The sequence below is a fragment of the Dipteris shenzhenensis genome, chromosome 6, assembly GCF_047967505.1.
Source record: "Dipteris shenzhenensis isolate YYH24624 ecotype China chromosome 6, Dip_SZ_1.0, whole genome shotgun sequence".
NCBI lineage: Eukaryota > Viridiplantae > Streptophyta > Polypodiopsida > Gleicheniales > Dipteridaceae > Dipteris > Dipteris shenzhenensis.
In genome coordinates, this window is record NC_141601.1 from 10,478,473 (window position 1) to 10,600,368 (window position 121,896).

The 121,896-nt window shown below is 42.8% G+C and overlaps 3 protein-coding genes across 5 annotated transcripts; 1 reads left to right on the forward strand and 2 right to left on the reverse strand.

The window, feature by feature from the left end:
• Positions 1 to 224: 224 nt before the first annotated feature.
• Positions 225 to 17,353, reverse strand: LOC147900766 (pentatricopeptide repeat-containing protein At4g39530-like). The gene is made up of 10 exons (XM_087375738.1): positions 17,153 to 17,353; positions 4,245 to 4,343; positions 4,094 to 4,146; positions 3,452 to 3,777; positions 2,400 to 3,319; positions 1,880 to 2,318; positions 1,581 to 1,768; positions 1,043 to 1,439; positions 703 to 934; positions 225 to 312 (listed from the first exon to the last, which is right to left on the reverse strand). Exons 1-10 carry the CDS (start codon positions 17,351 to 17,353, stop codon positions 225 to 227), a joined length of 2,943 nt encoding a protein of 980 aa, XP_087231864.1.
• Positions 17,354 to 35,553: 18,200 nt separating this feature from the next.
• LOC147900767 (ATP citrate lyase (ACL) family protein) lies at positions 35,554 to 85,693 on the reverse strand. Of its 2 annotated transcripts, none has more exons than XM_087375619.1 (13): positions 85,548 to 85,693; positions 85,299 to 85,424; positions 84,727 to 84,837; positions 75,285 to 75,396; positions 66,820 to 66,884; positions 50,556 to 50,633; positions 49,800 to 49,874; positions 49,489 to 49,641; positions 49,245 to 49,379; positions 36,829 to 36,993; positions 36,529 to 36,651; positions 35,934 to 36,005; positions 35,554 to 35,743 (listed from the first exon to the last, which is right to left on the reverse strand). In XM_087375619.1, the coding sequence occupies exons 2-13, from the start codon at positions 85,416 to 85,418 to the stop codon at positions 35,669 to 35,671; spliced, it is 1,284 nt and encodes a 427-aa protein (XP_087231745.1). In that variant the 5' UTR covers positions 85,419 to 85,424; positions 85,548 to 85,693; the 3' UTR covers positions 35,554 to 35,668. The 2 variants fall into 2 exon arrangements, with proteins under 2 accessions (XP_087231745.1, XP_087231746.1); XM_087375620.1 differs by having other exon boundaries at positions 85,517 to 85,668.
• An 18,599-nt stretch (positions 85,694 to 104,292) lies between these two features.
• On the forward strand, positions 104,293 to 121,513 carry LOC147900768 (LRR receptor-like serine/threonine-protein kinase FEI 2). 2 transcript variants are annotated; one of them, XM_087375479.1, is made up of 14 exons: positions 104,293 to 105,249; positions 105,387 to 105,524; positions 105,647 to 105,779; positions 105,865 to 105,936; positions 106,047 to 106,118; positions 106,224 to 106,295; positions 108,282 to 108,353; positions 109,007 to 109,078; positions 115,711 to 115,829; positions 116,156 to 116,317; positions 116,451 to 116,789; positions 119,891 to 120,145; positions 120,294 to 120,427; positions 120,570 to 121,513. In XM_087375479.1, exons 2-14 carry the CDS (start codon positions 105,401 to 105,403, stop codon positions 120,786 to 120,788), a joined length of 1,845 nt encoding a protein of 614 aa, XP_087231605.1. In that variant the 5' UTR covers positions 104,293 to 105,249; positions 105,387 to 105,400; the 3' UTR covers positions 120,789 to 121,513. The 2 variants fall into 2 exon arrangements, with proteins under 2 accessions (XP_087231605.1, XP_087231606.1); XM_087375480.1 differs by lacking the exon at positions 120,570 to 121,513 and having other exon boundaries at positions 120,305 to 120,400.
• Positions 121,514 to 121,896: the final 383 nt, after the last annotated feature.

The following is a 121,896-nucleotide window of genomic DNA, read 5'->3' on the forward strand; positions in this document are numbered from 1 at the left end:
GCCTAGGGAAAGGAGGATTATCCATTGACATGCCTGTGTCACTTGGCTGTAGAACCACTGCCCCGCCCCTGCCCCGCCCCCCCCCCTGCGCCTCCCCATCCACCCGCTCAGTTGGATGGCCTGCTAGGCCATCCATGTCTAGAGGATCCACAAAAATTAAATCATGTCTGTATCACTTGGCTGTAGAAGACTAAGCAACATGGATATAACACCTACTAATGCCATTACACGAGGCCTCCACGCAGAAGCACCTGATGAACATGGACAAGTCCTACAACAGCATTGTATCCCAATGGATTGTTCACATCTACCCTGGAAAAACCAGAAGCTTCAGGTTGATGATCCCAATCCCAAATTGAAGGGAAGGTTTAACAGCAAAAAGGAGTAGAACATGAGCAAGAATGCCACATACATTATGCGTAATTCACATCCAAAGCCAGCCAGAATGGTGGCTACTGTAGATGGACTAGCATCACGTAGCACAAGTGCCCTTTGCTAGTTTGGTGCACTATTGTTCATGCGATTGGCCACATGACAGTCATAAAAAAGGCATACCCTTCCCCCATTTTGAAGAAATATCTTCTAGATTCATATCCTTGCTTTGTGAATGTCGTGTATCCCCCCACCACAACTGTATGCACAATTCCACCAACCTTGGCCCGTGTCTCTCCTGTCATTTTCCATTCTTGTTCTTTCACTCACATTGCCTCGACCTCAATCTCACCCTCCTGCAGATAAGCATTGGCATAGATGTTAGACATCAATACAAAAGATGCGGTATCATTCTCATCCAATCGCACTGCTTGTTCAAAGGCCCATCTTCCAAGATTCACATGACCCCACTTCCGACAAGCAGCCAACAAAGTAAGCCACACCACAAGATTAGGTTGGAAAGGCATCTCCTCCACCATCGCTACTGCATCAGCTAATCGGCCTGCACGGCCAAGAAGATCTATCATGCAAGTATTGTGCTCAATAGTTGGAGTGATGGAGTAGGCTTTGACCATGGCCTCAAAGTACTTCTGGCCCTTATCCACTAGACCTGCATGACTGCATACAGTAAGAACGCTGAGCAATGTGACCCCATTTGGCTTTATGCTTTCTCCTCTCATTCTTTCAAGCATATGAAAAACTTTTTGACTCTCTCCAAGCTGGGCATATCCTGTAATTAATGTATTCCACAAGACTACATCTCGAACTGGAAACTTCTCAAACACTTCCCGCGCTTTTGCAAGCCAGCCATATTTAGCATACATGCCAATCAAGGTGCTTCCAACAAAAGGATCAGTTTCAAATTCCTGTCTGGCAATCTCAGCATGGATCTCTCGGGCCATGTCTATGATGCCTATGCTGGCACAAGCTTTCAAGCCGCAAACAAATGTAACAGCATCTGCAGAGACACCCTCCATTTGCATCTGCTCAAAGGTGTTCAGTGCTTCCTCACCAAGCCCATGTTCAGCATAACCTGAAATTAGTGCAGTCCATGAGACCGCATCTCGAACTAGCAGCTTGTCAAATGCTTCCCGTGCTTTTACAAGAGAACCACATTTGGCATACATATCAACCAAGGTGCTGCCAACAAAAGGATCCATTTCCAATTTCCGTCTGGCAATCTCAGCATGTATTTCTCGGCCCTTGTATATGGATCCTATGTTGCCACAAGCTTTCAAGTTACATACAAACGTAAAATCATTCGGAAAGATTCCCTCAAGTTGCATCTGTTCAAGACAATTGAGTGCTTCCTCTGCAAGACCATATTCAGCATATCCTGCAATCAATGTGTTCCACAATACTATATCTCGAAATGGCAGCTTGTCAAACACTTCCCTTGCTTTTGCAAGCAAGCCACATCTAGCATACATGTCGACCAAAGCATTGCCAACGGTAGGGTCTCTTTCCCATTCCTGTCTAGCAATCTCGGTGTGTAATTCTTGGCCCCCATCTATGGCTCCTGTGAGGCCACAAGATTTCAAGATGCAAACAAAAATGGCAGCATTTGGAGAGACATTCTCCAATTGCATGAGTTCAAAACAGTTCAGTGCTTCCTGACCAAGGCCGTGTTCAGCATATCCTGCCATTAGTGCAGACCATGTGATCACATCTCGAACAGGCAGCTTGTTAAACACTTCCCATGCTTTTGCAAAAGCGCCACATTTTGCGTACATACCCACCAATGTATTGCAAACACAAGGATCTCCTTCCAATTCCTGTTTGGCAATCTTGGCGTGTATTTCACAGCCCTTTACTAAGGCTCTTATGCTTCCACAAGCTTTCAAGCCGCTGACAAACGTGACAGCATCCGGAGATACACTCTCCAACTGCATGTCTTCGAAACAACTTAGCGCTTCCTCACCAAGCCCGTGTTCAGCATATCCTGCAATTAGTATGTTCCAAGACACTAGACCTCGAATTGGTAGCTTGTCAAACACTTCCCGTGCTTTTACAAGAGAACCACACTTGGCATACATGTCCACCAATGTGCTGCCAATAAAAGGATCTGTTTCCAATTCTTGTCTGGCAATCTCAGCATGTATTTCTTGGCCCTTGTCTGCAACTGCTAAACTGCCACAAGCTTTCAAGCTGCAAACAAACGAGACAGCATCGGTTGATACACCCTCCAGTTGCATCTGTTTGAGACAGTTCAGTGCTCCCTCACCAAGCCCGCTTTCAGTATATCCTGTAATTAGAGCAGTCCATGAAATTACATCTTGAACTGGCAGTTTGTCAAACACCTCCTGTGCTTTTTCATGTGAGCCACATTTGGCATACATGTCAACCAAGGTGCTAGCAACAAATGGATCTCTTTCCAATTCCTGTCTGGCAATCTCAGCGTGTAGGTCTTGGCTCTTGTCTATGGCTCTGATACTGCCACAAGCCTTCAAGCTGCAAACAAAGGTTACTGCATTCGGAGGGACGCCCTGCAATTGCATCTGTTCAAAACAGTTCAGTGCTTCCTCACAAAGCCCATTTTCAACATATCCTCCAATTAGTGCAGTCCATGAGACTACATCGTGAGCACCCATCTTGTCAAATACATCCCTTGCTTTTGTGAGAAATCCCAATTTGGCATACATACCAACCAAGGTGCTACCAACAAAAGGATCTCTTTCCAATTTCTGTCTGGCAATCTCAAGGTGTATTTCTTGGCCTTTTTCTATGGATTGGATGCTACCACAAGCTTTCAAGGTGCAAACGTATGTGACAGCAGTCGGAGATATGCCCTCTACTTGCATCCGTTTGAAACAGTTCAGTGCTTCCTTGCCAAGACCATGAGCAGCATACCCTCCGACTAGTATGTTCCAGGAGACTACATCTCGAACTGGAAGCTTGTCAAACACTTCCCGTGCTTTTCCAAGCAAGCCACATTTGGCATACATGTCAACCAAGGTGCTGCCCACAAAAGTATCTTTTTCAGATTTCTGTCTGGCAATTTCAGTGTGTATTTTGTGACCTCTTTCTGCATCTTTCACCCTAGCACAAGCCTTCAGAAGGGCCACAAATGTGTAGTTGTCAGGATGTACAGAATCCTCTTGCATTTTTTCATATAGGTTGAAGGCGTGGTGCAAATCCGCTCGTTCAATATAGCCCAGGATGAGAGAAGTCCAAGAATACACATTCTGTTCAACCAACTTGTTAAAAACCTGCTGAGCACCACACATACTTCCACATTCCACCAGCATTGGGACAAGGTAATTCCCAAAAGATCCATGAGCTTCCAGCCCACTTTTACAAATGTAGGCATGCAAGCGCCTGGCATAAGCTAGGTTTTTGTTCTTTCTGCACTTAGAAAAGATGCATATAAAGTTCTCAACCGGAGGCAGATGGAGAATCTGTTCCAAAGAAGTGAGGGCCTCTCTAAGCTCAGCATCTCCACAAACAGTCTTCCTGCATGACTTGTGCTTTAGATGCATTTATTGTACACTCTACTAGCTTCCTCCACTAAATCAAAGTTTGACTTGGCCCTACAGATTCCCTTGTTTTCAGAGTCCTTTCTGTAGATATCTCTAACCCAGCTGTACCAACTGACTATCCAGAGAAACTCCTTGGCAATTTTATTCTTGTTATCTGGAGAACTTGGGTTTCCCTGTTAAACCTTAAACAGACTTGCCGATTGAGTGCTTCTTCCTTCGCACTTTTGATTGTCCCCTAAATGGAAGCCACAGAAATGTAGGTAGTTTGAGACTAAAATTTTGTTGTGACTAGAATTTTGTATTTGGTAGAGAAAGAGACAAATTTTATCAGACCTGTCGTGCACTACCTAAGAGTGAATGTGTATAGCCAGCTGAAGAATCCTTCATCACCGCTGCCCATAATTTTGCCAAGGTTCTCTTAATCTGTAATTGCTGCACATGCAGAGTTTCCCATCTTTTGCAAGTAATAGCAACAAAAGAATGTGAACGCCCGTGAAAGCTGCCCCATGTTTTTGTTTCCTTGTAACCATTAAGTGCATGGATGTTGTGATTGGGTATAGACAGGTTTTGTAGTAAAAGATTTTATACAGGCAGCCTAGAGTCAAGCCAGCACTCTGAGCTCACATGGACCCACGTGTTACAATTGAGATCGGTGGATACGTACATCTAAGGAAAAAGCTGAAAATCAAGGAAAGTTGGAACGGCAAACCACAATTGCCTGTGCTAAGGTGAAGTTTCCACCCATAAAGAAGGATCGACAGGAATAGAACAATTATAAATGAGCCCCAAAAAGGTGGCACATGTGGACCATTAAGGAAAAATAAACTAATATGGACATATCTAACCATTTAACTGAACACATATTAGAGTACGAATCACCTATTACAAGAGTTAAGCCCTTGACCGAGCTGAATCCATTAAAAAAAGAATATAGAAGTTATCGATCCTTCCTTGGTACAGGTAACTCTCTCTTGTCAAGATCCCGTTTCTGTACTAAGAGTTGGTAACAGTCATTTCTTTAGAATTCCAGAGTTTCGTATTGCAAGTCAAAGTATCAAGGCTGCATCCTTTCTCCATCCTTGGGCAAAACAGAGGGAGCTTTGTCTTGCCGTCCACTCTATATTCCAACACCATGCAAGCAGGGGGAAAAGAATCTTTGAGCTGTGGATACAGGATTCCGAGGCATGTTTGAGGAAAGCAGAGGATTGTGCTGTTGAAAAAGCGGAAAACTGTGCACAGCCAAGATCCAACAAGAGAGACATAATGAGGAGGAATGCCAGCATGATCCCGAGGAGGATGGGGATGCGCAAGCATTGGCCTGCATCAGAAGTTACATCTTAGCCCTACAATTCGGGCTAGCTGGTGGGCATTCTACAGTTTGCATCCCCACCAAGTCTTGAAAACACAGGAAGTAGCAGTAGCTCATTGGGCGATCGTAGTTGTGTGACATATACCAATCCAAGCTCAGAGTAGGACGTGCTATTCTTCTGAACCCTGTGTGGTTTCCCTCTTTAGCAGCCTGAGAAAGTTTTCTGTACAGTCTATGTGCTCTCATCCTTCTCAAACTTCATTCTGGCGACCTGCTGGTAGACCGCATGCCAAAATCCGACTGCTGGTCGGCACTTGGCCATTCTCGGCCGTCGCCGCGCACCACCACGTGGATTTTGTGCGGGGGAGGCCGATCTTCTGGGTTTTAGGAGGACGGGATCAGAAATTTGATCCTTATTCTTTTTGTCTTTCTTGATGAGCAAGCATCCACCGAAGGGCCTTTCCATACAGACCAACTACTCTTTTAAGTCCACTTTTGGTGGGCTTTCCCCAAGGTGGCACTGAAGGGTAGAGATCTAATCTCCACTAACTCGCGACCTTGATAGATTTGCTAGAGGAATGGAGGAGCAGGTAGAGGCCTTCCTTGAAAGTGGCGAGCGGCCAAGCTGCAAGTCACTTTTACAGGAGGTAAAGGCCGACTCATGGCCATGCGGTCCGTCAAAGTTGATGGGACGAGGACATGTCTCCATTTAAGATAGTGATCTGATGGGCCATTTTGAAAGTTTTCAACACGTCAGTGCTTAGGAGAGTGTTTTAGTATGATGTCATGAGCAATTGGCACTGTTTGTGACACATCCGCATTGTTCAATCGTCTTGGATGCTTGATCAAATAGTACAGATCGAACAGGCGAGAGTCCCAGCGAATTTGGCAAAGCCATTCAACCATGATAGAGAGCTGACTCCTAAGTGTGGTAGTGCACGATCTGTGACATAGTATGAGTTTGATCTCTATCCCATTCCAATGGGATAATTGAAGCAAGCACCACGTCGCTAACAATATTCTTAGTTAAAGTGACACTTACATGAACCTATATACTTTGGAAGTCTACTTTTGACTGGGATTTCCATGTAAGAAAACCTCAGCCACCTTAGATCAATGGGCCAAATGATGAAGAGTAAGAGGTTGCCCCCATACCCCCCTACACCAGCTTTCAACATGGGGGTGGCATTGAATGGGGCCCTCCTCATAGCCGTCTTCATAAGGATGGTCTGGGGACCCCCAGACCTCCATCAAGGTAGAAGAGGGTGATATGTCAGTCACTAGATAGGCACTAGATAGGCACTTGGCAATACTGCCGCCATCACAGCCCGTCACCTCCACCACAGAAATGCCCATCACCATGACTACTATTGTTATTCTAGGTCTAGTTTTTTTGCATGGACTCGGCATTTGTGAACTGCAATGAAGGGCAACGCCTGGAGCACCCTAGACTAGCTCATTGTCTTTTTCCCCTTGTCTGCTCTTTCGTCCGGTCTTTGGCTCATTGCTGTTGCTCTCCCTCATTTTGGGTGTCTTTTCCTTAGTTCTTGGTGTTGTGCTTTCAGAAATGAACAAGGAGTAACAAGGGTCGACTTTGATGGGACAACTCGTCCTCTCCAACTCGCCCTCCCAGATCTTATGCATGTGAATCCTGCATATGATGTGACTACCACTCCTCAGACTGATGGCTTTTGTCTTCCCTACATCCCTTCCAGTTGTGAACGAGCAAATATCGACTTTTTTAACTTCTCTGAATTTTCACCTCTTGACCAATGCTCTAGGCTGCAATAGCCTTTGTCTCCCCTCCCAGAAGAAAGTGACACTCATGGAGCCCCCCTCCCTTGATACCTTGTTGGTTCCCAAGATAAAAGTGAAAGAGGAACCAGTGGACGTGGCAACACAAGCCTTGGTAGGCCCCTCGTCATGGGTAGAGGCTGAAGCACTACAAGTAGAAGTACAATGAGAGGCGGTCGTCATAGTGAACTCACTAGAACACTTCTAGAAAGCCAGAGAAGCCAAGGCGTTCAACCTCGTGCCTATTACATGGGGGCACTACAACAGACAAAGAGGATTTTTTTTGCATTCCTTGAAGGCGCTCTCTTTTGGCAACTGTCGGACAGGAGAAGATATCGGAAGAGAGATCCGAGTTCTAGCGCGAGGATACACATGCTGGCCCTGAAGAGTAAAAAAAAAAGGATGACGCGCTGAATGGCATGACCGACGACCAACCAACAAGCTCCCACGACTCCAACAAAGGACAGAATGCACCTGAGAATGCACAAGAGACTCATGCACCGAGCAACACAACTTCAGGAGCGGAGAAAATTAATCAAATAGGTAAGACTATTTTAGCAGTCATTGACGAAGAAGATCTTGAGGATGCTATGGATTTCCTGTTCAATCATGGTCTTGTTGGGTTCCTGCATGGCCCATGCCCACTAGTATCATACTTAGAGAGATGGTTTCGTAGTAGTTGGGTGAAGAAGGGGATTGGTATTATCAACATTCCTGCGTAGAGGGTACTTCATCTTTCTCTTTGATACCCACCTCCAAGGTCCTCCAACATGGTCTTTGGACCATGATAAACCAACCTCTCTATTTAGAGAGGTGGTCTCCCTTTTTTAACCTCGACATGCCTCGTCCCACCAAAAGCTCTAAGTGTTGAAAGAGAGCTGTTTATTAACCTGAGGGGTAACCCTCAGGTCTGTGTGCAACTTGACCTTGTTGACCCGACGTCATTACTTCTCAATAGGAGAGGGGATGTTGTAAGGGAGAAACCCCTTATCTACAAGAATCTTCGGAATTCATGCTTTCTGAGTGGCTTGTTGAGCCATATAGTCAAAAGATGCACCCTCAAGAAATCCAAGCCTAAAACCTCTGCCAACCTACCAGTGTCTACTACCAGAGAGAAGTGGGTACCAAAGAGCACCACCCTCCCCCTGCCTGCTCAAGATCCATCTGGTTCTTCTTAGAACAATTTATCTGGAGAGGACACCAAAGTTGAAGCTCCTGCTAGTAAGAGCATCCTTATTGACAAGAATGTTCCTACTGTTCCTGTTAACAACCCTCTTAAAGCTCTAGAAGTCTCTCCATTAGAGGATATGGTTATTGAAAAACCCAAGGGCACAATGGATGAGGGCTGGTCCAAGGACTTCAAGGATGAGATCCTAAAAAGTGACAATATGTTGTCTAAGGAGGCAGACTCAGAAGAGGAGCTTCTGAGCTCTCCCCACCCTAGTGCCCAGAAAGATATTGTGGTTAAAGGAAAGGAGTGGCTCAGCTCCACTCTAAAAGAAGACTATCACATGATAAGGACCCTACTATATTGCCCAAGAGCCCCAACCCCAGGACTAAGAAGCGGCAAAAGAAACACGGTAAGTAAACCCATGTCTTTCCTCACACTAAATGTGTGTGGATTAACAGACCCCACTAGAGGGGGTGTTATCTCTAGGTGGTTGAAAGAACAATTCCTTTCTCCCACCTTTTTGGCACTACAAGAAGTTAAATGTACCAATAGTGACCTTGTGTTTAGGTTAAAGTCTATAGACAAGAGAAGAAAATGGTTTTTTACTGAGCATGAGACTGGGAAGGGAGGTACAACCATTGGTATTCTATCACACTCTGAACAAATTATCAAGAATGTTGTTGCTTATCTATGCCACAGATGATTTTGGAATGGTTTGCTGTTCTAGGTGATCTCAATTTATGCTTCCACTAGCTCTCAGGATCGTGTAATCACTTGGCAGTCAATGGAGGGACTAGCTGGAAATGCCTTTTTGATGGGGGGACTTCAATATGGTTTATTTAGAAGAGATAGATGGAGGGACAAGGGCACTTTGCTAGAGTATTACCAAAAAGCAAGCAACAAAAAGCGAGCGAGCCTAATCTATGCATGTTATGTGACTATTTTAACTCCTTGAATGGATTAGTCTAGATTACATGCATATGGAAATGCGTAGCATTTTTAACCCTGTTCACTCTTAAAACAAAACCCATGTTTCGTTGCTACTGCAAAAACATCCCTCCCCAATGACTCTTACATCCCACTAATCCAACTAATGCAACAAATTGACCACAAATTCAAATGGCATAATGTTACATATCAAATCAAATAACAAGGCATGATTTAGATGAATATCATGCCTTTTTGGACCATCTAAAAAAATTGTGTGCATTAGAATATGAAAATTTGGCCAATTTGTTGCACCAAATTTAAAGCAAGGTCTCCCATGATAGAGAGCAAGAAGACACTTTCTTTTTTAGCAACTGTGTTACATGTTTATGAGTGATGACCCAGGTTAATTTGCTAAACCCAAATGGAGTCAAGTTAAAATAGTCCTTAACTTTGGACTACTCAATTTCAAAAAATTTGACACATAACCCCCCTTTTGAAGACTTTCTTCTTCAAGAAATTATTTCTTCGATTCTTTCTTTTCTTGCTTGATTTTCCTATCGCTTCAACAAATTGTCGCTCGCTTTTTTAGGCTTGCTCGCTTGTTCTTGTTTGCTCTATCAACTGCCTCCCTTTGCCAAGGGGCATTGAATGCAAGGACCTTCAGGATGCCTTTCAATCCTGACTCTGTAGTTGAGTTCACTTGGACTAACAGACACATTGGAGAGTATAGACGAGAAGCTCGCCTTGACAGATTCTACATTTCCCATTGTTTATTGCGTAACAACTCCAAAGTTGGTGTCCAAAACTTTTCTACCTAAGAACTACTCACTTCCTTATTTGATGGGAACTTACAAAGCCCATAAAAATTCATTCCATTCAATTACTAATGCCCATGCTTATATATTTTCCAAAGTTAGTAGCTCTACTAACCATAGCATTGACAACTTGTGTAGCACCTACTTTAGGACAAGCTTATAAAAAATGTGGGAAAATCATTAATTCTATTTTTGAAGCTAAATTTAAACTTCTTAGAAAAGTCCATAATGTTTTTACTATAAACATTGGAAAATTCTATGAGAATATCCTTGTTCAAGGAAAATGGGGATTAATTAAAGTCTTAGAAGAAGTATGGTCTCTAGCCTTTAAAACTAAGAAAAAGAGTTCATGACTGACTAAGGCTTGGAGGGAGAGCAAGGTTGGTAGATTAATAGAGTAGTATACTCAACTTTTTATTAAAATAGGAGTTAATGTGCTTTAACAATTGGCTACTAACAAGTTGAGAAGACACATAGTTAAACAAATCTCTAGTATGCCTATAGGATTTGCTTGCGCACCCTTTTGGTATACTTTATATCTTTTTTTGTTCCATTATGAGGCTTTGGGACCTTGAAATAATGGACTTGATTGGCTAGCTTTAAACACGTATTCAAATACATGGATATAAATGTAATTTTTACAAGGAAATTCCTATGATCTTTGGTTGAATACAATGAGATTGACCCCTTTTGGATTGACACCTTCTAATTTTTAAAAATTAAATATACCACTATTTGACTTTGAGTAATAGGAACAGGGAGATGTTTGGGACAAAATTAAACTTTCTTAAATATGACTATCACTATGACCCAGGGAGAGAATGGCATGACGGACACAATAAGTTTGACAAGTGAGAGCATTTGAACTACAAGGTTTGCCAATATATTAGGGTCAATAATCATAGACCTAGATCCTTTATGGAGAAGGTTATAATATCCTAGATTATGCCTATTTTATAGACAGACAAAGACAATTTCAATGCTTTTCTATAGTTTAAAAAGCTCTTTAAAACTTTGAGAGCAATGGCTTCAACTAGAAAAAGTGTAAAAAAATCATCACAACATTCCAGAACGAGGATCTTCCAAGCACCAACATAAAACTCAAGATGATCCAATGCTAGCTAGTAAATGATTAACCTCTACTAGTCTATTCTATAAAAATACACTTGAATTTTTTACTAAAAATAGGGCAATGGTCCGACCCAATCCAAAGTGATGGGCGTATTGTTGCTCTCACTTGGATCATGGTTGGTATCTATGGGTTGTGATTGCATGAAGTAGGCTGAGTTGCCTACTTCCTTAAAACGCCTCTCCCAACCATAGAGTTTTGACATTGTTTCTTGGATTCTACATGCCAAGTTGCCTTGCTATAGCAAGCTTTCCTAATCATATAAGCATGCATATGCCCTCTCATCCTCTATTAATTGGTTCTCTAATATGCAATTTGCAATGGCAATATTTCAATCTAATTAGGTAGGGATTGCCTCATGTGCCATAGACTAGTTTGAATGGAGAGTGCCTTATGGTATGTGAGGCTGTATCACAAGATTGCTTTGGGTCCTAGTCACTTTGATGTTTTATAATATGATTCTCTATGGACTTGAAAAAGATCCCATTTCTCTCTCAATGCACTCTTTTGTAGTTTGGTAACATGTAATGCTTAATCCACATGCACTCATCAACAAGTCATGAACATTATTAATTAGTAATGTGAACCATAGCCAAAGATTACTTCCATTGGAACACCAACCATGTAAAAATCCTATCAAAGATAAAATCACCTACTACCTCTCCATATTGTCCCTTAGCACTTTAATATGCTTAATATATTATTTATTATAGATCACATGTTTCTAACTTTTATAAGAAGTTGCATGCACCATTTTATCTAATGATGATGATGTATTGCCAATCCATCATTGTCATTAACTTTGGTGACCTTCATTTGGTAAGAATAAGTTACTTGACTTTTTGAATTCCTTTTTTTTTTTTTTTTTTGCTTCAAGTTCACTACAACATGAAAGAATCTCAAATATGTCTCCAACTATGAAATATTATTCTCAAATCATTGAAATATCAAAGACTTTATATGCTGTTGTGTAAAAGTGAGGGATCAAGGAGGATCGAAACACCATGAGAGAGACATAAGGTAGGAAAAACTCAATCTATTGCAATGTGTATATGAACAATACAAAGATAGGTTTCTAATACAGAGAGAGCCTTTAGAATAGTCAAACCATGTGGGATCCTTTGGTAGTCCTTGCTCGACATCTTCAAATCATGTAGTCCATATCCTTGGGTGGCTACTTTAATTCTTTCTACACCTTACCTTAGCCTATAATTTATGTGTTCATGACACCATATCTCAACACCTCCCCTTGGTGCCATGATCCATTGGCTACTGCAAGGTGGTTAGATGCAAGTTACAAATCCATCACCTCCCCTTAGTGCATACCTTGCTACTTAAGTGGTCAAGTGTGGTTTTTACATGTCAATACCTCCCCTAAGTGTTTGTATGGCTACTTGCAAATGGTCAGGTTTGATTACAAGAATATAGGCTAAAGGTGGCAAGGTTTGCATTTTAGTTCATTTTGTTATTGTCGCCATTTTGCTCATTGCTTGATGACGACTCCATGTAGTTGACCTGCTAGTTCTTCAATCTACAATATTCTTCTTTGTGTCCCAGCTTCTTGCAATGGTGACACTTTGGTTTTATTCTTCAATCTACAATCACTTTTATAGTGACCCATCCTTCCGCAATGGTAACACTTTTTTCTTCAATCTACAATCACTTTGATAGTGACCCATCCTTCCTCAATGGTAACACTTTGATAGTGACCCATCCTTCCGCAATGGTAACACTTTTTTCTTCAATCTGCAATCACTTTGATAGTGATCCATCCTTCCGCAATGGTAACACTTTGTTGATGCCTTGCTGAACAATGCTTGTTCTTCATGATTGCTGCTGTGTGTAGATGTAGATGTTGATGTGGATGCCTTTACCTGTCTTTCATTCTCAAGAAGAGATGATACACATTCCTCAAACTTTGGATCTGGAAGATTCTTCAAGGTGGTTGTCAATGCGTTGTACTCTTCAGGCATGCTTTTAAGAAGGATTGCAAGTGCATCCCATTCTCCTATGTTTGCATGTATGCCTTCTCATTGGGTCACAATGCTTTTGATCTTGTTGACAAATTGTGCCATAGATTTATGGAAGCTGTGCAAACCATAGAATTTAATCTTAAGATGAATTTCTTGGTTCTTTGCTTTTGCACCAAACACTGTGTTCAACTCATCACATGCATCTTTGGCATGCTCCTTAGAGTCTATATGATGAATTATGTTTGGACCCAAGTGCAATCCAATGAGTGATAGTACTGCTTCATGTTTTTATTTCCATGCTTCATTTTGTGCAGTGGGTATGTCTTCTTTTACACTATTCCAAAGCTTGTGGTGCATCAATAAATACTTCATTTGTGTTGACCAGGTGTGGAACCCTTCTCCAGTGAGTTTTTCAACGGTTGGGGTGCGCAACGCCATTGCAAAAGTTCTTACCAATTGAAAAGACTTTCAAATCTAGTAGTGTCTAACCACATACAACAACTTGACTTGACAACCATGTAGAGTTCAAAAAACTGGTTATTTTTCCTTTTTGAAGCGTATACGAATTCCTTCTAAGTTGCAAGTTATGGCTTGTCAAAGTTTTTATGAAGAGAGAGTGGGCATGATGATGTGGTAGAGGGCATTCATGTGCAGCATTCAAAACAATGCTTAGCAAGGGTGCTGAGATGTCACTATGTGACATATGTCATGATAGGCATGTGTACCATGTGGCAATTTACTAACCACCGATAAGATGGAAGCTAACCACAGTTTAAGTTCTTACCAATTGAAAAGACTTTCAAATCTAGGAGTGTCTATCTACATACAATAAAACTGACTTGACAGGCACATAGAGTTCAAAAAACGGGTTATTTTTCCTTTTTGAAGCATATGTGAATTCCTTCTAAGTTGCAAGTTATGGCTTGTCGAGGTTTTTATGAAGAGAGAGTGGGCATGATGATGTGGTAGAGAGCATTCATGTGCACCATTCAAAACAGTGCTTAGCAAGGGTGCTGAGATGTCACTATGTGACATGTGTCATGATAGGCATGCTGCCATGTGGCACTTTACTGACCACTGATAAGGTAGAAGCTAACCACAGTTCAAATGACCATCCCTATCTACCATGTGGCATTTCCACGTGGCCTAAGGTTAGGAAACCTTGGGCTTCTGGAGGTTTGTGATGGCAGGGCGACAACATCATATTGTCTATTGTTGCAACTCTTTTGTGGCTCTTCTCCTACATCTCGGGCTACGTCCAATTGATGTTGCTATTAATGTAGCTGCTCATGGGCTATTTGTCCATGGAGGTGCTAGAACAATGGGTACGAGTCTCTTGGAGATACGTGTGTTGAAGATTTGGTCTAAAGAGCAAAGTTCTAACATAGTCCATGTATTAAAGACATGAAAACATTTTTTTAACGTCAACATAGAGCACACCAGTCACTCACTCGGCTACTTATCACCCAATGGCTAGAATAACAGATGTGCTAGAACCAGTCATTCTAGTAATATGGCAACATTATTGAGTACATTTGAAGTAAGAACAATGTTGTGATCAATGCATGACTTAGTCCAAAAGAGTTGGTCACAACAATTTCCATTGTGTACGACCACTTTCTTTGACATGAGGAACGAATAGCATAACTCCAAGAGTTTGGGAAATTTTGGGATGCATCCTCCAGTAAAACAAAAAACAAAAAATAGCCCCTGAGAGGCCCTAGGTGCCAGACGGGGTCCCCGTCTGGCCCAAAGTTGCGCCTGCGCACACCTGGGCCTCTGAGGGGCTATTTTTTGTTCTTTTTTTACTGGCGGATGCATCCCCCATCACTTACACACACACACACAAGAAATACAGTAGGGGGAATTAGATAATAACGGATGTTAGCACCCTCCCCTAGGTGTTGACTTCATTTGTTAAGGATGATAATTAAGACGCCATTTTCATCCTTGGGGTCATTTTACCACAAGGTCCACTAAAGGGACTATGGTAAGATAATTATTACTTCGAAATTAATACATTTCATGCTTACAAGGACCCTATGTTGAACAAAGGACCTCACATTTCTTTTGGATCACTCACTCAATTATACCCTTAAGAGTACATATCCTAGTTGTGGCACTCATGAGGAAATCAGATGTAAAAGTGAAGCCTGGATTCCATTACCTATCGCGCAAGGACACCGGCCACCTTACATCTCTCACAAGCATGTAATGCCTATACCTCCTTGTCATGTGAGCTCAGATCTCTGGGGCTTCTCTCTATCTTCTCCTCCCCCATGTTTTTCCACTTTCCTCCACCTAGATCCTGTATTCTTTCCTTTCCTCTCCCCATTGATGCTAACCTAGCTTGCATTAGCATTCACGCAGCTTGTATGGTAGCCTTTTCTTTTTCGGACAATTGGGCGACGCCACTCATCAAGTTAACTCTTATGGCTTGCAAAATCCCTCCATCGCTTTGTGCCATCGATGGTCCTAACATGTAAAAACAAAAAGAAAGTGCCTATGTCATGGCCACCTTCCATCAAAGATGCAAAATTTTTGCCCAAATCAATTTGCTTCTTCATGCTTGAAATGTGTCCCAATTTATAAACCCATATCTTGATCATTAGCATTCAAAGTTGGGACCCACTCTGAATAATGGTTTCATATGTCATGTTATTCACATCATTTTAATTCATTGCAACCATTTTAATCCATTGTTGCTCATAGCTAAGAATATCAAGGCACACTTCTAAAGCGATTTTGGCCATTCCTAGCATACTTTACACCATAACGGCCTACATCATAATGGCCTACATCTTCAATTGTATGTAGCACCATAACGGCCTACATCTTCAATTGTATGTAGCACCCCTTAGCCACAATTTCCATAAAAGTCAAAACCCAATCTCCTATGCTAGGATTGAGTCAATCATATGCTTGTTCTCTATCCAAATTTGATAATACACAAACACCAACCAAGTATACATGTGGATTATTGCCATCTCCATGTGGAACCATTGGCATAAATGAGCTTGCCATCTCAATCATGGAGCATATATCCTCTTAGTTTACATTAATCCTTCCAACTAACCATGCACATAACTAAATTAGCCACCATATTATTGTTCTATTTTCCTCCTAGGTTTGGGATGCAAAACATTCCTAGTCCCAAGATGAATCTAAATATGGAAGGGTTTGAGATTGTGCATCCAATTTAGCCTTTTGTTGCTATCTTGATTAGAGTTCATCGGCAATCTTCATCTTGTCTATTCATACACCTAGTAACTTGAAGAATTTTTGAAACCTTTGATAAGGGAATGCCGTTTTCTTCAAAATCAACTGTATATTTAAATTAAGGATACACTAAAATCCAAGAAATGAAGCTCAATTATAATGCAAAACACCACCCATCTGGAAAACAAGAGATATATATATTAAAATTTGATGTCTATACAATATTTCTTGTATATTGCATCCAATAGATGCACTTTTTACAAAATATTTGCTTGCTTAGCTTTAGCTACTATTGCTGCTCTCCTCTGAGTTGACAAAACAGTGGGTTCACTGAAAGATTCTACAAGCTTCCCAACATCATAAACACTTGCCGGAGCACCCATAACAGCAACCGCTTGCTAGTTTCTCTCCAAAAGTAGATAATGCCAAGTCCCACCTCACCAAAATACACTTGCGCGCAGAAGGGGGTAAAGGCACAAGGGAGACTAGCTTTGAAAGTGCCCTGCACTTTATCATCTCTTCCTTCCCATAAGGGGAGAACAAAGTATGGAAGCACACTAGGCTATGGTGCTCGAACATTCCCATGTAGTGTCCTAGTGCTGAATCCACACCAATGTTATCACCACGACCCCCTTTACGTGTCACAAACTTGTCAACTTTGATGACATCCTAAAAATTGAGATAGCATCAGTAATCTTCTCAATGCCAAACTAAGAACATAAATTCCCATGTAGTGTCCTAGTGCTGAATCCACACCGATGCTATCACCACGACCCCCTTTATGTGTCACAAACTTGTCAACTTTGATGACATCCTAAAAATTGAGATAGCATTAGTAATCTTCTCAATGCCAAACTAAGAACATAAATTCAATCATATTGACAAAATATCATGAACTTACAATGTGGGCAGCATCTTGTTCATCCACCCGAGTTATATCGATGGAGCTTTTGCTCTCATCAATTGTTGGAGGTGGTGCCGATGATGAGGCCTCTACAGTATTCTCAAGTCTCTGGCGTTTTTGCGCCCTTTCGGCCTCCAATCTTTCCTGGACCTCATAGAACTCCGTCTCTGTAACTGCTACATTAGTAGAGTCATGCATTTCCTCCCACACAGTTAAGATCCGATGCTCCAAAGTGTTTGCAGGTGCCAAATCTGTGCACCTATCCAACCCCTCTTCTGGGTAACCTAAGTTGCTACTACTCTCCCAAGAAGAGAGTGCCCCCAGTACTTCATCTTCTCTCAATTTTTTAATATATTGAATGTCAATCAATAATAAATATTCTGTATTTTTCAATCAAAATATACAAAAGGGTTTGCATCAAAACCGTCATACCTTCTTCCTCCTCTTTTTGCTCTCCTTCCTCCTCTTCCTCTTCTAGCTATCTTGTGGGGGATGATGTCCCGCTTGCTTCGGGAACCACAACCAACTCTGTTGTCTGCCCTATTTCTGCTGTGTGCTTTCCCTTGTCCAAAGTTGCACTAGACCAATCTAGAGAAACAGCGGCTTCTACAACCACATTAGGATTCTCCTCAACGTCCACATCTTGCCCTGCTGCTAGAAAAAGAGTTGGCTCTACATTGATGAATGGAGGTGTGTTTGTGTCCTCCATTTCCAAAAGAATTACACAATAGGCTATTTCCAGGGATACAAAATGAGTTTCTATAGGACCCGCTTGCAAATCCAACTCTTCATCCTTGGAAATCCTTCTAAAACTTTTTGGACTAAGGGATTTGCAAATTCTTTGTAATGTAAACTTGAAAGTGCTATCAGCTTGGTGATAGTCAATGAGGAGATTCATAGGAACCCAATGTACTCTATCTATGTCTAGCTGGATCAGGTAAGGCTTGATTTTCTCTCACATAATCTACCACATCTCTAAAGAGATCTAGATGCTTGTGGACTGTGCCGATGACATCTATCTGACAATCAAAAATGTCATATAACTCTAGCTCTCTACTCGAATGACGAGTAGAAGCGACGAAGTCATGGTATGCCTCATGGGGTGTGGCCATTGGAGGTTTGTGGAAGATGACAAGAGCAGGCTGGCTAGGAGGTGAGGACAATAAAGGTTATGTCATACCTAATGGCCCTTTATATAGTTGACTTCAGTCTCTTTAAATACCTTAAAAGTCTAACTATAATTTAGGTAATAAAATATTGGACAATGTAATATATTGGCCTTAATAATTTGCCATCATATTCCACTCCCACCTCCCCTGCCACCCAAATATGGATTTTTTTTTTGGAATTTAAGGGACCCTATGTTAGTACAAATGACATCACACTTAAAACTATTACATTTAGTCAAAAACTATTACAACACAATTTTAAAACTTTTATATTTATTCAAGTGCTATTACAGCACACTTCAAAAACTATATCATATTTTCAAAACTATTACAACAGACATCAAAAACTACTAATTTTATTAAGTATACTCATTGCCAGTACAAATGACATCACACTTCAAAAACAATTACATTTATTCAATACCAGTATGAATGGACAAGTTACAAGGAGGCTTCCATTTCTCAAGCATTGATGTTCCTTCGAGTCGCCTTCTTACTATCTTCCCATTTAGTATAAAGAAAAAATCACTATCATCAAAGGTGACAGTGATGTATTCTCAAATGTGCTTCAAGCTCCAACTACCTGTGACCTCAAGATATTGGATATCCCCATTGGGCATATGTACCTCTACCTCTGTGGTGTCCACTACATCACAATCCATAGGTATCCATGTGCCATGATTATTTTTCCGACGTCTGTAAGCGTATCTCATGTAGCAAATACTCCGCACTACTTGATATCTTATTACTATACTTTCTTTGGTAAGTATACATAAAAAATGGTCTCCCTTCTGCAAACCCACCCTAACATCCCACATTGGGTATAGAATATTATCAAGAAATTCATTTTCTAGGCCTTTGCATACCCACATGGTCTTTGTCTTGTGAATGAAGACTGATTTGAAAAAATAAATAAATGTAATGGAGGGCATGAACCAACTAACACTCATAGATTTTGAACCGAAAGTAAACTTCATTGATGATTGAATATCTGATCTCATCTTCATTCTAAATGCATCTATAGAGAATGGATTAGGAAGAGGCCATTTTGGACTATCAAAGTTAGGGAGAGGAATAGGACATAGGCTTCCATATGTGCCTTCTCTTCGAGGAACTTGGTAACATGAATTATAGAAAAAAATACTAGACTTTGTCAAGGAGGCAGCACTCAGTCCTGAGAACATTAATTCCCCAATATTTGAATGGAAAGCTTGAAATATTCCCATGAGACTATCCAAAGGCTAGGCTTCAACTTTGGTAGAGGGAAAGATATCTACATAGAAAGCAAAGAAAGATGTTAATGGGCCAATCAATCTGTCTCTCTCACTCTCTACCTCTCTCTCTCTCACACACACACACCTCTCTCTCTTTCTCTCTCTCACACACACCTCTCTCTCTCTCTCTCTCTCTCTCTCTCTCTCTCTCTCTCTCTCTCCCCTCTACTATCTCCCCCTAACACACCCCTCAACGCCTCCATCTCTCTCTCTCTCCCTCCCCCCCTCCCCCTCTACTATCACCACAAGACACCCTCTCTCAAAACGCATGCTCACATACAATCATTAGAATACACAATTGAAGTGAAAATGAAAAAAAGTTAATGTAAAAGAGAGATACAATTTGAAGGAAAGCAAGTTTTAATGGCAAGATCCAAGTTCATGTCTCGAGCCAGGTACACGTGCTGAACCTTCACCTTAAGTCCCTTTTTTGTATTACAAAACCCAACAATGCGACCCTTCCAATGCTTCTCTTTCTTTGCTCTATCCTTTCTAGAAACCTTGAATGGACCTATTGCAGATGGTTGCATTGTGACCCATGACATTAACCTAAACTCTTGAGGAATCCAAATATCACTGTTGTCCTTCAAAATGCGACCCACAAAAGATTGAATTGATAGCTTTGGCCTAGGGGAAGGGGAGTGCTTCACCATTGTAGAAAGAATGGGAGCAAGCAAAGATAAAGAGGTTGGGAGGAGGAATAGGTTGAGAGGAGGTTAAGAGGAGGAAGAGGTTGGAAGGAGGCTGAGAGGAGGTTGAGAGGAGGAAGAGGTTGGGAGGAGGCTGAGAGGAGGTAGAGAGGAGGAAGAGGCTCAGAGAAAGGTAGGGAGTCAATGGGGATAGTTTGGGGAGTCTCCTGGGAGGAGTTTGGGGTGCTAGGGACACTTTTGGAAAATTTCAATTTTTTGGAGGGAAAAAAAAGTCGCGGATTTGGGGGCCTACCAAGAGAGCCTAAGAGGGGTATGGGGACCATCCAAAAGTGAAAGGGGGGAGTAAATGCCTCAAGAGGTGGTGGGGGCAAGAGAGAGGCAAGTGGAAGCCTAGTGGGGACCAAGGAGGACTCTCCACCAATGAGAGGCCAATATGGAATCCTCCATTCTTTTAATGCCCAAGCCTTCCCATTGGCTGGTTTGCTAATCACAAATCTTAAGGGACTAATCCAAGAGGCCCTTTTTGAGTCCCAAATTCTTCTAATGGAAATTGTTCAATGGGTTATCTTGGTGATGTAGGGAGACATTCTAATTATCATGGAGATATTTGATATTTTTGAAAATATAGTTATAAGATGGCCTTGGGCAACCGTTGTATTTAGTTGGGATATCCATTTGTATGTACTTAGATGGGATATCCATATGTATGTTCAGGAACCTTGGAATTTTCTACATACAGGAATTTGTACATATGGGAATTCCTCTTCATTTTCCTTGGCAGGTTATAGCATAGTACAGGGGAGTAGAGTCTCATGATGGAAATTGTATTATTACGGGAATCTCCTTTTATTTCTTGCAGTTCGCTAAACTTGTTGACTAATACCAATCTTTGTGCTACAAGAATGCCAACCTTTATGCTACAAGGATGCCAAGATTTTATTAATGCTGATCTAGATAGAGTGACATGGATAACAACTGTGTGCCGGCATTGAAGCCTGGCTTCCATAACTAAAATGGATTGTTCTAACTTTCATTTGGTTGTGATGGTGCAATGTGAGTTGGCATACCTCTCCATCGGATTTGTAATTTTAAATCTTTGGCATGTTTTGATGGACTTAAGATACAGAATTGGCAATTACGACAAGTACCTTGTGGAGGATTTTCTCCAACTCCTGTAGAACAAGAGTGAATATATTGTTGGAGAATAATCTTGACTATCTTTGTGTAATTTAGACACTCTATGAATATGATTGGGGGTACTCATGTTGATTATTACTTTAATGCTCTATCTGAGGGAGTTGAATAAGAATAGATTCATTTGTTGTTTGAAAAGGGAAATGACATATGATTGCATTTGATGTACTTGAACATTTGAAACTGGTCCAGTAGTGTAGTAGTTTAGATTTTTTGATAGGAAACACACACACACACTTTTCCTTTTTTCCTCTTGACCACACTAATTATTTTTTCTACCCTTTATATTCCTTTGAAATTCCTTTAAAATTTCCTTCCCCCTTTCTCTTTCTCAGGAATTTTTTCCTCACTCTCTCTGGAACTCCATCTCATTCCCTCCTTTCTCCCTATTTCCTCCTAATTTCTTCTTAAGATCTCCCTATTTCTCGCCTAATTTTTTACTTAATTTTTCCTAATTTTCTCCAAACTTTATCCCTTTATTTTCCTTTTTCCTAATTTTCCCTAATCTTCCTTGTTTTCCTAACCTCCTAAAATTTCCTATTTTTCCCTATTACTCCTAATTTTTTCTAAATTTCTTTCTTCATTTTTTCTTCATTTTCCCTAAAATTTTCAAAAAATCCCCCCTTTTTTTCTCGTTATTTTCTCCTCTCCCTAAATTGTCCTTATTCTCCCTATTTTTCTCCTCTCCCTAAATTGTCCTTGTTCTCCCCATTTTTCTCCTCTCCCTAATTTTCTCTATTTTTCTCCCTCCCACCACCCGCCCCCCCTCCCCTCTTTTCCCTATTTCTTCCTTAATTTCTCATATTACCCCCCTTTTTTCCCCTATTTCCCCAAAATTTTTCCTCTCTCTCCTTCCTCTCTCTAATCTTCTCTCTCTACCCCTACCTCTCCCTAATTTCTCCCGACCCCTCTTTTCTTCTCCTTAATTTTCCTGCACGGCTCCGCCACTCAAGCACCCTATAGTCTCTCTACCTATTTCGTCTCTCTACACTGTTCCGCCACTCAAGCACCCTACAGGCTGACCTTGCCGCCTCACTAAGCTTGTGCTCCTCAATTTCTCTTGACCCTCGAGCCATCTTTACTCCTCCTTGTTGACCGTGCAATCCTGTGAGACTCTTCGCGCAGCCTTCATTTGACTATTGATATAACATTTGGCTCCTTCACTTACTCCACACCTTCTTCCATCCATACTCGATGTCTTTTAATCCACCTAGGCTCCAATTGCCACTGCGCCCTCCACTTCAACTCCTTCCCCCCACACAAATAGCTTGCATCATGTATTCTAAGGTGGATATTTCGATACTTTTCTTCTTCTTTTTCTATTTCTTGCTAGGTTCCAAAGTCATGCTGGCCTTTAATGAATACTTTAATTCTTAGTGCAACCCCCCCCTCCCCCAAACCAATTTTTTCATTTCCTTTTTAAATATATTTTTCTCCCCACTATTAATAACCCCCCTTTTAAAATGTATCTCTTTCATATTTTAATTAACCCTTTATTTTTTAATTCCCCTCCTTTTTATGCTTCTCTTCTTCCCCCCTTTTTTTCATTTCTTTATACTTATTATCACCCCTTAAATCCTTTTGTATTTAAAACACTTGGATAAAGTTTCTTTTTGCCTTATTTCTTTTTATGCTTCTAATTACTTTACACCAATAGTAAATTTTACTTTTTCTTAAGCTTAATTTTTTATTTAATTATTTGTAAAGATTACTGCTAAATCTTATCACTTTTTAATTTTTCTCTCTTTCCTTTCTTTTCCATTGTTTCGTTTCCTAATATTGAGAAACTTTTTAGAAAGTCATATCCCTTATTAACCTTCTTTATCTATATAGCCTAATTCTCCTAACATTTTTTCTCTCCTTACCCTCTATAAGCTCATAACTTTAATTTTGTCCATTAAACTTAATTTCTTATTTCATTTTTTGGAAATTCTTATGTCTATTTCTTCACTGTAATTCCACTTTATCACCCTCATAATTCTCGTAACATAATTCTACACACTTCTACTAATCATACCATTACTCCACACAGCTTTGCACTCACAATTTTTACAATTAGCTTAGTAAGTCAGTGGTTAAGGGTTTATTTTTATTGTGACTCCGATAACAAGGGACGGGTGTTTATGACACCTGTCTTCCCAACTAAGGTTTAACTGGTTCTCACCATGTTTTTCTTGTTGGATGGTGGCAGGTAGGCAGATTCCCCTCTTCAATAAAAATGATGCTGCCATCGACTTATCAAAGCTCGACTTCTCACATTTTCCTTTTTCATTAAAAAATGTTCACCCTCTAGTGATGCTACTTCATTCATAGTGGATATTCTATTTATTTTAAAAAAAGTTTGTCATTAAACATTTCTCACTCCTACTTCAAATTGTCTTCTCTTCACTAATGAAAAGGGGTGTTGTAATGTGTTATAAACACACACATACTTACTTTCCTCTCTTATCTTTTGCGTTTACCTTTCTCTAATTTTCCCTTTAACCCCCCCCCTCCCTAACCCTTATTCACCTTATCCTTCTACCTTAAAATTCCCTAATTACCCTTATTTAACCTAAAATTTCCATTAGTTTTTCCTTATAACCCCCCTTTTTCTTCCTATTTTTTCTAATATTTTTTCTTATATCCCCCTATTAAAACTCCCCCTTATTCCAAAAAGTTATTTCCTTATTTATTTCTCCCTACTCTTCTAAATTTTTAAAAATGTATCCCCCATATTTTACCTTAATTCTCCTTATTTTTCTCAATTTCCTTAATAATGATTTCTTGTTTTATTTTTCCTTTATTTGCCTTTTTTTTGTTATTGTTTTTATTTTTTATAAAAATTTTCTTAAAATTTTATTCCCTCCCTGCTTTTTGCCTTTTACGCCTTATTTTTCCCTAATTGTTTTCCTTATTCTTTCAAATTTCTCCTAAATTCCCCATACTTTTTCGTATTTTTTCTTATTTCCTCTACTTTCCCCTTACTGAACCCTAAATTTTGCTATTTCCTAAATTTTCCTAATTTTTCCTTTTTTTCCCCCCTCTCCCTAATGTCCCCCTTATTCCCTATATTGTCACTAGTCTTCCTCTCCTAATTTTCCTATTTTTTCTTCTCCTAGTTTCTCGCTATTTTCTTAATAATTTCAACCTAACCCAACCCCCCCTTTTTTTTCTCCCTATTTTTCATAAATTTTCTACACTTATCTACCTAACTACATAAACAAACTAGCTAACCCTCCTAAGTACCCAACTTCCCTTGCCTCTATGATTACATGCTCTACAAACTACACCGACTGAGCTCCACAACTAAAGCCCAAAACTACTATCCTTACACTACCTCTTTAAAGGCCTTCTTCCACGTCTCTTCTCCCATCTGCTCCTACTCATGTCACTGTACTCCTAGACCCTGGCTATAATCTATCTTGTTGCCTTCTACATGTTCTTTTACTACTCACTATGCGTTGTTTGCTGGCAGTGCCATCCGCCTTTGCCCACTGCAGTCGTAATTTCGCTGCTACCCCTCGCCATTAGTTGTTACACGCAGGCCCCACCCTGCTACTGGCTACTCTACCCGCCAATGTCTACAAATCTGCCCACATCTGCTTCTTCAGCTAACGAAATTATGATGCGCCTTGCAACCCGTGTGGATAACTGTAGACTATGATGGCAGACTGTCATCCCCTCCAGAAGCCCATCTGGCGTCTATTACTCTGCAATGTCTTGATTGTTGCCCACATTGCCTCAACTGTCACCACATCAACTTCTCTCTTCCTATGCTATCTTTGACATTGAAAACACATGCACTTTATTCCGTCCATTACTAGTGCACGACTTCAAAATTTTTTGCTTTCTCCTATGTTATCTTTACTTTAATTTTCATGCTCTTTTTCTTGTGCACTAAAATTGTTTCCTTATTTTGACTGGCACATTATCTAGAGGTCTTTATAGACTTGATGCTTATGATAGATGTTTGGATGATGATGATGCACTTACCGGTGCACATGCCTTTGCTCTTGATTCTACCATGGCAGATACTCATTTGTGGCATGAGAGGTTTGGACACCTCAATTTTGGAGCCCTGGTGAAGTTATATAAGGAAGATATGGTTGTGGATCTTCCCAAAATGCATATGCCTACCAAACATGTTTGTGAACCATGCTTGCTTGTTGGTAAGATGCACCATGGTGCATTTCCCAAGGATGGGAGAGTTGGTGCTTCACGCAAGCTTTATCTGGTTCATAGTGATGTTTGTGGACCCATGAGGGTTGCAGCTCTAGGGGGGTTCTACTATTTCGTCACTTTTATTGATGATCTCACCAGGTACACTTGGATTTTCGCATTGAAATCTGTTTCTTGATGCTTCAAGCACTTTATTGCCTTGGCTGAGAATGAGAGTGGGCTGCACATTGCTCACCTTAATATAGACGAGGGGGATAAATACATGTCGAAGGAGTTTGCTATTCTTTTGGCTTCCCGTGGCATCGATCATCGATGCATGGTGCCTTATACTCCTCAAGAGAATCCCATGGCTGAGTGGAAGAATAGATCAGTGACGGAAATGGCCAGATGCATGTTGAAAGGCAAACATTTGCCTAATAAGTTGTGGTTGGATGCGGTCATGTGTGCAAATTATATCTTGAATAGATGTCCTACAAAGGCATTGTAGACTATCACACCTTATGAGGCTTGGAGGGGTCGTAAGACTCGCATTTCCCACATGATGACTTTTGGATGCTCAGCTTATGCTCATGTGCCTTCATAGAAACGCACTAAGTTGGATGATAAAGCTATCAATTGCATTTTTCTTGGGTATAGTTCAGAGAAAAAGAAAGAAAGAAAGAAAGTTTATTAAAGTCTTCGAAAGACCCATGGGTCTATGAGACTGTGAAAAATCTGGTACAAACAAGCTGTGGTGGTGGAGCTACTAAACAAGCATCCACACCAATGCAACTGCAAAAAATACAGAATGTCAATACTAAATCCTAAGTACAACAACATAGTCATGTCGGTAGTCGACTATCTCATCATCATCATCATCATCATCATCATCACCATCAGGACATCAGGGTGGATGAGGCAATGGGGGCATGAAATTGGCTATAGAGTACTGTCCGCCACTCAAAGGTGCAACCCTGGCATGTCTCCTAGTCATCGCTCTGGATCTAACCACGGCTACTGTGACCCATGTTGGGCGCGACCCTTCTAAATAGGGAGGGGGTGTCCCCAAGTGTGATTTGTGTATCAACCCTCTGTCTGAGCTGTCGGGTCATAGACTCCAAGTCACGGTCATGTTGAGGCCTCGTATTGTGGGTGTCCATGTGATCTGGCTAGAAAAACTCTATCATAGAGCTCTGAGAGTGGTTGATTATGATAGAGCTTTGAGAGGGATCAACCAAGGAAAAAGTTTGCTCCTATCTCCGTGCTCGAAGTATCCTCTTGCGGTGTCTCAATGCAAACCTGCCAAACATCCCTAGTCTGGGAGGGAGATGAATCGGGCCAAAATCCCATAAGCTGTCTCTGAAGAGGCAGTAGAAATGTCCGCGGATCTCATAGTAAATAGGACACCTGAAGATGAAGTGCTCCTCTGTCTCAACCTCCTGCATGTCACACAAAGTGCATATGCGCCTCTCCCTGGGTAGTTGCTCTGCTCTTCCGCTCTCAATACGAAGTCTATGTGAAGAGACCTGGAACTGCCCAAGAGAGATCCTCAGTGAGAGGGGTAAGTAAATCTATGTGTACCTTGGTGGGTCAATGAAACCCTCCTCCGTTGTGATATGTAAGAAGTGATCTCTATAGAAGCCCAGCTTCACTGGAAGATCACTCGGGCTCACCAGCCACCAAGTTTGAAATGTGTGTAGCTATAATAGATCCTCATAGATAACCTGGTTGACATTGTGTGATAGGAGGGGAGAAAACGGAGCATCCATGCTATATTGGAAGGGAGATAGTCTATCCATGTGGAGCCCCAGTCCTCAAACCATCTCTCTGTGCGTGCATACTAGCACCTCTGGTCCCCTCCTGCTGCAAGTGCCATAGAAGAGGAAAGTGCTAACCATGGTAGCCTGCTATGCCGAGAGGTGTAATCCCCATACTCCCTAACTCGGTACAGATATGTGATGACCTGAAATGCAACATCTAGCTGTAATGGAGATGACGCAAACTCCGCCCGAATGATCTGGTGAGGAATGGATGGCTTACCACGGATCATCCGTGATAACATGAGAATTTGTAGCAGCTCCACCTTGGCCCACTTTGTATCTAACAAGTCTGGTTCCCAGAATGGACTGCCATACATCCCCCCTGGAGGGACCAAAAAGTCAAAAAGCAACCCTTTGGTCCGTGGATCCTAAAAGTGAGAGCGGAAGCACTGCCTCTCTAGTCTGGCCAATGACGCATATCCTTTGCTCAAGCGTGCCTGCATCGTGGGTCTCAAAGTCCGGAAAAGACAATCCCAAGATAAGCGTATGATGAAAGTACCTCAATAGGTGACCCATCAAATGCAAACTGCTCCTGGCGCATGACGGCTCAAGATGTATTGAAGATCATAACCTTGGTTTTACACAAGTTGACCTTCAAATCATGAGACTCACAGAAGGACTATAGTGCGTCAAGGTATCTTTGGAGCCCCTCTGCTGAGGGAGACAAGAGAGCCATGTCATCTACGTAAAGTAATATCTGGATCAGTGTGCCTGCAAGAGAGCAACCTACCCCCCCGGTATCTCCATCATAGTCTCAAGCTCGTGAATGTAAAGGCCAAACAAGGTAAGTGATAATGGACATCCTTGTTTGACCCAAATAGTGCTCATGATCTTGTCTGTCCACCCAGATCCTGCTCAGACTCTGCCTAAAACTCTCTCGTAAAGTGCCATGATAGCCCAAATGATCTCCTGGCCATAACCCAAATCCTATAAGCGTTGTATGAGGTGGGGCTCTCGGGATCGTGTCAAATACCTTGCAAAAAACCACAAAGCAATAGTAAACCCTTTGCTTCCATGCCCTCGCCTCCTCCTCGATGATATACATATGAGCATGAGAATGTGATCCATGGTCCCATGATCATGCCGGAATCCGGCCTGTCCAGCTGCTCTAAGTTCTCAACACTCCGCAAATCTACTGAGCTTGGAATCAACTACTGATGCATAAATCTTGGACATGATATGTCCAATCATAATGGTCCTGTAGTTCTTCGGGCTCATGGGATCCCCTGCCTTGTGAATGGGTGAGATAGTGTTAATGGTCCAGGTGCGTGGAAACCCCAAACAAACAACTTCATTAAATAAATTTGCTAAGGTCGGGGCTAGGAGTTAATCCCATATGCAATGAACTCAATGCATAGTCCCTCATGATCCTTCGCTCGGTCATTATGAAGTTTCATTAGTGAAGAGGGTGCAGGATGTGGGGCGTGGCATATGTGAGAGGTTATGGACTAGCTGATTTGGGATGTCATAGAGTGTGCGTGCACAATCAAACCACACCTGAGTGTTAATAAGTGGTGAGGGGGACCGTCCCTCCATAAATCTCCACCAAAAGTCCTTAGAGTTGTTACAGAACAAAATGTTCAGTAGCTCCTCCTCGTTCTGAGGAACAAACTCTAGTTTCTTTCTACGACGGCGTAAAGCCTTACACTCATCATCGATGTGAAACCACCTAAGGCTCGCCATTTGTCAAGACTATTATAAATAATGAGATCATGCATCCTGCCGAGGTCTAATAGGGCCTACCCATAAGATGTGAACAGTCCTCGTTTGTCAGCCGAAACCCGTAGCATACCTGCCTCCTCAAGGTCAATGTCTGGCAGTAGAGTGGAATCATCCCAGAAGTCGAGGAGTGTTGCTTGACGACCACCTGTCCTCGCATCAAAGCCCCAACTGGGAGGACTTCTCCACGGCTACAGAAGTCGACAATGGACTGATATAGAGCAGCAAATGGAGATGTCTCATCCTCACCTCGAATATCTCTGGCAAAGTGGGAGGTCTCAAGGGGGAAGTAGCAAACTGCAATAAACAGATTCCGACTATCCATGTGCTGAATTCAGATCCAAAGAAACCTGGAATGTGCATCTCTCTGCTCTACTGAGATGGCCCCCAAAAGTGTGGATCTGTAAAGAACTGCGACTCCACTTGACCCTCGAACCCCTCCTGTGTCCGGCGTTGCATCTCTGTAGGCCGACTCCCATGTATGCCCGCTGACTACTGGTAGTGGACGCTCTAGACTCTGATGTGTGTGTATAAAAGACTATGTCGCGACCTGTATAGGATTTCGAGAAGTTCCCTGGTTCTGACCATAAGGTACCATTACAGTTCCAGATGGTGACCGCAACTCCCTATGTGGGAGGGGAGGCGGGTGTCCAACGAGGGCCTGTAAGGAGTCGTCCATCTCATACTATTGTCCACTTCCCCTCCTTGCGGGCTTGATCCCGCTCTATTGCAATAGGAAGCGCCTCTCCTCAACCTATAGTGGAGTGAGGTCCTCATCCCTGGAGATCATTGGCTAGTCTCGTAAGGCTAACCTACGACATAAAGCCGAAAGTCGTGCCTAGGTGTCATGGAACCGTATGATCAAGGGCTGCTCTCGGTTGGGGTCCCTCCCCACCTGACATGCTCTCTCAATCCTGTGCTTAGTCACCCCCAGAGTAATGGCCATGAAGGTCGTCACATTTGCCATCAGTGTAACCTCAATGCATGGGATCCCACGTACTCTGATGTTGAGAGCTTGCTCTCTATTGCTACTCCAAGAGGGTGGCCGAAACGGTTACCCTTGCAGGTTCCCATTTGGCTACGTCGACCCATCTGGACATCTCCTCGATGGCAGATTGCATGCCCACGATCTATGTCTCCACCACTGGGGTGCTCCCTGGGACTGTGCATATAGCAGTAACCTCCTATCGGAGTTGTGAGATCTCCTGTCTGAGTCCCTGAATGAGCCTGGTCCTATATGAGACGTGCTTGCTACTCCTGGGTGAAGCGTGTCTGCTCCTGTGCGAAGCGTGACAGCTCCATCTCGCGCTCTCGGATACTATGTACCTCCATCAACAAGTTCTCCCAAGCCTCTGATGGGTCAGCTCGTCCGTGCCCTAGCGAAAACTGAAAACACTGTGACATGAAAGTGTGAGGATGAGGCTGGAGGTTGGGTGATGACTGGGTGAGATGGGTGTGATGGAGATGACAGTGGCCTGGATGAGGAGATCCCAGCAGGGTGTGGCAACGTGGGCTGACTAAGAGGCAGAGGAGAGAGAGAGGTCAAGGCATAGTGCGGAAAAATGTATGACCCCTCCAAAGCAGGTGTCATAATTGGTGAGAATTATAGCGGGAGACGAAGGGAGAGATGGAAGAGATGATGTCAGTGACAACCCCTCTATCCCAAGGGAGGGTGGAGCAATTGATGTCATGGGTATGGGTATATCATTGCCAGTAGCTGTAGTTGCGGATGTAGATGCTGTGGATGGAACTGGAGCTGAGATTGAAACTGAGACTAACACTGAAGCTGAATTGAGGCTGGCATTGAAGCTGAGGATGAGGATGTACTGAAGCTGAGGCTGAGGGTGAGGTGGACCCCACCTTTGCTTTATTGTCAACTCCGAGTCCACTTCAGTTGTAGCATGTATTCACATCCTCGAGTTTCAGTTGTGTTTGTTTCTTGGTTTTGGTCTCGTCTTTCTTGGCAGCTTTATCTGTATCTATGCCACCTTTTCTCATTTCTTTTGGATGATCTCGTGTTCAATGCAAGTGTTAGTGCAGGAGCGGGAGCAGGAGCAGGAGCGAGAGCATGAGCCCCCCCCCCCAATGGTGGGAGGCACACCCAGTCCCAAGGGCTGAAAACGAAGGGGAAGTGAGAGGCTATGAGAGAGCGGGAGAGCTCGATGGATGGGGCTGCAGGTCGAGGTGGAGGGAGCAAGGTAGAGCTGCAACGTAGGGGGGGCTGTGGATGGGCAACAAGCAAGAGTGGAGGGCCGTGGGCTGGAGTGGAATGGCAAAGGGGCAAGGTGGAGAGGCCGCAGGCTGGAGTGAGCAGGAGGGAGAGGAGGGGGGTTGGAGGCGGGTAGGGAGGGTTGCGGGTGGAAGGTGTACCAAGGCGGAGGGGCGGGGCTACAGGTGGGTGCGTAGCCAAGTAGAGTTGTGTTGTGGGGTGGAGGCGCAGCAAGGCGAAAGGCGATTGCGGGTGGCAGAGCCGCCAAGGAGGGTGGAGATGGAGCAGCGAGCACGGAGGTGGAGCAGTGAGCAGGGGCGGGCGAGGTGCATGCAGAGGAGCAGAGCAACGGGCAGCAAGCTTTGTGCAATGGGCAACGAGCAATGCGGGCAAAGAGCAGAGCAGCAAAGCTAGGTGGAGCAAGCCGAAGTAGCAAGCCTAGGAGCAGGGCGGGCAGAGAGCAAGGGCTATAAGCTATATCAGCCCCGCACGGGCAAGTGTTTGTCAATCGGGATGTTGTGTTTGATGAATCTTCCACTATGCCTTTGCTGGACTGTCAAAAACATCCCGTTGTTGATGCCCTTGATATATTTGACAGCTTGATGCCTTTGTTTCCATCCGATGCATTTGACAGCTTGATGCCTTATTTCCATCCGATGCTCAGGATGATGTTCCATCTGAGGTTGTACCTCCTCCATCTGTTGATCATTTGTAGCCACATGTGCAGCCAAAAATTCAACCTGATATGCCCCTCATTGATCAGGATCATTTACACAGGGCTCTTGACCACCAAGAAACAGCATAAATTCAAGAGCCCAAAAAAGTACCCCGTTGGCTCCTTGACACATTAAAAGATAGCAAACAAGATACTCCTATGCCAGCCCGTACGAGAGCAACTGTCCAAAAAGAGCATGCTAGTTTTGTTGCTCATGCTTTGGTTGCTACAGCATGCAATCAAGAGCCCTTATGTCATCAAGATGCCTTTCAGAATGATTGTTGGATGAAGGCCATGCAAGCTAAATTGGATTCTATCCATCAGAATAACACTTGGGAGTTGTGTGATTTGCCTCATGGCAAGAATGCCATTGGAACTAAGTGGGTTTACAAAATCAAACAGAAAGCTGATGGTCCAGTGAACCGTTACAAAGCCCATCTTGTTGCTAAGGACTATGCTCGACAGCATGGCATTGACTTTGAAGAGACTTTTGCTCCCACTTCCAGGATCACTACTATTCGCATTGTTATTACCTTTGCGGCCCACTTTCATTGGCAGATACATCAGTTTTTGATATTAAGACAGCTTTCCTTCATGGGCATTTGTAGGAAGAGGTCTATGTTTCGCAACCTCCTGGCTTTGAGGTTGAAGGTTCTGAAAGCAAGGTATGCCGCTTGAAAAAGACCCTCTATCTCAGGCTTGGTATTCAATAATTCATACTCATTTGCTGACACTTGGCTTTCAAAACAGCCCTACAAAGGCTACCCTTTACATCCGCAAGCGTGGGACAAATTTGCTGATTTTACTCCTTTATGTGGATGACATGCTTGTGACTTAGACACATGCTCAGCAAATTGCAGATTTTAAACTTGATTTGCAGCAAACATTTGCTATGTCTGATCTTGGTCTTTTGCACTACTATCTGGGCATCCAATTTGCTAGCAGTGAGGGGGGCATTTTGATGTCACAATCCAAGTACATTAGACAGCTTTTGCAATGTTTTCAGTTTGAGGATTGCAAAGCCAATATCCACACCATTAGAGACTGGTTTTCACCTCTCTTCTGAAGATGGCAACGATACATGTGATGTCACTCTTTATCAGCAAGCAGTTGGTTGTTTGATTTACCTATGCCATACGAGAACCTAATCTACAGTATTCTGTCTCATAGTTAAGCAGATATATGCACAACCCATCCATGCACCATTGGCATCCCGTGAAACGTGTTTTCAAATATCTCAAAGGCACTCAACATTTAGGCCTTCTTTATGGGGCTAATACTTCACTTGTCATGCATGGATTCATTGATAGTGATTATAGTGATTGGACTGGTTGTTTTGACACTATGGTGGCAACTATTTTATGCTTGGTACTTCATGTGTTTCTTGGTTCAATAAGAAGCAGAGTACAGTCGCTACTTCTAGCTATGAAGCTGAGTAAAGAGCAACTTTTATAGCTACAATGGAGTGTGTTTGGCTTTAAAAGCTACTTGTAGATCTTTGTGCATGTCATACTGGTCTTACCGTCTTCACTGATAGTCACAGTGCTTTGGTTGTTACACAAAATCCAATTTTCCATGCTCGCACAAAGCACATTGAGGTTCACTATCACTATGTCAGAGAGCGACTATCATTAGGTGATATTGAGTTATGTTATGTTTCCACTGAGGACAACTTGACAGATCTTTTTACGAAAGCTCTACCTTAACCTAAGTTTAAGGCTTTTCGACAAGCTTTAAACTTAGTACCTTTTGTAACTTGATCTGTTGTACTCTGTACAGTCATAGGTTGCTATACTCCTACGAGACAAACATGTACAACCATGACACTAGATATTTAGGTATCCTAAGCCATGTCCAAGATACTTTAGCCCATACCATGGGGGAGGGTTTGTAGGCTATTTATAGATGCCACTTATACCTTGGTATGTGCCTTGTAAGCCTAGTTATAGTTAGTTAGGACGATTGGTACAATTAGTTTATGTACCATCTAAGTCAGTTAGAACACTTAGTCCAATTAGGATATTTAGCCCTAGGATTTTGTTATGTTGGCTCTCCCTTGGGCCTCCATACTTTAGTTTTGCAGCCATTTATTACAGCATCTCATTTTTCTCCTTCTTGCTTTCCATTGCTTCCTACACCCAACAAATAACTTCTCGAAACACAAAAAAGACGCAAGCCTTCATTGCAATGCTTCTAACAAATTCTTGCAAATACCCCCCTGATGCAGGTTTCCACAAGGCTAGCCCACATTGCCATGGGGAGATCAGCACAAGGATTGCATTGGAGGGGACAATTCTAATAGCATAGAAGTATATCAATCGAGCAACAAGCAAACTTGCTCTATGGAGAATTGAAGCATATTAACTTGGGAGTAGGAGTAGCTCAGCTTAGTTGCATTTGTGAGGAGACCACAGTGGATAGATAGTGCCATCCCAAAGAACTAGAAAGTAAGCCTCACACAAGCAGATAGGGAACTCCAAAGGGACACTAGACAAGAATGGATCTGGCGCTTCGAGTTCAATACCTTGCCTGTCTTCACCAACCGGGAGAGAACAAAGTGTTGCATTATGTCAACCTTGAGTACAAGCTTTTCATATCCCCTTGAACACCAAAACCTTCTAAAAGATACATCCAATTAACTTGCTTCATTGGCAAAGCAAAGTTGTGGGAAGATTAACCCGTGACTAACCACAGGTAAGTATGCAAAATGGCAGCTTTTGCTTTGAAAGGGCCACTCCCTAAAGGAGGCGCAATATAGGGAGACCTACGGTTTTGGCTTGTACAGAGAAAAGACACTCCACTACACGTCTCAAACACCACCCATATTGGTAGATAATTGCAATTACAAAGCCTTCTTCGACATCATCTCACAAGGGCCAATGGCTCGAGCAACATTTACCACACTATGCTCTTAGATTTTGATCACACCTGGGACTTATCTTTGACCTTGAAATATTTTGTGCTTTCAACTGGTGATCCATGAAGGTCTTCCCATCGAACCATAGTGGAGTAGATGAAAAGCGACGACACTTATCATTGTTGCACGAAAGGCAATTGTATCACTAATGGAGCTGCCCCTGCTAAAGGACCTAATAACAATTCTTGCTCCATATTGTAGCACAGCTAAGGTGTATGGGGGTGAGGAAAAAAAGCACAGCAGTCACATCATTAATGTGGTTAGAACGTCATAAGCACTCTTTTGAGATTTAAGCTTGTTCAAGTGCTACACATATCCATCAAGCATGACATCTATCACTCTAGACTCTCATAGATGACAAGATATCCTCATGATTGTCCAATATACATCCGCAACAAGAAAAGCATTCACAGCTAGTTGGAAAGTTTAGGAAAAATAGGCCAAACCAGACCTCGCTAGAAGATGTACAAGATCACCAATAAGGAAAAAGGAAAATAAAAAGTGCCTCTACTTGAATATTACATATTCACGAGAAAAAGCTTTATTTTCCTCCTCATGGTGGGATCCTTCTTGGTCTCTAGCTCAAAGCAAGACGTCCCACCTTGCTGGAGAGAGGTGTCTCTACATCCCATGAATGGAAAAATGCTGACTGCCAAATACTGGCATGTCAGAAAAGCTATAATTTAGTAAACTAATGTGTAATCCCTCATTTTATGGCTCGTACAGCTTTATGAGCAGCATCATCAAGGTCTTCAGCAGCAATGATGCTCATTCCACTTTCCTGCCAAAGTTTTATGACAAAACAATTCAGAGAGAAAATTCTCAAATCTGACGTTTCCAAATGCAGTTGCAAGTGGTTGCAACCTTCAGACAAGAGTAGAACAGTAGTAACCACGCCAGACATTTTAGCACAGTATACGTCCAGCAATACAGATGGTAAAGTGTCGATTGCCAGGCTCTACAAATAATACCTTGAGAATGCTTTTCCCCAGGTCAACATTGGTACCCTCTAATCGGACCACCACGGGTACTTTGAGTGCCACCTTCAAAATAACAAAAAAAATATCAGATGATCTTTCATGTGAAGATACACAAACCAAGGACTAAATAGACCTTCAAAATCTCAACCAAAGCATCTATTTTTAATATAGGCTCAATATATTATTAAGATGATGCCTTTGGATAAGGTAGGTAATAAAAATAAAATATTGAAGGCTGGATTTTGAAGATAACATCAATAGCATGTAGCCCCACTTCCTTTTCCCATAAAGGCTGTGGAGAAATACATTCTAGCAATAACACAATTAAATCTCAAGCTTTGAGAGAACAATAGCAAGATACCCAACAAGGAATTAACTGCCACATTCTTGAACACCATGCAACATAGGAAGACACTGAAAACACACTTACTCGTGAAATTTGTATCTACAACAGCATTTATAGGTATTACACCATCACAGTGTTAAATGAGACTCCATCCAACAGGAAAATTTAAGAAGAAACTGACATTTATAGGTATTACAGGATCAGTGTTCAACGAGACTCCAAAATTAAGAAGAAACTGACCTGCTTTGCTGCATTCACGATACCACTGGCTATCACATCACACTTCATAATGCCTCCAAAAATGTTAACCAGAATGGCTTTCACCTTCACATCTGAGGTCAATAACTTGAATGCCTCGACCACCTGCATCAACCAATAGCTCTAATCAGTGAGGATGTAGGCTTCCATAGTATTCAGTCAAAATCCAAATAATAAATTCATCAAAAACAAATATGCCTTAGGACAGTTTCTGCTTTGAGTGTATGGGTCACAAATTTAACAAGGCGATTAAAATTTTTAGCAAAGGGGTAGAAAGGTTGCCTGCCCCTCAGAAGCATTCCCCCCAACATCAAGAAAATTTGCCGGTGTGCCCCCATGGAGCTTGATAATGTCCATAGTAGCCATTGCTAGGCCTGCTCCATTGACCATGCATCCAATCTCTCCATCAAGGCCAATGTAGTTCAAGTCTGCTTCAGCTGCTGCAACCTGTCCTACAGAGCTTGAAGCTTAGTTTAGGATGCTTCCCCTGGTTCAACTGACAGTCATTTTGCAGACCGAATTAACTGATTGGTAATCACAATTACAATAAAAACTACATTTCCTTTTACTAGCAGGTATGAAAGCAAAAGCATGTCCAAGGAAGAAGGCGGAGTAAGCCTTATAAGTTATGAAAATAAAGAAACCGATCCTCTCTGACCCCAAAAAGCAGGGAAGATTTAAAAATGTCTTCCAAAGGAAGCAGTAAGCTGGAACTAAAGCAAGCCTGTTGTTGAGAATGAACCCTTTCTAACCCAATTCGAAAACACAACACGAGAAACACCAAGTTCAATACCATTACAATAGCATTTATGAATTAATGAAATAGAGTGTGTTAAAAAATCAATGGAAAAAAACTTGGGATTTTCAACCTCTCATTTTCAATCATTAAAATATCAAGAAGTAATCTGTGGTAGAAAGGTTAGAGGGAAAACTAGCGAAGATATTTATAGAAACACTATCCGAAAGAAACACAAAATAGCAAAACATTCATATCATCTATTTTGAATTCTTCCGGCCCTCCCCCACTGCTCCGCCTCCTTGCTCCCCCCCCCCCCCAAAACACAAACACACCTCCACTGGGTTCACCTGACATGGCATGCTGATTTCGCAGTCTGACGTGGCATGGGACACATGGCAGCCCATGCAGTGGCACAGGCACATGGAAGCCTGTGGGGACATGTGAAGGGCAACCATGGCTCCACTTGCCACTTCAGGAACTCCAGCCCCCCATGCAGGCCACCAAATTCTATTTGCCCACCTTGCCAAATTTGGAAGACGCCCCCCCCCCCCCCAAGGGGTGGCCCGCCCCCGTATTTGCACACTTTCAACCCTTGCTGGTGCACTCCCGTCCTTTCCCCACATAGCTCTGCAGCAACAGCCTTTCCCAGCAGCTCTTTTCTCAACACATTCCTGCAGCAGACCTTTGCAGCTCCATTCTCCATGACACCTGCAGTGGCCCTCCTCTGCAGCAGCCACAGCCCCTGTAACAGCAGCTCTGCAGCAGCAGCCCTGTGATAGCACCTCAGAGCAGCAGCCTCTTTCTGCAGCAGCAGCAGCCCCTACAACAGCACCCCCACAGAGGCAGCAGCCCCTGTAATAGCACCTCCACAGCAGCAGCTGCTGCTTCTTGCAGCAGCCTCTTTCTCTGCAGAAGCTCCTTCTACAAGAGCTCCTGCTACAGCTTCTTTCTCTGCCAAAATTTCTTCTATAATAGCTCTTCTCCTACAGCAGCAGCTCCTGCAAGTTGTCTTTCTCACAGTCCTGCAGCAAAACACTCCCTATGCAATCCTACTCCCTCCAACAACTATACCCAAACTTCAAGGCAAATCTGTTTAGCAGATTTACACTGTTTTCAGCAAAACTTTTGAAGTTGCATCAGAGAGCTAGAAGCACACAGTTAGGCTAAATCAGAATCTATTTTCAAAGCATTGGCTAAAGTATTACTTTGGCTAAAGTATTACTGATGTATGGAAAATGTCATCCTGCTTCAACATGTATCCACTTGCTTGGTACTATTTCTTTTTGTTTTTCAATAGTATGCTTATTAAGAAATGAAATGTTTTCCTTCTGTTCAGTTACGAACAATGGGGACTAGGTCTAGCATTTGAGGGTGGACCCCCTTGCTTGGGGTTATGGGCATTAGTGACCCACAAGAGTGATGGCCTCTCTTTGAGAGGGACATCTAGAAACCACACCCCACCTGAGTACCCAAACATGGGACCAATCAAATGCACAGATTGCATACCGACCTAGGAACCATTCAAGAGAATGTTCCCTGAGCTTTGGGTGTGGGCCTGGCAGCATGCCAAGAGTAATGGAGATACAAGATAAGACGACAAACAAATGAGCTCAGTATGGCTCAATTATGACCTTAGAGTACGTCAATAGATAGTCTAAGCTGTTAGGAACCCGTGTGTGCGATCAGAATTAAATTCTGACAACTTTGAAATTTTAGAGTTTTTGGGAGTGACGTGGCAGCTGACACGTGGCAGACTGCCACTTGGAATCTGAGCTGGCAGGTCAGTCCACCTGTCCCACACATGTGGCAACATGCATTGCAAGTGGCAGGGCATGCAGGCCAAGTGTTTGGCCCCAAATCTGGTAGATTTAGGGCAAGTGGTGGGCTGTCCTCTTTGGGACTGCAGCCCACCAAAAATCTGGGACAAGTGTACACCTTCCACTCTAGGCCTAGGAGGGGGGCTGAGCCTATAAAAGAAGACCTCTCCCCTTCATTCCACACATGAAAATTTCGTCACTTTTCTTCTCCCTCCTTTTAGATGATGCAGCAGAACCTCTCCAGCTCCTTGGGTGCAGCCAGCTTCTCCCCAGGCCATTCTCTCACCTCAGCAGCACTCTCTCTCTACAACAGCACATTCTCTCTCTACAGTTCCAGCCCCTCCTCTCCAGAAATCTGCCCCCTCTCAGCTCTTCTGGAACAGCAGCAGCATCCTCTCTCCTTCACCTAGCCTGGAGCAGCCACAGCCCCTTTCTCTCTCCTGCTGCAGTCTTTCTCTCTGTACTGCAGAATTTCTCTCTCTACTGTTCCAGCCCATTTCCCTTGCAGAAATCTGCCTTTCTGTGCACCTCTGGAACAGCAGCAGCTCCTCTCTTACATCTCCTCCCTTGGGATCAGCATAGGCACTCTCTCTCTACAGCTCTTTCTCTCTCTAGCCTACAGGCTGTTTTTCTAAGCTGTTCTCATTCCAGCCCCATTTCCACACTCTCCTCACCCAAGGTAGCTTCAGAGGCATCAACGACTTCATCTACAAAAGGGCCAAGTCACGAAGGGAGCCTGTACTGTCAAGTTTATCTCATTTACAGCACTATTTCATGTTGTTTCTACTATCTTTCTAGAATCTAGTGTTTGTCTCTAATGTTGGATGTAAGTGGTGATTGTTGCAGGCTTCTTCCTTGTGGATTGGGCAAGCCAAGAGCTGAAACCTGAGCTTGGAGTCCTCCTTTTTGTTGTCTACCTTGTACATATGCTCTTGAGTCTTGTATCTAGGTCCTAGGTTTTCACTGAGTTCATCAGTTTGGAAGGTGCATTGCACCTTGGTCTTGTATCTCCATTTTCAAGAATAAAGTGAGCCTGGATAAGGGGGGGGCCCCGTCTTGGCCCCTCAATCATATTGCATTCTCCAATGATGTCACTTTGTGTTTAAGCTGTATAAGTCTTAATTCCAGCTTAATTGCAAACTCTTAAGTTCAAGTATATGTGTTTGGCAACTCGCAATCAACTCATTCAAATGCCTCTGCAAAATCCATTGTTTGAATTGATAGAAAGCACCGAGTAGTTTACATTGGTATCAGAGCTTAGGCAGTGGTCCTGTACTCTGTGCTTTCTCTTGTTGAGTCTCTCCTTCATTGAGTTATCTTGTCATCATGGCAGCCAATGGACCTGACCCTCCTCCTAACCTGCATGAGTTGAGTGCTCTCTTGGCAAACATTGCTCAACAGGTTCAAGTGTTGGAAAGCAGCCAAGCAGGAACTCATGACATAGGGCCCCAATCCCAAGGAAGAGGCCGTGCGGACAACACCAACTCCAATAAGGAGGGAAGATCATCCTCTTCTTCTCCTCCTTGAGGTAGACGGCGTCATCGGAGTCCATCTCCTTCGAGACGTCCACGGAGACGAAGGTATGCAAAGCATAAGGTACCTCTTGGAGATAAGCTCTTCAAGTTTACCAAGTACAAGGGAGAGGACAAGCCCGAGGTCTTGCTGGCCTGGATCCGAGACCTCGAGTATTTCTTTGAGGGGGACGAGTACGAAGACAAGGCGAAGATCCGGTTTGCCGTCCTGCACATGCAAGACCGTGCTTCACTTTGGTGGGCAGCTATGGTCAACACTGGACAGCAAGCCCACACCTGGAAGCACTTCAAGAAGAACTTGATGAGGCACTTCCTGCCTAAGGAGTTTAAGAGAGATACAATGGTGCAGTGGGACATCCTCCGCCAACGCCAAGAAGAGAAAGTCAGTGAGTATGTTGATCGTTTTTGGGATACTTTGTTAAAAGTTCAAGCATTCAGTAGGAAGGATAAAAAAGAGCAGCAAAGGAAGTTCTTTGCTGGCCTACGGTATATCGTTCAGCATGAGGTGGACATTGCCACTCCTACTTCTCTCGAAGACACCATCAACATCGCCTTGAAGGTGGAGAAGAAACAATCTTTCTCCAACAAGCGGAATGGCAGCAGCAACAAGCGGAAGTCCCAAGGAACAAAAGGGTAAGGAGACAGCAAAGGACGCACCAAAAGAGCAAAAGTCAGCCAGCCAGCCTCCTTCGAAGAAAGCAGCCCGCACTTTCAGCTCATTGTCTCCACAACAGAAGCAAAAGTATTACTCCTAAGGGCGGTGTTTCAAGTGTGGCGATCGAGGCCACAACTTCTACGAATGCCCTCAAGCTGCCAAAAACAACAGCAACAAAGAAGCAGCCCTCAAAAAGCCAGTTTTGGTAGTCAACAAGGTGGAAGCACCTCCAGAAAAGGGAGCTGTAAACGACACCCATAGTTTGTTGAAAACATGGGGTCAGGTAAAGGATCAATCCGCTTTGTTTTTGTTCGATAGTGGAGCTACTCATAACTTTATTTCTCATGAGATGGCACAGAACTTGAGGATAGCCCCAGAGGATAAAGGAGAAGCCTTGGAGGCAACTGCAGCCTTCAAGAACCAAGAAGAGAAGGTGTACCCCATCATCGGCAAGCTTCGGGTACACATCCAGGGGTACTTGGATCATCTACCCTTCATGGTGGCACCACTTCAAGGATCAGATGTAATTCTCGGCATGCCCTGGCATAAGCAAGTCAACCCCCGAATCGATTATGTGAAGAATATTCTAACCCTCCAACATAAGGGTAGAGATGTGAGCATTACAGCGGGAGTTTCAGGAAACACCATTCCTATGGTAAGTCATGCACGATCTCCCAATTTGCTTAAGAAAGGAGTATGTTCTTTTCTAGTGTTTGTACGCGATAAGCAACCAAGTGAAGAAAAGTCAGATCCTCTCACAAAAGAAAGATTAGATTTCCTTCAGGAATTCTCTAGTTGCTTCTTTCACCTCCAAATAGACCCCCATATAGAGTTAGTCAATCTCAACAAGATGAAATCTTCAAGCAAGTCCAAGAACTCTTGGACAAGGGATTGATCCAACCCAGTAGTTCTTCTTTTTGCTCTCCTGTCTTACTAGTCCAAAAGAAGGATAAAACCTTCAGGATGTGCATAGACTATAGAGCCTTAAACAAACAGACGGTTAAGAATCGTTTCCCAATTCCTCGTATAGACGATATCTTTGATCGTTTAGGAGGATTTGAAATTTTCAGCCGCATAGATCTTAAGAGTGGCTACCATCAGGTACGAGTTGTACCTGAGGACATTCCGAACCACATTTGGGCTGTATGAATATATGGTAATGCCATTTGGCCTTACTAATGCCCCAGCCACGTTCAATCGACTGATGGAACGGTTGTTCAGGAACTATAGACAGTTCACTGCCGTCTTCTTTGATGACATCCTCATTTTCAGCAAGAATGAGGAAGAGCATAAGGAACATCTAAAGATTGTATTTCAAATCTTAGCTGAAAATGCTCTTTACATCAATGAGAAGAAAAGTGAGTTCTTTCTTCCTGAGATTCACTATCTTGGTCACATTATCTCACGAGAAGGTGTCAGTATGGACCCAGCCAAGATACAGACAATTGTAGAGTGGCCTGACTTGAAGAATGCGCATGAGGTAAGGTCTTTTCTAGGCCTATGCTCATATTACCGAAGGTTTATTTGGCATTTTGCTGAACTTGCAGCCCCTCTACATGATCTCACTAAGAAAAATCTAAAGTTCAGATGGACCCAAAAAGAAAAGGACTCTTTTAATGCTCTAAAGCATGCCCTGACTACAGCTCCTGTACTTATCATTCCTGACTTAAGGAAACCATTCCTAGTAGCAGCTGATGCCAGTGGCGATTGCCTTGGGGCTTCTCTTACCCAGGATGGTCATGCTGTGGCCTTTGAAAGCCACGACTAAGAGATGCTGAACTTCATTATGATATCTATGAAAAAGAACTCTTAGCTGTAATTCATGCTCTCAAACTTTGGAAACATTATCTTTTAGGGATAGATTTTCTTGTAAAAACTGATCATGAAAGTCTTAAATATTTTCTAACTCAACCTTTGATCAGAGAGAGACATATGAAATGGTCTACCTTTCTGCAATCATTTCATTTTCAGATACAATATACTCCTGGAAAAGAGAATGTAGTGGCTGATGCCCTTTCTCGTAGACCACGGCTTCACCATATTTCAGTTCCCTATCATGATGAGCTAACAGCCCTCAAAGAATTCTATGAGGGAGATGCTGATTTTGCTCAGCCATGGGCACATTTGAAAGATGGAGGCACCCATCATGCCTACCACATCAGGGATGGCTATTTATTCATGGAGAACAAACTATGTATCACAAAGCAGCTTAGATCTAAAGTGATGGAGGAAAGCCATAACCCACCCTATGCTGGTCATAGGGGTATTGTGGCCACCTTTTCAGCCATGGATAAATTTTTCTACTGGCCTAACATGAAAAAGGACACTGCTGCCTACATTTTAGCTTGTCTCGCATGTCAAAAAGCTAAGTATGAGAGAGGAAAACCCAAGGGTTTACTTCAGCCCCTACCCATTCCTGAGAGACCATGGGAACAAATCACCATGGACTTCATTACAGGAATTCCCAGGACCAATCAAAATCATGACATGATTTGGGTGATAGTAGATCGATTCAGCAAGCAAGCCCACTTCATTCCTTGCATAAAGAATCTCAAGGCACCTGAAGCTGCCCATTTATTTATTAGACACATCTTTAGACACCACGGCATGCCCAAGTCTATAGTATCAGATAGAGACTCAAAGTTCACTAGTAACTTCTGGCAGGCTTTGTTTGAGAACCTTGGAACTCTTCTAAGTTTCTCCTCAGCTTTTCATCCTCAAACGGATGGCCAAACTGAAGTTACGAATAGTACACTCTTGGATTTGCTGAAATTTTATGTGCATGACCAGCAAACCTTTTGGGAGAAATTCCTTCCTCTTGTGGAGTTTGCTTATAACAACACAATTCATTCCTCCACTGGAAAAGCTCCTTTCGAAATTGTATATGGTAGATCTTTACCAACTCCACTCATGCAAACAAAAGAGAAAATCTTTGCCGCTGATCAATTCGTGGAGGATTATGACTCTGCTTATGCCACGGTTCGAGCAGCCATTCAAAAGGCACAGGAGAAACAAAGAGCAGCTACAAATAAAAGACGGAGGGCGTTTGCAGTGAAAGAAGGCCAATGGGTCTTATTGAAATTTGAGAAAGCCCGGTTAAAAACCAAAGTGGGCAAAAAGCGCATCTACTTCAAGCTATCCTTTCGATATTATGATCCTTTTCAGGTGTTGCAGGTAATAAATGATGTCTCGGTCCGATTGAGACTTCCAGAGCATTGGAAGATCCACAATGTCTTCCATGTAAGCTTGGTGAAACCCTTCATTGGGGAACCACCTCAAGAGCCCACACTGGACGATGCACCTGAAGTAGAGGACACTGAGATCTTGTTGATCCCAGAGCAAATTATTTTGCATAACTTCACTACGGGACGTCGAGGCACGACTCGCAAAATGTACCTTTTGAAGTTCAGAGGGCTCCCATCCACCGATGCCCAATGGGTGGACAGAGCTACATTTTAGGAGTGTCCTGAAATCCTGGATGCTTATGAGGAAGCATTTCAGTTGCGGACAACCGAATGAAAGACGGAGGAAATGTCATCCTGCTTCAACATGTATCCACTTGCTTGGTACTATTTCTTTTTGTTTTTCAACAGTATGCTTATTAAGAAATGAAATGTTTTCCTTCTGTTCAGTTACGGACAATGGGGACTAGGTCTAGCATTTGAGGGTGGACCCCCTTGCTTGGGGTTATGGGCATTAGTGACCCACAAGAGTGATGGCCTCTCTTTGAGAGAGACATCTAGAAACCACACCCCACCTGAGTACCCAAACATGGGACCAATCAAATGCACAGATTGCATACCGACCTAGGAACCATTCAAGAGAATGTTCCCTGAGCTTTGGGTGTGGGCCTGGCAGCATGCCAAGAGTAATGGAGATACAAGATAAGACGACAAACAAATGAGCTCAGTATGGCTCAATTATGACCTTAGAGTACGTCAATAGATAGTCTAAGCTGTTAGGAACCCGTGTGTGCGATCAGAATTAAATTCTGACAACTTTGAAATTTTAGAGTTTTTGGGAGTGACGTGGCAGCTGACACGTGGCAGACTGCCACTTGGAATCTGAGCTGGCAGGTCAGTCCACCTGTCCCACACATGTGGCAGCATGCATTGCAAGTGGCAGGGCATGCAGGCCAAGTGTTTGGCCCCAAATCTGGTAGATTTAGGGCAAGTGGTGGGCTGTCCTCTTTGGGACTGCAGCCCACCAAAAATCTGGGACAAGTGTACACCTTCCACTCTAGGCCTAGGAGGGGGGCTGAGCCTATAAAAGAAGACCTCTCCCCTTCATTCCACACATGAAAATTTCGTCACTTTTCTTCTCCCTCCTTTTAGATGATGCAGCAGAACCTCTCCAGCTCCTTGGGTGCAGCCAGCTTCTCCCCAGGCCATTCTCTCACCTCAGCAGCACTTTCTCTCTCTACAACAGCACATTCTCTCTCTACAGTTCCAGCCCCTCCTCTCCAGAAATCTGCCCCCTCTCAGCTCTTCTGGAACAGCAGCAGCATCCTCTCTCCTTCACCTAGCCTGGAGCAGCCACAACCCCTTTCTCTCTCCTGCTGCAGTCTTTCTCTCTGTACTGCAGAATTTCTCTCTCTACTGTTCCAGCCCATTTCCCTTGCAGAAATCTGCCTTTCTGTGCACCTCTCGAACAGCAGCAGCTCCTCTCTTACATCTCCTCCCTTGGGATCAGCATAGGCACTCTCTCTCTACAGCTCTTTCTCTCTCTAGCCTACAGGCTGTTTTTCTAAGCTGTTCTCATTCCAGCCCCATTTCCACACTCTCCTCACCCAAGGTAGCTTCAGAGGCATCAACGACTTCATCTACAAAAGGGCCAAGTCACGAAGGGAGCCTGTACTGTCAAGTTTATCTCATTTACAGCACTATTTCATGTTGTTTCTACTATCTTTCTAAAAACTAGTGTTTGTCTCTAATGTTGGATGTAAGTGGTGATTGTTGCAGGCTTCTTCCTTGTGGATTGGGCAAGCCAAGAGCTGAAACCTGAGCTTGGAGTCCTCCTTTTTGTTGTCTACCTTGTACATATGCTCTTGAGTCTTGTATCTAGGTCCTAGGTTTTCACTGAGTTCATCAGTTTGGAAGGTGCATTGCACCTTGGTCTTGTATCTCCATTTTCAAGAATAAAGTGAGCCTGGATAAGGGGGGGGGCCCGTCTTGGCCCCTCAATCATATTGCATTCTCCAATGATGTCACTTTGTGTTTAAGCTGTATAAGTCTTAATTCCAGCTTAATTGCAAACTCTTAAGTTCAAGTATATGTGTTTGGCAACTCGCAATCAACTCATTCAAATGCCTCTGCAAAATCCGTTGTTTGAATTGATAGAAAGCACTGAGTAGTTTACAGAAACAGTGGTAAATGTGCAAGCATCTTCCCTCAGGATTGGAGAGCCCTTGGAGCCTTGAGCACCCCAGCTAGGATATCTTTTGGGACACTGTTTATGTAGACTTACTGCTCAGTCTTGAGCTTCATTGTCATGTCTTGTACATAGCTCCCGCAACAGTCAAGTCCTTTCTAGTTTGGTCTCAAGTTTGGACGGTGTTGATAAGATTTACTTCAACTCCTTGGTCTTGTATCTCATTGTAATAAAGAAGAGGATCTTGTCTTGGCCCCTTAATCACGTGTTCATCTTTTCTCAAGCAATATTGTACATTTCATCTTCTGTCTTGCAAATCTATGGAGTGGAGGGCAATATTCTGCAATCTTATATAAAGCAATCTTTCCCCTTCCCCTTTAAGAGAGCAAGCAGAGGTTTCATCCCACACATCTTTTAGAGCAGATTCTCGTGGAGGTTCACCATCTCCGTGTGCAAGAGACCAAGCAACAAAGATGCATTCATAACCTTAGCCAGGTCATACGGCTCCATAAGGAGCTCACTCATTTACGGTACCAGGTGGAGCAACGCCCTAGCCATGGACCAGCAGTGGAGAAGTGGATAGCCACCATGCAGTTGGCTATCGAGGACACAATCGGTTGGTGGATGTCGAGAAACAAGAGCCTGCAAAGGCCACCATACTTGAGCTGCAGCATAAAGCCAACAAGCCTCTCAACATCAGAGTCCCGTGCACCTCCACCAATTCCTTAGCTGTTGTGGATGCCACTAGTTTCGAGACCTCCACTTTGGGGGTCCACGAACATGGCATCAAGGGATGCCTAGTACACATGTCAAGGCCCTGATCGGTTCAGCCATTGGTCATCCCATTTCGATACACCCAAGCCGCCCAATGTCTTGCAAAGGGCTTTTCTAGCCCCTTCATAACCGACAACCCTTCAGGCTGCCCCTTCAGGGCTTTTATAGCCCCTTGACAGTCATGAAGGGCCTTTTTTCCTCTTTCCGTCCCTCCTTTTCCTTTTTCCCCCTTTGTACCCGCTCAAGCTACCTTACCAGCCAAAACATTTCCTTAATGCCTCCCCCCTTCTTCCTTTTTTGCTAGCAGAAGCAGCTCTCCATTTGAATTTGGAAATTGTGATCTAATTTGTGACTTTTGGTCTAGCCAAAGGGGCTCTCATGGCAGCTTCCTGGACTCCCCTAGCCATTTGGATCTCCCGTGATAAGAGATAAGCTCTCTGCTGTTATCAAACAAAAAATTCAGCTTGGATGGCCACGCTCTTGCTTGGTATGCTTCCGAGGAACTACAAGGGTTTTGTCACGACCATGATTGCAAGCTAACAGTGGGCACCAACACGTTTGAAGAACTAGTGCCACTCCTACTGCTAGAAGAGACTCAGGAGAAGAAGTTCGTGGGACTCAGTAACAAGGCCTTCCATACCAAGGGAAAGGTGGAAAGGCCAAAGAAGACAACTCCAAAGGTGACAAGCTAGATGAAAATGGAGACAACAAGAAGAAGAGAAACCGAGACAGAAAATGTTTCTATTGTGAGGAGCCAAGCCATATCGGAAAGGATTGCCAAAAGAAGAAGGCAGATCAAAAGCGGAAGGAAGGTGACAAGAACAAGACGAATCAAAGTTGAATTCAGCTGACATGGTGAAAGAGGAGTTCTTTCTAGGCATCAAGCAGTTCTTAGCTCATACGGTAAGTAGTGTAGCGATGGTGGTACACAGACAGTGCTGCATCCAAACCAATGTGAAACGACAAGAGTTGGTTCAAAGAACTATGGCCTGCGCAACTAAAATTAAAATGCAAGGCTGATTTTCCAAACTTTGCATCTGTCTTTGTCATATCTGAAAAACTTGCGAAACAAGCTTTCCTATTCGTGACTTCAAATCTCCTAAATACATTTAAGTGCAGAGTGTAGTAAAATCAAATGTTTCAAGTAAGACAGCAGCACATTTCACTCTGAGAGGAGCTTTAAAACTTTATGCTGGAGAGGAGCTTTAAAACTTTGTGATTGGTATAACTGCCACCGAATCATAGACTTTTATGAAACTTCCAAGCTGCACAAATGTTCCAAAATCAAAACTAGCATACATCTTTGCTGTACGTTAACCTCTCCTAGTAGAGATTGCAAATAAACTTTTCACATGTGAAGACAGCATTATTTGAGCATTTGTCTACATACGAAATGACAAAATTTTGCTGGAATTTTAACCAAAGAATTTCATCCTCTGAAGAGAGAGAGCTACCAGTATTAGAGGTATGAACCAAGGGAGCTTCTCTTAGTTATAAAGCAACTAGATTCAAAGCTGTGTGTGTGAACCGTGAATCAAACAACTCTTAAGAAGAGAGCTTAATGTAGATTCCAATAGCACGAATTGTTTCATGTAACTCCAAAAAAAATAAACTCCAGTTTGATTTTAAGGCAGCTCTAAAAGAAAAAAAGATTTATCAGTCTTCATTTGAGTTTCATAGAGAGCACCAAGCTGTAAAAGAAGAAATGAAACAACACAAATGGCAATCAATAAGCAAAGACCTTCAATACGACAGCATTTGCACGTAGCATCATCCTACTTGCAATTCTATTCACAAAGTAAGTCCATTACCTCTCGAGGATCTTCTTGTGACTTGTCACGTAGCACAAACACATCCTTTTGACGGAACGCTGCATTATCATCAAAATTCATTTTTGCATCGGCAGCTACCATTCTACCATCAGAAGTCTCTGCCAAAGGATTGATCTGCAAATAGCGAACAATCTTCACACATGCCCTTCACAACTTACGGCTTGGAACAGCTATTATCATTACAATGAAGAAGCACCAAAATTCAACTAGTTGCTATACTCACTTCAAGAAGAGTACAATCCTTTTCAGTAAATAGCTTGTACAAGTTCTTGATTTGTTCAATTGCTGCACTTTTCTCAGAAGCCTTCAGATTCAGTCCCTCAACCACTTTAGAGGCTTCTTTATCTGTAATGCCTGTCCATATATCCACAGGAACCTGGTCCCTTCCCCAACGTATAAACATCCCTTTCAATACATTCCTTTTGGAAAGAAAACGGAACAGCTATGAGATCCTGGAATAAGCAACACTAATAAAAACATCAGGCTTCTTTCCAAACTCTATGATACCAATCAGGATTTTTTCAAGATCCGAACCTTTATGATCATGTCAGGATACTTCTCAGCAAGGTCCTCAATGCTGGTTCCACCTTTGCTACACGCAATTATAACCTAAATAGATACCATACATTAGAGTTACCAGGGAATAGCAACAAACTATTAACAAACTGACCATATTGATTCAAGCTTGTAGCAGGAAACAGCCCCATCGACATTAAAAACTGTCCTATGCCAGATAAGGGGTATCCAAAAATACTAATCAAGGGACAAGGAAGATTTTCCATGAGACAATTTCGTTGATTTTCTTGTGCACACTAAACAAAACCGTATGCAAGGCACATGGCAACCTTTCACAATATTGAACATAAAAGCATTTAATAATACATAAATCTGGATAAACCTATGAGCATGCCCACCTATGAGCATGCCCAAAGTCATTTGGTAAAATAAAAGCAAGTTTTTAACCTTATGATAGTCACAAGATTAAAAATTATCAGCTTGATCATAGCAGAGACTTGCTACTCTGGCATCTCCATTGGTGTCATCAGCCGGTGTAGAGTCTAGACTATTGTATAAAGGTATGTACCATGCATCTATAGACCCACACAGGCATGCAATTATATAAAGGTTTTCGTTTCACAGTTACACGCATGGCCATGTATTTACTTAAGTCTTACAGCTCTTGCAGACTATTAATCAGAAACAAACGAAATCGATCACAACAAAAAAGGAGACATCCCGATGTTGACAAAAGTGAACATGAGTAACTGTAACAGAAAAAAAAAGTCTTACAGGGCCGGCACTTGCACGGTCAAGTGCAATGGCGAAGTACATCTCATTTACGAGGGAAAGCTTCTCACATAGATAGATCTGCCAACAAGTTAAAGGAGACAGTCAGATGTGCAACTCCATCCAAGCAAATGTTGCATTGAAGAATAATATATATCTAGAGGAATCCAGGAACATGCCAAACTTATGCTCTAAGAACACATGCATAGTGCAATTTCAATCCCATGATAGTCACTCATAAGGTTGAAAACCATAAACTCCATCACGCATAGCAAGGACTAGCTACTAGCCACCCCACTAACATCATCATCGCCCAACATTGGGTATAGACCATAGTAAAAAAACATATGCTCTCACACACACAAATCCACACGCCCACACATACTTGATCATCCATTTATACAAAGGTCTTCGAACTGAGTTTCTACTAGTACTCCGAAAGCGAAGGGCAGACTTAGCCATGAGAAAGGCCAGCACTAAAGGAGAAGGCTAATCAAAAAGTAGTCCACATTCTCTTAATTTAAGCTACAACTAATTATGAAGACTACATGATTTCATTTTAGTCTCTCCCAAACGAGCATCTAAGCAAAAAAAATGCTTAAGAAAATCTAGCTGATAGGACAACGCACCACTTAAGATAGAAAGAATTTATCACAATATTAGCAAGCCAAGAATGCACATAAGAAAGAAGTGTTGGGTGCGGGAAGCAATGGTATGGGAATGGAGTGCAAGATAGCAAACAAAAAGATGAAGGAACACAAAGTACTTGCAAATGGATAGTGAGAAAGTACAAAGGGGTGGCTTATATGGCCCTAAAGTCAACCATATGGTTGACCAATGAAGTCAACCTAAGGATTGACTGAGTACTAAGACTAGCCTACAAGGCCATACTGAAGTATCCTGGATATATCTGAGGTATACCTAGAAACTGTAGCATGGTTGCACATATTCGGCCAAGATGGATATAGCAACCTATGACAATACAGGGAGATCAACAACATACCGTATGACCAAAAAAACGTGTTTTGGGGCATCGAAACGCACCGAAACCTATGACACTACAGGGAGATCAACATCATACCGTATGACCAAAAAAACGTGTTTTGGGGCACCGAAACGCAATGAAACATTTCTAGTGGAAACGTTGCTAGAAAAGTTTCGTCGAAACGCGCAAAACATGGCTGCCTCGGGCGAAATGCCTAGCACAAAAGTCGACGTGACCGGACTGTTCCGCACTGTTTTTGGCGAAGAATCTCTTGGTTTTGCTGATGCAGCTCCTTGCTCGCCTCCATAGCTCCCTACTCTACCCTCCCTTGCTAAACCCCTTGCTATCCTGGCCTATACCCTCTACTTCTACACCTCTACTCTCTCCTACCTCTCCAACCTCTCCTCTACCTAGCCTCTCCTCTTTCCACTATGTATGTGTGTATGTAAGGTATTTGTGCACTGTGTTTATGTAATATATGTATATATTTCATATAAAATACATATTTATAGGCGTTTCTAAACGAAACGTCGCTTAAATTCTAGAAACACGTTTCTAGAAACATTTATTGTGACACTAGTGTACGCATGTCGAAAAGCCTCAAACTTGGGCCGTGGTAGAGCCTTCATGAAGAGGTTTCCTAAGTTGTCCTCTGTGAGAAAATAGGACAACTGTATGGTTCCAACTGACAGTCGCTCTCGAACATAATGATAATGAACATCAATGTACTTTGTGCACGCATGAAACACTGGGTTTCTCGCAATAGCCAAAGCTCTCTGGCTAACAGTGTAGATGGTAGTAGAAGCTGGCTGGCTGGCTCATGGAGCCAGACACACTCTATTGTAGCTATGAAGGCTGCCCTGTATTCAGCTTCACAACTGGAAGTAGCAACTGTAGGCTGCTTCTTGCTGGACCATGAAATGCATGAAGATCCAAGCATGAAACAGTTGCCACTGTGAGAGACTCTCGTGTCATAACAACCTGCCCCGTCACTGTCCATGAAAGCATGTCCTGTATTCAGCTTCACAACTGGAAGTAGCAACTATAGGCTACTTCTTGCTGGACCATGAAATGCATGAAGATCCAAGCATGAAACAATTGCCACTGTGAGAGACTCTCGTGTCATAACAACCTGCCCAGTCACTGTCCGTGAAAGCATGCAAGACCAATGGAGACTCATCGCCATAGAACAGTCCCAAATTTTGTGTGGCCTTCAAGTAATGGAAGACACGCTTCACTGCTTGCCAATGCCATGTACTAGGCATGTGCATGTACCTGCTCGATAGGAAGACGGCATATTGAAGGTCAGGCCGGATATGACATAAATAAATAAGGAAGCCCACAGCCTCCTGACAAAGGGTGGGTATATGTGACATTAGCAGCTAGAATATTTGTGACTGCAAGAACTTGTTGTCCTAGCTGTCCCACCTGCTGCTTCTCGGAAGCAATACGTTTTCGGCTCTTAGAGATGTCATGCCCTGGTTTCCTGCAATAATTGCAGTGTTTCTTCTTCTTTCCATCAACAGGTGAAGAAGAGGATGAGGTACCAGATGTAGGTTTAGGCTTGCTGTAACTTCCCCCCCCTTTTCCTGTGCCCCTATAATCAGCAGCAAAGGCTTGATCTGCATGAGTAGAAGAAGCCCTGTTTTGACGACTCTACTCCTCCTACAGGAGTAGGGAAGCAAGCTGATCAAAAGAATAGTGGTTGGGGTTACCCATGGCCACAAGTCTGATATAAGTCTAGGAGTCCATCGAGTGTGGTAGACGCAACCTATGAGTCTGGTACAATCTAATCAGCATTGATGACTCTCTGAAGTCCTTGACCTGTGTCAAATAGGCATCCATGCTGCCCCCTTAATTCATCTTAACATTGTCAAGCTGCCTGCGCAAAGAAGCAAATCTGGCCTCATTGCATATCTGATAAATACTAGCCAAAGTGTCCCATGCAGCCTTGGCTGTTTTGCAAGACCGAATGTGAGGTATAACAACTCTCTTGCAATTCATGGCAATCACCACATGTGCCTGTGCATCTCATTGATCCCAACGAATCTGTTCTTCGACGGCAGGCACTGAGGGAGTAGTGGTAGATGAACCAGAAGTGGCAGAAGTGTCTGCAGTGGCAGCAGGTGTCTGTGATGAAGAGACAAGTCTAGTCTCCAATCCAAATACAATACATACCTTTGTAAGACTAGAATAAGTGCAATCATACAAATTTAGATTTTTTGTTGTTCTAAAGATAAAAAATCTACACAGAAAATAAAAGAGAATATGAAAGAGAAGAAAAAAGAGGTAAACAAAAACTTTCATGAAAAACAAAAGGAAAACATACTTAGCAAGCAAAGCAACACTTATGTCCTCATCAGTGCCCAAGCATAAGCAGCTATATTGGGTTTCTACGACCCGTGGAGTCTCTTGGGCAAACCCAATGCTTACTAAAATACGTCAAATAAACAAAAGAGAAAGAAAACAAGAAATAAAGAAGAAAGGAAGCAGGTGATTAAGAAAAAATAAACAAGCAAGTCAAGAATTCTTATGTTATTATTAGTATAATGAGTGCTAACTAATAAAGCCTTAAAGTTAGACCAATTAATGTTACCTTCCCCAAAATCATGAAGATTATTCATGTTTGACCTAGCTAAAAAGTTAAACCTTTCTCTATATATGTTTCTTCTAACTTTTTTGTTTTCATTTACCGAGCTAGACCTACTTTGGACTTACCAATGCTCCTGCTACATTCATCGCCAATTGACTCGAGTCCACCTTCTGACCAACCGCTGCGAGCTGGTCCCGCACAACTTTCACCTTTGTCAGATGGTCATGCAGACTATCACCCTAATTATAAAGCTGATGCTGAAGAGTAATGATACGGGCTGTATTATTGGTTTCATACAGCTCCTTCAGTATGGCCCGTGCCTCTGAAGACGTCTCTGCCAACTGGATATGAGGAATCACAGCATCTGCTGTCGTGCCAATTAGCATTGCTAAGGCTTGAGCATCCCTCTCCTCCCATGCACTAAGCTCATCCGCATCTGCTTCAAATAGAACTTCACCTCTTTTGTCCACAGTGTCCTCCGGCTTCTCCTCGGTCCCAATCACTATCTTCCACAGCTTTCGTGCCAACAGATGGCTTCGGATCTTGACTATCCAAATTGGATAGTTCGTCCCATCGAGCTTTCCAGCTTCACCAAAATTGGGAATAAATGAAGAAGGAAGATGACTGGAGAAGGAGGAAGGACGAGCAGTGGGTGTAGAGGCTTCTGAACGCTCATCCATCTCGGTGAATAGGATACTGAAAAACTGAAGCAAAAAAGATGTGCTGACCTCCCGTGCTAGCCTGAGCTGAAAACAGAATCGCCTTTCTGCCAAGGGACTCCTTTCTTCAAAGAGTGCTTTGATGAAGAAGAGTTGAGAGCGTATGGCTCTAATACTATGTTAGAAATCAAGAGGGAATGAATCACTCAAACCTCCAACCAAGATCTCTCCAACTCTTACACACACTCAACTCAGATAGATGATCACAGATGCAACAAACACTCTCTCAGAAATAAATATGGACGGAGAGAGAAAGATGTAGGTCATCTTTTGGTGGTTCTAGTGATGCTCTATAGGCCAAGGTATGTGCCTTGTAGGCATAAGTGTAGGCACTTATAGTGTTAGGCCACATAGGACACTTAGTCCTAGGTCTAGATACAAGTACTTTGTACTTGTGTATTTTCCATCTATCTAAAGTTTTGACGTGACTGATCTATCGACTCGTTACGTACCTGCACTCTCTCTTTCTTCGTTGCGATCCTACAGTGGTATCAGAGCCTAGCTTCGCTTCCTGTGCCTCTTGTCCGTACTGCCCCGTACAACAATACGGATGTCCGTACAACCAAGTACGGATATTGCACCGTACCTTCAGTGTACCTGCGCGTCGTCGTACATTGCATCGCCATACTGAATCGCGCATCGTTGTACATCTGCATCGCGGGTCGCCGTACATCCACGTCACTTGTACCTGCGTCGTCACTTGTACCTACAGCGTACAACTGTACGGCTCTGCTCCATACTCAAGTTGTACTTGCATTCAGCTTGTGCCACCATCCGTACAATCAACGCCTACGTGTCGTACAAGTATACACGCACTCCGTACTTGCCTCGTAACTGCATCCGTACAGACGTACGTTGGATACAGTCACCTGCATCCGTACAGCGTACCTACAACCGTACACTCAAGTACAACGTGTCATGTACTTCCTACACCGTACAACCGTCGTACAGGCCGTACCTGCATCACCGTACAGTGTACATTGGGTGCCGTACAGCCGTACGCCATGCAAACCGTACAGGTTTAATTTCTTACGTGTGAGATCTACAGAGATTGCAGGACATTGAGTCGTTTTTGCAGGATATTGAGTCAGATTTGTAGGACATTGGGTCAGACTATCATACATTGGGTCACATTTGCAAAATTTCAGCAAAATTTGGGGCTTTTCTACATTTGCCCTCTTTTTGGCCTATTTGCTCTCAATAAATTTGGGGCTTTTGCCAATTTGCTTTTTTGCAGTGAACATTGCCTGTCACAATCACATTTGGGTCAGATCTGCATTTGCCCTTTGATTTGGGTTTGAAATTTGCATATATTTGCTGTCATTTTTGGGACAGCCAGTTTTTTTTTTGCAGTGATAGCCTTGAGGCTTTTGGGTTATCAGGTCTTTTTCAGGGTATCACAATTGCTATGGCTGGGAACAATCAAGATTTATTTGGAATTCTTCGTGAAGATGATAAGTTGGATGGCACCAACTATTCGATGTGGTCTTATCTCATGAAACATATTCTTGTTGCAAAGCATTTGTGGAATATTGTTTCTGGGATTGATCTGAGGCCAGCCAATGCTACTGTGGTTGCCTCTACAGCTGGTCCCTCTTCAGGGGATACTCCTCCTGATGCCTCTTCCTCTAGCACTCCTGTTGCTGCTCTTCCAACTCAAGAACAGTCAAGATGGGATGCAAGAGATGCAAATGCACATTCATGCATTACTTTATCATGCAAGAGAATCATTATTCCACACATCCGGTCTTGCTGGACAGCAAAGGATGCTTGGGATAAATTGGCTTCTCTCTATCAGATTCGCAATGAAGCTCGTGTTGCATATTTGAGAAGGCAATTACAGGAAGTGAATATGAATGAAGGTGAGTCAATGGATGCATATTTGACAAAGGTCAAGGACCTCATGGAACAGCTCGCCAACATTGATGAGGTGGTGCCAAATTCACAGCTTGTCAGTACCACATTGAATGGACTGCCAGATACATATCAAGAGTTTGCTACAACCCTTCAATTAGTGGCCATGGGTAATCCAGACCACTATTCTTTTGACCAGCTAGTTACTTTGCTTTTGTAGGAAGAGCAAAGTAGAGCTAACAGACAAGCCATTATTCCTGATCATGCATTTGCTTCACAGCAGACAGGAAGAGGCAAGGCTTCCAAGCCTATGGGCAAGCCAAAATCTGCGCATAGCAGCTGCAATTCCTCTACGCATAGCAGCTGCAATTCCTCCCATGCATCTAAAAATACAGCAGATAAGGGAAAGAAGAAAAGATGCAACTATTGTCGCAAGCCTGGACATGACATTTCAGAATGCAGGAAGCGCATTGCTTCGGAGAAAAAGAAAGCAGGATTGACAGTTAATGCCTCACATGCTATTGAATCCCATAAGCCAGCAGATGCTTCACATGCACATGCTCTTCAGGATGATTTGGCATGGGCTGTCCACTGCTCATTTGATCCCTCCAAAGCTGATGCACTCTTTACTGCTAATGATGCTCAGTACTTTGATAGTGGTGCTTCCAAGCATGTCACATCCTGTAGACAGTTGTTTCATTCTCTAGCTGATGCACCTCGAGGGGGGACTGTTACATGTGCTAATAATGCTTCATATGCTGTAAAAGGAGTTGGAGATGTGTAGCTCACATCCATTTCCAGCCATCCTGTCACTCTGACAAATGTTCTTTTTGTGCCTGGCATTGAAGTCAACTTGATTTCAATTTCAGCAATTGCTACTTCAGGTTTCAGAGTAATTTTTGATGGCTACAGATGCCTAGTATATGATCTTCGTGATGACAATGCCATGGTTCTCACTGGCACTTTGCAAAAAGGGCTTTATCACCTTGATCATCATCCAGCTGCACTTTCTATTGAAGCATTGGCTATTTCAGATTCACAACTTGCTGAAACTCATTTTTGGCATGAGAGAATGGGTCATCTCAATTATAGAGCTCTTGCAAAGCTACATTCACAGCAGATGGCAAATGATGTACCTCAGACTCACACAAATTCCAAACATGTGTGTGAGGGTTGTCTTTTGGGTAAAATGCATCGATTTCCTTTTCAAAAGAATTGTCCAAAACTTTCATTGCAGCTAGTACACAGTGATGTCTGTGGCCCAATGAGGACAAATGCCATTGGAGGGTACAAGTATTTCATGACTCTCATTGATGATTTCACAAGGTATTGCTGGGTATATCCTTTAAAGGCCAAATCTGAAGTTTTCTTATGCTTTCAGAGATGGCTGAATATGGTTGAGAATGAATCACAAAACAAGCTTGTCACCCTCAACACAGATAGGGGGGGTGAGTATATGTCAAAGGAGTTTGATGCATTTCTATCCTCACGGGGCATTATTCACTCATGCACTACTCCTCAGCAAAATCCTGTTTCTGAAAGGAAAAACAGGTCCACAATGGAGATGGCCAGATGCATGCTTAAGGCCAAGTCTTTGCCCAATAAATTTTGGCTTGATGCAGTAATGTGTGCCAACTATGTGCTGAATAGATCACCTACACAGGCATTAAAGACTATTACACCTTATGAAGCATGGAAAGGCAGGAAGCCTTCACTTTCACACATGAAAGTTTTTGGGTCTCTTGCATATGTTCATGTACCATCTCAGCTGAGACATAAGCTTGATGACAAGGCAATCAAATGCATATTTATTGGTTACAGCCAGGAGAGCAGAGGGTATCGGTTATATCAACCAAATACTGGGAAGATTATTGTCAGTAGAGATGTGATCTTTGCTGAACATTCAGCTTCTCCTCTTGTGGACTGCAAAGCAAAGCCAGATGTTGACATGTTTGATGCCTTTAAATCTTGGTTACCTCTGCCATCATCAGAAGAGGATTTTGAGCAGCAACATGAGCCTCCTACAGGCCCTCCACTAAGCATTAATCAGCCTCACCCTCATGCTGATTTGCAGGTTTCTCTTCCGGCACAAAATGATCCCACTACTCATGATGCAGTCATTGAAAAAAGAGCTGTCAATAGACAGCAAAGGCAAGTTCCCAGATGGCTTCTTGATACATTGAGGGACAGCAAACAAGATCAGCCTTTTGCTGCCCGGACAAGATCAGGGAATAGACAGCATGGTCACTTTCTTGAGTTTGCACTCCTTGCTACAGCTTGCAATGAAGAGCCTTTGTGCCATAAAGATGCTTTTGACAACAAAGAGTGGATGGATGCAATGAAAGCTGAGTTACAATCTATTGCCAAAAATGACACATGGGAATTAGTAGATCTCCCACCTGGCAAGCATGCCATTGGAACGCGGTGGGTCTACAAATTAAAAAGGAAATCTGATGGCAGCATAGATCGATACAAAGCCCGTCTTGTTGCAAAAGGGTATGCCCAACAACAAGGCATTGACTTTGAGGAGACATTTGCTCCCACATCCAAGATTACTACCATTCGATGTGTCATTGCCATTGCAGCCCATCATCATTGGCAAGTGCACCAACTTGACATCAAGACCCCTTTTCTTCATGGGGATCTGTAGGAAGAAGTCTATGTCACACAACCTCCTGGCTTTGAGGTTGTTAATTCTGAAAATAAGGTATGCCGGCTTAGAAAAGCCCTTTATGGTTTGAAACAGGCACCCAGGGCATGGTATGCCAAAATTCATGCACACTTACTATCCCTTGGTTTTCAGAATAGTCCCACAGAACCCACTCTTTATGTCCGTGGGAGTGGATCTGATTTTTTAGTGCTGATTTTATATGTGAATGATATGCTTATCACGGGCCCAGATACTCAGCAAATTGCAGCTTTCAAGGCTGATTTGCAGCAGATTTTTGACATGTCAGACATGGGACGGCTCCATTATTATTTGGGCATTCAGTTTGCTCATGTTGAGGGGGGTATCATGATGTCTCAGTCCAAGTATATTGGACAGCTCCTTGATCGTTTTCAGTTTGAGGATTGCAAGACAATCTCTACTCCAGTGGACCCTGGCTTCAAATTCTCAGCTCATGATGGGAGCCCACCATGTGATATCACTCTTTATCAGCACGCTGTTGGATGCCTTATTTATTTATGTCACACCAGACCTGACTTGCAATATGCAGTATCTCAGCTCAGCAGATTCATGCACATGCCCAGTTCATAGCATTGGCAGGCAGTGAAGAGAGTCTTCAGATATCTCAGAGGCACTCAGAATTTAGCCCTCTTCTATGGTGATCAGGGTTCACTTACCATGCATGCTTACACGGATAGTGACTGGGCAGGATGTCCCGACACCAGAGTGTCACATACTGGCAATTGTTTTTTGCTTGGCAATTCATGTATTTCTTGGCTCAGCAAGAAGCAACCGACAGTTGCCACGTCTAGCTGTGAGGCTGAGTACAGGGCAGCTTTCACCGCTACAGTAGAGTGTGTTTGGCTTCGACAGTTACTTATAGATCTTGGTATTTGCCAGACATCCTCCACTATTGTCTACACTGACAGCCAGAGTGCTTTGGCTATTGCGCGTAACCCAGTGTTTCATGCGCGTACCAAGCATATTGAAGTTCACTATCATTATGTTCGGGAGCGGTTGTCAGCAGGAGACATAGAGTTGTCCTATTTTCCCACAGAGGACAACATCGCAGATATGTTTACAAAGGCACTTCCTCGTCCCAAGTTCGAAGTCTTCCGACAGGCTTTACACTTGGTTCCCTTTGTTACATGATCTGACATTCCTTGTATATTCATAGGTGGCTATATCCTTTTGGATGAACATGTGCCACCATGACCAGAAACTACCAGGTATTCTGAGACGTTTCCAGAGTGCTTCAGCCCATCCCATGGAGGGGGGTTTGTAGGCCATCTTATGGTGGTTCTAGTGATGCTCTATAGGCCATGGTATGTGCCTCGTAGGCATAAGTGTAGGCACTTATAGTGTTAGTGCCTTTTAGGCCACATAGGACACTTAGTCCTATGTGACACCTAGGACACTTAGTCCTAGGTCTAGGTACAAGTACTTCGTACTTGTGTATTTTCCATCTATCTAAAGTTTTGACGTGACTACTGATCTATCGACTCGTTACGTACCTACACTCTCTCTTTCTTCGTTGCAATCCTACAAAAGAGAGTATATTCATCCACCAGATGGTGGGCAGGAAAATAGCTCCAAGGGAGCAGTACAAAACACAGTAAAGTGCTAAAGAATATTGATGGACTCTCTCTCTCACCAACTGCTCCAGATCTGAGTGCTGAACACAGCCTTGGAGAGGGGCTTTCAGTCTTGCACTGGATGCTGGAATGAATGGAGGGGTAGGCCTTTTATAGGCACTGCCCAGGCCCCTTGAGTTGACCGACCAGCAGGGTCGGTACCCTGTCTGGTGGCCGACCACATGGGCCCTACAAAACCGACCAGGGTTGGCCTGGTCGGTGGCCCTGGTTGGGCTGACTTGGCCAGCCACAGGCCCTTATTTAAGGGCGCCCTGGGCGGCCAGTCAATGCTGCTCCTGGTGCCTCTGTGTGAGGCCTAGCGCCCCTTTATTCCTGCTGTTGCAGACTGCAACCAGCCCGTGTGTTGGTTGCCTATGATGCCGGCCTGAGTCTCTCTCTCTCCCCAGCCCTCCTACCTCTCACTGCCCCTTGTCCCCTCAAATCGGGGGCTCACAGGTGGGCACAGTGAGTTTCTAACATACAATGGCACTTGTAAGGCATAGAGCAACTAGAGCAACTGCCATGAGGGCACAACAGACTACTATCCCTCCAGATAGTAGGCAGCAATCTATCACAGGCTTCTTGCCTACACTGCCTAGCCCATCATAGGGCGTACCTTGACATTTCATGCCGTGTGTGTGCTACATTGTATTGTATCGAATTAGATTGTATCTTTTCTGATGATGATGATGCCAGTGAGGACTATGACTATGGTGACATTGGTGATTATGACATTGACTATGTCCTACACAGTTTACTAGCATGGGTTAGGATGCTCGCTTAGTAGCTCCACCCTTTTGCTCATTGTATCAGGTTTTACATTCAGTCTCATAAACCCATCGGTTTCTTTCTTTCTTTCTTTCTCTCGACGCCAAGCCTCACCAAAATCTCGAGCCAAATCCTGAGCCATTGTCTCTCCTCAGTGGCCCAGTCGTGTTGGTCCCACTATCCACAAAGTCCAACCAGTCAAGGACGGATGACCTATTGATAAACGACGAGGGGATTCTCCTTGGTGTTTGCTCCCCCTTTGTGAGATCATTAGCTTAGCTTAACACTCAGCAAGGGCCTTAGCGAGCCCTTTGCTTCAGCCCATGGCGGCTTGTACAAGCTATTGTGTCAACCTTGTGAAGACCAAGGTTATGGTCTTCAACACCTCACGCACAATACTCTGTCAACTTAGCTTTACTTACCGTGGTGAGCCAGTGAAGATAGTGCAGTCCTATACATACGTGGGAGCAGCCTTCACAGGACCCACTTTCACCATGACTCATGCAGCCCAAGCACGACTCACACTGGGGCAGAGTGCTTTGGCCCGATTAGAGAGACAGTGCTTCCAGGCACACTTTAAAGATCCACCGACCAAGGGCTGACTTTACGGCACGTTAGTGTGGCCGACGGCCATGTATGCAGCACCTTTCTGGGGAAGTGATCTCTCGAAAACAAGAGTGGAGGAGATTTGAGCGGCTACAGGTGACTATTGGGTCCAGGATGATTTGGAGTAAGCCCTCAGTCTTGCATGAGTCTCATAGACCCATCGGTCTTCCGAAGACTTTAATAATCTCTCTCTCTCTCTCTCATCGTGGGGCTCAATTAAAAATATACTCTCTAGCTTTGTACCAGGTTATTCACAATCTCATAGACCCATCGGTCTTCCGAAGACTTTAATAAACTCCCTCTCTCTCTCTCTCTCTCTCTCTCTCTCTCTCTCTCTCTCGCGTCATGGGGCTCAATCAAAAATATACTCTCTAGCACCGATTCTTGCACATATGTTTAACCTCGAAGTTTGTCATGGCTTCCCACCAGCATGGAGCACCACCACTATCGTGCTGATACACAAAGCAAGAGACCTTATGTACACCGGGAACTATCGCACCCTCATGATTAGCCACACATTCGCCATGATGTATGGATCGGTACTAGAGAGGGAGATCAGCAGTCATACAGAGGCACGGGGGCAACGAGCACTAGGGTAGGCAGGATTCAGGAGGCAACACTCTACTCTAGACCACATTTTCACTCTGAGGGTTGTCATTGAGGAGGCGAGGTTCAGACATTAGAAGGTCTACACATGTTTCGTAAGGTTTTCGACACTGTCCCACAATCCCGCATGATCAGGAGACTATATGAGATGCAAATTCCATAGACGCTGATCTCGAGTGTGATGAGCCTATATGAGTTAGTAAGGGGTAGGGTCCGTGTTCTAGGCGGTCTATCGGATTGGGTCGAGAGCACCATTAGGGTGAAGCAGGGCTGTCCTCTCTCACCGACTCTCTTTGGACTCTGCATCGATGAGATCACATCTTTCATAGATCTCCTAGGGGGCGAGGGTTCATTACTAGGTGATCTCATACAGATATTCTTATATGCTAATGATATACTCCTTATATCCTCTTCGGCGGAGGGGCTGCAAAGAGATCTGGAGGCATAAGAGGTAGAGACCTGACAGTCAACCTTGGGAAAACCAAGGTTATGATCTTCAACACCTCATGAGTAGTGATTCGCCAACTTAGTTTCACCTATCGTGGCGAGCTAGTGGAGATAGTGCAGTTGTACCCATATTTGGGAGCATTCTTCACAAGACCCATCTTCATGATGACCCATGCAGCCCACGCCGTATTGCTTTGGCTAGAGTAGAGCAACAGTGCTTCTAGGCGCACTTCCAAAACCCACCAATGAAGGGCTAGCTTTTTGACACATTGGTGCAACCGACTGCCATGTATGCAGCACCGTTCTGGGGATGCGATCTTTCGAGGACAGACTGGAGGAGATTCGAGTGGCTACAGGTGACGATGGGATCCAGGATGATCCGATGTAAGCCCTCAATCCCACATGAGATAGTATAAGTAGAGTTCGCCATGACACCTCTCCAGGTTGATGCCATCTTTCAGACAGTGACTTTCATCCACAGAGTCTGGGACTTACCCCAATGGAGACTTCCGAGGTTGGCCCTAGAGTCATCCAGACAACTAGCAGAGAGCGGGGAAGACACATGGTATGCACGCATATCCACTTGGTTTGCAACACACGGTATCCACATAGACAGGCTTCCCCCCTTTCAATACAGCATGGATGCGCCTCCTGCGTCGATCCCGCGAGATGAGATCAACCGTATGATACGGTTAGACCTCCTCCAGCTTCATACATCCCGGACTTCGACCAGGAGCTCCCCACCAAGACCCAATTTTATCACGACGACTACTTGAGAGTATCAAAGGAGGGATTCATCATCAGACCCCAGTATCTCAAGCACAGAGGAGTCTCCCATGCACTGCGGATTGCCATTGGTCAGAGGCGATTTTCGTCCCATCAGCTGAGGATCGAGGCAGGGAGAGCAACAGGTATACTCAGAGAGCAACAGGTCTACACGCTATGTACGCTGGGGGCGGTTGAGACAGAGGAGCATTTTCTTTGTGTTTGCCCAGCCTACTACGAGATCAGGGGGCGCTACCACTATCTCTACTGGGAGGGGAATGGCTTCGGCCCTTTGTCACAACTGATTCATTTCCATGACCAGGTCTGTATCGGGTTTTATCTGATGCAGATGCGTCGCCACAAGGAGACACTTCTACAACAGATCAGAGAGCAACAAGGGATGGCCAGACCACCATACAATATAGAGGATGACCGGGCACAGCGACGCGTCACAGACTTCTATACATTTGAGTCACCCCCAAGACACAGTGGAGTGGAGGAGGAGCTAGCCGACATGAGAGCAATTTGGATGAGCACCCGACACAGTACCACCAAGAGAGGGACGCAGAGACCACGTGCACGACAGAGAGTCCCCAAAGTACACTCTATTGAGGTCCGACCTATCATAGCTTTCCTCAGGGGTGACCGACAGAGACGAGGGGTCACTTTGGACATAGCTCACAGAGTCCAGAGAGCGAGGAGATCGCGTCTCCCACCGCAACGCGAGACAGCTCGACAGACACAGATACGAGACATCTTCGTATACCTAGATGAATCCAGGAACATTCCCAAACTCATCCTCTAAAAACACAACATAGTACAGTTTCAATCTCATGATAGTCACTCACAAGGTTGAAAACCATAAACTCCATCATGCATAGCAAGGACTAGCTACTATGACATCCCCATTGACGTCATCAGCGCCCAACAGTGGGTGTAGACCATAGTATAAAAATATGCTCTCACACATACAAATCCACACACCCACACATACTTGAGCATCCATTTATACAAAGTCTTCGTACTGAGTTTCTGTCGGCACTCCGGAGGTGAAGGGCAAACTCAACCATGATGAAGGCTAGCACTAAAGGAGAAGGCTAATCAAAAGGTAGTCCAAAATCTCTTCATTCAAGCTACAACTGCTTGTGAAGTCTAAACATTTTCATTTTAGTCTCTCCCCAATGAGCATCTAAATCTAAATCTAGCTGATAGGGCAACGCACCATTTAAGATAGAAAGAATTATCACAATACCAGCAGGCCGCAACTTGGACGAAAACTTCACGAGGTGAAATTTGCATGTCTGCCCGCTAATATGGCAGAAGCATATACCTAGATGAATCCAGGAACATTCCCAAACTCATCCTCTAAAAACACAACATAGTGCAGTTTCAATCTCATGATAGTCACTCACAAGGTTGAAAACCATAAACTCCATCATGCATAGCAGGGACTAGCTACTATGACATCCCCACTGACGTCATCAACGCCCAACAGTGGGTGTAGACCATAGTATAAAAATATGCTCTCACACATACAAATCCACACACCCACACATACTTGAGCATCCATTTATACAAAGTCTTCGTACTGAGTTTCTGTCGGCACTCCGGAGGTGAAGGGCCATCTTCGTAACCCACCACAGAGCCATCACTGTACCAGGCTTTCTGTCTGAGTCCCAGTGCCGAGACGGACTTGTTTTTCCATTTGTTCCTGATACTGGATAGATTGATGTGGCCCACTATGGAGTTGCAATTGACTATTTATATTCATGATTATGACTTTGTTAGCATAGATTAGTACTCAGCAAGGATCCTAGTGTGCCCTTTGCTTCAGCCCACTGAGGATTGTATGAGTTCGCTCTTCTGTGTACTTTGTCCCAAAGGCCCACGAGGCCTCTCTCTCTCTCTCTCTCTCTCTCTCTCTCTCTCTCTTCTAACCCCCATGAGCTGACCGCATGCCCCTGCGTTGGCTTACAGCAGACCAACCTGCTGTCGCAACCCCTCTAGCCCTGTGGGCTGTTAGCAGGCCACCCTGCTATTCCCTATGGACCTGCTGCTGCAACAGGCCATCGGGCCTCCAGTGCCTACCCGCTCCACTTGCACCACCTGCGCCAATACCCGCTCCACCTGCACCACCCTCCACCTACCATACCACCCCCCGCCACCTACTGCGCCACCTTCAGCTACAAGGGCCTGCGCCACTCTATCGCGCCTTCTGTCAGCAATAGCAATGCAGGCCACAAGGGCCTGCGCAGGCCGCACGGGCTACTAGGCCCCCACCGTACCTAGTGTTTAAGCTCAAGGCTGCTCGAGGCACGCCAACGCCAAGGGGCTGCCACCAGTCCCTGTCTAGCCAGGACAAGGTCTCTGACCAAGACAGGGTTCACAGCCCTTACAGCCCTTGTGCCTCGACTCCAGCCCTATACCTCTGCTCCACAGAGGACGATTGTCAGCTGTGCACACTAATCATATCGCTTAAAAGTAAGGTTGAAAGTATGCCGTGACCTAAGCCTCAGCTTCTCTTTGGAAGAATGATTGCAGAATTACAACTGCTGCATGTTTTACCTTGAGTTTGCAAGCACTAATTTGTAAGATGAAAGAAGGGCCATAAAAAAGGATAACCTGATTAACTGGCTTGCCTTGTGGTCCAGTCTGTTTTGTTACAAGAACTTGTCCAAGCATCTTGCCTGCACCAAACACCCATGGTGGTTATGAGGAAGACGTGGAGAACATGCATACATGCATGTAAACTAAATCTATTGAAGATCATCAATTTATGAAGTACCTTGCAAGACTTGATAAATAGAGCAATAGTGTAAAGAGCATTCATAATGAAAACAAAAAAAACGTAAACTACATGTAACTGGCATGTAGATACACAACAGTAAGAGAAAAATTGTAACTTTAAGCTAAGCGCTGAAATCTCTAGCTTGACCCATAATCAAAGCTCTTCCGCAATAGCACCACAACCTCTGGGCAACTTGACACCCGAGAGGAAAAGGAAAAAAATCTAAGTGTTTATTCAAGAGCCATCAGGCTGATGTGTAAGACCAATAAACCACTAAACATCAGACACTAACGAGCAATGCCATGGCACCAATCTTTTGAGACATCGATGAATATTGTAAAAACAATTATTTCCACTACTACAACATGTATTGCTCTAAAACTTTAAGCTGTAAATATAGGAAATTTCAGATAAGGCATGAAATTACTCCACGTACAAGAATGATATACATTGATGGGCTGCCATATGTCATTGCTCAATTAGTCTCACCAAGAAAATGTGATTCATGAAACACTCATTTCGCAGAATACCTCACAAAAGGAACAAACTATGATTATTTCTAGGTGAAACCCGTTTGGAAACATCCTTGTGACCTTAGTTCCATATACGATTCATGTTGTAACTAATCTGAAGTAGTATATATGAAAACCAAGACAAGATTAAGAATTTATCCTTGACATGAACACTATTTTACTCCTCTATTTGAGATCTATATCCATCCCTGCACGTTCTCTCTCAGCCTTAAAATATGAAATTCCCTATTTCTAGAGCAAATTTTTCTTTGGAATTTGGAGCATAGCAATCTATTCCAGTATCTACTGCATGTCAATTTCTGTTGGTGGAAGTACCTCCATCTGGCAGTTGCCACATGACAACTTGAGAGCAAATAAAATTTCAAAAACATTCAAGTTGACATCGCAAGGCACCATCAGAACCACAACTCTGCCTACAAAAACAACTATATGGATAATTGACAATTTTCTTATAAAATTATGGAGATTGAGACTGCATCAGCTGTACAATCTTGTAGTAAGCATCAGAACACTCTTCTATGTTGAGTCACCTTAGCCTGCCTCCACGTATTTATATGAACACAAAAAATACCAACGCTAAAACAAGGAAACAAGAGACACACCAACGCAAACACAAGAAAGCAAAAGCAACACCAACACAAACACAATGAAGCAAGGTACTTTTGTTAGGTATACCGAGCAAAACACTACCTAACCACATAACATCCCCAAAAACAAAAGTACAAACCTAAGAGCTAAAAAGGAAATAGGCCCACTTGGATTTTGATTCGACATTCAAGGATCTTAAACATATCCGAAGCCAAAACTCCAAAGACATAATGACCAAAGCATAGAACAAAGTCGAGCTTCTTCATTACGTTTCTTGTAATTAGCCCTTTCAGAGATGGAATACATATAATGACCAGTGTGTAGAACAAGGCCAAGGTTCTTCATGAATTTTCTCTTTATATAGCCCCTTGGGACACATAATATAATTTAATTACTAAATTAGAGGGGAAAGCACTCTTACATATGCAAAGATGAGAGACTCTAAGGAATTGGGACGCATTAGCCAGATCAGAGATGTACTGAGCTAATGTAAGGCATTCGTATGATATTCAACACAACACACTTAGGTTGTTACCAATATTATAGCTATTAACCTTTGAACCTAAGAAAATTGAGTAATGCTAAGATCTGAGAAACTATAAAAGTCCTGCTAGCTAAACAATTCAGTTCACAAATTCCATGAGGATACATTCGTCCACCAAAAGAATTGGATCTTTGTACATACAATCTTTAAAGCTTGGAACGTACTAGACAAATGAGTTTCTCCAAACAGGTCACAGCCAGCTAAAGCGATTTTTGAGCGTGTTATTTCTAAAAATCAGCAAGGATTGGTGAAGGAAAGCCATACACGCAACTTTCAAAAGCACCTACAGTATTTACTAGTTGTAACATCGTCAACTTCACAAGGGACGTGTCACAAGCAATGTGAAACATCTGAGAGAATGATCAAGGGATGAAGAACACTCTACAATTAGAAGATTTAGCATAAAGACAAGCACATCAACATTGACATGTCAATGATATTCAAAGTTGAGATTTGAGCCATAGTAGTCCGAGACAACAACACAATTGGGAGCTTTGGTGAATCATTGTCATATAACTGAAATTCTAAAGAAGAAAATTCCATGCATTATTATCACCAAAATTGCAATGATGCACGCTGTGAGTGCAAAGACTACTAAACAGTCTTATAAACAGCAGTAAAAATTCCATGCATATGTAGTAAAAATCACTTAAATGCTTCGGTCAATACAATCAAATTGGGCCAAATTTTGATTGACTTGGTCAAACTTGATCAACGAGACTTTGAATGAATCAGGATATTGATACTATTGAGTGACTATTACTAATCATCTATGGAGTTTTTAGCACCACCAGTAGCACTTGCAGAAGAAGAGTGAGGGCCTGATGTAGCACTTGGCACTTGTGGGTCACTCAGTATTTACGGTTGAGCAATGCGAAAGTGAAAGCAGTCGGTTTTGGCATCCAACTGTTGACACAGCATTGTCCAGCCTCGTCTGGCTTTGCGGCTATAATCTTCGTAAAGCAAGACAGGCTTCACATCTTAAAGCTTTGTAGAGCAACAAGAGGCTAAGACGATTTGCTAAAATGCCCAAAGTCTCAATCCTCAGTGTAGACTTCAAAGAGAAGAGGCTGACCCATGACGTAGAAGCATTCCGTCATAACAGGCTACGGGTATTTATATACATATATTTTACAGCAGTTGCAGCCAGCAAGCAACAAAAGAATGATAAACGGCTCCATATCACAATCAAAAAAGAAATGACAAAGATGTGCTTAGGACAGCTTGTTGTTGTATTCTCCATTGAAGTAATTCGTAGTAATTCCCTGTAGGCTTAGTTGAAACAGAGGCACTTCATCCTCAATTCACAAGAAATGGCAAGACTCCCAGGGTAGATAAAGATCAGCGCTTCCTTTCTTTCCCCACCACGAGCCTTACCAGGCTCTAATCCAGTGAAACATCAACACAAGAGAGCTTTGCTGCTTGAACAACCCAGCCATGGATTCTTGCCTTGAGTTCGTCGTGTCCTGCCATATATCCCACGAGGGACCCCTTACTTTAAAGCCCTCGCCTAAACTGCCCTTCGGCCCTCATCAATAATGCCTAAGCCTAGGTGTTACCCTAGGCTCAAACCCTTTAGGCCTCCTTTAATGCAAGTGTTGTCGAGCCTTCTGGTTCCCCGCCTCGCCATAACCAAGCCCTAGGGCTTCCACGATAATGGTTGACATAACATTCAAGCTCTCTACCACCTCCTTGGTTCTAGATGAATTTCCATGCTTTCTACATTTTAAGAAGCTATGAATAAAGTACTATCCGAGCTTTTCACACATTGGCTTTCCACTACTAGATAGACTCTTCATCAATATCTTGCTTGTCTTTCAAAGATATCTACCAGTGTTACGCGTGAAGGTTCACCTTCTATGTACGAGTTATGACGTTCTTTCAAGATCCACCACCACAAACTGTACAAGAAATGCAAAGCTTTCAAAACTTTCTTCTGATTTAAAGCAAAAAAAACATAACACTAACGACAAAGACAAATGCAACCACTCATACCAAGACAGCTTTGCTCATTCCACCCGGTTCATTGGCAAAGACCTACTATTGATACTACTAAGACAACTCCCTATCTAATTCACGTAACCTCGATCATCTTCACCAAACCAAAGGCTAGAAACAATCCATACGAGACACCACCTAGAACTCACCATCCAACCATAGAGCTCTTATATAGAATCACGAGTAAGGTTCATGGCTTAACCATGGCCATGTGAGCAGATCCAAAGGCTGCGCATGGGCAGACAGGAAGCCTGCCATGTAGGCAGTATACAGAGCTGCTGCCAGCAGGGCCTGCAGAGGGCAGCGGAGCTGTACAGGGTGATTCAGAGGCTAATGACTGGTTGGCTGGAGCAGGTGTATGGATACAGCATGTACAGCAGCATGCAGAGCAGCAGGAGCAGCAGATTGGGGGTCACTCTGAGCCCATATGTAGGCCTTAGCATGTCAGCAAGAGGCTCTGCCAGGCAGCAGTCTGCAGCAAGGGACTGGCCCACAGAGGCAGAGCACCAGATTGGGTTGGCTATTACAGACTGAAGATTGTAACCAGTATTACAACTTTGGAAAGGACAAGGCTGCTCAATTGAGAACTCAATTTTGAGATGGCTGCTATGTTGGGGCAAAAAACTACGATGGCAAGCTAACACGTGGCAAGACAAGCCTAACAAGAAGACAGATGAAAAAAATGATCACGACGAGGACACGTCTGGAATTGAAAGCAAGAAAAAGAAGATATGCTTCTACTACGAGCAGCTTGGACATTATGCAAGAGACTGCAGAAAGAAGAAGGCCAATCGAAAGAAGGAAAAGGAATCCAAGCAAGAGTTAAAGGAGTCAAAACAAACAATGAACATGGTAATGGAAATAGGAAAGCTTCTCTTGGTGGCGACTCCGAGTGTTGTTGAGTTTAGGTATGAGATGAAACTATTTTAATATCTGCCATTGAGAGATGCTACAATGAGCCACAAGGCTGACACAACTACATTCTTCCATTGCAGCAGTGTTGGCTGCAGCAAGAAACCTCCGTCTGTTAGAACAAGGAGTACAGGGATACAGAAGGAGTTACAATTTACATGATTTGAGATTTTGATGAGACCCTATTTCAAGCTATTGCACTAGATATTCTAAAGCTTCAAATATCAACAAAATGCATGCATATGTTGATACTAATCGTATTGGCGCTAATGAGATATCAAGAGACTAGGATAAATGCAATGTCACCTTGGTGATTGATTGGTGATTGACGTTTTTTTTGTCCTCTTCTTTAGCTTGGTTCTTCTTCAATTTGTTGATTTCTTTTGACTTTCAATCGAAAGATAGACCAAAGAATTGCTGAACAAGGTCCATTTGACGCAGCATTATTCCATTTTGCTCATCAGTATTTCGTTCTTTTCAAAAGATTTGTGGCTAAGTTCACACTCACTCGAGGCTTAGAGCGTTCAAGCTCCTACTCCAACAGAGGCTTCCAAGGAACACTCCCCGTGCAGGAAGGTAGAGGCTGCAGTCTCTCAAGTAAATTTTCTTAAAGGCTCCCATTGTCGATGTGGAGCTTGATGAGGTTGTGGTGACACCTCTCAGTCCGCCTAACTCAGGCCGGCCTGTAGTGCAGGGACGAGTTTCGCGCACCAACTCTTGATTTGGTATCCAAAGGTCCAAGATCAAGACGAACACATGTTGGGCCAGCGCACGCACATAGCTGGGCACATGGGACAACAGAGCTGCCTGCTCTCGAGGGGCCTGTCTTGGTCTTCCTAAGTAGATGGAGGAGCGGCTCCAAGCAATAGCTTATTTGAGGGGTGCTTCAGGCATGCTCGTGGGGATAGACACCGCCATACCGATGCCATAGCAAGAGGGCGTTAGGGCAGCCCCAGAGCTAAAGCATCCTCGTCAATGGTTAGGCCAATTCTCTCAGACATTGACTTTCATTCACAAGGTGTGGGACTTACCCCATTGGAGACTTCCGAGATTAGCCCTAGAGTCATCCAGACGACTCGCAAAGAGCAGAGCAGTCACATGGTATGCACGCATATCTACAAAGCTTGCCAAGCACGGTATCCAGATGGATAGGCTTCCCCCCTTTCAGTACAGCATGGATGTACCTCCTGAGTTGATCCTGCGAGATCAGATCAACAGTATTATACGGTTAGACCTCCTCCAGCTTCACACATCCCGGACTTAGGGGGAGGACTAGGAACTCCCCACCAAGACCCACTTCTATCGCGACCACTTCCTGCGAGTATTAGAGGAGGGATTCATTATTAGACCCCAGTATCTCGAGGATAGAGGAGTAGAGGAGTATCTCATGCACTAAGGATTGCCATTGGTCAGATGCGGGTTTCATCCCATCAGCTGAGGATTGAGGCAGGGAGAGCAGCGGGTATACCTAGAGAGCAGCGGATCTGCATGCTATGTACGCTGGGGACGGTTGAGACAGAGGAGCATTTCCTTTGTGTTTGCCCAGCCTACTATGAGATTCAAGGACGGTACCACTGTCTCTACCTAGAGGGGAATGGCCTCGGTCCTTTGTCACGACTAATCCATTTCCATGACCAGGTTTGTATTGGACTCTATCTAATGGAGATGCAGCAACAGAGGGAGGCGCTTCTACGACAAATCAGAGAGCAACAGGGGTTGGTCAGACCACTACAGGACATAGCCCAGGCACAGCGACACGTCACAGACTTCTACACATTTGAGTCAGCCCCTGGACACAGTGGAGTGGAGGAAGAGGAGCTAGCCGATATGAGAGCAGTCTGGATGAGCAGCCGGCACAGCACTGCCGAGAGAGGGACACAGAGGCCACATGTGCGACAAAGAGCCCCCAGAGTACACTCTATTGAGGTCCGACCTATCACAACTTTCCTCAGAGGAGACCGATAGAGACGAGGGATCACTCTAGACATAGCTCGGAGAGTCCAGAGAGCGAGGAGACCGCGCCTCCCGCCACAGCTCGACAGACGCAGATACGAGATATTTTCGCAGCCCACCAGAGAGCCATCACTGTACCAGGCTTCAGTTTCATCCCAGCGCCTGGATAGATTGATTGATATGATATGATTATGTTTATGATTATGATTCTGTTAGCATAGATTAGTACTCAGCAAGGGTCCTAGCGTACCCTTTGCTTCAGCCCACTGAGGCTTGTATGAGTTCGCTTTTCTGTGCGCTTTGTCTCATAGGCCCGCGAGGTCTCCTGTGGACGTTAATATATCTTTCTTTCTTTCCTTCTCTGGCAAAAGTGTCGCCCAAAGTACTCAAAGAGTTCCTCGCCCAGTGTTTTAAAGCATTGGCCATGGTGGAGAGCTAGTGCTAGAGTCAAAGCCAGCAAAAACTGACTTTGGAGCTGCCCAATAGCACATAGATTTGGATGAGGGCCCTTCAATAAGTATCTAGGACACAAAAGGATGCCTTGGTCTCTTTGGCATGGCAGAGGATTCAAGTGGTAGAGCAACGATGGAGATGTTGGGCTATCAATCCTACTCCTAGCAAGGAGATATTCTTTCAAATGGCGTTTGTGGCTTCAAGGGGACCATCTACTACACGAGATCCAATGGGATCCTAGGACGTGGTTTTCGCCCTCACGAGTGTCACAAGATGGATGAGATAGTATTCTTTTCCTATGTTACACAGATCCGCAAGTAACAAGCCTCACCTTGGATCCAGGAAGCAGGATTGGGTGGACCAATAGATCCCCACGGAGGTACCCTTAATCAAGTAAAATGGATAGCCTTACCTCTTTTAATGTGGCTTTCAAAAATATGTAAGTTCTCTCTACCTTCATTATTCATTGTTATGGACTTGAATTTTCATTTTTCGATAAGAATTATTTGCTTAGAGAAACATTGAAGAAAGGGTAAAGAAAATAAAATTCCAAAAATCTTTCATTGAGAGAGAGAGAGAGAGAGAGATTTAAACAAGACATTGTGATTGCTTAGTCATTGCTTTGCAGCTTTGCATGTGCTTGCTGATTGCTTTGTCAATGCTTTGGCAGTGCTTTGTATGTGTTTTTGCAGTGGTTAGTCACGGAATTGCCACTACATGACTACTTTAAGATCAATGGCTGCTTCGACTCTAAGGGGCAACACTGCCTAAAGTTACTTTGATCCAAACAGTTCCATCAAAATCCAGATGGTTGGCTTGAATGGTACAGGCCTCAAACTCTTTGAGCCAGATTTACAAAATTTTGCAATGATGATTACGACTCCATAATCAAAAGAGAAGAGCAATGACAATGATGAATACAAATAAAAAATTCAAGCACTTTGAATTGTCAGTCTTTGGTTGCCTGACGCGTGCCAGAAGCTGATTGGTTCATCTTCTAGCAACAGATTTTTGCACAGAGGTAGGATATAGGCTCCACATATACTAGCTTTGAAACCCCTCTCCTAACTAAAAGACTACCACTACTAATCAAGAGGAAACAATTGCCAAATATAGAGAACAACGCTAGTACAACTCAACCAAAACCTCTTTATTAGGAGGGAGTGTGAGACTGCACATTTTACAACTATAGCAACCAACGGCCAACTAGGTAATTCACAAGCCATAGGCCTAATACAAGATTTATCACAAATTTATGACATATTGACTTGCTAACAAATTATGTTACAAAGAGGTACTTTCGTCAAATAGTATTGACCTGCAATCGTCTCCACCTCATCTCGTTTGACAACATGCACACCACCCTTAAGTCCATTCGTAAACGTCCCTAAACCTCGACCACCGGCTAGAATTTGGCTTTTCACCACAAGCTGCACAAGTCGAGAGAATACATTTAAGATTACACTTGGAATTTTTCAAGGAAAGAGAATCGTGTGTTTTAGCATAGAGAATATCAGAAAAGTCTACACATACCCACCTAAGAAAATAAGATCTTCCATGTCGCAATTATAAATAACAAAACACACTGAATCAGTAGATGCATTGATGATACCTCAATATCCACCTTTTTTATTCAAAGCTACCAGCAACACCTGTCAGAATTTCAAGTGCTAAAGCATGCACTTGTGCACAGATAACAAAGACCAACTCTTTCCAATACACACTCAGCAATACCCTAGCTATGAACCAACATATAACAATGAATTGCAGAAAATAGAACAGCAAGTAAGAACCTCAAAAAAAACTCTGTATTGTCATCCACAGATGTGGGAAAGTAGAGCTCCAAACAGAACTCCAAACTCCCGCAAAGGGCTGGCTGCATCAAAAAAGCGATGGAGAGGGGCTGATGCTGTTCACTGTTCAATCCTGTGTCCCTCTGTGAAAGAGGTCTTCAATTGGATAGGAACAGTGAGGAATAACCTCCACTTTTATAGGGCAAGGCAGCTCCTATCTGGCCAACCAGATCAGCTGACCCGACTGGCTGACCAATATGGGCTTTTCTGCCCGACTGTGCCTGTCCAGGTGCCTCTATCTGGAGCGAAACTGCTCCATGTCTGCTCCTACATATGGTTGCAGACAGCAACCTTGGTCTCTTGTGAGCCCCAGTATGAGGAGGACATGTGGTTGCAGACAGCAACCCTATGTCCTCCTCATACGGGGGCTCACAGGAGGGATTGGTGGACAGTAACAACAACATACACACACAAAAGCCGCACCATATTCAAAAAATTTATCATCTCTTTTGAAGCAAACTAAGCACAATGGACAAATATACCTTTGTAAGACTAGAATAAGTCCAATCATACAAATTTAGGTTTTTTGTTGTTCTAAAGATCGAAGACATACTTAGCAAGCAAAGCAACATTTATGTCGTCATCAGTGCCCAAGCATAAGCAGCTATACTGGGTTTCTAAAGCACAATGGACGAAGCCAAACATTATTATATGATCGTATGTTTACATATAAACCATAAGACTTTCCATCATGCTACATTAAAATCAATTCTTTGATCAATCAAACTATGGACAATTTCATTTAGCTATGAGACTTACCATTTTTATCTCTTGATTAACTTTAGTTACTCTCCCTTTTTGTGAAATCTTAAGCTTGCATCACAAATGAGTACCCAAGGTCTTTACGAGTGGGACTCCATGGTTTTAAAAAATTATGTGGTCGATAAGGAGTTGTTCATGGAAGAATATGGGTTGCAAGCTAAAGTCAGTTTCACTTTTCATTGAGCATTACGTCATTGAGCATTACACACTCTGCATTAGCAGCCACACTAGACTTGTAGTAGCCTAAGCTTAGTATATTGGAAGATATATGCGGCTTGACGGGATGCCAGCTTAGAGGAGAGTGTATGGTGTAATACACCTACAATAGAAAAGTGGATAGGGGAAGATTTAGAGAAAGGGGTAGAATGAGCGGGAGGGAGAGAGGAAGGGGGAGAGCTGAAGGAACGGGGTAGGAGAGAGAGAGACGAAGAGGTGGGGAAAAGGGAGAAAGAAAGATATATTAACGTCTTCAAAAGGCCTCGTGGGCCTATGAGACAAAGTACAAAATCAAAGTGACACACGCTCATACAAGCCACAAAGGGCTGAGGCAAAGGGCCTTTGCTGAGTACTATATTAGGCTAAAATCAAAGATACAGAACATGTAGCTCCAAATTCAAGGCTAGTGACTAATAGCTAGACTCAATCTTGGAGTAGGAGCCAGAAGACATATCCAGGTGCCATGGTGGCCCTCCTATGAGCTGCAAAAATGTCTTGTATCTGTGTCTGTCTGGTCGTCTCACGCTGTGGTGGAGGGCGTGGTCTCCGAGCTCTCTGTATCCAGTGGGCTATATCAATAGTGACGCCTCTAGTCAGGCGGTCTCCCCCCACTAAAGCTGTGAGGGGCTGGACATCCATCGTGTGTGCTCTGGTCTGTCATCTCATCACACGAGGCTCCAATGTCTCTGGCTGTCTCTCTCCTCATCGTCTCGTCTCATTGGTCCATGCTGCTCTCATGTCGTCGATCTCCTCCTCTATCCCAACATGTCCAGAGGCAGACTCAAATGTGTAGAAGTATATGACGTGTTGCTGGGATCAATCCAACACAGTCCTTTACTAAGTGACACTGTCTCTCTCTATGATCTGATGCAGAAGGATCTCTCTATGATGTCTCATCTCCACCAAGTAGAGACCGACGCAGACCTGATCCTGGAAGTGAACCAATCTGGAGTGAGCCCGAATCCAAGTCCCTCTTGGAAAAGGCAATGATAGCGCCTCGGATCTAATAGTAAATAGGGCAAATACATAAGAAATGCTCCTCCGTCTCTACCTCACCCAATGTGCAGTCTGCAGATCCGTCGCTCCCTAGGTGTGCCTTCGGCTCTCCCTACCTCAATCCTTAGCTGACGTGATAGAGACTCACATCTGCCTAATGGCAATCCTAAGGGCATGTGAGACGCATGTCCTCCAAATATTGGGCCCTGATGATCACTCTGTCCTTTGACACTCTCAAGAAGTGGTCGCGATAGAATCTGGTCTTGGTGGGGAATTCATGGTCCCTCCACATGTCCGTGACGATAGAGCTGAAGCAGGTCTAATCGTAGGATACGGTTGATCTCATCACGCAGGACAAGAGGATCAGGAGCATCCAAACTATACTTAAAGGGTGGAGAGATGACCCATCTGAATGCCATGTCTATCAAACCATTTTGAGATGCGTTCATACCAGGCCATGTTGGCTCCAACGCAGCCAGTCGTATAGATGACTGGTGCCACTCTCGGTAGCCTCTCTCTGGGTAAGGCCCAAATGAGATAGGTACCTCCCTGGAAGATGGCATCCACCTTGAGCGGTGTCATAGCACGCTCTGCTTGTATGATCTAGTGGGGGACTGAGGACTTGCTTCAAATCATCCTGGATCCCATGGTCACCTATAGTCTCTCAAAGCGTCGCCACTTCGGCATTGTCACGTCACATCCCCTCAAGGATCAAACAGCCATCCCTTCATCGGGGGTCCTGAAAATGTGCCTAAAAACACTATCGCTCCAGTTGAACTAGAGCTCCCTGCAGTCGTTAAGGCGTGCCTTGGCTACATGGATCATCGTGAAGACTGGTCCTGTAAAGACTGCCCCCAAATATGTGTAAGACAATATGATCTCCACTGGCTCTCCTCTATAGGTGAAGCTATGTCGATGAAGTGTTGGCCGAGAGGTCCTGAAGATCATAACCTTGGTTTTACCAAGGTTAACTATCAAATCCCTCTCTCTACTATACACATGTAGGGCATCTAGGTGTTGAGGACAAGAGGACTATATCATTTGCGTACAATAATATTGTATCATTAGGTCGGCCAGCCACGATCCCTCGCCTCCCAGGTAGTCAATGAAGATCATGATTTTATCAATATATAGCCCAAACAAAGTTGGTGAGAGGGGGCATCCTTGTTTCACCCCTATCTTGCTCTCGATCCAGTCGGATAGGCCTCCAAGGACACGTGCTCTCCCTCTGACTGACTAATGCAGCTCTCACATTCTGTGGGGTGGAGAGGATGCAGGTGGTGGGCCGAGGAAGAGCGGACATGTCGGTTGGTGTCTAAGCTGGGACATCGTATAGGGATATTGCATAGGTGCGCCACATCTCTGGATCTGTAATGGGCATAGGTGGCTTCCTCTCAGATAGGAGTCCCCATGCAAAAGTAGTCAGAATGCTGAATGGCAAGTATGAGGGATCGGCGCCAAGAGAGGGGTGGACTATGGAAACGTGTCACAAAGGTCGGGAAGCCCATCAAGCAGTCCACAGTGCTGCTGGCCCCTCCATGTGGAAAACATTTCAATCCTCCAGACCTCGACCATCGTTGGCGACCTGTATATATGATCAAGTCATGTATTGCTCCCATGTCTAATGCATGTCTCCCATATCTTGTCACATGTGATGCATCCTCTGAGTGTCTGTATCCCGAACTCTGCTAGATCTACCTTTGGCACTCCGAGGGGTTCTGACTCAAAGTCAAGCAGCTCTACATGTCTAATCCCCGTACGCGCACTTAAATCACCAAGCAAGAGTACCTCTCCCTGCCGGGAAAACTCCACTATGTCCTCATAGATCGTCTCCTAGAAGCTATGACCATCTTTAGTGACCTCACGTGCGTAGGATGATGTGTCTGTGGGGAGATAGCACACTGCAATTAAGTGTGTCAGGTGGCTGGAATCGTACCCACATATGTCTTGCATGCTCCTCCTTCTGTATCACAGCTATGAGTGGCCTCAAATGCAATCTAAACAGGATTGCTACCCCTCCAATGCTTCGTATCCCATTGTCCCTCCTCTCCTATCTGAAAGCTCGTTCCCAAGTATATCCTGTGACTATGGTAATCCTCTTTCAGGACTCTCATGTGATTCACTGTAGAATATCATCTCCTTACCATCTGAGAAGCGCCCTCGGTCTGACCATAGGGTGCCATTATAATTCCATACCGCTATCTTCAATTCATGTTGTCCCCTCACCCCATGGCCTGGGCACCGTCATGCACGATCTTCACCTGCATCCTCTCCTCTGTCTTTCCTTTCATGGATTATCACTTTACCATCCCTATAGACAGCCCATTTGCCCTCCTCTCTAGCTTCCTTCCGATGTTCCTGCTGCAAGAGTGTAAGATCATCATCGGTATGCTCTCATGCTCATAAAAGTGGATCTATCCATGGCAGTCCTGAACTTGTACAGCATCTCTTCCTACTCGCCACGCAGCCTCAAAGGTGAGATTCATTCATCTTAGTCATGAGAGCTTTTGCAAATGCCATCGGGGTGTCACCCACTGCCAAGCCTCTTACTAGCACACTAAGGGTGCTTTGTCTTTTTTCTCCTCTAATGCATCAGAAATGAAAGCCTTCTTCGGGGGCTGCTGCACCTTTTTTTACCACTTCTTTCCATCTATGACTTTTTCCTTCCCTTCTGTTATTTGATGCGTAAACTCTGCATGCTTGCCCTGTATATTAGCTTGAATTACAGAGATCTCCTTCCTGAAGGTTTCATTTGCAGATTTCAGCTCCTCCAATGGTTTCTTTGTTGCCTCTTCTTCTAGTGCCTTGAGAGAGTTGACCTGCTCCTCAATGGTATTCAGCTCCTCATTGAGAGGTGGCTGGAACTCACCCTCCTCCCATTGCATACATGCTTTTAGGGCTTCATTCTCAGCTTTGAGTGTGGCAATTTGACCTTTTAAATTATTTATAGGCGAGGCATGTTGGCTCGCTTTTTCTTCAATCATCGGAGTCATATCCTCCTGCATTTGCTTCAGCCGAGTTTTCCACTCTACTTGCATTTCCTCCTTCCATTTGTTGAAATCCTTCTGCATAGAGTCTCTTACCTTGAGCATAGTTCCATCTCCTTTGGTTTCTCCAACCCTTTTCTGTAGTGACTCAATCTCGGCATCCTATGTCTTGATAATATCCTTAGCTGCTGATATGCATGCCTTGGCATTTGTATCATCCACTTTCTGAATATTTGCCCTAATGGCACTATATTTTTGTTGCTTCACCCCACATGTTTTCTTATCCAGTGAGTTATCCATCTTCAAATCTTCAAAATTTGAATCCCCCAATTAATGACAGAGTATTTCCATGGACTTTGTGGTTGGATTACCACGCACCTCTAACAGGAATGATGCGATTTCGGTTATAGTGGATCAATTAACCAAATTGGCAAGATTCATACCCACTAAGGAGTCTATTACAACCTGCTCATCTGTTTGTTGAGAAGTTCTTTAGCCTATATGGCTTGCCGGCTGAAATAGTCAGTGACATAGATCCCAAGTTTACTGGGCATTTCTCAAGAGTTGTGTGCCAGAAATTGGGTACTCAGCTCATTATGAGTTCAGCTGATCATCCGGAATCAGATGCACAGAATGAGAGGGTGAATCATACTTTGGAGGATATACTGAGAGCATAAGTCTACATGAGACAATCTGATCGGGAAGATTATCTTCCAATATTAGAGTTTGCTTAGAATAGTGCTAAGCATTCGGCAACCGAAAACAGTCCATTCATGCTGATGTATGGTTACCAGCCAAGAGCCCCCCGTGGATATTTGGCTTACAGAACATAAAGGTGAGTTCTGGGTCAGACTGACTGCAACAATATGCTGCAGTTAGCCAGAGAGAGCATTAAGGGTGCTCCAGATAGATCAAAGTGCTAACCAAAAACGATCACCGCTAGTTTTGTCTGAAGGGCAACATGTCTATTTGAGGATCCCTAAGGATTCTCAAGTGATGTCTACAGGCCCTGTATACAAGTTTATCTCATTGATATTGTGGGCCATATCTGATCCTTAAAAAGATCAATGATGTAGCCTACAAGCTTAAGTTACCTGATGGAGTTCAAGTACATCCAGTCTTTCAAGTCAGTCGACTGAAAGAGGCCTTGGGTGCTGGAGATAATTTGGTTTCAGAGGATGGATTGGAAGATCTATCCACTTATTTACCCCATGATCTGGAACACCTTCTGGATTTTAGGGAAGCTGTGAATAGGACTGTTCTAGAGCTGAAGGTTAAGTGAGATTGTTCTGAGGAGGACAGCACTTGGAAAAGTTCGACGCCAATTCCGCGACTTTATATCTCAAACTTTCCCTGATTAAGGGGAGGAGAATGTTATGTCCACGCCTAGACATAACCATGGCTAGTGTAGAGAGGTCAGGACAATTGTGGATATGCGCATAACCTTTGGGACAGTTAAGGCACCTAGCACATATGCTATAAATAGTGGGTCCTAGGCTTGAGACACCTAGGACACCCTATGCTTATATAATTGAGGACCATTACTCACTTGGGGTCATTCTCAAGAGTGGGGCCTCCTGAGAGAGACAGCTTGGTAGATCCGTCCAATCCTGTGTCTCCCTAACATCAACCGCATTGGGTGGGGCTGCGTAGTATGGGATGTGCAGTCTTAGCCAATCCGGCTGTCATTAGGGAGACACAATTGGGTCTCTCAAGAGGCCCCACTCATGAGAATGACCCCAAGTGAGTAATGGCCCTCATTTATATAAGCACAGGGTGTCCTAGGTGTCTCAAGCCTAGAACCCACTATTTATAACACATGTGCTAGGTGCCCTAACCGTCCTAGGGTTAGGCGCATATCCACGATTGTCCTATCCTCTCAATATGTATGCCAAATGTCGCTCACTTGCAGAAGCACAAGAAGCATTTGAAAAGCTGCCAGTTCGAGATGAAGTCTCATGGACCGCACTGATTGGGGGATACGTCCAGCATGGGCTTGGTGAGGAAGCACTGAACTGTCTTGAACAGATGCAACTAGAGGGTCTCTTTCTAGATGATGTTACACATGCACGTTTTACGCAACGGAAATGGCTATTGACTCCTCATTAGCTTCGCTCACATCTTTGCCTTCCCTGCACCTCTCTGTAGCTCCAAACTAAATCTATCATATTGAATTCAATGCCTTTTCACCCCATCTCATCGCCTACCTTCAGCTTCCTATATGTCTCCCAGCACTGAAATCGATACATCTTGCTTGCATTTCGCCCACCAAATTTGATCGCTCACCACCTTCTTCCTTAAAGCATGTGGCAGTATAGGAGCGATAGACAGGGGCCAAGACATACATGCCAAGGTGGCCAGAAAGTAGCTAGAAAGAGATCTTGCTATTGGCAGCGCCTTGGTGGATGTGTATGCCAAATCTGGCTCAATTGTGGAAGCATAGGAAGCGTTTGACAAGCTACCAATTCAAGATGAGGTCTCATGGAATGCATTGATTGTAGGATATGCCTGGCATGGGCTTGGTGAGGAAGTGTTGAACTGTCTCAAACACATGCAACTCGAGGGTCTCTCCCCCAACTGCTATCACATATGTTTGCAGCCTCAAAGCTTGTGGCATTATAGGAGCAATAGACAAGGGCCAACAAATACACAGCGAGATTGGCAAAAAGGGGCTAGAAGCAGATCGTTTTGTTGGCAACACCTTGGTGGATATGTATGCCAAATGTGGCTCGCTTGCAGAAGCACCAGAACTGTTTGACAAGCTGCTAGCTCGAGACGAGGTCTCGTGGAATGCACTGATCGAAGGATACGCTGAGGATGGGCTTGGTGAGGCAACGTTTAACTGTCTTGAGCAAATGCAACTGGAGAGTCTCCCTCAACATGTTGTGACATTGGTTTTTAGTTTGAAAGCTTGTGACGTGTAGGAGCAATAGACAAGGGCCGAGAAATACACGCTCAGATAGCCAGAAAGGGGCTGGGAAGAGATCTTGTTGTTGGCACCACCTTAGTAGATACGTATGCCAAATGTGGCTTTTTTGTAGAAGCACGAGAAGCATTTGACATGCTGCCAATTCGAGATGAGGTCCCATGGAATGCACTGATTGTAGGATATGCGAAGTATGAGCTTGGTGAGGAAACACTCAACTGTCATGAACAGACTAGCCATGGTTATATCCAGGCATGGACATAACAATGCTCATAGTCAAGAAGCTACAATGGGATGGTGTCTTCCCTAAGAGGTGGAGAGGGGTCTCAATCCAAGGAGATTGAGTGCTTCAAGAAGAGGCTTGGCCGGAGCTGCACGATGGAGCTCGCGAGAACAAGGGAAGGGTGAGTAAAGGGCAAGCATGGACAAGGTAAGATAAGGAAGAAGGATTCTTCAAAGGATGGATAGGAATACTTCACGCTGTGTGAGAGCAAGAAAAACAAGAAGAAATGCTATTATTGTGATCAGCATGGTGTGCAGGATTGCAAGAAGGCGGAGATCAGAAAAATGAGTTGTCCCCCAAGATGAAAGAGTTGAAACAATAGACCTAAATTCTAGCGAAAGGGGACCTTTCCTTGGTGGTGACACATGGTATGACCAAGATATGATTTATTGCCAAGGGTGGTATATTACTCATGTCCATTGCTGAGTTGTCGTCAAAGCATCCACATTTCTTTTGAGAAGGTACAGGACAGCGGAGGTTGCTCACATTGTGCTAAGAACAAGGCCAGTAGTGAAATTGATATGCCAATGATGACAAGTTTAAGCTGTTTTGTTTCTTAGGTCCTTTGCAACATTACAAATAGCACTTCCAAAAACAAACTGTATCAAGGTGTCTGCCAGTTTTTGACACTAGAGACGTATCTACTATACATGCAAGACCACTGGCTCCAATTCTAGTTTTGCATAAATCTTTAGGACCTAACCATTTAAAATAAAACACAACATTGCATATTTCACCTCTTGATCAGTAGGGAAGAGCTCCTTGATTGCTTTGTCGATTTCTGAAACTGAGCTTACAGCGACGCCTTTTGGCACATTCACTCCATACTGACTCATAAGCTTTGCTCCCTGTGCAGCAGCATCCACAGAAGAATCTAAAGAAAATGAGTCAACTGGTAGCGACAAGGATGGTATCTGACGCCGCACTCCTTGTTTGAGATCTCCAAGTTGGATAAGATAGGATGTAACACAAAAGACACAAATCCCTGTTCTAAGAAAGGAAAAGGGACGACAGTTATGGTTCAACATCAAGCAATCACACTATTCTCTTCATTCGCACCATAATAGGAGTACGTCCTTATTTGCTTTATGAAGCCCGACAAGGTGGTATAGTTAATGATCCGGCAGAAGTTGCGATATACGCAGAAACAGACCCGCAGCATGTAAATAAAATTGATGTGCGTCCAAACAGCAGGCGTACATAAAACAGCTAGCACTTAGTCTGGTCGATCGGATCAGACATTTGAACGCAAAAGTACAAAAACGGGAAAATGCGAACGTTTTCCAAGCGAAATCGATAAGAGATGCACCTGATACTCGTGAATGTTGAGATGGCGCACTTGATGCTGCCAAGGTCCCGTGCGTTCCGAAGGCGGAATCAAGGATGATCGTACGGCAGAAACTGCTCGGCGGGCAATTCTGGCTGCCATATTTGCCTGCAAACGAAAATGATCCGAACAAGGAACAGCAATAAGCTAAAAGGAAAGGAAATTCTGAGATAGATTGAGCATTTGGTTGAGGGAAAAACCGTTGATATGGAAATCGATGAACGTGCGTACAAGAGCAGACTAAAATTGTTGGATTTCTTTCGGAAGAGGCCGATAGGGCAAGCTCTGCTTGTGCGACCTTGCAGCAGTATAAAAGGCCAAGTTTGGTTGGAGCTTCAAAGCAAGCCTTTTTACGTGAATGAGTCATCAACTACCTTTTTCCACATAGGGTTCCTTTATTCAACATCCAATTTACACCCATTCCCATTCACCACAAAAAAGCACGAATTGAAAGAAATTTTACCCCACTCCACAGCAACTGCAAAGGCCAGCCCCAACTCGCGGAGTCCTTCACAGTGAGATAATCGAGGCTCATGATATTATATCTAAATGGACTTTTGCCACTAGGCACACCAGGAATTTTCTACATGACAAAGGCAAAGTTTCTGAATATGAAGACTTTTCCTTGCTCGCAAAAAAAGCTAGTAACGCATGACGAGATCGGCCGTGAATTAATCTATAGTTATCTAGTGGGAGAAGTGGGCTGCTTCGTTTTCCTTCTTTGTTGCTATGTACTACCATTTTTTATTTAGAATTGGAAATAGCATCAAGAAAAATGGATCAGTAGTTATAGTTAACACGGTGTAGATGATTAAGAAAACCTCGATACGATTTAGGATTGAAAATATCATCAAGAAAATGAGAACAATGGTTATAGTTAACATGTGAATTCAAAACATCATCAATAAAATTAGAATAACAGTTGTAGTTATTGCTATTTAGAATTTAAAACATCAAAAATAAAAAGTCATTAACATTAAGGATATACAACGTCATCATGAAAATTAGAACAGTGGTCATAGTCATGACAAACACTGAATATCTTGTATTTCTAGTTGTATCAAAGTCAATTATGTATTTCTTTTCTAATGTGATTGCCTTGTCTACATTGTCTGCTTTTGCTAGAATGTGTACATCAAAATTTTCATCAAAAGGTACATATTGTTCTACATCTGACTTCATCTTGGCTAGTGATCGAGGTTTGCGAGTTCGAATTCGTGTCGCCAGATTATTGGTGTGGCCGATGTATTTTTTTCATTATGCTTGCAAGTTATAGAATAGATCATACGATTGTTTTCACTACTACAAGCCGTTTCGTTGGGCATAGATCGACGTCCTCAATCATGGGTGGGTTTGTTGCGTGGACTGGTAAGGCAACAACAGAGAAGCACTTATGTCATGGTTGTTGTTTTAAAAATGAAAGTAAATAGTTAGGCTTTTGGGTACAATTATGCATTATTAGGTTGTGTACCTTTTTTTTAATTAACAAATAAATCCATTCCTGGTCCATATAGTTTATCAGCTAGATCAGGCACCACTAGTTTGGTTACCTTTTCGATTGACAATGGGCTTTTATCGTTTGAGTGACCATTAATTTATTTAAAATGTTAGCACTCGTCTTTCAATCCAATGCAATTAGGCGATCAATAGAGACACTGAATCCATAGTGCAATAACTCAATGCAGTAGCAAGATATGTCATTTACTTTAGTATCGAGTAATGCTTGTGCTTCGCCTCACAACATATGTAAATTGTGCTCATCGATATTTATGTCTAGCTTTCTTAATATATTTTAAGTAGCATGTTTTTTGTTTGGTTGGTGTTGATTGCTTCGTACTAACTTGCGACTTATACAGCTTGAATAATTGTAAGATAGTATTTGTACTAGTCATTTGCCAATTGAAATCTCCAAAATGTGATTTTATGGAATTAGATGCTACAAGAAGGATGTTGCTTGTTGCTTACCTAGTTCGGGTCCATGGTTGATGATGTACGTGGTACCTTGTGTCAAGATGGTTGATCTGCATGTATAGAATTGAAGTTAAAAATTTGTGTAAATATATTTACTTCTTCTAAATTTATGAGATGCAATACCTTCTAGAATTTAACGGGCTCGAAGTCGTCTGGTGTTAATTGTCCTAAAATACGAAGGTTGTATTGTGTTGTGACTTTGGATAGCATAACATATGCTAGGCCGGGCGTGAACGCTTCTTGAATGACCACCATGGCTTTTGTTGAGATCGTGCACCCTTATGCCTTGTGGCCTTTGACAGCATAGGCGAGTGTGATCGGAAATGTTGTCTTGTGGTACCATTGGCTGCCGATGGGTTTTCTTTGGTGTAAGCTTCTACGCAAGATGATTGGCTGCGACGTTATGTCAATGATTGCATGGATAGTTGTGATGTCATCACTGTTTTTCGACAAGTACCGGGTGCTAAGGACAGTGGCAATTGCACCATTGGTTGCTCCTATAGTCAAGTCGATGTTTTCTGTGATCATTATCCTAGCCCCTCTTGCAACCTCAGTGACCTCGTGGAATTTCCCATTCTTGTAGTGCCGTTTCGTCTCTTGCATTTGTGATTAATGTGACTAGATGTATTTCTGTTGGAGGGAAAAGCCTGAGCAACATTTTGCAGTTGTATTCCTTGGCATCAAGGCGGTGTGAGAAAATGATGGTCGTGTTTTCATCTAGGTACTGTTTTGCCTGCTCTTCATTGATGATGATAACACCAAGGTAGCGATGTATCCCGTCAGTCATCATCGGCTTTCGTGTTCATATGATGTTAGAAAGTCTAAGAACTTATTGTTAAGCGTGTGGTGTACAGAGTGGTGCATATTGTATACTGTGCCATGCTGCCAACGTGATGAGTTCCTGAGGTGACACGTGTGGCAAAATTCCACTTGGTGCTAGCATATTGCAGGTAGTTGCGTGAGGTCTCCGAATAGCAAGACAAGCTTCTTTTCAAATGGGCTATGGATTGACTGCGACGTGATGGTGCACAGTTGTCAGATCATGAGATCAAATGTCGTCCTTATCATTACATATATCTCGTCAATGATGATGATGTCAGATTGCATGAGAGCATCGTGCCGCTCGTTTGTCTCAAGAATGAACGATGGGTACAACTGCCAGTAGTTTGTGATCTTAAACTGATAGTGAACAGTTGTGGCGATTCGACTAAGGCATGTTGTTGCTACACCAATCGTCGCAGCTAGTATGAGGGATTTATCATGCTTGGCGAGCTGATAGGTGATGATTCTGATCAAGAATGTTTTGAATGCACCTGGCATCTCACAGACGATGTGTAGTTTGCTACCTTTCGACATGATCTCGTCGTATATATTTGTCGTTGCTCTAGGGGATCAAGTTGGCATGTTCCATCTGTTTGAACTGTATGAAGTAGTAGTCATGCTCGATCATGCAATGGGTCTATGTCGTTCAACTCGTTGACCTCAGATGATGCCATAATTTACACTCATAGCAATGGGGACTTCTGTAACACCATGCTCATGATCAATTGTATCAAGTCTTCTACTAGCAATTGGTGCTAGGTGTACTCGATGATGTACATCTCTAGGCCATCCTCTCTCTCGATGAGGCCACGTATTTGGCATTCATCAAAGTAGGACCAGGGGTGTTTCTCATTGATGTTAAGGATTCCTTGGTTATGAATGGTATATGATAGAGCAAGATATTGAAGAAGAAGCCCTCTATATGATGTCCTGGGTGATATTTTGTGAAGCGGACCACGCTAGTTGTTTGATAAATGAAGTTGTTGAGTGCATCTGTGCCTACATGCTTCTCGTTAGCCCTCATATACTTCTTTGCCGAGTAATTTGTCTGGTAGTCATAGAAAGTGATCGCGCCTCCAGCTCGTGCGGTCGTGCACAGTACAAGTCGATTGGGTGCATGATAGTGTGACCATGCATTGTGATAATCTTCTGCCGGAGTGTGCGAGCGGCAATGAGTCTACATAGTGGATTGCTTCACTGCACTTGATGATCGAGATTTGCAAGCAATTCAGAGCCGCCTCGGTAGGCGATGTCTGCTTAGTCAAGACAGAGGTAGAGACGACCTTCAGCTTGATGGGGTCAAGGTTGTTTAGGCTCGGGCATCTTGCATCGTCAATGTTGAGGTAGAGTTGGCCCATCAGCTCCGTCTTCATGGCATACTTTGGAAGGCAGTGCGAGATGCCAGAGTTTATGATACACTGAATACTCGTGTGCGCCCTAGAGTAGCAAGATGCTGGAATGATAAGGCACGCCGTTTTGGTGCTCATATCCTAGCCTACAGTACAACCACCAGCGCTGTGTCTTTTTTGTCGATCGTCACATAAGGGGTTGGCTGTGTGTCGAAGGGGAACCCGTACTTACATTTTCGGCTACCTGGTTGTTCGATGCATGATTTTCGGTAGACATGGATTTGTTTCATTGTCACTAGGTCACGGAGACGGGATTGCAATGGATTTGAGCTGTGTGGATTTCTCGTGTTGTGCCTTGGAATGTGAGCGACTATTTCGTCGGTGATCCTATCGATGTCATGTGCGTGTACACACCCACAGCATGATGTGTGGATGAAGTGACCCAAGGTTCTGGATCTCGTATCAAAGGAGATGATGTTTGATGCGACCGAGCAGTCCGAACGGCTTCAAGATGTAATGTTGCATCAACATCTTCAACATCTTGAATCAATAGTAGAAGAGCACTATGCACTCGACTGGACAATCCCTCTAGTTCTAGTTAGGGTTTATGGATTTGACGAGAGCGCCTCGATGTCGTCAATCTCAGGCCAACGCGTGGTTTTGACTTCGTCAGCTGTTGCTGTAAGAGAGGAACAGGTTTGGCAAGCCCCACACATCGACCATCGCAATCATGTCCTTTAGATTGCGGCAGTGCCAAGATAACAATCCGGGCAAGGTTGCAGGTAATCTGTACTTGAGAATATTTCTATAGATGTTTTCTTCCGCATTACAATTGGTCTTCCTGAAGCTGTCGATATCTCTCTACAAATAAGCAATTTGGGTGTTGTTTACGATTTGCACAGCATATTTCAATTGATACATGAGTAGTAGGTACAGCTTGTGCAATGTATACAAAGAGAATAGTGTCCCAATCCGCATCGTAAGGTAGTCGGCAAACCGGATGCACCCGTCATATGCGCCAGGTCTAAAAAGAAATAGGAATTTCTAACAATGCGATCTCTATAGACAGGTCGCCACAAGTAGAGGTCATTGATGGATGGTCGTCTGTGTAGAATGTCGATGGCCAATTTACGGCCATTCTTGAGTCTCATAAGAACACCCTCGCCATCTCGTGGGTATCTCTTCTCTGATATTGCATGTGTGTTGGTGCAGGGAGCATGTTCTTTAAGACAGAGTAGGATTTTTGTGTTTCAGCGGTGGCCATTAAGTCAAATGGGCAATTTGTGGAGTGTCGTGAGATGATGGATGTTGTAGACTCGATTGAAATACATAACCCGAGCTTGCAATGCGAGCGTTCAAACATTGTGATGTTGGATCGCCAGGTTGTGCCTGATATTAAATGCAAGCATGTCTTCGATGGATTCACATAGCTCATTCTGATTGATGCAACATGGCACACTCGGATCCCAACATATTAGTGGGTTATCTAGAAGTGATCTTTTATCAAAGACAGTGTTTACGATGGCGCATGCTATTGTTTTAACATTTATCAAAATGTCGATGATGCTTAGTAGCTGCATCTGGAATGGATGTGCTTCAAGTAGTTGCCTTATGTAATTTGGCTCACAACTAACTATATATTTCTCCTGTTGTTTCGGCATCCTATGCAAGAAAACAACTCTTTGTTTCTAGTTGCATTGTCTACGTACGCAGACAGAAAGATGTTCAGGGATTACGGTGGAGGGATGTTTCTTGCAGGAATTCTATGTAGCTGCTTGGTTGTGGTATAGTAATTGACCCTACCACAGTGGGCACAATATTGCATTTGACGAATCATGGAGCTACATCTTTCGGTCCATTCTTTATATAAGCGGTTAAATCCATGATGATGTTGAAGGTTCAAGATGGATTTTTTTGATAGCTCGTGCTTGTTCAGAACCTCTTTTTTGGTCCTTTCTACTTCTTGTATTCCTATGTTTTTTTTGCACTGAATGATCAGACATCATCAATGGCATATTTAACTAAAACATATAAAATGATATGTGGAAGCTAAACTAAATGAACTTGGAATAATATTTTGTTCACTTTGCAGCAACAAGGGATAGAAGTACAGTTTAGAAGATGAGATCATGGTGTGTATTGATGAGTAGCAGAAAAGCTCCACTTGTAATATCTTGAGCCTAAAAGATGGTATGATGAATCTTAAAGGATTAGGATAGCCAAAATCCTCTCTAGAAAAGATCCAATCACACTTGCAAAATGAGGATCTAGAGAGATAAAGACTAAAAGCAACACTTTTTGAGGTCCCCCCACTTTGCGGAGGGCTCTAAAAGTCCTCCCACTTTGTGTAGAGACCCAAAAGGTACCCCTAAAAAGTGAAGCGACTCTTGTTCAAAATGTCTCCTACAAAAGAGATCCCACCCTGGAGGTATCTACGAATTGTGTAGAGACCAACATGTATAAATAACTCTCAATGGAATGAAGCTTTAACTTTTTGGGGTTCAGTGTTCAGTTCACTTTAGTGTTCATGTGCTTGTTCTCCTAGGTCCATGCTCCCTCAATGTGATAGCATGCTCTAACCTTGCAATCTTCCGTCCTCCTCCCCTTTCTCTCCTCTTTCTCCCTCCACCTCCACCTCCACCGCCTCCTCCTCCTTCCCTTTCCTCCTCCCTCGTTCTTTTCATCCTCCTCCTCCTCCTCCACCCTTCTTCTCCTCCATCCCTCCTCCTTCTCCCTTTATCTTCTCTTTCCTCTCTTAAATCCTCTTTCTCAACGCTTTACCCCTTGAAGTCGCGAAGGAGACTAGCTCTCCACTCCTCAATCCTGGACTCCTCCTGAACCCTGCAACCCTCTCTGAACCCTAGAACTCCTAGTTAGCTCTCTCAACCTTACCCTCCTTCTGAACCCTGCAACCTCTCTTTAACTCCCATGGAGGTGAGGACCTCCACCCATTGTTGTGATACCGCCCTCTTTCTCACCTACGTGAGTAGGAGAGTTCTTTCCATGCTTGAGTCTATACCTCTCAATGGATTATGATCCAAGGACCTATGCTACACACCTATGCTACAACGAGCAATGACACGACTCTAGATGACCAACACCCTCGGAAAGTGGACTTGAGAGAGACATTGATAACATATTTCAAATGAACAAAATGAATTACTTGTGAAGCTTTGGGTCTATAGAAACCTACATGGTTGTTTGATCTTCTTTCGTAATGTTTTTGTTGCCTTGTGTCGCATAGTTCTTCGGAACACCGACAAGATGCCTACAAAAATGGTCAACTTACTTTCAGGAGGTAACTATGAATGTGATTGTTGACCTTTAAAAAAAAAAAGTTTCTTTGAGACATCTGATAAAATTGTAATGGTATGAAGGAGATTAGTATGGCCCTTGTATAGTAATGATACGTACAATTTGAGAAAGACAAAAATAAAAAACATACGGGATGTATGGGGAGACTTCCTCTTTGGTTATTTATAAAATGAGAGAGTGTGCCCCTCTCTCATCAACCTTTCTTTTCAATTTTGCTTCTAGCTCTAGCTTCTGTTTTGCTTTCACCTCAGCTCGCTATTCAGCTTTATGTAATTATAGCATGGAAAGAAAAGTCTACCTTTGTTAAGCTACTTGTACACTCATATTATCGATAATGGTAATATTTCCCTAAATACTTGCATATAAAGGACAACATGGCAAGACCATTCAAATTAAAATAAGATATCATCAATTGGAATCCTTTGTCTATATCATTTTGTGTCACGTAGACAAAAATGCACATACACATATAGATCATCTTCAAACTACATAGGGCTCGTTTTAGGGTTCAATATGAGAAGCCGGTTGAGGTTCATGAAATCTTGTTTTTGACTTTCGTTAATTCCCTAAGCTATCAATTGTATGAGATGCAAATAGGACAACACCAAGGGGATTAGCGGATCAAAGCTTGTTATTAGTAGATTCTACATAAAAAAGTGAGGAAAACTTTCCTATAATAAGCAATGTTAGTTAGCTAAAAAAAGGGCTCTACCTTGCTTGCCCTTCTCATAATCTAGATAATTGAAGTCTCCTCCAACAAAAGAGTTCTGCTATTGCCAAAAAATGGGTGCATAGACATTTAAGGTCCCAATTGTGGATTCTTTCCTCAAGGCAAGCCAAACCACTTGTTCTTCCATGAGCTCACCCTAATCGTAAACATCCATTGCCTGAGTTTGGGATAGTGAGATGCACAACTTTCCACTCTTACATACTACTAGGGTCCAAATCTACAGGCCTCACCTTGAGAGAAGACAGCAATAACATTTGATACCTAAGGCTAAGAACATGTGCTCTTGAATCACAAGAATGTTGAAAAAATGACCATGAAAGCCTGCTACAACTCCTGACAAATAATTAGCTCTTGTAGTGCTAAAGGGCCCAATCTTGTACACTGTACCTAGCAAGATCAAACTCAAGGGGAGGAGGGAGGTAGCAAAAAATACCTCTAATGCATGGAAGCTTGTGTGACAATTGTGATTTCTATGACTTTGATGGAGATATAGATGAGGAATTATCCATATCTATGCAATGGGTTACCAAAGGCCTACTGTATCAGGAAGGAGGTTTCCACTCCTAGCCAGCTATTACATTGGTTTAGCGACCAATGTCTGACCTACCTATGCTAATCCTCTGGCCCCAAATGGACAGTACTACTATGAGACCTATCACGTGAGAAGGAAAGCGAGAACATGCTCGTGTGATCATGCGTTGTCCATATCTCCTTCCCCTATTGTCTATGTGATCCTCTAGCCCCAAATGGATCACTACTGCTATAAGACCCAAACCACATCTATCATGTGAGAAGGCAAGCTAGAACATGCCCATGTGATCATGGATGGTCCACACCTCCTTCCCCTATTGTCCCGACCTCCCTCATATGCTACATCTAATCTTGCATCATAAGGTCAAACAGAAGGGATGTCCATCATGTTAGGAGCAACGTGATAATGGAGCAATAATGTAAGAAGTGGAATGCATAAAAATACAAGATTCAAAAAGCACATAGAATGGAAGAGAAAGAGATACACCAATATATGTGGTTCACCCAGTGTGGGCTACATCCATGTAGAAACATCTAGTCCTGTGTTTTTCTTATCCAATAAGTGAGAAGATCCAAGATACAAGCAAAATATCCAGTGCTCTCATACCGAGCCACATCCTTATTTTATAATTTTGACTGCACAATTCATGCGATAATTTTCATGTATTGTTGGCTTCGGGGGTGCCAGGCGTCTTACTTTTTGGCTTTCCTTCCTTACCCCTTCGGCCTCTCTTTTGGGTTTTATTCCCAAATGGAAAAGCCAAAGGCTGACCCACAACGTAAGAGGGGGAAATGCATGTTATTTATAGGATCATAAGTTGTACTCATTGTACAGGAGTTCGCTACATAGGCACTATGCTCACACATGCACATACTATGATTCTTTCCAGTTTTCTTTTTCAGTTTTGGATGCTATCATATGCATCAAATGAAACATAAAAAGATCTTGTACATGCACCCTCTACTTACCCATTGCAATTTAAGAGGGGGTGTTAAGGATGGTGTAAATTGCACCATCTAGATAGGGCGTTAGGGGCAAACCCTAACCCTAACCCTAAGGGGTTCACATGTATATATTCATGTTTATGTTCAATACAACATAGTGTATAGGTAACTATATCATGTGCACCCCTCTCTCTCTCTCTCTCTCTCTCCACACTCCATCATACAAGAGTTCACATAAATTGAGAAAATTTCATAGTCTCAATCCCTCTTTTTGGCACTCCTCTTGCGCTAGGGATGAGATGTCCACTTTGTCCATCTCTTCCTTATACTGACACTGGTACTCATCCTCCACAAGAATCACCTATGCAAGTTCTTAAGCTAACATGTGGCTTTTACAAAGCATTGCAATGCAAGAAAAAAGTATCTCTGAAGCACTTACCCTGAAAACACATTGTGCAAGAACAGCCATCGGCAAGTTGTACTAAGCCTTAGTGGACCCACTCCACTCCTTCACAAGCATGGCCTCCACTAGTCTTTTGTCCTTGTCAACAAAGTAGTGCATGAGTATGTCTATTTACTGTGCCAAAATTTTACATCATGAATGTCATACACTATTGTGTGTCAAACCATGCAGATGGGCAAGCTTGCACACAGAGATGCCATGGGTGAGATGATGTACCCTTGTGAATCAAACCTATCCTTTAGAACTCCTAGTTTATCACCCACCATTCTAATGGCCTTGTTTATGACCAGTTTGCATAAGGGTATGAATGGTAGCTTGGAATTTTCTCTCAATATTAGGCTATCCATCATTTGCTGCAATAAAGCCACAATGATCGGCTTCCCATATTAATGGGTACCTAGCTCTCTAGGAAGGTGAATTTCTGCATGCTCTTTCTCCGACACGTCACATGTGGTAGCACTCCTCTCTAGTCCCATTGATTCCTCTCCCCCATTCTAAAGAGATGCATGTGTTTCAATGTTGGCACTAATAGAGGGATCAAGGACATCTTCCTCATGTAATAGCTCCAAGGAAAAAATATGTGAAGCACGCCTTCATTTGCAGTGACATCTGGAGGGTCGCTTATAGTGTCCTACACTGTGGTGTCCTTGGATCTGCACTACAATCACAAAGGTTAGCGAAGAACCCTGAGCACTCCTCGATGCCATCTACAACATAGAAAATAGATAGTGAAATCAAGATGCAAGGAAGTCTTTTAAAATATCCATGAAACATACCAATATTTTAAAAATAAATTGGGATAAATCTAAGAAATTAAAAGATTTATATCTAAGAAAAACTAGAAAAGACGATATATATGTGTGTGTGTGTGTGTGTGCCTTTAATGAGAATTTGACGCACCACTATTAGAATATGATCATGATCACATCATTAACCTTGTCTTTAGTGACCTTGATGCCTCTAATGAAGTCCTCAATGTTTCAAAGAAAAGTCAATACACAAATAAATAAATATTTATGTGTGTGTATGTGTGTGTGTGTGTGTGTGTGTGTGTGTGTGTGTGTGTGTGTGTGTGTGTATGTATATATATATGTATATGTACATATACATACACATAGATATGTATATGTGTGTGTGTGTGTGTGTGTGTGTGTGTGTGACTTTAATGAGGATTTGACTCATCGCTATTCCAATATGATCATGATCACATCATGAATATATATGGTAATGAATGCTATGTATGAGATCTCTTAATGGAATGATATCTTTAATGACCCTGATGCCTCTAATGAAGTCCTCAAGGTTTCAATGAAAATTTAATACACAAAGAAATAAATATTTAGTAATCATTAGACAAAACCCTTTAGAAGCTTTAATTTCTTAGACAGAAAAGGAAAACTTTGTGTAGATGCATAATTTTGCATTTTGGACATCGAAAATGAGCTCAGAAGGCCCAAAAACCCTAGAAACGGTTGTAAATAAAGGTGCACTTGTAGGGGCCAGTTCCTCGCTTTCACTTGGCAAAGCCATGTACAAGTGAAAAAAATTTAAGTCATGAGCCAATCTATGGATTTCATCGTGCGAAAGCCATAGATTGGCTCATGATATAAAACATTTGATGCACTTAGATCAAACGATAATGAAAAATTTTTAAGTCATGATCCAATCCGTGGCTTTCATCATGCAAAAGCCACAGATTGGCTCATGACTTCAAACACCAAGTGAGAGTAATCCCTTGATATTCAACCTCTTCAAACAAGGTATCAAAGTGGGAGTCAACACAATTATTCCCATTCATACTGATAAAATTTCAAAAATCACAAAAAGAGTCAAGAGTGATCCCCAGGAGTTAATTCGTTCCTATATTATAAGAAATAGAGATAATATGCTACCAAGTCCTCCTTGAAGTTGCCAATGCCTTATCGTGAGTCCATTAAATGATGCCAAATATTTCATAATGCAAATCTGATGGAGAGGTATGCCGACTCACCTGGCACCATCACAACAAAAATGAAAGTTAGGACAATACATTTTTTATGTGGAGCCACGCTTCAATGCCCGCACATAGTTGTTATCCCTGTCACACAATCAAGATTAGCATTAATAAAATCCTGGCATTCTTGAAGTAGTTGGCATATATAACATTAAAGAAGTGTTTATAAAATGGTAGATGATTCCAAGTAAAGAAATGCTTATAAAATGCTAGAGTAATCCAAGTAATAACTGGAAATCTCAAGTGAATCTCGATATAGAAAATCACAATGGCTCAATACCAACTACTCCTGCCAAGATCATATATTTAAGAAACATCCAATATACCAGGGGCTAGCCCAAGCCAGTAATAAAATTTTATAAGTCAATATCCCAAGGACTTATCTGGCTCATTTTCTTATCGCCTTATCATTGTATATGAATGGGCAAGGTAGCGCAACAATACAAAAATAATCCATCTTAAGGGTCAAGACCTACTTATGTCCTAATGACATCCTTCCTTCAAATAATCACAACCACCACCTTAAGGTATAAAATGTACTCATAGAATCCTTCCTTCCAAGATTCCAAGACATCATAGAATATAAAATTTGCTAATTGCATCCGTCTTTCCAAGAATCCAAATCATCTTAAAGTATTATTTTCAAATTTCCTCCTTCATCGAAGCATCCCCTGTATTAAACAATCATTAATGTATCATTTATAAAGCTCATATAGTGTTACTAATGAATCCACTCTAACAACTCTCAAATCTACCTTTTTCCAAATAGAGCCATTCTAAATCATAGATAAAATGGGTTGAGAGGTACTTTACCCATGATCTATTACTCAAATGTCATAGTAAAAATGCCAATTATAAAACTGGAAGAAATTTTAAAACTAGAGGCAATCTCCTTGAGTCCGAATTCTAGTGTCTAATAGCTATTGTATAAGTGTATAGTAGCTACTGTATAAATAGTGTAAGTACTGCTCCACCCATAGTTCATGGTCTTTTTAATATATGTTAAGGTGATCCCCTCAAGCATGGGGTACATGGGACTGTACAAATCTCTATCTGCCCGAGTAAAGATTACTAAATATGCTAAGTCCCTAAAAATAATGAAGGAATGCATTCCATACACAAATGAGTGTACTTCTATTTCAAGCTTAAGGAATCATTTCTTCTCAAATATGTCAAATGGAAAAACTTGTACCATATTCTATCTTCATGGCCGAGGGTAAACATTAAACTTATCCAAGCTGGTTCTTCTAATTTCCTCATAATATATAAGTGTGGAAAATTCTTATTCTCGTAGTGTCCATAACAACATGGCGATAGACATATTGAAAATAGATTGACATCTAAATTCCCATTCTTGGCTAAGTACACAAAACTCTACTAATGGAAAGTCCAAATTCAAAAGCCACCTTATCAACCATCTTCTTCTGTATGAAAAAATTCCAATGTTAATGTTTGAAAACTCCCAAGTTCAAGCTTGACCATGGCTCAAAATAATGTATCAAAATTTAAAAATATATACTTTAGGGCCTTTCCCTCCAAGAGAATCCCTAGATAAATAAATAAATAAATAAATATCTTGCATAAGAATAGATATATATGGGCAACTCCAACGAATAAGGACTTCAAAGTCTATATCTGAGGAAAAATCCATATGTAGAGAACTACAACACACAGTTTTCCTTCTACATGAATAGATCGTAGAGGGGCGACTCTTGGGTAAGCATAGAGAAGTCTCACAGAAGGAGCACATAGCACCTTCTACATTGAACTCTCTAATCTTTATGGCCAGGATCACATAAGAGCCCATGCCCTGACGTTTGAGTTGTGGACCTTGAAAGTTGAGGCTTCACTTGTAACATTATTGTGTTCTATACATCATCAAATCAATCTCAAAATATTAACAAAAGCAAGCAGGACCTAGGAAATCAAACTGTGATTCTCAATAACACCCTATGTTGAGTCCCACTTGTATGGGTATAGTTGCCTTGAGAACCATGTGAAGCATCTAGATGGACTTTTTAAAATCAATAAAGTGAAATATTACTTGGGATATAGACAACCTCTATTTGTGGACTTTATGCAAAGTTCATTGCCACCAATTTGCCTATGATTCTTCCAAATAATAGTTCTCATGATTTGGATTGCATGGAGAGAATTTGTAATATGTAGAATCACTGCATCCAAAGAACTCATTGCAAGGGTTAATCTAGGAAAATATTTTCTTGAAACAACCAAGAAGCAACCATGCACATGGAATGAAACCACTCATAGTGGATGTTTGGAGATATCTTCAAAAGAAGGATGTTCAAAACAACAAAACACCCCCATTTAATGGTTAAAATGTACTAAGAGCATGCCATAATGTAGTATGCCAAATAGTTTTTATCTTTTGCAATCATCATGCATCATGTTTTGCCATACCATGTGAGTAACTATTGAGTTTTCAAAAATAGAAAAAATGAGGTTACTAAAAATCATGAAGTTCCCACTATGAGAATTTAAGACTAGTAGCTTTGGTGCCTTTATTGATTATATTTCCATCGTTTTTCATTATGAAACCATGAACCATTGATGACATCATCCATTATCTAGAAAGCCTTGCCACTCGTGTGACAACTATGCCATCCTCTTCACAATCTCAATTGCAATATTAGGTGTGCATTCCAAGACTATAAATGCCTCCATCAATCTTATCATTACATCAATCGTACAATTCTATCTTCTTTATGTCAAAGCAATCATGAAATTTTCAAAAACAACAAGTCGATAGGACAATCAAATTCTTAATCCTTTCCCATTTATAATGGTATTGCTACGTTGCGCAACCATGATAAGGATTTAGATGGCCTTTTTGAAATCAACAAAATTGAAATACTACTTGGCATATTGACACATTCATAAAATCACCCCATTTTTGAAATTACATTACTCATCATTTCATTTAAAAAATTTCCAAATAATAATTGGCATGATTTGGATTACCTAGAATGAATTTATTATATGCAACCACAATGAAGGTCTCTTTACAAGGGTTGAAGTAGAAATTATTTGCAAGGAGCAACCATGCATATATGGAATGACTCATATATTTGAAGTTATCTTTAATTGAAGGCCGAATCAATCGTTATTATTTTATTAGAAGAAGCTTAACAAAATATATGATATTTTTAATTCTATTAAGCATTGATCGATCAAATTTAAATGATGTACATATAGAAAGACATAGAGGTAAATATGTGGCAAAAGCAAATCATAATTCCTTCATAAATTTATGGATACAATGTCATTCTAAACTTACCTTAGATAATGATTATTATGTAAGTTGCATGTATTTCAATAAAATCATATTCGTAAATGACTATTACCTCATCTTTGTGGTTTCCCAAAAGGTGCATTTAAGCACATTACATTTTCTAACTTAGGAAAGAGCATTCTTACATCAAGCACACATTTTAAAACCTAGAATTGCATGTCATATTGTATGTCACCATGCCATTATGTGTTTTAGAACCATTTCTCATTAACTCTTGAATTTTGAAGAATGTTCAAAACTCTGTTATGAAAAATCATGCAATTCCTGGATCAAAACTATGAGTGTAGCTCGAGTCCTCTTTGCACCTATGTTATCTCTCTTTGTGATCATGAATTGCTTGTAGTTTATCAATGTATTGGCCATCATTTAGTTAAAAAATTGATGCATAAAGAATGCAAGATCAGTGACATGGATGGACTCATTCTTTAAAGAGGATTGCACCAATGCACATTGTTGTAATAGGAAATCATTGCATTTTAAAAAGAGGATTTCATTAATGCAACAAGTAATCATTACTTGTGACAATGCTAAGCCATTCATTTATGAGTCCACGACAATCATTAATGATTGAAAATTGGGAATGTGAACAATTGGAGCTTTGGGCTTAGTGACAAACCTTGATGGCACCATTCTATAGGCAGACCAAGTACACCCATAAGTTTAGAACGTGTGTTATTATGTATGAGAACCAAGTGATAAACCTCAATGGCACCCTCTATAGGCAGATCAAGTACACCCATAAGTTTAGAATGTGTGTCATTATGTATGAGAACTAACATGAACTTTCAAACATAGGACAAGGCTTTGGTGCCACGAAAAAACTAAGAAGTTGGATCCCTACTCTTATAGGTTGCTACTTACATTCCTATTGATGTGAATGTGAACTCTAAACTCTAGGCTAAGTATCAGTTTGGTGTTGCGACTATAATGACTGTGGTGGTGCATGATGCCAACTAGAGACTGGCTTTTAAGCTCAGGGCTATAATTAGTCTTTAGGTCCAAAATGGGAATCATACTTTGTAATAGATTCATGTTGCTCACTAATAATGCAATGATCCACACTTGAGTGCTAGCATGAAAGATAGTTGTAGTCCTAACCCAATGCATGTTGTTCAATAACAAAAGATGGGAAAATTATGAGTGACCACCCCACCTTTCCTCCTTCCCATGCCTCTCGGACCCACCCCTCCTACCATACATTCAACCAAATGCAAGCACCATCCAAGCATTATTTGTGGGCATTTAATTTATCAATGAGTGGCACAAATGCAATACTTTGTGACCATCATATTCTTGTTTAAACATGGCGAAACAAGGTACAATAGGTACACAGCTCAAAGTGACATTGTGCCACAACTCTAAGGGAGAAACACACATGCGTACACACGCATGCATGCATGCCACCAAGGTGGTGTGAAGAATCATGTGGCATGTGGCTAGCACATTGCTAATGATGGCATGCTAAGACACGGTGCATCAAATGACGTTTGAAGATTTTTGGTTTTCTACTCTCGCATCTGGGTTGTTGTAGTAGTCTTGTAGTTGCATTAAATTTAGCTCTCTAGAGCTCAAATAATGGTAGCAAAGAGCTGCCTCTAGCCTTTTCATTTAATGGCTTATCATGTAAGGACGTCGATTCCAAAGTTAGCTTCTAAATCTTGCATTTAGGATAAATAGACAAAGGAATCCCTGGAGAGGCATTGGAGTATTTCATCCCCTCTTGGAAAGGAGAGGCCACTCTTGAGAATTGGCTTGTCTCTACACTGTAGCGCATAGCAAATGTGTGTGTAGAGTGACATAACTAGTCGAAAGATGTAGTGAGTTTGAAGGATTTCTTTGTCATCTTGAAGCCCTATCACCGCTTCTCCATTCCACCAATTCTAAAAGTAGGTAGAATGCATGATAACACTTCTAAGTATGCATTGCGGGTTTTGCATAGGATGATAAATATACATGGGAGGTTTCTCATTGGTAGTTGACTTCTGTTTGAGAGGTGAGTGAAGCTTTGATGGCATGGCTTCCATTTTAAATGGTACTTATTACGAAAACTAACTTTTCATGTAGCTTTTATCAAATCATAAGAGCTAGAAACTAGCTGAGATTTTGCTTGGCCTTTATTTTATGGATTGAACTTGCTACATTTTGGTTTTAAAGATCGTTGTAATCTAGGATGCAACCTAGATACCAAAAGGAAATGAGTAACGGCAATGGAATGCAAGGTACCTTGGGGATTACTTGCCAAGATGAGAAAGATAACTCCTTCCAAGCTATGACCAGGTTGCTTTTTTTTCTTCACTTTAATACATATATATGTGCTCTTGGTAAACAAGGTGACAAGGTTGCTTTCTTTTCTTCACTTTAATACATATATATGTGCTCTCGGTAAACAAGGTGAAAATTTCTTGCCAAAGAAGCCCTTAGATTATGATAACCCTTAAAAGAGCCTCCCCGCATGACTACTAGGGCAGAAGGGTTGGCATTACAGCTGCTTGACTAGTAGTGTGAAATCGCGTTCCCATGAAGCAGGCCTTGATGTCGCAGAAGTATTATTGACTTCTGACAACAAATTTTCGGGCTATTTGAGCCAATCACACTCAGAACAAAGTGTTGAGACCAATCGAAATCTTTCGGCAGTGCAGTGCTGGGCTAGCAAGCCATGAAATCGAAATACCGAGAGAGCATTGCAGCGTTGGGGGGAGCACTGAACATGGGGCTACTCATCTACACTATGAGTGGGGTTCTCTCAGCCCTACTAGCATACACGGGGAGGCCCGCTAAGGCCCCTCTCAAGTTACTCTTCGATCATATTCTATCATAGCATTAGTGTAAGGCCCGTGCACAAGTCCCGGAATAAGAGAACCAAAAAACAAAACTCCATGGCTTTCTCTTGGGCAGGATGCACGTAAAAAAGGAGAGAAGCATGTTCGATATGAGGGGTGAAAAATGTTACAATAACTGTAAAAGATGTTGGAGGGAGTGAAAAGGGGGGGGGGGGGGGGCAACGGTCAGTGAAGCAGTCAGTCAGGGTCCTCACTTGAACACTCTACTGCCAACTGAACTGAGCTGACACTCTCTCAGTCCATACTCCACAATCCACACTCCACAGTCCACTACTACAACGGCTACTTACTACACCCACCTCTCTTCTGCAAAATTTATTATTTCTCTCTTTTGCTTTGATCAACTCTTCAGCTCAATTTCCCAAGCACCCTCTCTGGCTCCACTCTCTGGCTCCAGCTCTTTTTGATCAAACTCGTCAGCTCAACTTCCCATTGCCCAAGCTCTCTCTCTCTCTCTCTCTCTCTCTCTCTTTCCTCTTCGGTAACATTTGCTCACTTCCATCTTTGTGTAACCTTTGCTATGATCATCTGCTCTCAGCAAATCAATCAGCTCCTCTCTTTCCTGTTCAGGACTCACTTAGTAAGCTGCACTTCGATCTTTGTGTATCAGCTCTCAGCAAATCAATCAGCTCCATCTTCCATTTCTTTGGCTGACCCCCCCCCCCCACCCCCCCCCTCCTCATCTTCATCACTTACCCTTCAGCTAATATGCCCACACTCCCCTCTTGCCTCCCGGACTTCACCATCTCTTCAATCATTTCTTCCCTGCCTCCCCCCACAGCCTTCACTCAACACTCCTCCTGTCCGATCATCATTCACTAAGCCATACATCTCTGCCCTCTGTCTGCTCCAATTCATCATTCCTTGCGCTTTCCTCTCTTCTTCTTCTTCTTCATCCAGTCCCCTTGGATTCTGTGTTGATGGTGACCTTGCTCTCTAGTTGATTCCTCTTTCTCTTCTCTCTCCGCTCCTCTCTTTCTCATTAGATTCCTAGATCCCTCCGATGCACCCTTCTGCGCAGAGCATCTCCTCAGTCTAGACCCTTCACCTTCACGTGAACTCAATGCCGCAGTTCCCCTCCAGTTCCTTTCCAGAAGCCCATTACTAGTTTGCATTCGTCTGCACTTCGCTCTGCCACTCGGGTTTTTCCGGAGCCATTCTACCTTTTCCTCCCGTGACCCATAATTCAACTTCCTCTTGTAAGCAAACTTATTTTCATCTGCACTCTCGGAAGCTTACGAACTGGCAGCCACGCCCGTTCTTTTTATGCCCGATCGGCTGAGCCATTCTAGCTTTATTCCTGTCGTAAACGGATTCGTTCGTCAGATCCGGGTAGCACACTTCCACCTTGACGAAGAAATTGAGCTCAACACTTGGCAGCCCCCAACCTTTGCTTCCAGCTTGGCAGAAACCTTAGAAATCAGCAGCCCCTTGATTCCTCTTCTGAGAATTGCCGGAGCCATTCTACATTTACACACTTTGAGACTGCGTGAACAAATGAAAGTCGACATGATCCGGGGAATCACGTTATAAGGACTTTCCATGACGACTTCGAACGTCGGGAACTTCATCAAAACTGGGACTTAAACAGTGAACCCACGGCCCACAAACTGGGCTTGTTACTCCGGACGGAAAACATTTACGGATTACCAAACGCCAATGTACGTTCGCTTTTCCAAGGAACGAAATTTAAAACCATACAAACAAGCCCTCCATCAATGATCTCCCAAAGAGAGAAGTTGTGCCGGTTAATATAGTTTTTCAAGCACATTGAATGTAGTTGGTGATTATAATGCAGTGATTTGAGATGCGATGGAGAGCACTAAACTTAATTCTGTAAAACGATGTACTCCGAAATGTCGCCGGCGGGCGGTCTTGTGGTATCTCGGAATTATTATCACGTATACAACAGCTGCAAACGCTTTGACACCTGAAGGTATAATTTCGTTAGTAGTTGTCGAGCAGTTACATCTTCAGCGCCGGACTTAGCTCAATCTAAATGTCGTGGGGACAGGGCATGCGTATTAATTTCAAAATGGCTTTGATTATTACATGCAGGCGAAGCTTTGCTCGTATTCAAAGCTGGTTTGCAAGACTCCCTCGGAGTCTTAACTAATTGGAGACTAACGGATGCTACTCCATGCAACTGGACGGGTGTGACTTGTAGTCGCAAAAGGCGTGTAGTTATCTTGTGAGTTCACGTGAAGTTATTTTCTTTTTGAAACTTGCTAAGGAATGGTGCAGAATCTTTCTAACTCCCTTTTTCGAAGTCTCAGAAATTTACCATATAGTAGACTCTGGGGCTCTATATCGCCGGTTGTGGGAAAGCTTGAGCGATTGAGAAGACTGTACGTACACTAAAACGCTTACTTCCACGCATTTAGTGTGAACTGTGTGCAAATTATATGAGAAACCGAGCTTTTGGTAGACCCTGATCGCAATGCGATATGAATTTCAGGAGCTTGCACGAGAACAGTTTGTTTGACAGCCTTCCTGCTGAAATAGCAAACTGCAGCAAGCTACGAGCTTTGTAAGTCTAATAAACTGTCGCCGCTGGCCTTGTACATCCTTTCAGTCTATGGTCTCCATTCATCTATGCTTATTTGACTGAAACATTTGAGGTGGCTTGTGGCAGATATCTACAAGGAAACTTTTTAACTGGTCACATTCCAGCAGAACTTGGCTCCCTTTCAAATATGGTTCTCTTGTAAGCACTTCTCTCCTTCCATTAAGGATCATGCATTAGTGCCCATGGAAAACTTCTCACTTAGTGGTCATCCTCGGGATCCTGTGAGCTTTGGCTGGGGATGCCTAACTAAGCCCATGTTCCCCTATGCCAGATGATTGGCCTCATGGGTGATTCCATGAAATTCTGATGTCACTACCGGGGATGCCTAACCAAGCCCATGTTCCCCTATGCCAGATGATAGGCCTCATGGGTGATTCCATGAAATTCTGATGTCACTACCGTTGGGTGTTTGATTTTTGTATTGTCAAGCGTAATTATCACTACAATAATAATGGTTAGAAAGGGTGCGTCTAAAGGGTGACCTCTGTTCTTTAAGAGTCAAGACATCCAAAAGCGTCGAGTTCCAACACAAAGGGGAGAAGGGTTGCCTTTGTCAAAATAAGATGGCTTAGCCAGCTGAGCTACCTTAAGTTATAGGGTAGGCAGTTTGTGGAGCCACCCTTTCAGTGATACGGCAACATCCATGGCTGCCCTTTTAGACAAAGGGTGTATATAGGCCATCCTTTGTAGTTTGTGTGGCCACGCTTTTAGCTATGGGTGATAGCCATGGCTGCCTTTTTAGACAGAGGGTGTATTAAGGCCGCCTTTGTCCCGTATGGATAAAGGGTTGCCTTGTCCTCTAAAGGATGATTGTCATGGTTCCACCAATAGACATAGGGCGATTTTCATGTCCAGCCTTTTTAGAAAAAGTGTTACAGCATGGTTAACCTCGCATAATCCCAAGAAGGGATAAGTTATCCACTTGGATTTCATGGGTAAATCTTGACCAGGGGTCACGATTAGTGCAATACCAGTATGAGGAGGCAATCCATTAATCACCAGCAATCCCCCAATTTGTTGGTATGGCAAGGTCTAGTAGACCGTATGCGCATGCAAATAGAAGTTACAGTATGCCACATCAGACATCTATATGTGAATGGTAAAATGCAACAAAGACTGGTGCAATGAAGTGCCATGATGGTCACTAGATGATGGGTATGAGATGATGTTCGTGAAGTGAGGGGCATGAATAGCCTATGAGAAGGCTATGTCCGTGAAGTGATGGGCACTTGACGATGAGGCTATAGCTTTCTAAATGAGGCCTTTGTGACATGTAAAGTGATTTTGCTGTACTCCTAAAACTCATTCTTCCAATTGTTCATACAGTCGCACATTTTCTTAGGCTAGATGGGAGACGATCAAGTAAATCCTGTGTAGTTTAAATCACATCTATGTTTCTGGGAACAAAGCATTCCACTTCTATCTTTTACTTCCTAATGTATTTTGTGCATCCCTTTGCACCCCATGGTGATGAATTTTCAAAGTCTTCTTCAAACACGTATGTGCACTTGTATATGCATGTGTACTTTTGCAAAGGAAGGCATATGTATGTCTTTTGACATCATTTTCATTTGTTCTAACGCCCCTAGTCTTTATGAAACACATAATCTAGGATTTATCAAGATCTTTCGGTATACTAATAGGCCATCCTTTTACAATGTATAGTCCATACAATCAGAATATAAACCAAATTGTATATGATTCCTAATTTGAAGCAGAAGCAACGTACAAGATATGATATACTTAAGCACTCGCATGGAAGTGCATGAAAAGATTATAATCCTCCAGATTTAAGGAGTTCTCTCTGTTGTTCCATCACTGTGGCGAGTTCTCACTGTTGTTCCTGTCAGCTATTTTAAAGTGCTAACTGTGGTGAGCTCTCACTCTTGTTCCCCTCGCAGCTATTTTCTTGCCTGGCGCCTCATTTATCTACATTCTCTACTAGGATGCATTAATAAATGAACTACTCCCAATCAGTTTCTTATTCTTTTGCCGGAATATCTCAAGAAAATGCTTTGAGTGGGGCCATCCTACCTTCTCTTGGCAATTTCAAGTGACCAAAGGACTTCTATGCTCTCGCATTAATAATGAACTACTCACAATGAGTCTCCTATTCTTCTGCAGGGATATCTCAAGCAATGCCTTGAGTGGGACCATCCCACCTTCTCTTGGCAATTTGACGAGACTGAAGTACTTGTATGCTCTCTCTCTCTCTCTCACTCTCTCTCTCACACACACACACACACACACACACACACACATGCACGTGCATGCATGCATGCAATTACACTCAACTGCTCTACATTTGAGGATATTAAAGTGTCAGAGAACCACATTTAAGTATCACTTCTCAAAGTTGCCTGTGGGATGCAAATATTTAGTTTGCTCTGTTCGATGCTCTACATTTGAGGATATTAAAGTGTCAGAGAACCACATTTAAGTATCACTTCTCAAAGTTGCCTGTGGGATGCAACTATTTAGTTTGCTCTGTTCGAGTTCATGTAGCTTTAACAGTGCCTCGAGGAATGAAGTTTCTCACAAAATTAATACTTATGCCTCGAGGTTTAATAATATTCTCTGTGGTTGTTGAAAAAAGCATTAAAGAACCGGATGACTAAGCAGTTGCAATTATCCTCTTTTCTGTTTGTCAAGGTTGAAATAATGCACAAGCTGTTGATCTTCGCACATTGTTTTCCAAATCTGATGCCTACAATTGTAAACATAATTCCTTGAAGATACCATAACTTCTCAGATGCATCCACAACTTGTTAATATGTAGCTGCAGACTGTTATATGGTTATTTCTATTGTTACTTGTAGGTGGTATAACTTCCGTTGTGATCTCTGCAGGAACATTTCCTTGAATCTCCTTGTTGGACAAATACCGCAAAGTGGAGTTCTTGCAACATTTTCAACTGCATCGTAAGTGCCGACAGCCACTTCAAATACATTTCTTTTGATTGTGGACACTCTGTTTCAGGCAGAGTTAGGAATTTTCTTTGTAATTGCCACCCAAGCCTCTTTCTCCCTCTATGCTCGCATGTATTCTTTAGCGTGTGTGAAGATGTGGCAGTGAGTTGGCCTATCAGCAAGTGCATGCAAGAGTGCTTCAGGATTGTAAGCGTGTTTGTGAGGGTGTATGCAAGTGTGCATGTTCAAGTTTGAGTGTGCATGCAAGCGTGCAAGGGTATATGTGGGTGCATGCGTCTACATGTACAGCCACGCTTAACTTTTGTCCTCTTCACTGCCTCAGTTTAGGACGACTCAAGTCCAAACGCATAGCCACGCTTGCAAGTTAGGTCCAAAGGCCTTTCTACTTCACTTGTAGTGGCATGAAGGCCATGTTTTTTTTTTCAAGGAAGGCATGCAGGCCATGTTAAGAGCCAACAAGTGCATTGGTGACAAGCATGCAAGTGTTCCACGCATGCCAAAGCACAAGGCAACCACACATGCAAGTCTTGCATATAGGTGTTTCCCGTCAGCTTTGATTCATCAGCTGTAGGGCTCACCTATCTATATGCTCAATTTTTCCCATTGCTAGGCCCCCATTTCACCTTATCGTCCTCACCAGCTGCCCCTCCCTCTTGGCAATTCATCAATGTATCACTTGAGACTCTCTCTCTCTCTCTCTCTCTCTCTCTCCCCTACATTCATAGCCTGCTATTTACAGAAGTTCTTTCCAGCCTTCTCACGCGAGATTATCTTGTAAGGGTAAGGCTGTGCATGTTACAGACGTATGTCTGTTGAAATTACAGCATTAACCTTTATACTTTTTTGTAGTCATGTGATAGTTGTGCTTGATTACAATAAGCAGGCAGCTTGTGAGAAGAAACTCAATTGTATGACTGCCAATCCCCTGCATGATAAGCCTTTTAAGCTTGAAGCTATCCCTTCGATGGGTACTCCAGTACCACCATGGGTGTAGATTAGGCCGTACGGAAGCAAAAAGAAGAGAACTCTTGGCTCAAGCTATAGGGGAAAGAGGAAAGGAGGAATGTTCTAAGACTAAAGTTTCGTGCACAATGTTGCTCAGAAAAAGGGGGAACCCCTCCATTCCCTAAGGAATATAACCCTCCTGGCTAAGGCTGCTCGGGAAGAACCCTGCATGCTCACCCAATTGGCCATCAGTGTGTGAACGTGTCGGCCCAAATGCCAAGGTGTGCGAGGGTTGGACCTGAGATCCGTCTAAATACTGGCCAGGGTGTGCGAGGGATGAACGGTGTCAGCCCAAATACTGGCCAGAGTGTGCGAGGGATGGACCTGAGATCCGTCTAAGGCCTCTGTGCATATGGCCCTCCAAATCTGCCAAGCAATGATGCTAGCCAGTGTCTCCCAAGCGGTATCTCCATCAGCATGTATTGGTCTATAGAGGGAGATAGGTACATCCTCCAGACAGCAAGTCTCGACTAGGTGACGTTGAATCAATATGGCCCAAGAAGCATCATGCCACTCGTAGAAGATCTGAGGCCCTGACAAGGAGAGCCAAACCACTGATCCTTACGTCATGAAGAAACGAGAAGGAGCAAAAGACAGCATAGTACCTACTTCAGTAAGCACATCTTCGACCATGTTTGTCCCTTTGAACCATCTTCCAACTTCCTTTTCAGCTTGGGGAGACTCAATCCATTTGCCGACGATAAGTAACTGTCCATCACCCTGCACAAGCCGCTATGTGTTAAGGATATGCACAATGTCAAACACATGAAGTTGAGATGGTTTCTCAACATGGGCATCATAGAATATGAGCTAAGTTTTTAAGCTTATATTCTCAATAGCAATGCTTTATTTTGACCTGGTTATAACCAGCAGCAGTATATATTGCAGAATTTACAATGCTTAATGATAGTTTATCTCAGGGTACCTGCTGCTATGACTATCTATATTTGATCTTTTTTTACACATGGCTCTCAACATAGTATAAAATAACAATCTGTCCCAAAGAGACCTCAATGATGTATACTTCTGGTTCTATGATCTCAGTAGTGTTTAAATTTACTACAAACAAACATGGTTTATGAGCTTTCCTAGTGCTAACATTGTTGTAGTTTCTTTAGAATATGCAACACATAATATTGGTCTTATTAAGGATAGCTGGTATGTCTATTTATACCTTTCGGCTCCCCTGGCTCTCTAGTTATTTTTGAAAGAAGTGTAAGCTTATCACAATGTTGTATATTAAAAAGAGCATAGGAAAGTTCACCTGTAGGATAGCTGCCAAACCATACAATGATAAAGCATGCATGAGCTGGGAAAGATCCTTCCCTGTGTTCTTGGGAGTGAAGAAAGAGTCATCTGTGCAATCATCGACGACCTTCCATGCATCTCTCATCCATGCAAGCTCCCTGTAGCAACAAGATGACCCATGTAAAGAAGCATTGGATGAGTAGGTATTGCATATAACAATGCACTGAGAGGGCATCCTTGACATTCTGAATGACGGAGAGTCCAATCGTCAGTTGGATCGAGAGTGATAATGCCAGCAGCTTTACCGTCATGATAGAGCCAATAGACGATGTGCCACATCTTTTTTCGAAACCCCAATAATTGCTCCGTTTGTGAGATGAAATCCCATTGCACAATGTCAAAATATTTGGAAATATCCACTTGTAATAAGAGAACATCTTGGAGACATCTTGCTGAGTGTGCTTTGCATATTCTATCCCATTATTGTGAAAGATGTAGCCCATCATGCAGGAAACCTTTTTCACACAAGTTTTTCTCAGAGATTAATTTGACTCAACCCTTTTTTCCAACTAGCATGTATTTATTGAGTTTCCCTAGCATATGTAGCAATGTAGGTGAATGGGCATCCCAATAAAAAACTCTACAGTGAGACATCCCAGTCGGGAGACTTCCATTTGCCACATGACCTTATTACATCTCTCAACTCTGTCGTTGATAGGTGCCCTCAACCTGCACGGGACATAATTGGACACACATGCCAAAAAATCTCCTGTCGTGCCAACGATGCATCTTGTGACAGGAAAGCAACATGTCCAAACTGCTTGGCATAGTGGCTAACGCAGGCTTGGGCTAACTGTGCCTATGAGGTGTTCCACTTACCATTAACATCTTATAAATGAAAAATGTTTCCACATTTCTTTTTATGGTGTAGGATTTTGAAGCATTCCTTAGACAACCAGCCCTTATCTGAAAAAGCTCTTAGGTGGCCTTGGTTTCCCATTTTTCAAATTTCGAGTGATAATTGCATTGTAAAAGATGCACCCTCATAAGGGCATAAATACCTCAAGTGACTAATTTCTGTCAAAACCTGAGAGATATTTCTTAGCCTTGGCAATATCTTCCCTAAGATGTTGCGTGCAGTTCTTCCCATCTTCATGAATTACATACTGCATACGAGTGATAAATGCAGTCCATGCACATTCAACATTTATTGGACTCTGTGCTCTCTCTCTCTCTCTCTCTCTCTCACACACACACACACACACACACACACACATTTTTTGTGGAATCTTTGAGTCATTATATTACAAAAAAAGCTATCCCAGAAAGGGAGAGCTATAATACATCAAGAGAAAATCTCACTGTAGGACAAATATACATCATGATCAAAGACACGAGATTGCAAGCAATCAAAAAGTGATTGTTGCAAAGAGTGTCTAAAGAAAGAGAAATTGGAAAAAACAAGATCACCAAAGACCCTATGATTGCGATCCTTCCAGAGAGTCCAGAGTGCCCAAACCCGAACCCAAACAAAAAAGAAATCAAACTCCTGTCTGGGTGGATGTACACCAAAAAGCTAGAAGAACTTGCCAAAAGCAATCTGAGGAAACTGAGCTCTCAAAATCTGCCCAAGGAAGTCCAATAAAGCACAAGAGGAAGGACAATGCCAAAAGAGATGAGGCACACACTCTCTCGGAGCCAGACATCTGCGACACATAGACGAAGCAATATGTCGTCGTGCCAAGACCTGTCCATGAGGAAGAACACCCAACAAAACTCTCCACAAGAAAACCTGCTGATGGAGAGGAATCTTAGAATGCCAAATCTGTCTCAAACGTTTCCGCCACCATTTCATAGGATGATTAAGATGCCAAAGCTGATTTGCCTTTTGCGAGATAAATGGTGGAGGAAGTAGAACTTTATAAAGAGAAGAGACAGTAATATGTGCAAACTGCAAAGGACGGCATGACAAGCCCACTGAAGAAAGTGTCCAGTCTTGAAGACGATCCTGTAGATGCAATGGAGGAACCAGTTGAAAAGGTTGGAGCATCAAAGTAATCTTATGCCAAAGTGGACGATTATGCATTCCAAGGCCAAATTTGGTAGCGGCCAAAGGAAAAGTAAGGGGAAATCCAGCATCATCAACAACATCCTGAACCAAACGAATCCCCTTGAGACTCAAAAAATACGAATGTCGAGGCTCCTGCAAAGCCAAAGGAAGGGCGAACACTCTAGACCAATGTATACTTTCAGCTCTGAAAGAGTTGCCCTACAAGGAAACACACACGCACGTGCATGCGCATGCGCGCGCACTTCTTGTTTGTAAGAAGCAGTCTTCATTTCGAAAAAATATACATTCATAGCTGTCCCAGAATGAGACAGCTATTATTCAAATAGTCTCTCTCTCTCTCTCTCTCTCTCTCTCTCTCTCTCTCTCTCACTCACTCACTCACACACACACTTTTTTTTTTGGGTGAAAACTTATATTTCTGTGTGGGAAACCCCAAAAAAGAGGTAAAAACCCACCAATAAGTACAAAGGAAAAACTTACAAGTAAAGCCTCAGAGCAAAAGTCACGAAGCAGGCAAGTAAAAGTTACATATCAAGCTGGAGGAGGATCAAACACAACATCCTCCAGCTTCAGATTATTGCTTTGTAAAAACTGATGCAGTGTAGAAACCACACCATCAATAAAAACAAGCTGTTTTTTGCCCTTGTGATCCTTCTTAATATAGGCGGGCACCCGAAATTTCTGAATCATAGGGTCAAAAACTTGTTGTAACATGGGATGAAAAGAATCCAGTGAAAATGGCACATCTGCATCCCGAACAGAAGAAGACTTTGGCACAGGCATCAGAGGCAAAGGAGCTAGATCAACATCTGTATCCTCCGATGAAAGAGCTGCATTTGATAAAGCAGGACTCAGCATTTCAGCTTCACTCCGAGGATCAACCTAAGAAGGAGCATGTCCAACATCCTGTATGATCCCCTCTGCAAGCGGCACATCCATATCCTGAGGAGGAGGAGGAGGCTGATGATGCTTAACAGGAGTCGGATCCTGAACTTCTTCAGCAAGAGCAAGATTGGCCTGTGATTTTTCTACCTTCCTCCAGTAATGCTTTGGAGCAGTAAAAGAAGGCTTATCCAGTATAGCCTTAGCGGAAACCGGAGGAGGAGAAAGAGTAAACCTTCACAGCAGCTGAAGAAGGAGCAGGAGGAGTGGTCATGGAAGCAGAAGGGCAAACACGTGCAAAATGACCAACCTAACGACACCGATAACAAGCTGTAGGAAAAGAAGCAAAATGCAGCTTGATGCGCATTGGATGAGCAAATCCCAGATCAAGATCCAGAGTAGATGGCACGGGCTGCATCATATCCCATAAAATACAGAGCCTAACATCACGGGTAGCTTGCAAGAAATCCCGTCTCGGAACATGGAGAGGCCTGCCCAAAATCACTCACTCACACACACACACACACACACACACATCTATGTATGTTTGCACAGATCTAGATGAGTCCACAAACATGCGAAAGTGCTAAAGGACACATAATCTAACATAGCAAGTTGGCCAAAATAAGAGTAGTTGACATTGTTGTTGATTTTGAATCTCGGTATATTTCGCATATCAAAGAAATTAAGAAGCACTTCTAGAATGAAGAGAAATTATGTGACCGGTGTAGGGCCATTTTGATATAGAAGCACTGATGTCCAACATAGCAAGTTGGCCAAAATAAGAGTAGTTGACATTGTTGTTGATTTTGAATCTCAGTATATTTCGCATATCAAAGAAAACAAGAAGCACTTCTAGAATGAAGAGAAATTATGTAACCGGTGTAGGGTCATTTAGATATAGAAGCACTGATGAATGAGCTGACATGAAAGACTATACTATTTATAGAGCAAAAGAATCAACAAGAAAACTTTAACATAATAAAGAAGGTAGTGGTCCACAGTGGTCCACAGATTCGTGTTCTTAGAGAATGACATAGTGGTCATGTGGTATGAGTGGTCGTGGTACTTTGATGTAAAGAATAAGCAAATGGGCCTATAATTTGGAATTCCCATCGGGATACAAGGTGGATCTTGTGTCCCATGTTTTTTGTTAAAGCGATTTTTCAAACTTGATAGAATATTAAGAGGATTCACTAAGTGCAATATTTGGAACGTTGATCCTGAACAAGTTTATTTTTCAAGCTCTGTGTGCTTGGGGGGAGAGAGAGAGAGAGAGAGAGGTCCAGAGTTTTTGGCTTTGTAGTTTTGCTGGGAACTAGAGTTGTAAAAGTAAGTCGTTAGTGTTATCTATTTTCAAAGTTCCAAAAGTCTCCAATTCAAAAGTTAATTGCTCGCAGTTCTCATTGCCTTGTAGGTTTGCTGGAAACCTAAACTTGTGTGGACATCAAATAAATACAATTTGTGATGGTGAGCTGTCAGCTCCATCTATCCTCAAAGATCCAAACATCTCCACTTCAAATGCATTAAATACAGGTCTCTCTCTCTCTCTCTCTCTCTCTCTCTCTCTCTCTCTTTGTGCGCGTGCATGTGCATATGTGCACGTAGGTTCTCTTTTCTCATGGAACTCTCTTTTTGTAATTTTACTTTATTAATGCTTATCCTTTTCAAGAGATTGCTGCAGCCTTCTTATTTGAATTTTAAGTTGATGTACATGCTAATGAAGAATGGATTTAGTTCTGCTTTATCTTATAAGTCTCTTTGTAGCTTAAACATGTAGTGAAGGGATGATGCAAATTTCATTTTTCAGATTGTTTTTTACTTGAAGCATTTGTGATGATGAAACTTTTTTAATTGTACAGAGACTACAAAAGCTCCTATTAGCTATGTGAACAGTCTTCTTATCAGTGCAATGATCACCATGGGGATCTCTTTTGCCTTGGTCCTAGTGTGTTTTTGGGGCTATTTTTTGTACAACAAGACTGGAAGTAATAAAGAAATTTCAAAACCAATTACATCGACAGGTACATATTGAGGCCAATTGCTTGATTTTCCTTTGGCTTATAGTTTTTTAAAGTATTTATTTCACCCACAAACTTAGTTTGTTCCTTTCCCTATTTTTGTTTTTCCAACTCTCATCGTAAGCTTTTTTTGCAGAGCCAAGGCTAAAGATAAACTCTTTCCATGGGGATCTGCCTTACAATTCTCGTGACATCATGAAGAAAATTGAAATGCTTGATGAGAATGATATTATTGGTTCTGGAGGGTTTGGCACAGTCTATAAGCTGATTATGGGCTCCAATGATACTCTTGCAGTGAAAAAAATAGAAAAGAATGGAAAAATGTGTGAGCGCATATTTGAAAGAGAACTAGAGATCTTGGGATTACTAAGACATCGAAACCTTGTGAATTTACGTGGATATTGTAGTGCCACCTCCATGAATTTGCTTATTTATGACTATTTACCAAATGGAAGTTTGGAAAACTTCCTTCATGGTAGGTCCTTTTTATTCTTTAATCTCTTTGTGTTCAAGAATCGCTCAAGTCAACATAAATGAAAGTGAGAGTTCATTGCCCTCACATTTACCACTGCAACAAGGATCTTATGAATCGCTTACGATTTTTTGTAAGTTTCTCTTGTAGTTCTGAAAAAACATCTTGAAAAGTGACTTTCTGTCCTCCATTCTGTCATATTGATTTACATCTGTTAAATATCCTTGCACTGTGTGCACTATCTGTGGCTTTGTGGTAGTCAATGAAATCAAAGTACCCACAAAGCTGCATGTACAAGGTACCTAGCACCCACATCCTTATCTGCATCTTGGACCATGCATGTGTATCATGAGTTCCATGCCTGTCCCTTTTTGAATTTCTTCAAAAGTTCAGTTGAATACTTTGACTGCAAGGTTAAAATATAAGACTCTTAATGTGCTTCCTTTGATAGATGCAATTTGAGCTTCACAATTACATATGATAATGAGATCATCTATACATAATCCCCTGTTCTACCAAATAGCCTTCTCCCTTCTAGTCGATGTGAATACTAAATAGAGGTTATGACTGTATTTCGTTATCAGCTAGTGGATGCAAATAATCCATCATTGTACACCAGTTATAGGTAAACCACAAAGTTGGCACCGTGAGTCTGCATGTTACGATTTCTTGACATTCGACCACAAGAGCTAGTAGCTGCTCCATGTGATCTGTATTCATATCCAACAAGTGAAGTCTCTCTCTAGCTTGGCTTTGATAGAGGTAATGACAGCTTACATCTAGATACAGCAGAACTGCCACATAACTGCCTTCCTCACCAAGTACATGGATATCAGGATTTACTTTTCAGCGCAGGATTGATAGATGTAATCACAGATTGCATCCATATACATCAGCAGAACTGTCTTCCTCACCAAGTACATAGAGATCAGGATCAGTTTACTTTCTTGATTCTGCATATTACGATTTCTTGACATTCGACCACAAGAGCTAGTAGTTTCTTGATTCTGCATATTACGATTTCTTGACATTCGACCACAAGAGCTTGTAGTTTCTCTATGTAATCCGTATTCCCATCCAACGAGTCTTGCTAACTTGCCTTTGGTAGAGGTGATGACAGCTTACATCTATATACAGCAGAACTGTCTTCCTCACCAAGTACATAGAGATTTACTTATCAGCACATGGATGCCCTGAGAAATTCCATCTTTCTGTATAGGTGACTATATTATTCTTTCCAATTGGAGCAAATACCCATTTCAGTCAACACTTTCTTCCTAAATAGCCTTTGCTCAGCCCGTCCTCCTTCTGTCACACACCCCGCTCATCCATCCCTTCACCCACCCCCCTGTTCAGCGTGTCAGTCTCACTGCCTCGCCTGCCCCTTACCCCTCCTTTCTGTCTGTACAGGCTGTTTGGAGTAGAACAGCTGCTGTGTGAACAGTTGTATTGCTCCCAGCCCCACCCCCTCTGCTGCTGCCCCCTTCTGCCTTCGCGCCCTGTCTCTCAACCCTCCTCGGGGCGGGATTTCCACCTGTTGCAGGGAGCAGTTCATCAGGGACCAACATCCCCCCCTAGAGCACAAGCTCACTGACAAATAGTGTGCATGACAAGTAACCTCATTGTGGATGGGGTCTTGATACCTTCCAGGGCTCATTGGAACATATCATAGTTGAGGGGCTCTCAGATTGGGGTGTTCAACATCTATGCACCCAATTTGAGAAGAGATGGAGGAGTGGGACAGTGCGAAGCAGGTGGGAATGAGAAAACATCCGGCTTGTATTTATGGAACTATCACAATCGGAGGACAACATACAAAAGTTGAGTGAAGTACTCACATGAGAAAGACACACCAAACTGAGGTAGTTACTTTGCTTTTAGTCAAAAACTTGAAACCTAGATCCCAAGGATAATTTTGCTTTATGGTCTGAGCTCACTGCTCCTCCCTGCCCCTCTGCCTCCTGCCTGCCTTGCCATCAGCCTCCTTCCGCCTCTGCTTTCCCCATCCCTTCCGTCCATACAGATTGTATGGCACCAGTATAATCTGTATGGACGACCCCCATAGTTATGTTCTGCCTGCCTGCCTGTCTGCTTTGTCTGCCCACCCTGCTCCACTTGTTTTGCTCCCCCTTCATCTCCCTCCCTGTTCGCCTCACCCTCCTCCCCTCCTTGCATTCCGTACAGACTGTATGGTGCCCGTACAGCATGTATGGACGGCCTGTTTGGTTGCATTCCACCCCTTCCTCTCCACTCAGCTCCCCCCTCCTCCAGCTCACCTTCCTTCCATCCTCTCTGCCTGACCTCCCCCTCGCTTCCCTCCACCCTCTCAGCCTCACCTTCGCTTCCTTCACCTCCACTTCACTTCTGTTTCCTTTCACTCTTTCTGTCTCACCTCCATCTCTGTTTCCTTCCATCCTCTCTGCCTCACCTTCCCTCACCTCCTTCCTTTCCACTCAACTCCTCTCGCCCTCCCTCACCCTCCAATCCCTCTACCGTTTTAGTCTCGCTTCAAGGTCTTGTAGGTGGTGTATTATTCACTTACTGGCTTCGAGTCTGTCCTCTGTAAGGAACAGCAGCCCAAAGGCTTTCTTTACACTGACTTTTTATTTGCCAAGCATGTAAAGTCCATTGATCATTCTCGACCACTGCAAATTGTTCATCTTATACACACATGCTTTTGTATACACACGTGCTTTTGTGTGTGTGCACCTTATAAAACTAGAATGTATCCAATCTTAAAGATTAAACTTTTTATAAAGCAAGTGAAAGAACAAAGGAAAAAAGGGAGTTTGTAAGCAATTTTAAACAAAAATAAGAGTAAATGAGAAAAGTAAAATAAAAATAAGCTACGCTTATGTTCTCATCAGTCCCCAATATAAGCTGCCATCAGGCTTCTGAAATATCTTGGGTAAAGGTAGCTTTACTTCCTAAGCATGTAAACTCCATTGATCATTCTCAAACACTGAATATCGTATTGAATCAAAGGGAGCGTTTTATTGTTTTATAAGTAACTGACTATCTAGAAACATATCCAGCTCTCGTCTTTTTCCCATAATTTTTTGTCAACTGACATTTAGATCGTGTGATTGGATTTGTGTTTGCAGCACAGAAACCTGAGGTGCCTTCTTTAAGTTGGGCTGACCGAGTGAAAATAGCAATTGGAGCAGCCAGGGGATTGGCATATTTGCACCATGATTGCTGCCCCACAATCGTTCATAGAGATATCAAATCAAGTAACATTCTTCTTGATGAAAATCTTGAGCCACATCTAGCTGATTTCGGGCTTGCCAAGCTTTTGGAGGAAAATGAACCTCATGTCACAACAGTCCTTGTGGGCACTTTTGGATATTTGGCTCCAGGTCATCTCTAGACTTGAAATATAGTATTTGACTCGTGGTATCTATAACGATTTGCACAGATTCCTTAAACACAAAATAATTTGCAGATCGTTTCTGAAATTCTGAAATCCTTTCTTTTCTCCTTGGCCATTGACTGCAAGTCTTTCAGAATACATGCAGAATGGGATAGCAAATGAAAAGACAGACGTATATGCTTTTGGTGTGCTATTGCTGGAGCTGATCAGTGGAAAACGACCCATAGATATCTCACTTGTTGAGAAAAAATTAAATTTAGTTGGTTGGGTAAGGCATCCACTTGAAAGACCCCCCTTAGAAATTGTGAATCATGACTTTTGATCTTCTCATGTTAATAAGAATGAAACAATGATACATATGAACGCTTCTGTCGGTCATTTTGAGGACTAATTGGAAATCTTGAAATCAGGTGAATATGCTGATGGAGGAGAAACGGCAAAGAGAGATTCTGGATTCTGATTGTGAGGAGGTGACCAAAGAGAGCTTGGAAACTGTACTCTTCATTGCGACTTCCTGTGTCCTAGCAGCTCCAGAAGGTAGACCCTTCATGAACAGGGTTGTACAGATGCTAGAAGCAGAGACCACGTCTCCTTGCCCCAGTGATTTTTATGATTCTAGTTCAGATTAGATCGACAGCTGAAATTAACCTATTACGTACTGCATGCTGGCAATACCTTCAATGCCATAGGTGGATACGCTGATGAGATATGTGAGAAGCCTTGCAAGCAGGTCTCTTCTATACAACCTTGTTTGTCTCAGCATATCCCAAAGGTACACACTGTATGAACAAGATGAACCAGAGAGGGTTTGCAGGCAAGTCTGTTGACTACATACCTTGTTCTCAGCATCTCCCAAAGGTATACACTGTATGAACAAGGTTTTTTAAAGATGCTAGAAACTGAGACCAATGTTTATTACTCCAGCAATTCAGAGAGTTGAACCCAGATCCGTTTGACAGCTGCTGGAGGCTTTAAAGACTGAGATATCTTGCATGCTGGCAATACCTGTGATTGTGTGTTTGACTAGATGATGATGACCATGAGATTCGTCTACACTCACATTGTACTTACATCTACATGGAAACTGATCAAATGTATCCCTAAAAGCACGATCTCCTACTTTCCAACAATGGTATTATGAAAAGGGATTCGTCTACACTCACATTGTACTTACATCTACATGGAAACTGATCAAATGTATCCCTAAAAGCACGATCTCCTACTTTCCAACAATGGTATTATGAAAAGGGATATGCAAAATAGAGCAGCATGAATTTTTGTCGGATAAAAGATCCCCTAATCAGATTTGTATCCAGTTGTAAAAGAAAAATGTATACCACTCTCAGAAATTGAAACAGCCCATATTTGACCTTGGAAAAGTATCCAAAAGTTTATTGATTCTGTGTCATGCTATTTTGGTATTCAAGAAGGGTTTGAATGTCAGCCTTTAAACCCCAAGCAAAAGCGTATGAAGGTAACCTTTGCCTTATGTAATAAAGTCTGTGCTTCTTTTTTTCTTTTTCATGTTTTGGCCTGCCGTGGGGAAGCCTAAGTTGAGGCGAGCCTCATAGATGCGAGAAATCGTAACTTCCATAATTTTTTGTTTGCACGGAATTATCGGCCACCATGATCGACGGCCATTGTGTGGCCGGCCATTCACGTCTTCTACGCCCTGGCGGCTCGTCCACCCCATGTGGCCTTCAGTGACTCTTGGGCCTCGCTGGCGCGCAACGGTTG

Excerpts from the sequence above, each read along its gene's own strand:
- LOC147900768 (XM_087375479.1), top strand. The coding sequence starts at position 105,401 with ATGGAGAGCACTAAACTTAATTCTGTAAAACGATGTACTCCGAAATGT. Across the intron at positions 106,296-108,281 it reads CTTTCAAATATGGTTCTCTT|GGATATCTCAAGCAATGCCT; the intron begins GTAAGCACTTCT and ends ATTCTTCTGCAG. Across the intron at positions 120,146-120,293 it reads TTTTGGATATTTGGCTCCAG|AATACATGCAGAATGGGATA; the intron begins GTCATCTCTAGA and ends CAAGTCTTTCAG.
- LOC147900767 (XM_087375619.1), bottom strand. The coding sequence starts at position 85,418 with ATGGCAGCCAGAATTGCCCGCCGAGCAGTTTCTGCCGTACGATCATCC. Across the intron at positions 75,397-84,726 it reads TCTTCCCTACTGATCAAGAG|CTTGTGGTGAAAAGCCAAAT; the intron begins GTGAAATATGCA and ends CGACTTGTGCAG. Across the intron at positions 35,744-35,933 it reads TGGGGAAAAGCATTCTCAAG|GAAAGTGGAATGAGCATCAT; the intron begins GTATTATTTGTA and ends AAACTTTGGCAG.
- LOC147900766 (XM_087375738.1), bottom strand. The coding sequence starts at position 17,353 with ATGCATGACTCTACTAATGTAGCAGTTACAGAGACGGAGTTCTATGAG. Across the intron at positions 4,344-17,152 it reads AACAAGATGCTGCCCACATT|CAATTACAGATTAAGAGAAC; the intron begins GTAAGTTCATGA and ends CTGCATGTGCAG. Across the intron at positions 3,320-3,451 it reads GGTGAAAGATGCAGAAAGAG|TTCGAGATGTAGTCTCCTGG; the intron begins GTCACAAAATAC and ends ACAAGCTTCCAG.